This window comes from Chionomys nivalis, chromosome 22 (assembly GCF_950005125.1).
Source record: "Chionomys nivalis chromosome 22, mChiNiv1.1, whole genome shotgun sequence".
Taxonomy (NCBI): Eukaryota; Metazoa; Chordata; class Mammalia; order Rodentia; family Cricetidae; genus Chionomys; species Chionomys nivalis.
This window is the reverse complement of record NC_080107.1, coordinates 52620562-52734250: the sequence shown is the minus strand read 5'-3', so window position 1 is coordinate 52734250 and position 113689 is coordinate 52620562. Positions and strand designations below refer to the sequence as shown.

General features: G+C 45.9%; 5 protein-coding genes across 10 annotated transcripts; 2 read left to right on the top strand and 3 right to left on the bottom strand.

Annotated features, from left to right (window-relative positions):
- Window positions 1–38967: 38967 nt before the first annotated feature.
- Window positions 38968–41952, top strand: Wdr38 (WD repeat domain 38). Its single transcript, XM_057754635.1, has 9 exons — window positions 38968–39045; window positions 39690–39810; window positions 40474–40590; window positions 40669–40766; window positions 40991–41071; window positions 41150–41281; window positions 41373–41522; window positions 41740–41787; window positions 41869–41952. The coding sequence occupies exons 1-9, from the start codon at window positions 38971–38973 to the stop codon at window positions 41950–41952; spliced, it is 906 nt and encodes a 301-aa protein (XP_057610618.1). The 5' UTR covers window positions 38968–38970.
- A 182-nt stretch (window positions 41953–42134) lies between these two features.
- On the bottom strand, window positions 42135–46116 carry Rpl35 (ribosomal protein L35). Its single transcript, XM_057755324.1, has 4 exons — window positions 46031–46116; window positions 45655–45791; window positions 44955–45036; window positions 42135–42307 (listed from the first exon to the last, which is right to left on the bottom strand). The coding sequence occupies exons 1-4, from the start codon at window positions 46031–46033 to the stop codon at window positions 42158–42160; spliced, it is 372 nt and encodes a 123-aa protein (XP_057611307.1). The 5' UTR covers window positions 46034–46116; the 3' UTR covers window positions 42135–42157.
- A 3330-nt stretch (window positions 46117–49446) lies between these two features.
- Window positions 49447–56277, top strand: Arpc5l (actin related protein 2/3 complex subunit 5 like). Its single transcript, XM_057755819.1, has 4 exons — window positions 49447–49721; window positions 53334–53405; window positions 53961–54137; window positions 55750–56277. The coding sequence occupies exons 1-4, from the start codon at window positions 49575–49577 to the stop codon at window positions 55810–55812; spliced, it is 459 nt and encodes a 152-aa protein (XP_057611802.1). The 5' UTR covers window positions 49447–49574; the 3' UTR covers window positions 55813–56277.
- Window positions 56278–56891: 614 nt separating this feature from the next.
- Window positions 56892–113485, bottom strand: Golga1 (golgin A1). Of its 6 annotated transcripts, none has more exons than XM_057755002.1 (23): window positions 113352–113485; window positions 112433–112485; window positions 111085–111366; window positions 98714–98804; window positions 94810–94884; window positions 93909–94006; window positions 91994–92026; window positions 90156–90284; window positions 89319–89488; window positions 88779–88890; window positions 81061–81186; window positions 78232–78327; window positions 75531–75626; window positions 74288–74437; window positions 72982–73077; window positions 64174–64263; window positions 63359–63461; window positions 63144–63277; window positions 62589–62732; window positions 61086–61145; window positions 60533–60706; window positions 60072–60158; window positions 56892–58936 (listed from the first exon to the last, which is right to left on the bottom strand). In XM_057755002.1, the coding sequence occupies exons 3-23, from the start codon at window positions 111217–111219 to the stop codon at window positions 58856–58858; spliced, it is 2280 nt and encodes a 759-aa protein (XP_057610985.1). In that variant the 5' UTR covers window positions 111220–111366; window positions 112433–112485; window positions 113352–113485; the 3' UTR covers window positions 56892–58855. The 6 variants fall into 6 exon arrangements, with proteins under 6 accessions (XP_057610985.1, XP_057610986.1, XP_057610987.1 ...); XM_057755003.1 differs by having other exon boundaries at window positions 113379–113485; XM_057755004.1 differs by lacking the exon at window positions 72982–73077.
- On the bottom strand, window positions 84132–84529 carry LOC130864513 (40S ribosomal protein S26-like). The gene has a single exon (XM_057755009.1). The coding sequence runs from the start codon at window positions 84492–84494 to the stop codon at window positions 84147–84149; it is 348 nt and encodes a 115-aa protein (XP_057610992.1). The 5' UTR covers window positions 84495–84529; the 3' UTR covers window positions 84132–84146.
- Window positions 113486–113689: the final 204 nt, after the last annotated feature.

The window sequence follows — 113689 nt, the reverse complement described above, 5'->3', positions numbered from 1 at the left end:
GGGGTGCTGTCCACCTCCCGTGAGGCCTGTGGGAATGATCCAGCAGCCTTCCCTGCTCTGGGGGAGGAGGTGCTCATACAGGTCTGGGCACCCTAGCCACATTGGGTCCTTATGATGGCTGCTTTCTGTCCAGACCAATGAGAACATGGAGATTACCAGTGAGCTGCAGTCAGAGCAGCACATCAAGAAAGAGCTGGCCGAGAAGTCGGGGAGCTCCAGGACGGAGCTAAAGGAGACAGTAAACCCACAAAAGTGGAGGCAGAAAGATCGGGAGTTCATCATCACCCTCTGCTACAGAGTGGGCTCACCCTGAGCTAAATGAAACCCTGTCTTAAAAATCACACAAAAGAGGCTGGGCAGATGACTCAGTGGGTAAAAGGGCTTGTTGCACAGACCTGGTGACCTGAGTTCAGACCTGAAATCTGTGTAAGTGGAATGAGAACCAAGTCCACAAAGTGTCCTTTTCTGGAAGAATGTTAGAGCAGTAAGTACCCTTAACCCATGAGTCATCTCTCCAGCCCCCATTTATTTTGCAACCAACATATTCAGCTACCCTCATTTTAAAGTGGGTCTGGATGCTGTTGCCCCCACCTTCACAAATCAGAGAGAGAGGCAAATCCAATGACAACCAGTATCCAGGAAGGCATTCCGACTCTGGCTGCTCCAGCCGTAGCAGAGATGGGGCCTGGCCCGGCCTGGCCTCAGCAGTTCTGTCCACTGGACAGTCTGGAGGGTTGAGAGTGTTCCTAGAGCACAGAGCACAAAGAGGCCATCTGGCCTCAGGCAGTGCCCAGACGCTGTCCGCCCCCAGTTTTGCACCAGCCTGAGCTCTGCCTATGTCTGGGGACAGGCTGCTGACCCTTGGCTTTCCTGCAGAGACCCTATGAGACAGAAACAGACCGGGCTTTCAGAACGCATGCCTGCTGGCAGGATGACTATCACCAAGATTATCTGCCATGAATGCAGGGTGGCACTTCACGTGCCAAAGGTTGGCTGGCTCTGCCCCAGCCCTAGCTGTTTGGCTCCAGGGCCCTCATTCCAACCAGGGTAGGACAGAACCCTTATTCTCTTCCCGAATGAGAGGCGTCCACATCCCTGTCTGTATAGAACCCTACCCCCAACCTCAGTCATCTCTCGCTCCCACTCAGGGGCTGGCGTTTCCTCTGCTTATGGCTTGGCACCAGACCAGATTAGACAAAGGTGATCTCAAGTCAAGTTTCCCAGGCTCTTCGAAGGTAGGAGTTTTATTGGTAGGGAAAGTTGCTGTTCCCAGGATGTCCACCCAGCCTGTTCTGGATTTTCTGCAAGAGGTCCTGCAGGTGCTAACAGCTGCTCCTCGGGGACCAGCTGAGCTTTTGGAGACTCTGCCCTTCTCTTGCATCTGCTTCTGCCACCTATGCCTGCAGCACACTGGTGTTCCCTTATTGGTTAAATAATAAAGAAACTGCTTGGTCCTCATAGGTTAGAACATAGGTGGGTGGAGTAAACAGAACAGAATGCTGGGAGGAAGAGGAAGTGAGCTCACATGCCATTTCCTCTCCTCTCTGGGTCAGACGCCATGCTCCCCTCTCCCAGGCAGATGCAGGGCCAGACACGATGCAGCAAGTCACCAGGTCAGACATGCTGAATCTTTCCCGGTAAGACTGGTGCTACACAAATTATTAGAGATGGGTTGATCGGGATATGAGATTAGCCAGTAAGGGCTAGAGCTAATGGGCCAAGCAGTGTTTAAAAGAATACAGTTTGTGTGTTGTTATTTCAGGTATAAAGCTAACCATGTGGGAGCCGGGCTATGGGAAAAGGCCCGCAGCTCCCACTACAGAATGGCCCCCAACGTGTGGACGACTATATCCATAGAAAGCCTGAGAAAGCTTGGGAAAGAATAGAGTAAAGCATGTTTTCTTGGTAGCAGCAATTTCTTGGGTCTGCTCTGCTTGCCAGAGGCAAGCAAACGCTCTCATCTAAGAGAGGCTTCCTGACTCAGCTTTAGCTGCAAAACCCGCAGCTCATTAAGAGGTCCTGCCACGAACACTTGAACGGTGTTGATGAAAAGCTGACTGCATGATTGTTTGTTTTCGGCCGTAGCAGGAAAAAAGTTGTGCTGTTTTAAAATGCCGGCTTTGTGGGCCATCCTGCCAGGGCAAACTCTGACTCTTTGAGACAGGAGGTCAGCTACAGAGAGAGCATTTGAGTGTTGTAGCTTGTTTGCTGGCAAGGACCTTGAAACGCCACAGAGTTGTGATAAACATGGCTACAGCCGGTACTTCTGCCATGAGGCTGGAAAGCTAAGGAATGGGCTGGATCTAGCTGGCAAAGCCACGGCTTTAATCCTACCCATATCACTCAGTAATTTAAAGGCTCGTGTGGTCAGAAAAAGGGAGAGAGATACAGTAAAGGAAGATTGACCTCTGTGACTTCAAGGTGTGGTAGCACACGCCTTTAATCCCAATGCCTGGGAGGCAGAGACAGACAGATTTCTGAGAGTTCAAGGACAGCCTGGTCTAAAGAGTTATTCCAGGACGAAGATATACAGAAAATATAAAATAAAAGTAAAAGTAAACGAAATAGAGGTTAAAATAAAGCCGCACAAAGATGGAAAATACAATGAGAATCTTGATACTATATGCTATTATGCTCTGTTTGAATTGTTTGAATGCTGAGGAAGGAGCAACAGCTGCTAAAAGATATTTGTTTATAAATGTTGCTGAACTAATCCAAGATAGATATTTTCAAAATACCTTGACTTCAGAATTTGGATCTAAGGATATGATACTTTGGAAAAGAGATTCTTCTTTTGTTTTCACAGAGGATGAGACTCTATGGATTGCTTCTTCGATCCCAATATGGTATGATAGACCACGCCCTCCTGAAGGGTTGCTGTGAACACCCTTAAAAAATTGCTTTGCTCAACTGCCAACTGAGATGAAACTAGCAGACAGGTTATACCATAAAAGACCTGAATAACAGCGCCCCCATTCAGCAGGAAGCAGTTTGGAGAGAAAAAACTGCGCCCATGTTTCCAAATATTGTTTATAAACGTTCTTTTACATTTAAAAGGGGATATGATATAGGTATGAATAATTTGCATTGATATGGATTTTGCTTTAGTGATTTAAATTTAAGGTCAATTTTGTTATATGTATATGTATTTCTGATATTGATTAAGGTATTGTGATTGTGTAGCTCATATAAAAATGTTATGTATATAAGTTGTTAATGAATAGTTATCTATAATATTCAAGTTTGTAGTCATGTTAGATTTTCTAGATGTACATAGATATATTTTAGATAGACATTCTTCATATCTTTCAAAGACTACGGAATATGCTATTTAATGTTTTAATAACTTAAGGTTTTTCATGACAATGAGACATGTCTGCTCCTGGCAGCACCAATCTACTTCAAGAAGAAAGAAGATGGGCATCGAAGAGGCTCCTTATGGAGTTTGATAGCCATTTGGGCAAGAAATTGCTCTTGCCTGGACTATTGTATAAACTGGACACAGAGAACCCGCAGAGAGAGAGGACTGCTGAACTTGCCTAAAGGCGAGATGATCTTTCGGGGTTCCTGATTCATGAAGGAGTCTGCGAGACATTCTGCAGGACACAGCAGATAGTGACTGAACTGACTTTAAAATTTCCTGCTTCATGGAAATGCCTGCTGAAAACTATGGACCTGTAGGCCGAAGATGGATGCCCCAACGGTACAGAGGAACTTTGGGTGACTGTCCAGGCAGCAAGATGTCTCTGTGATTTCTAGAGTTTTATAAGTTGCTTACTTCTCATTTACTTAGGTAATATTGTATCTTTCTGGAGTCTTTGATGGAGTTGAAGAATAGATAGATAGTTATAGTTTTCCTTAGTTATGATAAAGATAAAATAGATTTAGTATTGTAACTTAATTCTTACTTGATAACTGTTTTGCTATATGTAATTTTGCTATGTTAAAGTTAAAGCCTTCCTTTTTTGTTTAAACAGAAAAAAGGGAAATGATGGAAGAAGGTCATTGGTTAAATAATAAAGAAGCTGCTTGGTCCTCATAGGTTAGAACATAGGTGGGTGGAGTAAACAGAACAGAATGCTGGGAGGAAGAGGAAGTGAGCTCAGACTCGACAGCTGTGCTCTCTGGAGCAGATGCCGTGCTCCCCTCTCCCAGGCAGATGCAGGGCAGCTCCTCTCAGGGCCAGACATGATGAAGCAAGCCGCCAGGTCAGACATGCTGAATCTTTCCCGGTAAGACTGGTGCTACACAGATTATTAGAGATGGGTTAGTCGGGATATGAGAATTACCCAGTTAGGGCTAGAGCTAATGGGCCAAGCAGTGTTTAAAAGAATACAGTTTGTGTGTTGTTATTTTGGGGCATAAGCTAGCCAGGTGGCCCAGGAGCTGGGGCGGCAGGAATGCAGCCCACAGCTCCCACTACATCTTCCCACCTGTAAAGTGGGGTGATGGCCCTGATCTCCCTCCCACCTATAAAGTGGGGTGATGGCCCTGATCTCCCTCCTGCCTGTAAAGTGGGGTGATGACCCTGATCTCCCTCCTGCCTGTAAGGTGGGGTGATGGCCCTGATCTCCTAGGAATGTTATGGGATTGAGATGGGTTCTCAGATATGAAAAGACTCCATACAGGCCCATGGAAGGCACTTAGAAAGATGCGGCAGGGCTGGAGAGATGGCTCAGAGGTTAAGAGCACAGGCTGCTCTTCCAGAGGTCCTGAGGTCAGTTCCTAGCAACCACATGGTGGCTCACAGTCATCTGTAATGAGATCTGGTGCCCTCTTCTGGCTAGTAAGTATACATGGGGGCAGAACAATATATACATAATATAAATCTAGAAAAAGAAAAAAAATGGGACAGAGAACCCTAACTGAAATGTTAGGGTGTTGCCCTCCATCTGTCTTCTCGGTGACCATGGTGGAGAGTAGGTAAGCATGGGCATAAGTAGACACTGATGGCATTCTCACTATCTCAGTAAGGTTTCTACATCTGTGATAAAGACATGACTATGTCAGGCAGGGTTCTGTAGAGGAACAGAACATATAGAATGAATATATAAAGGGTATTTATAGGGGATTCATTCATAGAATGAGGGGATCTATTAGAATAGCTTATGGGCTGTGGTCCAGCTAGTCCAATAATAGAAGGTCCAAAACGCCAGTAGTTGTTCAGTCCATGAAGCTGGATGTCTCAGTTGGTCTTCAGTCTACACTGGAATCCCAAAGAAGTAGGCTCTAATGCCAGTGAAAGAATGGACTTGCCAGGGAGAGAGAGAGAAAGCAGGCAGAGACAGTTTCTTTTGTCCTTTATGTGGGCAGTAAGAACAAGGTGTGACCAGATTAAAGGTGGGGCTTCCCACCTCAAAAGATCTGGATTAAACCACCTCAAAGATCCAGGTTAGAAGTAGGTCTACCCACTTTAAATCATCTAACTTTTAAAAATCCCTTACAAGTGTACCTACTCATTTAGGTTTTCATTAATTGCAGATGTAGTCAAGTTGATAACCAAGAAAAGCAATCACAGCTGGTCGATGATGGCTCACACCTTTAATGCCAGCACTTGGGAGGTAGAGGCAGGCAGATCTCCATGAGTTCAAGACCAGTCTGGTCTATAACGTGAGTTTGGGGCCAGCCAGGGCAGAGAAACCTGTCTTGAAACTCCCCCTCCCCGCAAAAATAGCAATCACAATGACCAAAAGCAACTTGGGGAGGAAAGGGTTTATTTCAGTGTGGCTGTAGTCCAGCTCACTTGATTTCCTCCTCTTCCTCCTCCTCCTCTTCTTCTCTTTCTCCTTCTCCTCCTACTCCTTCTTTTCTTTTGATGTTTCAAAACAGGGTTTCTCTGTAGCTTTTGGGTCCTGTCCTGGAACTAGCTCTTGTAGACCAGGCTGGCCTCGAACTCACAGAGATCCGCCTGCCTCTGCCTCCCAAGTGCTGGGATTAAAGGTGTGCGCCACCACTGCCCGGCCTGTTTTTTTATATGTAATTTTACTATAGTAAAATTTAGACAGAAAAGGGGAGATGATGTGGAATTTCCCTCTATATGTTATGAATATGTTTTATTACCATTGGTTATTAAAGAAACTGTTTCAGCCTATGGCAGGCAGAATAGAACTAGGCAGGAAAAACAAACAAATATATATAGAGAGAAGAGGCAAAGCAAGAGAGATGCCATATAGCTGCGGAAGGAGACAGACCTGGAACTTTACTGTTACAGGAACGAGCGGACCTGCTTTTGGTCCTATCTGCCCTGCTAGCTTAGCCCCAAAATAACCACACAGAAATTGTATTAATTAAATTACTGCCTGGCCCATGATACCTAGCCTCTTCTTGGCCAACTCTCACATCCTGATCTAACCCATTTCTAATAATCTGTATGTCATCACGAGGTCGTGGCTTACTGGCATGAGTCTAACCAGCATCCATCTTGGGAAGGAGAATCATGGCATCTGCCATTCTTCCCTTCTTCCCAGAATTCTGTTCTGTATACTCTGCCCACCTAAGGGCTGCCCTATCAAAAGGCCAAGGCAATTTCTTTATTCAACCAATGAAAACAACATAAACAGAAGGACCTCCTACACCATTTCCCTTTTTCTGTTTAAACAAAAAGGAAGGCTTTCACTTTAACATAGAAAGATTACATATAACAAAACAGTTATCAAGCAAGAATTACAGTTACAATATTTAGTTCTATTTTATCTTTTGTCCCTCAGTATCAGAACAGGTCACATGCCTCCCTCAGACCCTATGATCAACTTGGATGCCAGGTGTTACTAGCAAATTAGTGAGTGGAAGCATAGACTCTAGGACAGAGCAAGGTGTAGCCGGGTGGTGGCACCATGGCACCTTTAATCCCAGCACTTGAGAGGCAGAGGCAGGCTGATCTGAGGTGTTTGACATCAGCCTGGTCTACAGAGCAAGTTCCAGGAAAGGCTCCAAAGATACACAGAGAAACCTTGTCTTGAAAAAACAAAACATAATTCCAGGTATGTCTACAGTGATGGAGGAAGGGGAGCTGGTAGCTTTCAGTGTGGTCACATCATAATCTCTTTCACACACACACACACACACACACACACACGGTGCAGGACAATTGTCTATATTATGTCAATTATGTTTTAAATAAACACTGATTGGCCAGTAGCCAGGCAGGAAGTATAGGCAGAACAACCAGACAGGAAGTAGATGAGAACAGGAGAATTCTGGGAAGAGGGAAGCTCCCTCTGCAGCCCTGTCCAGACACAGAAGAAGCAAGGTATGACTACGCCACTGAAAAAGGTACTGAGCCATGTGGCTAACACAGATAAGAATAATGGGCTAATATAAGTTATAAGAGTTAATAAGAAGCCTGAGCTAATGGGCCACTCAGTTTATAGTTAATGTACACCTCTGTGTGATTTCTTTTGGGACTAAATGGCTGGGGACTGGGTGGGACAGAAACCTCAGACAACACACCCACACCTACACACCACACACCCACACCCACACTTACACACCATACACACACACACACACACTTTTTCAGTCTCTCCAGATTATTGCCTTACTCCTTAAGATCAGCAGCCACTACCTCCTCCAGAAAGCCCTCCCTACTGTCTCTGGCTTCCTCAGAGAACCAGACTCCACCGTTGGCTCTGGCCACAGATGTAACCATATACTTTCATGCGTCATTATTTGAATTCAGAACAGCTCCACCCTGAATCCCCGGAGTGCAGAAACTGGCACAAATTGTGTTCATGATGTTTTCTTCCTCTTTTTTTTTTTTTTTTTTAACAGTACTTGGGGTAGGACCTCAGTCTTCACACGTGCTAGGTAAGTACTCTATCACTGAGCTACAGCCTGACCTCAGCAGACAGTTAACTAGACAGATGGATGAATGTGTTACAGGAGAGGGATGCTGAGTCCAGGAGGGGCCCTCACACACATTCTCTGGGTCATGGAAATTGTTGAGGTATCTTAGGTGGAGCTCAGCAACCGAGCTCAAGAATAACTTTCTTAAGTAGCTGGGAGGTACCATGGAGAGTAATTTTATTTTTCTCTTGGTCATCCCAGCTGAGTTAAATCTTTTTAAATGATGGCATGAACATCACTTATGAGAGTGATGTTTTAAGTAAAAACAAAGCTTTTACTTAAAAAAATGGAGAACAATTTTTTTCTTTTTTTTTACTATGGGGAATGTAGAATTTGTGGGGTTCTATAAATTCCACCCTCCCCTTGCCTGGGATTCCCCTGAACTCATCAGGAGCCCCTATGCTTCCTTACTAGTTCCAAGTTTGTTTAAAGACCCAAAAGGTTGTGCAGGGCTCAGAATTAAAATCAAAGTAAAAGACGATTTTTAATGACACGGGTGTGCATTGTTTGTTCCTTTGATAAAACCTTGACCAAAAGTAACTTGCATGTGCTGCAGTTGGGGAGGTATTTTAGCTTACAGATCACTGTCCATCACTGAGGGAAGCTGAGGCAGGAATTCACGGCAGAAGCAGAAACCATGACAAAAGGCTGATGACCGCTGGCGTGTTTCCTGTGGCTCTCTCAGCCTCTTTCTTACAGGGCTCAAAGCCACCAGCCTAGGGGATGACACCACCCACAGTGGGCTGAACCTGCGCATATGAATCATGAATCAAGAAAATGTCCCCCACAGATGTGCCCACAGTCTGATGGAGGTGATTCCTCATTTGGGGTCTCTCTTCCTAGGTGACTCTAGTTTGTGTCAACTGTACAAAATCAGCCAGCACAAGGTGTTTATGTTTTCTTTTTCTCCCTCACTGGAACTGGCTGGGAGGTGGTTGAACCATCTGATATTTTTCCTCATTTATGTGTGTTTTGCCTGCATGTATGTTGTACATCACATGCAAACAGTGCCCAAAGAGGCCAGGCAGGGTGTCCGATTCCTTGGGAATGGAGTTACAGGCAGTTGTGAGCCACTGTGTGGGTTCTGGCAATAGAATCATAGTCTTCTACCAGGCCCACTGAGTCATCTCTCCAGCCCCAAACAGGTTCTTTCAATAAAGCCTTGGAGTGTGTTTTCAAGCCGTGTTAATGACGAGTATAGAACAAGATCATCATTTGCAAATTCATCTGTTTTCTTTTCTTTTTTTTTTTTAGGTTTTTCGAGACAGGGTTTTGCTGTGTAGCCCTGCCTGTCCGGGAACTTGCTCTGTAGACTGGACTGGCCTCAAACTCACAAAGATCCACCTGCCTCTGCCTCCCGAGTGTAGCCACCATGGCCCAGCCAAATTCATCTGCTTTTTCATTCACCCACTGATTGGCTAGGTTTTGCACCTCTAGTATAATGGGAACATGGGGAGTGAAGCGATAGCTCCCAACTGTCCCCATCACCAGGGAGACCGACACAGAGTGTAACAATCTCTTCAAACCACGACAGAGTCCAGCTGAGAGGGGTGGGCTGAGGGGTGGGCCAGAGGGACTGGGAAGGGTACACAGAAGATTACCAGGCTGAGAAGAAATGGAAAGGCATTCCTGGAAGAGGACGGAGCAGAGAGGCCAGCGCACACGCGGGGTTCACACACATTCTGGTTTGATAGCTGCAGGAGGCACTTTGGGGTGGGTGGTATGGAGAGCAGAAAACAGTGCATTCTGCGCAGGCCTGAAGGGACATCCACGGTGTGTGATGTGCAGGGGCGCTGTCTTCTGGTATTACCCGGGTCTGGAGTTTGAGGCTGAACCCCTAGGCCTGGCCCCCGGGCCCTGACACAGTAACACCAGGCAGCCCCGTGATGCTAGTACAATCTGAGTGATGCCTCAGCATCAGGGAATGAGGGGGGGCCGGGCCAGAGGAGGGGAACTGTCACCAGGGCCTGTCTCCACACCCCACAACTGGCTTGACCTACAGTGTTTTTTTTTTTCTTCTTTTTTCTTTTTTATTGAAAAAAAAAATTTCTGCTTCCTCCCCGCCTCCCATTTCCCTCCCCGTCCTCCCGCCCCTCTCCCCCTCCCCCCACTCCTCTTCTCCTCCCTCTCCAGTCCCAAGAGCAGTCAGGGTTCCCTGCCCTGTGGAAAGTCCAAGGTCCTCCCCCCACCTACAGTGTTTATTGGAATATAATGAGGCATTTTGGTTCTTCCATTCTGGATGGTGCTAAGAGTGCCCACAATGGGGATGGGTGGTGGTGGTGCACACCTTTAATCCCAGCACTCGGGAGGCAGAGGCAGGTGGATCTCTGCGAGTTTGAGGCCAGCCCGGTCTACAGAGCAGTTCCAGGACAGGCTCCAAAGCTACAGAGAAACCCTGTCTCGAAAAACTAAATAAATAATAAAGGTGTATGCCACCAGACAACCAGCCTACAAAAGAAAAGAAAGGAAAGGAAAGAAAGAAGAAAAGAAAGAGTGGTGAATGATGTTGCTTAGGTCCCTTCTCCACTTGCACAGTGCAATCCAGCATCCCTTCTAGGGAATAGCACCTCCCACATTGGGGGGGAAGAAAGAAGACCCCGCCCCTAACCCTACCCAGAGGCCCATCTCCCAGGTAATTCTAGATCCTGCCAGCCTGAGAATATTAATTATGTCAGGCATGACGGCTGTGCTGTGTGCTGTGTTAGCTATGACAGGCATGACGGCTGTGCTGTGTGCTGTGTTAACTGTGACAGGCATGATGGCTGTGCTGTGTGCTGTGTTAGCTATGACAGGCATGACAGCTGTGCTGTGTTAACTGTGACAGGCATGACGGCTGTGCTGTGTGCTGTGTTAACTGTGACAGGCATGATGGCTGTGCTGTGTGCTGTGTTAGCTATGACAGGCATGACAGCTGTGCTGTGTTAACTGTGACAGGCATGACGGCTGTGCTGTGTGCTGTGTTAACTGTGACAGGCATGATGGCTGTGCTGTGTGCTGTGTTAGCTATGACAGGCATGACGGCTGTGCTGTGTTAACTGTGACAGGCATGACGGCTGTGCTGTGTGCTGTGTTAACTGTGACAGGCATGACGGCTGTGCTGTGTTAACTGTGACAGGCATGGCGGCTGTGGTGTGTTGTACAGGCAATGGAACCCATGTCCTTGTCTTGTCAGGAATGTGCTGTACTGCTGAGCTGTACTGCCCAAGTCATTATTTTATTGAGACTGAGTATGTCTCAATATACAGCCCAAACTGGCCTCAAGCTTGCAATTCTCCTGGCAAAGCCTCCCAAGTGCTGAGATCACAAGTGTCCACCATCATACCTTGCCCTATTACCTCCAACTTAGAGATGAGAACACTGAGGTTCAGGAAGAGGAAAGAACTGTCTACACTTGCATGGCTCATCAAATCGGCACACGTCATTCTGAAGGTCAGCATTAATACAAATTTTCTGTCTATTTGATGGGACAGTATGAGACAAGGTCTCACTCTACAGTTCGGAAGTCCAAGTTGGCTTGGATGACCTAGCCTCGAATATGAGATAATCCCCCTGCCTCAGCTTCCTGGTGGCTGGGATTACAGGTGTGAATTATCAGTCCCCAGCCTCATTCCAAGATTTCTTTCAAGCCCAAGTTTGCTGATTCATGTTTATCCATAACAGAGGCCTCCAGAAAGACTGGCTATTACATAAAAGGGGTAGTCTCTAAAAGTGTTTTTAAATTTTACAGTTAAGAAATTGGGGGGGCTAGAGAGACTGCTCACAGGTTAAGAGCACTGGCTGCCCTTCCAGGTGACTCAGTTTGATTTCCAGCACCCACACAGTGACTGACAACCATCTGTAACTTCAGTTCTTGAGGATCCTATGCCCTCTTCTGGCCTCCTTGGGCACTGCAAGCATGTGGTCCACAGACATACATGCAGGCAAGACACCCATATACACAGAAATAAATAAAAAAATACATTTAGGAGGTGGCAAAATTACTCTTCCAGGAAAAGGCTCTTCAACCAAGCCTGATAACCTTGGTTCCAGCCCTGGGCCCACAGAGCCAGTTCCTGCCATTGTAGTCCTCTGACATCCACATGTGAGTCACAGCACACATGGGTCCGTCTGTAGTCATACACATGCACAAATAAATGTAATTTTTAAAAGAAATTTTTGTTGAGTGTGGTGACCTTTATAATCTTAGTATTTGGGTCCTGAGACAAGAGGATAGCTGCAAGTGACATGCGTTCTAGGATGGCCTGGGCTTCTAGGTGGAACTGTCTCAAAAGGAGGGGGGGGCGAGAACAGGTTCTTGTTAATGAAAAGCACAAGTTTCATCTGCAGTAAACATTGAGAACTTGGAAGCTGGTGGAGGCGGGAAACCGGCTCACTGCAGAGAGCTTGGTGGGCATTGGTGCCTGCCAATTCCAGGTCCTGGAGAGCCCCAGGACATGATCCTTCCTGGTCCCTGGGGAGCCCTCCACCCACTTAGGGTTCCTGGCCAAAGCCACTTCCTCAGACTCAGCTGAGTCTGCCTGGAAACTGGCCCACTTCTCAGCTGTGGTTTCTGCCCTGGCATGATGGAGCCATTACACAACCTGAGGTGTTAACCTGCCTTCTTTCTGAGTTCCAATCCCAGCCTCCCTCTAAGAGGCCCACCAGATGTGAGTGTGAGCTGTGAACAGAACCTGGCTAAGACTACAGAGTCAACTGCTTTCCAGGTTGGTGGCCTGGAGCACCTCACTGCCCTGAGAGTCTGTTTCCCCACCTCCCTAGTGAGACTGAATGGCACAAATGCCAGATATATGTGGGGGACACAAAGGACTCGGAACAGCCTGATGTGGATGCGATCAAGCGAACATGGGTCATTGCTGCCACTATGTCTCTGAGCCTCTTTCCTTCTGCCTCGGTTTTTCCATCTGTAGGATGGGGATATACTGGTGCTATCTCAGGGTGCTGAGGAGCCTGTTAGTACCTTTATACTTGGAAAGGACCTGGCATGGGTGGATATTTGACAAAGCATTAACAATCATTAATCAAAAACCTTCTGGGAAGCCGGGCGATGGTGGCGCATGCCTTTAATCCCAGCACTCGGGAGGCAGAGGCAGGCGGATCTCTGTGAGTTCGAGACCAGCCTGGTCTACAGAGCTAGTTCCAGGACAGGCTCCAAAGCCACAGAGAAACCCTGTCTCAAAAAAACCAAAAAAAAAAAAAAAAAAAAAAAAAAAAAACCTTCTGGGAACTCAGAAAAGCTGTCTGAGAAAGGAAAGGGATTAACATCATGCTAGAAGCCAAGCCATGCCCTGGGGTAGCGTTATCAGCAGCCCAGCTCTGGCAGAGGCTCTGTAAGTGGCACACAGAAGCCACGGGGAGTCCTGGGAGAGGAAGGAAGGTTCAGTAGGGAGGCTGGGGACTGAGCTGGGGAGGGCAGATGGCCAATGTTGGGGTGAGGCTGGGTGGGGCCGCCTGGAATCTGAACTAGTGGGTGGAACAGGGGCAGGGTGCCCATCTGGCCATGAGCTCAGGCCAGGCCCTCCTCTCTGAATCTCACTGTTCTCGTCTTCTCATGGGGCCAGGACATATGGATGGCTCCAAGAACACATAACAGGGGCGCTGGAGAGATAGCTCACTGGTTAAGAGGACTGGCTGCTCTTCAAGAGGACCCAGGTTCAATTCCCAGCACCCACACGGCAGCTCACAGCTGTCTCTAACTCCTGTTCTAGGGGACCCAGTATTCACAAACAGGCAAAACTCCAATGCACATGAAATAAAAATAAATCATAAAAAAATGCTAAAAAAAAAACAAAAAAAACCCCACATAACAGGGTGGAGGTGTTAAGGCAACCTAGAAACCTGGCCAGGCATGAGGAGAAGTGGTCAGAGAACCTGCCTGGCCTGAGACAGCTCAGACAGCATATAAAAGGAACCTCAATCTGGGCCTTTCTAGGTACCTTGGTAAACACATCAAACTTAGTGTCCACAGAGGAATAAGGGGAAATGGGCTCAGCTGAGAGGTGAATATGGTCCTGAATGCCCCTGGGCTTGCAGAGAGACCCAGCACCTTCTGTGCCCTGTTATGTCCTGCAGAGATTCACAGGCCCTGCCTCCCCCCAGCTGACCTCTGGATGTTATAATGCTACTCTGTAGGCCCCCAACTCAGGTTCTGAGACATTGTCCAGGATCCTGGCTCTCTTCCTAGTGCCAGATTTCATCCTTCAGTCACAGAGGCCCTGGCACAGGGCTAGCTTTTCCCCTGGGGGAGTTCATCGTGCTGACATAGGTTATAGTCTCACTAGTTGCCGTTTAAAATGCACAGCTGACTGTGGGTAGTGCCTTCCTGTTGAGCTATGGAGGGCAGCCTTCCAGTGCCTTTCCCAGCGTCACAGCAGAGGGTCAGCTTGGTACCCTGTAGTCCCAGTTCAGTGTCATTTGTTCAGCAAAGAAGCACTCTGCAAGCCCGGGCTCCACCTCCCCCTGGTGACCTTGGGCTACTTTCCCACACCAGAGACAGCCTAGTCCTGCCTCCTTGTATCCTGCTCTCTCTCTCTCTCTCTCTCTCTCTCTCTCTCTCTCTCTCTCTCTCTCTCTCTCTCTCTCTCTCTCCTCTCTCTCTCTCTCTCTGTGTGTGTGTGTGTGTGTGTACCCCTTTGCTGTTTAAATGTAGCCCAGAATGGACTCAAGCTCAGTGGGTAACTTTGAGGTCCTGACATTCCAACTTCTGCCTCTTGTTTTTCTTTGTAGCTATAAAAATAGAACCTAGGACTTCGCTGGATTCAGCAAGCCTCTGCCGCTGAGCCCAGTCCTCCTTGTTTTGGCCAGACAGTAGTGGTGCACGTCTTTAATCCCAGCACTTGGGAGGCAAAGACAGGGAGATCTCTGTGAGTTCAAGGCCAGCCTGGTCTACAAGAGCTACTTCAGGATAGGCTCCAAAGCTACAATGAAACCCTGTCCTGAAAAACTAATAAATAAATAAATACCTTGTTTTGGAGACAGAATCTTACTAATACATCCCTAAGGTGTGTTAATCCCACTGGGAAAGAAGAAGACCAGTACCACAATTCTGAGCTAAATTTGAAACAAACTTGAATTAAATACTGGCCAGGATGATCGACTCTGACCAAGTCCTTTCCTGGACTCCCAGAAAATGGTGATGCCTCACGTTTTGCAGAGGCTTTAAAAGGTAAAGCAACAAGGCCACTGTGTTTCCAATCAGGTCCAATCAGGCGCAAAAATACATCCTGACATAGTTCCTGCCCACATGTGATCAAGCCCATCTGGTGCAGATGGGTCAAACTTGTTTAGGGAAGTGCAAACCTGTGGCCTGTTATTTCCCCCTAAACTGCGGCCTCCAGCATTTCAGGAGCTGTATGTCCTTGGGCAAGGGGCTTACAGATCAGAGGCATTTGTGTTTCATGGATCTCTTAGGCACAGTAATTAAAACTTAAGACATACCTTTGTCTCACCATATAGACCAGGGTGGCCTCAAACTTCTGATGGTTCTTTTCAGAACTGTGCCCACATGCCTGCCCCTAGCTCCTGTACCTTATTCTGCGACTGCAGGAGCTGCAAAGCCAGGAGGCCGGAAATTCAGGCAGGAGTGATGCTGTTGGAAGGCAGAAAGTCTTCTTCAGCACACACCTACTCACAGAAGCCTTTTCACAGCAGCCTTGCTGTGGCGCCTCCATGGCCACATTGTATCAGTGTTTGACGGGCTGATACAAGAGCGCAGCCAACCCACCACAGCTTCACACTGGTGAAACTGAGACTGAGAGCAGTGGTATTCCCCAAATACCTTTAGTCCCAGCCCTCAGAGGCAGAGGCAGGCAGACGGATCTCTGAGTTCCAGGCCAGCCTGATCTATAGAGTAAGTTCCACCACAGCCAGAGAGTGCTACACACTGAGACACTGTCTCCAAAAAAGAAGCAAAACAAAAAGAAAAGAATAATAAACACTCTAGCCCACATCTTGAAAATGTTTTGAGTTACACTTATTATTTATTGTGTGTGTGCATGCATATGCCACAGGGTACACACGGAGGTCAGAGAACAACTTGTGGGAACTGGTTCTTTCATTCCATGTAGTTCTAGGGACTGAACTTAGCTCTATCAAACTTAATGGCAAGTACCTCCAGCCACTGAGCTATCTTTTACTTTCTCTTTTTTAAAGGTTTTTCAAGACAGGGTTTCTCTGTGTAACAGCCCTGGCTGGCTTCAAACTCACAGGGTCTCTGCCTCCTGAGTGCTGAGATTAAAGACATGCAACACCACCGCCCAGCTTGCTACTTAACTATCTTGCTGACATCTTCCAACACTGACTTCCCATCGCAAACTTGGTTCTGAAATAAAACACGAAAGAAGATCCACCCTTTGCTTATAATGTCAAGTACAACCATGCCAGTGGCGGCCTCCTCTCAGGAGAGCTTGTTGGTCTGCAGTGTCAGGAGGTGGACAGAGGATCCCTGGGGCTTTGTTGGTCAGCCAGCCTAGCAGAATGGACAAGTTCCAAGCTCTTGGTGAGACTGGAGAGAGAAAGAGAGAGAGAGAGAGAGAGAGAGAGAGAGAGAGAGAGAGAGAGAGAGAGAGAGAGCAACAGACAGAAGACAGACAGACACAGACAGAGGGAGGCAAGGATCAAGGGAGGGAAGGGGAAAGAGCGAGGGACTGAATCACAGAATGACTAAAACAGAGACAGTCCTGTGGAGGTGAGTAGCAGGAGGGCAGCCCCCTCCTCCTCCTTAGTATGCTATGTGGTGGAGGCCTGGGTGAGGGAAATAAGTCCTCCCTCTCCTCTCCCACTTTGTAATGATGTGTCTCTTTAAGAGACAAACCACGCCCACTCCCTCCCCCATCTGCTGAGGCAAGCAAGTCTCCCTCTCAGAGAAGCAGATCTGGTCTTTCCTCTTTCTCTCCTCTTTCTTTCTTTTTCTCTCTCTTCTCTTCTCTCTCTCTCTTTCTCTGCTCTTCTCCCCTTTTCCCTTTCCCTTCATAACCCACCTAATAAATATCGAACCTCACTCTGCACGGTGTGCCTATCCATCTGTCTCTTGCCTGCCACCACCACATGCCTTGACACTGGGGACAGCACCGGGGACCAGACCTGCCACATGGTCTCGTGTGCCATCCCTGTCTGGGACTGGCTGCTCTTGGGACCCCCTGCCCACTGCTGCCAGGGATCCTGCAGCATTTTTTTTTAAAGATTTATTTATTTATTTATTTATTTATTTATTTATTTATTTTTATGTACACAACATTCTGCCTCCATGTATGCCCACATGCTAGAGGAGGGTGCCAGATCTCATTACAGATGGTTATGAGCCACCATGTGGTTGCTGGGAACTCAAGACCTCTGGAAGAGCAGCCAGTGCTCTTAACCACTGAGCCATCTCTCCAGCCCTGTCCTGCAGCATCTTTAATAATCCATTACACACTTGCCACCTGCAGTAGGTGGGAGAGCTGACCTCAGGGGCATGAGACCTAAGAACTGGTCCTACTGGCCCTACCCTCACCTTGCTGGCCCGGGGGAAAACAGTAGAGCTCCCCCTGGTGGTGTGAGTGTGGGTGAGGTGAACCAGAGAATATAAGAGCAAGAGAACTGCCCTGCTCCCTGCTGCCTGCTGCATTGGGGAGCTAGCTGGGGAGAGCTCACCTGGGTGGTACCCATGAGGGAAAGCTGGTGCTGATGGGCTGACCAACCAGCTACCTCCCAGGCCCAGAATCAGATCTAAGAGCCCATTCCAACACCCACCTCATCTATAAACAGCATCACTGGGGCAGCAGCAGCCAAAGGTCTCGGTCTGGAACAAAGACTCACTGCTGAACACTTACAGGTAGAGATGGATCAACTAACAGGGGCACTGTGTGGCTCTCTGCACCACACTACAGCTTCCACATCAAGACTTTTGTTTGTTTTTGGTTTTCTTTTTAAATTTTGTTCTTTTTGCAAGAGGAAGAGGTTGAATGCTATGCCTAGTTCACTGAGTCCCCCAAAACTAACAAGGAGATTGAGTCTCGTATGTAAAAGCAAAGAACCTTTATTCTTATTCAAGCTCAGACTTGGACTCTCCATGTGTGTCCAAACGCATTGACACCATCAGAGAGCCCTGAGCTCAGTTGGGGTGGGGTTTTTATAATAGTAGAGGTTGGGGTGAGGGATTTCTAGGTTCAAGACCCCTGATTGGTGACATTTGTCTAGGGGTGCCCTGGTGAAGGGGGATGGGTGTGCTGGGCTAAGGGACATCTAGTGAGCCTATCTGCAGTAGTTGACAATGTTAGGAATTCCCTTTGGATGCTGACCGGTGCATTCCTGGATGGTGCCTGGGTGGTCCCAGTTTGTGCTAAACTGAGACTCAGGCCTACTTTCTGCTTGGTGTCTATAAAACCTGTCTTGGCAGGTATATGCCGAGCTGCCCTGGTCCCTGCAATGAGGGCAGAGGGCAGAAGCAAGGGGATGGGGAGATGAGCGGGATCGGGATGCATGATGTGAAATCCACAAAGAATCAATAAAATGGTTTTTAAAAAAGTCGTCAAGACACTAAACTGCACCATTGTTGGCGGGGAGGGGGCCATCATAGCCCAGTGGGTAATAGCACTTGCTCCACGCCTGATGGCCGGAGTTTGACTCCTGGAACCCACAGGGTAGAAGAAAATTACTCCCACAAGTTATCCATTGACTTTCCACATACACAGTTCACACACACAACATCAACAGATGTGATAAATATGTATAAGCATAATTAAAACATTCTCCTTGGAGATTAAGAGATACATTTGGACCTGGGCGGTGGCGGGACACGCCTTTAGCCCTAGCACTCCAGAGACAGAGAGAGGCGGATCTCTGTGAGTTTGAGGCCAGCATGGTCTACAGAGTGAGATCCAGAACATCCAGGGTTGTTACCCAGAGAAACACTGTCTCGAAAAATAAAATTAAGAAAGAAAGAAAGAAAGAAAGAAAGAAAGAAAGAAAGAAAGAAAGAAAGAAAGAACAAGGAGACGGCTTCTAGGTATGGTAGAGGAGCTCTACTGTGGATATGGGGGAGAGCATAGCCAGCCGCAGGGGCAACTGGGAGAGTCCAGAGTGGCCATCATCCTGAGCCATGTGAGGAGGGGGGAGGGGAAGGAATAGGGAAGAGAGGGAAACCAGGCGTAGCAGCCAAGAGGACAAAGGCACAAAAAGGGGTTAGGGTAGGGGGCCGAGTATGCCAGCCTTATCCTGTAACAGACAGGGACTAAAGGATGCTGGGAGAACCTAGTGGCCAGGTCCACTTTGATATGTTAAATAGGCACCTCAGCCATTTGTCGCTGGGGTTGAGACCGCGGAGAAATGTCCCAGACTGAGAGAAGGAGAAGGCTTCTCACCCCACCCACCAACAGACAGGAGCTCACCCTCTTGAGGTCTGTGAGGCAGCTAGGCAAACACTTCCCCAGTGACTGACACAAACTGGTCATTGAGACAGACAGTGGGACCCTGGCAGCTGTGGGCACAATCCCCTGAACACTGCTCCAGGGCTCCATCAACTTTTCCATTAGGACGTGGAGGCCCAGACAAGCTAGATACGACGGGGTGGTGCCCAGTGGATGCCAGCCCTGAGTTCTAAGCATGAGCAATCAAGTTAAGAACATAGATTGTCTAGAATTAATACGGGAGCCTCACATCCAGAAACTTCAGCCCAGAAGGACCCAGAAAGGAGAGCCAAGTCCAACAGCAAGGAGAAGCTGCTGGTGGTGCTCCTGTCAAGGCTGGTCCCACTTTCTAACCTGAGATCTTTTGGTCCTACCCCTCCCTAATCCCCACCCTTTCTACTCGCTGTCTCCTTTGGGGACACAGATTTCCACAAGGTAGTAGGTGTTACTAGGGCAGTTGCGAGGTAGGAGGCAAGGACCGTGCATTCACAAGGTTCCAAGTCTAAGGAGGAGCTATGCACCCTGGTCCTGCTCTGCCTTTGGGACTAACTGGTCACATTGGTTTTGAGTCATTCTCTCTGCTAGGCTTTTGATTCCATGCCTATCACCATGCCTATCTGGTGAGTGCTGGCTGGTTGCGTGGAGGGAATGATGGTCTGTGATGTAGCTGTAAATACGATCACTACACCTTCTGGTGGCCTTGGATAAAGATCAGGAGGCCAACAAACTTCAGGAGAGGGGCACGCCAGCCACTGTGGGGAGCAAGGGCTGGGAGTGTAACAGCCGTCTGGGATCCGGCCAGTTTGTCAGTTACTGCAGGACCAGCAGCTGTAGTGGTGGTAGAGACAGAATAGGAACAAGAAAAGGAATAGCAAGAAAAGGATTGTTTACAGGCAGGTAGGGATGGGGCACCCAGGGAAAAGAAAAGTGGACAGGTGTGAGATGCCAGCAGGACTCTGGCAGTGCGAAACATTTGCTGATAGAAATTAGAAAGCTCCCACTTTGGGGTGTTAGTTAAGGGGTATATAGGCCATTTGTTAGTGCAAAGGCGGCTCAGAAATCTGTAAGTACGGCATAAGTTTTAGGGTCTCTGGAAGACATATGGGGGAGGTTGGACAGATAGTTTTAGGTCTGTTCCCCAAAGCAAGAATGTGAGAAAGGTGAGGACCTAATAGCTATGTATCCTCGAACATCTTCTGGATAGAGTGAGAGTCAAGAGATAGGTCAAGTTCACCCTAAGACTTGTCAGCTCAGAGGGTGAGGACCAGGGGCCACTCTGAGTGGCCAAGGAACTACAGTCCGAGAATGAGAAGCCAGATCTCGGTCCTTAGCTGGGGAATAACCAGAGATGAAAGCTGACTTGGAGAAGGGGACCTTACTATGTGCAGCCATGGAGCAGGCACAGGTCCAAGTCCAGGGTCCCCACGTGACCTCAGCCACCCTGCCCATGGGTAGGAGGGAACGTGGGGAGAGCCTGACCAAGTCACACACCAATGTTATCATTATAAAGTGGTGGGACCCGAGGCTGGTGCCACGAGGGGTGGTAGCAGGGCACGCGAGGCCTTGGTGGGTAGAAAAATGTGGCTGGTGAGACAGACAGAAATGTCACGTAGAGAGAGCTGGGGTATAGAGTTTATTTAGTGGGTTATGGATGGGGAAGGGAAGGGGAGAAGGGGGGAGAAAAGAGAGAGGCAGAAGCTGTCTCTTCAGAAGAAAGGCAGAGAGAGAGAAATAGAGCTAGAGAGGAGATGGGAGATTGGCTTGTCTTGGTGGAAGGGGGGGAGGTTGGGAGTGGGAGGAGCTTGTCTCTTAAGGGGACAGGGTACCCCGGTGACAGACCAGGCCAGCAGAGTACAACACTCCCATCTTTTTCTTATAATTAAAAGTCAGGAGTTAGGCACAGCAGGTTGAGGGAATTGGGACAGCATATTTTCAAGACTGCTTCCTGCTTATTTGTGGGTGTTGAAGTCTTTCTTGGGGGGCCTGAGAAAGCTGGGTGCTGGTCACACCCTGGGGTAGCTAGTCACTTTACTCCTGTCCAGGGTTTTTGGTGTGGAACTGTCCAGTGTCTGTTGGACCTGTTTAAGGTGAATCCTTTAATTTGGCTCCCAGGAACTCACAATTTTTTTGAGTTTGTGAAAACATAAGACAGGTTGGCTCCTAGCAGCAGCACTCTATTTCCTCCAAAGACAAAAGACAGATGGGCACAGAACAACGTCCATCTGCAATTCACTTCATCACGTGAAAGCGCTGACCACTGGACAGAACTGCCTTTCATCTAAACTCCTGAAGATCTCCAGACAGTGGACAGAATCACTGCAATCGACAGCCTAGCTGCTCAGGGCAAGGTGGGCTTGTCTTCCTACAGGTTTCCTAACCCACAGGATCTTCTGGAGCCTGGCAGGCCCTGCTTCTAACAGCAGATGACAAATACAGCCCTGATGCCCTTGCCCTCCTTGACCGTGGAGGATGCTGAGGAGAGGCTCTAGGTAGCCAATAGAGTAAGTCCTCTGTCTTTTTTTCTTTTTCTTTTTTTTTTTTTTGATTTTCGAGACAGTTTTTTGGTTCCTGTCCTGGAACTAGCTCTTGTAGACAAGGCTGGCCTCTAACTCCCAGAGATCCGCCTGCCTCTGCCTCCCGAGTGCTGGGATTAAAGGCGTGTGCCACCACTGCCTGGCTCCTCTGTCGTTTTTAAATCAATAACTCAAATAAAATTTTATCCTTCTCAAAGATCTCTAATGTGGGGCTGGAGAGATAGCTCAGAGATTAAGAGCATTGCCTGCTCTTCCAAAGGTCCTGAGTTCAATTCCCAGCAACCACATGGTGGCTCACAACCATCTGTAATGGGGTCTGGTGCCCTCTTCTGGCCTGCAGACATACACACAGACAGAATATTGTATACATAATAAATAAATATTTTTTAAAAACTTGAAAAAATAAGATCTCTGATGCAGTTTGACAGCTGAGAGGTTTTGTCAGTTTTAGCACAACTTCTTAACATGTTCTAAATAAAAGGTGTATTAAGATATGCTAATGCAAGTTATTAAGATGTATGCCTGCAAGTTATAAAGGTGTGAGAACAAATGTAAGTTATCAGATTTCTCTCTTGTGCTGCCTTTCAGTCTTATAGTTACTTTTCATTGTGGAAAAACATCTGCCCCAGTCATTCTGTCATAAATATGCTGCTGTTTATACAATGCATGTGTCTAGACTTATTTTTTCACAAACTCAAAGAATTCTTGTGAGTTCCAGGGAGCTGAATTGAAGGATCCACCTTAAACAGGTCCAACAGACACCGGACAGTTCCACACCACAAATCCTGGACAGGAGTAAAGCAACCAGCTACCCCAGGATGTGACCAGCACCCAGCTTTCTCAGGCCCCCCAAGAAAGACTTCAACACCCACAAATAAGCAGGAAGCAGTCTTGAGAATCCACTGTCCCAATTCCCTCAACCTGCTGTGCCTAACTCCCCGCCTTTTTATTATAAGAAAAAGATGGGAATGTTGTAATCTCTTGGCCTAGTCTGTCACCTGGGTACCCTGTCTCTTTAAGAGACAAGCTCCTCCCACTCCCAAACTCCCCTCTCTCCCTGCTGAGGCAAGGGATCTCCTGCCTCCTCTCTAGCCTGGTCTCCTTCCTGTCTGCCCTTCTTCTGAAGAGTCAGTTTCTCCCCCCTTCTCTCTCTCTCCCTCCTTCCTTTCCCCTTCCCCCCTTTCCCTTCTCCTTCCCCTTCCTCTATAACCCACGAAATGAACTCTATACCCAAACTCTCCCTGCACTGCGTATCTGTCTGTCTCTCACCCACTGCTGTCTCCCACCTGCCAGGGGACTTGCCAAGGCCTTGGGTGCCCAGCCACCACCCCTTCCACCCCTTGTGGGACTGGCCTCGGTCAGCTGCCTCTTTATAAATGGTAACACTCAGGTCCTTCTCTTCTTAAAGCCGGTGTCACTGCCGGCCTCTGTCCCTGCCTTCCACGGCCTACTGACCCCTCGCTTGGGGCAGCACATACCTCTTAGGAAACAGAAGGTACAGTGATCCTAGAGCCTTTACAAACATTATTTATTCAGTATTACTGTATGGGCGGGGAGGTACAGTGGGCATCATGTACAGGTGGGCGTGGATGGTCGAGGTGTGGGCATAGGACAGCCTTGTGGACTTGATTCTCTCCCTTCATCTTCATGTGGGTTCATGACAGCGAGCTCAAGTTGTCAGGCCTGTTGCCAGCATGCTAACTCCTAGAAACTTCTTTTCCTGGTTTTGCTGATATTTCTTTAACTGCCAAGAGGCCTCTGGAGCCCACTGTGTCTCCCTGACTGCCTGGGGGTTGCTGTCCTCTTTGAGAGTTGAGGTTGAGCAGGGCAGAGGTTGGAATGGGTGCCATGGGTGGGTAGGAGGGCCAGTCCTGCTGACCTCCTTAGGGCTGGGAGCTGAGGTGGTCTCACTATTGATTTAGCAGCCCGAGGGTTGTAGGCTCAGGTCTCAGGGTTCTGCACTGGGATGGAAGACTGATCGTCTCAGGCTACCTCCCCAAGGAGGGGGACAGGTCCCCCAAATCCCACACCATAGGGAGGGCCGCCAGAATACAAGCATTTGTCAATCATTTTTTTGTTTGTTTGTTTGTTTGGTTGGTTGGTTTGGTGACAGGGCTTCTCTGTGTAGCGCTGGCTGTCCTGGAACCCACTGTATAGATCCTGGAACCAGGCTAGACTCCAAGCCCAGAGATCTGCCCGCCTTTGCCTCTGAAGTGCGAGGCTTAAAGGTGTGTGCCACCACACTCGACAAAGGTTTGTTTTTACTATTTCTAGTTCTGTGTGGGTGTGTATATCTGCATGTGCGTATGGGCACATGAACTCAGGTGCCTGCAGAAGCCAGAGGGCAGGTCCCCTGCAGCTGGAATTACAGATGGGTGAACCACCTTGTGCGTGTGTCCTCTGGATAACAACCAGTGAGTGTTCTTAACTGCCGAGCCATTTCCAGCTCTTTGTCAACCACCTTGATAGAAACATGGGTTTCTGACCCTGCCTCACTTGCCACAGTGGCTCCTTGGGCCTCCTAGTCCCCACACTTCTCCCCAGGCAGGTGGACCATGAAGGGTGTGCAGCTGTACCTCCGGGTCGCTGAACCGTGCAGAGGCAGGGTTGGGTAGCTGAGGACTTGGCAGGTGTTCTAAGACCTCACACCATTCATTTGATCCTGGGCAAAGCCTGCTTTACCCCACTCTCAGCCCTTAGGCCCTACAATAAAAAGCACTGGCAGCTCCATGTTCACAGACACCTGCATTGTGCTGCCCTTCCAGACCCACGAGGCCCTCAGAGCCACTGCGTGTGGAGGGCAGTGAGGCCTGAGTGAGCCTGTTGAGCACAGCGAGGGTCTGAACCTGGGGTTTTCGTTCAGAAGGCTAGGCCTGTAAGATGGAGGTCACCTCCCTACCAAGAGGGGTCATTGTGAAGGTCACAGGGAATGAGGGCTATGAAAAAGACAGGACGGACTGTGAGCTGGCTCCTAGGCGAAGCTATGGGTCCCCAGGCCTGACCGGTTGGAACCCACATTGTAGCAGGAGAAAAACAGCTCTCTCAAGCTGTCCCCTGACTTCCACACACATGCTATGGCTGTGTCTCTGACCCCAGGGAAATTTTAAAATGTTAAAAAAAAATTAGTAGGCTGTGTTGTAAAATGCAAGTTGGGACCTTGGTGGGTCCCATGGCAGGTGAGGGACAGACAAATACGCCATTCAGACAGAGTTTGAGTTTGTTTGAGATAAAAGGAATAGGAAGGAAAGAGAGAATGGGAGAGAACAGGAGAGACAGAGAGAGAAGAGAAGAAGCAGAAGTCTTGCCTACCCCTCCAGAGGAGCAGCAGGAAAGAGACTGGGAGTGGACTTGTCTCTTAAAGGGATCTTTGCACGTCCATACAAACGTGGACCCTGGGCTGGCCAGGGTACAGCCTGGGTACATCCTGCCAGATGACAGGGCAGGCCAGCATAATGCCTGAAACCTAACAGGCTGTGGTGGCACCCAGATGCCTCTCAGAGATCGAGGCCAGCATGGTCTACGGACTGAGTCCCAGAACAGTCAGGGCTACAAAGCCATAAACAAACAAACAAGCAAATAAATAAATAAAATTAAACAAAAAAATTAAAAAGTTAAAGGAGGTGCTGGAGTGTCTCAGTGGTTAAAGTGGTGGTGGCACATGCCTTTAATCTCAGCACTTGGGAAGTATAGGCAGGTGGATATCTGTGAGTTTGAGGCCAGCCTGGGCTATAAATCGAGTTCCAGAACAGTCACGGCTTCACAGAGAAACCCTGTCTCAAAAAACAAAAATAAAGAAACAGCCGGGCGATGGTGGCGCATGCCTTTAATCCCAGCACTCAGGAGGCAGAGGCAGGCGGATCTCTGTGAGTTCGAGACCAGCCTGGTCTACAGAGCAAGTTCCAGGACAGGCTCCAAAGCCACAGAGAAACCCTGTCTCGAAAAACCAAAAAAATAAAAATAAATAAATAAAGAAACAAACAAAAAGGAGTTCTGCCTGCTCTTCCCAGAGGACTTGTGTTGTAAGAGCGCGGGGCCCCTTGTTCTGTCCTGTCCGGCTAGCATACACCCAAAATAACCACACAGAAATTGTATTAATTAAAATACCGCCTGGCCCATTAGCTCTAGCTTTTTATTGGCTAACTCTCACATCTTGATCTAAACCATTTCTAATAATCTGTGTAGCACCACAAGGTCATGGCTTACCAGGAAAGATTTTAACCTATGTCCGTCTCGGGCTGGAGCTTCATGGCATCTGCCTGTCTGGCCTTCTTCCCAACATTCTGTTCTGTCTACTCTGCCTACCTAATTCCTGTCCTATCAAAGGTCAAGGCAGTTTTTTTTTTCTTTATAACCAATGAAAGCAACACAAATACAGAAGGGCCTCCTACACCAGATTTGGGTTTAATTCTCAGCACCCATATGGCAGCTCACAACAGTCTATATAATTTAGTTCCAGGGCATCTGACACATTCATACCAATGCATGTAAAATAAATTTAAATAAATAATTTTTTTAAAGTAAAAAGACCAGGTGGTGGTGGCACACGCCTTTAATCCCAGCACTCAGGAGGTAGAAACAGGCTGATCTCTGTGAGTTCGAGGCCAGCCTGAGCTACAGAGGAAGCCTGTGGAATAGGTGTGAGATATAACATGATGAAGTGTGCCATCCCTGCACTCACTCACTCATGCACGTGCCATGTATGCGTCTCAGCTCTTCTCAAGGTTTAGCCAGAGCACGAGATAACTATGGACTTACTTTTTAAAAAATTATTTATTTTATATTTTATGAGTGTTCTATCTACATGCATGCCTTTACGCCGGAAGCAGGCACCAGATCCCACTAGAGATGGTTATAAGCCATGCATGTGGTTGCTGGGAATTGAACTCAAGACCTCTGGAAGAACAACCAGTGCTCTTAACTGCTGAACCACCTCTCCAGCCCAATTATGGACTCACACTCAAGAAAAAATAGCCAAAATCCCTAGGCCAGGACTCAGGGCTGCCACCCAGCCTGGTCTATGTTGCTAAAACACCTTCCCTGGGGAAGACAAGAGTGTCTATCCCCTCCTCCCAGGGTTCCCAAGTCTAAACTGAGGTATGATTCTTCCAAAGTTGACTCTAGAGAACCAATGAGTTTTTTGGGGTTACTTACAGAGCATAGGTGAGGGGTTTGGGGCAGAAGAATGAAGGCACCCTTGCTGAAGATCTGTGCCCAGCACTGATGATGGCCCCCCATGCTGTGCATATGGAGTTCATGCCCTAGACTGTCCCCCAACCGGCATCAGCCCTTTCCCAGTACTCATGGCTACATGCAGTTAGGACAGGATTACATACACCTGTCTAGGAGGAGGCACCTGGGTACTCAGGCCAGAGTCCTTGACCTTCCCAATTCCCTTCTGTGAGGAAGGCTCAGTTATCAACAAGCTCAGAGGAACTCCAGAAGATGGTGACGGTGTGGCTTGGAGAATGGTTTTATACTGTGCCAAAGCCTGTCAGATGTTTGGCTGTGGGTAGCCTGTCCTCACTGACAAAAGCAAATAAATAATAAATAAATAAATAAATAAATAAATAAATAAATAAATAAATAAATAAATAAATAAAATGGAAATTGTATTCCTAGTTTGGAAATGTTCTAAGTAGGGCTGCCAACCTCCCTATACTAAGTCAGGGTTCTCGAAGGAAACAGAACTGAAGAATGAATCTCCGTACACAGAGAAGGGGATTTATTAGAATGATTTAAAGGCTGTGGTCCAGCTAATTCAACAACAGCTGGCTATGAACGGAAAGTCCAAGAATCTCGAAGGTGCTCAGTTCATGAGGCTGGATGTCTCAGCTGCCTTCTGTGTCTGCTGGAATCCCAAAGAAATAGCTTCTAATGCTTCTAATGCCCGTGAAGGAATGGACTTGCTAGCAAAGAGGAGCAGACAAAGAGAGAGCAAACTTCCTTCTTTCATGTCTTTTAGCCAGGCTGCCGGCAGAAGGTGTGGCCCGATTGAAGGTGTGTCTTCCCACTTCAAAGATTCAGATTGTAAGTGGGTCTTCCTACTTCAGATTATTTAATTAAGAAAAAGATCCCTCGCAGGTATACCCAGGCTGCAAGCTGCGGAGATGGATCGCTGGACTAAGTTAAGCAAGTCACGGTTACCACTAAGGAATAAGTAGCAACTGTCTCTTTGGGTAACACCTCTCTTTCCTTTTCTTTTGAGACTGGGTCTCTCTCTAGCCTTGGCTGTCCAGAACTTACTATATAGACCAGTTTTGACTCAAGCGCACAGAGATCCACCTGCCTTTGTCTCCTGAGGGGGACTAAAGGTGTGTGCCATCACACCCAGCAACTCTCTCTCTCTCTTGCGCGCGTGTTTTCATTTTGTTTTGTTTTTGCTTTTTGAGACAGAGTGTGAGAACCTAGGAAAACCTACTTGGTTTCACAGACTCCATTTTGTAAAAGGGCCACCATCTTAGTACATCTGGTGACAGGGGAGTTGAACTCAGCTCCAGAAAAACGAAACAAAACATGGCATGTGCTGTGGCAGCAAAATTTAAACAAACCTCCTAGACACAGCCAATCAGAAGACAGGGCAATAAACTCTAAGGTCCAGATGCTCTTGTAGACATCCTGTTGGTAGTTTGTGCTTTTGCACCAATAACCTGACCAATGATTTAAAGACTGCCTTGCCCCATCCCCTGACCCAATCCTGAAATGCCAAGACGTGTAGCTCCCTGCTTGTGTGATTGTTTGTTTGTTTTTTCCTTTAGAAACTCACCCTTCCCTGAGCTGGGGCCGCATTCCCTCCATGTGCTGTACTGGAATGTTGGGTTGCAGAGCAAGCTGGAGCTTGTCAATCAGACCCTTGTATGTTTGGATCAGAAACCAGGTTTCTGGTGATCATTGGGGGTCTTGCAGCACAGGCATAGACAGGTTTTCTCTGAGCTTTGGTTGTTCTGGAACTCACTGTAGACCAGGCTGGCCTTGAACTCACAGAGGTCTGCCTGTCTTGGCGTCCCTAGCACTGCCCAGTTTGTGTTTGTGAAGTTCTAGAACTTAACACCATGACTACTACCACTGAGCCACTTCCCCAGAGTATCACTAAGCATAGCCACTCCCATTTTCCAGGGGGAAATGTGGTTCAAAGGGGGGGAGGCCACTAAAGGAGACTACCCTCCCCAAAAAACTATCCATAGCAGCTTTCTTGCAAGAGTGAGTTTGAAGATGTAGGGAGGTGGGCATCTTTTCTTTCTTTCTAGCTTTCTATATAACACATATACTTACATTAATCCATTTGTAGCTGTGGTGGTTTGAATAAAAATGACCCCTGATGTAGGTGGGTCATCTGTCTATGTGTTACTTTCATTGGTTAATAAAGAAGCTGCCTTGGCCTTTGATAGGACAGAAAATCAGGTAGGCAGAGTAGACAAAACAGAATGCTGGGAGGAAGACAGATGCTATAGCTCTCCTCTCCAAGATGGACGCAGGTTAAGATCCTTCCTGGTAAGCTACCACCTCGTGGTGGTACATAGATTATTAGAAATGGGTTAATCAAGATGTGATAATTAGCCAGTAAGAGGCTAGAGCTAATGGGCCAAGCAGTGTTTAAAAGAATACAATTTGTGTGTTGTTATTTTGGGGCATAAGCTAGCCAGGTGGCTGGGAGCCAGGGCGGCAGGAACCAGGAACATAGCCCGCAGCTCCTCTTACTACAGACCCCCATAGGCTCACATAATTGAATGCTTAGTCACCAGGGAGTGGAACTACTTAGGATTAGGAGGTGTGGCCTTGTTGGATTAAGTGTGTCACTGGGGTGGGTTTTGGGGTTTCAAATGCTCAAGTCAGGCCCAATGTCTCTTCTTTTCCTGCTGCCTTTATATCCAAATGTAGAACTCTCAGCTACCCACTGCCGTGAAGATAGTGGACTAAACCTCTGAAACTGTCAGCAAGCTGCAATTAAACATGGTCATGGTGTTTCTTCACAGCGGTAGAACACTCACTAAGACAGAAATGAAGTGAATTTTTTTTTTTTTAAATTTAATCATAGTGAGTAGGAGAGACGATTCAGCTGTTAAGGCCATTCTGGCTCTTGCAGAAGACACAGGCTCCATTCCCAGTACCCACGCCATAGTTCACAACTATCTGTTACCTCCAGTCCCCGGGGATTCGGTGTCCACTTCTTACTGTCACATGGACCAGGCACACATGTAGTGTAGACATTCATGCAGACTAAACACCCATACGTATAAAATTAATTTAAGAATAATGAATTAAAACATTGCCTCACGCGCTGTGAATAGAACTGTGAAGACTATGAAAGGGACCAGGAAGCAGACAGAGAAGTCAGATTCTTGATGCCATGGAAACTGTGCCCTAAAGCCCAAACCTTCTTAGGCTTCAGCCTATAGTGTGGCTCAGAAATCAGAGTGGGCGGCTCTGAGGACCAGGGGACATTATAGCTCTTGCAAATAAGACTCAGGCCTCAGTAGAAGACTCAGAGGAGCACAGGATGGCACACAGTTGTGCCTGTGCCCTCTGACAGCTGTTTACTACTGCTATTCTAGAGCTTTTAAGAGTTAAGTGAGATGCCATTGAGGTTTTGTCTGAGCGGCCACTGTAGCACACTCCTCTAATCCATGCACTTGGGGAGCAGAAGCAGGAGGATCATCTCCAGGGCAACCTTTGCTAGTGAGTGAGTTTGAGTTCAACCTGCACTACGTAAGAACCTGTCTGAAAAAGTAAAAACAAATTAACTAAAAAGATCCCTCTCTGTCTGGGTTGTGTCCTCGTCCATGGATATCCACCTGTCCTTAACTCTATCAAAGACCTGAATCAGATGGGCCAGGCATCAGGATAGTGGTCATTCATGATGTCAAATGTCCAGGGCCTGAGAGCAGGGATTGCAGCCTCAGGGCCACAGCCCATGCTGGGAGAGTGTGGGAGTCAGACCCTGAGCATCTGCCACATTGTTCCCCAAACAGGAAACCCATCCTAAAAAGACTCATACTAAAAATAGTAGACAAATAAATAAGACTAAGTTTCTAGGCCAGGCAAATTTTAACTCCAGAAAGCCGGCAGGGGCCTGGTGGCCTGTGTCTGCTGATCCAGCACAGGGAAGGCTGAGGAGGAGGTGAAGGAGAGCCCCTGCCCACACGCAGCAGGGGCTCCCTCCTGGACCCCAGATTAGGCATAAACCACAACCTATACCTGTTTCCACAGAGAGACCCTCTATGAAGAGGGAAGAAAAGTTAAAGTGGCTGCTTCCTGACTCTGGCAGAAAACAGCAGCAAGGACCTTGCAGGGGTCATTTTAAAAGGAGGGAAAGGGAGGTCTGTGTTAGAACAGGCTAGAATGTGATGGCCAAGGAGATAGGGTGTAAGGGGAAGGGGACAAAGAACTGCCTCTGGATAGAGAGAAGACAGGCATGATACATAGGAAAATGGCCGTTTATAAAGGTACAAGGGGAAGCCCCATGTTAGGAGGAGGTGTTTAATTTTAATTGGGCATGTTAATTAGGTGAGCCAAAGGGGGCTTCCGATTGCCAAACTATATTACTTTGATAGCTGGACTTTGGTGTTCAGTCTCAGGAGGAAGTGCCCAAATAAGGGAGCAGACCTTGGTGGCTAACTTTAGGGGTGTAACCTAACGGTTTTTTTTTTTTGTTGTTTTTTTTTTTTTTTTTTGGTTTTTCGAGACAGGGTTTCTCTGTGGTTTTGGAGCCTGTCCTGGAACTAGCTCTTGTAGACCAGGCTGGTCTTGAACTCACAGAGATCCTCCTGCCTCTGCCTCCCGAGTGCTGGGATTAAAGGCGTGCGCCACCACCGCCTGGCTTAACGGTTTTTAGCAAGGCAGAGGGAACTGGGGAGAAAATCAAGGCCTGCTGGAGCCACAGGCTCCAGTAGGCTACTGTCGCTTCAGGAGGATTACAAGTTCAAGGCTAAAGTGCAACCTACCCTACCTCCTCCAAAAAACCAGAAACATCGGATGGTGGTGTCGCACACCTTTAATCCCAAACTTGGGAGGCAGAGGCAGACAGATCTCTGAGTTAGAGGCCAGCCTGGTTAGAGCTAGTTCCTGGACAGCCAGGGCTACACAGAGAAACTGTGTCTCAAAAATAAAAACAAGGGGCCTGGAGAGATGGCTCAGAGGTTAAGAGCATTGTCTGCTCTCCCAAAGGTCCTGAGTTCAATTCCTGGCAACCACACGGTGGCTCACAACCATCTGTAATGAGGTCTGGTGCCCTCTTCTGGGCATTTATTTATTATTAAAAAAAATAAATAAAAACAAAAACATAGAAACAGGACTGGGGATGTAGCTGAACTGATCGAGCACTTGGTTGGCACACAGGAAGGTTAGACCCTACACAATGTGTGGGTTCACATCTGTAATTCTGGCACTCATGAGGTGGAGTGAGAGGGATTAGAAGTTAAAGGCCATTGGCAGCTGTCTGGGTTCCCAGAGACCCTGTCTCAGAGCACTCGCCCCCCTCCCCACAAAAATTAAAGAAATAAAAGAGATGGAGGGGGGAAGAGAAAAACTGACAGCTGGGATGATTCTGAGCCACACTGAACAGCTCTGAGGTAGGAACGCTGGGGCATCGCTGTCCTCTTTAAATTTTGTTTACATTTATTTTATGTGTATGAATGTTTAGCATGAGTATATGTGTATGCAGTACAAGGCCATCAGAAGAGGGTGTCCAATCCCTTGGAGCTGGAGTTCTGGATGTTTGTGAACTGAGGAACCAGCCTGCTCCATCGTAAAGACTTTTTTTTTTTTTTTTTGGTTTTTCGAGACAAGGTTTCTCTGTGGTTTTGGAGCCTTTCCTGGAACTAGCTCTTGTAGACCAGGCTGGTCTCGAACTCACAGAGATCCGCCTGCCTCTGCCTCCCAAGTGCTGGCATTAAAGACGTGCGCCACCACCGCCCGGCTTTCCATCGTAAAGACAAGCTAGGTTCATTCCTGTTTATGGTTAACCCTCTCTTTTTCAAGGACTGTGCTCTGCCCAGCCTGTAACCTTAACTACAAATGCTTCTACAGGTCTGTTCCAGGAATGGCAATCATGTCTTTGTTCCGAAGAGTTGTTTATAGCCATTTTGCTCAGGCTACAGCTACCTTTGTTTCAAAAGGGTTGCTCTGTGTAGTCCTAGCTGTCCTGAAACTCACTCTGTGGACAAGGCTGGCCTCGAACTCAGAGATCCACCTGCCTCTGTCTCCGGAGTGCTGTGATTTACCGGTTTGCACCATCACTGGTGGCCCGTGTCTTTGTTTTAAGATGCCATTAGGACTGACATGTTTGTCCTGTTCCTATAACCCTGCCTAATGTATTAGAGTCAGCCCAGCTCTGAATGTGGAGAAAACAGGAAATGGAGGAACAGGTCAGACAGGAGAAGAACAAAAGTAAGGAGTCAAATTTGAGTGAAAAACAGGTGGAGAGTAAAGGAAGCCTGCGTTTCCAGGTGGGCCCTTCAAGGTGTGCCTGCCGCCCCAAGTCAAGCTGCCACACGACTCAGGCTGGACCAATCACAAACTCTCCAAAGAAGCTGCAGGCCCTGACTAACTGCTGCGTAGCTCTGAGTAGCTTAGCCTTCTGCTTTTCCCTCCTTGATCCCTCCCTGCCCCAAGGCTCAGCTCAATCACACTCAGGAGTCTTAGTTAAGCTCTCTGCCCCCCATCTCCTCCTGTACACAGCGCTGTCTTCTCCCACCCCACTCCAGCAGCTGGCTCAAGCTCCCACTGGCAGTGATTGGGCTTCCCAATCATGATTTATATATAGCTTATAATTTTGCAGCTGTTATGCATCAGAACGGATACTTTGTGCGACTGAGTGGGACTCCTACCATGTTTCCAAGGCTAGCTGATTGGAAGGGAGCCAAGTGAATGACATTTAGCCAGGATAATGCAAAGTCCAAAATGACTGAAGAATCATTATGCAAGTAGCAGATGTGGGAGGGATCCCTGGCTGGACAGGGGCTCAAGGGAAAAAGTGCACATTGCATTTTCAAGAGAATAATGCTGCGACCTCAAATGACCTCAGCACAAAGGCTACATTACTAGACACAGAGTTTCCAGAAAACTGGAGAGGAAAGTGCCTTGAATTGGGCCCTGTCAATCAACACAGAATCCCACACATCAAGAGGGACAATGACAGATTGTGCCTTCACTGAAGATGGCATAGGTTAATGGAAAACCACCACACCTGCAGGCATTCATTGCAGCTCCCAGAGAAGCCAAGAGCCCTGTATGCAGGTGACTGTGGGGAAGGGGAGGAGAAATGGAGGAGAGAAGCCACCATGAAGGCCCTAGACTAGGAAGAGGAGCCTACTGGGACTCAGGCACAGCTGGTCTCCAGGCCGGAAGGGGGGGTCTAGAAAAGAAGCCCCTGGCTTTCTAGCCTGGGAGAAGACTCCTGGCAGCTGAGAGTCAAAGGGGAATTTAGGGATGGGTGGGTGGAGAGATGGTCAGCAGCTAAGAGCACTTGTGGCTTTTGGAGAGGACCAGGGTTCAGTTACCAGCACCCCACACAAAGCAGCTCACAACCACCTGCAACCCCAGCTCCAGGGGATTCAACTCCTCTTCTGGTCTCCAAGAGCACCCATCACACACATTGCACACTACATCTACCCACCCATGTATGTGCACGCACACACACACACTCAAATAAAATAAAATAAAGTCTTAAAGAAGAATTCCAACACAATTAATATTTGTGGCCAGGCATACTTTAATCTGAAATAGGCAGGAGGTCAGTCTGGGCTACATGACAAGACCCTGACTCAAGGGAAGAAATGTGAAGGTTACCTTCATAAAGACAATATTCCTTTCATAGAGAAGTTGCAAATAAAATGCTAAAGTAGCCATAAAACATGCTCAGGGTCTAAGCATATACGCCTTGCCCCTTTCCAGCTGTACACACAAGAAACCCTTGTGTAACCTTTATGATCTATGTAAACCTTATCAGACTGAAATCCTACCAATAGCACTTGTGGTGGTTTGGAAGAAAATGGCCTTCAAAAGGAGAGGCATTATTATTAGGTGTGGCCTTGTTGAGGTAGGTAGGGCGTAATGGAGGAAGTGTGTCACTGTGGAGGGGGGCTTTGAGGTTTCACATATGCTCAAGCCACGCCCAGTGTCTCAGTTCACTTCCTGTTGCCTGTGCAAGATGCAGAACTCTCAGCTCCCTCTCCGGCCCCGTGTCTGCCTGCACGGTGCATGGCCCATCATGATAACAACGGACTGAACCTCTAAAACTGTAAACCACCCAGTTAAATGTTTTCCTTTATAAGAGTTGCAATGGGGGGCTGGAGAGATGGCTCAGAGGTTAAAAGCATTGGCTGCTCTTCCAAAGGTCCTGAGTTCAATTCCCAGCAACCACATGGTGGCTCACAACCATCTGTAATGAGATATGGTGCCTTCTTCTGGCATGCAAGCATACATGCAGGCAAAACACTGTATACATAACAAATTAAAAAAAAAATCTTTAAAAAAAGAAAAGAGTTGCCGGGCGGTGGTGGCGCATGCCTTTTAATCCCAGCACTTGGGAGGCAGAGGCAGGCGGATCTCTGTGGGTTTGAGACCAGCCTGGTCTACAAGAGCTAGTTCCAGGACAGGCTCCAAAACCACAGAGAAACCTTGTCTCGAAAAACCAATAAATAAATAAATAAATAAATAAATAAATAAATAAGAGTTGTAGCCGGGTGGTGGTGGCGCACGCCTTTAATCCCAGCACTCGGGAGGCAGAGGCAGGTGGATCTCTGTGAGTTCAAGGCCAGCCTGGTCTAGTTCCAGCTAGTTCCAGGACAGGAACCAAAAGCTACGGAGAATCCCTGTCTCGAAAATAAAAAAAAAAAAAAGAAAAAAAAAAAGAAAAAACAAAGAGCTGCAATGGTCATGGTGTCTCTTCGTGGCAATGGAAATCCCACCATAGCAACTCTGGAGTCGTCCCTATTATAAACTCACTGAAAAAGGGGAAAAGGGCAACGTTGCCTAGCTATCCTTACAGATATAACTTGAGAGCCACCAAAATCATATATATGGTTATTGCTTAAATGTAACTATCCCTTGAGAAGTCCACATGCACACACAGCTCTGCCTTATCCTTTCTCTGAATCTATTAGCTTTGTACTTAAATTGAAGTTAAAACCTCCCTTAATAAATAGCAGTTCTCGGCGGGGGCCAGGGGGTAGGGGTTGGAGAGATGGCTCAGTGGTTAAGAGCACTGACTGCTTTTCCAAGGGTCATGAGTTCAATTCCCAGCAACCACACAGTGGCTCACAACCATCTGTAATGAGATCTGGTGCCCTCTTCTGTCATGCAGGCAGGACGCTATATACATAATAAATCAATAAATATTTAATAATAAATCTCGATGGGTGTGGTAGCTGACACCTTTAATCCCAGTGCTAGGGAGGCAGAGGCAGTTGAATCTCGGTGAGTTCAAGGCCATCCTGGTTTGCAGAGTGAGTTCCAGGACAGGGCTAAATAGAGAAAATTCCTATCTTTAAAAACCACCACCACCGGGGGCTGGAGAGATGGCTCAGTGGTTAAGAGCACTGTCTGCTCTTCCAAAGGTCCTGAGTTCAAATCCCAGCAACCACATGGTGGCTCACAACCATCTGTAATGAGGTCTGGTGCCCTCTTCTGGCCAGCAGGCATACACACAGACAGAATATTGTACACATAATAAATAAATAAATTTAAAAAAAAAAAACCACCACCAAAACAAGAAACTGCAGTTCTGCTTCATCCTGCCCACCTTAGAATTCCTCTCTGTTACCCAATCAAGAACCATGGCTTCACTTGAGTGGATGTCCCTGAAGAGACTCCTCATGCAACTTTGGGCAGAAACATTAAACTCCATGGGCCCACTGCTGCTGACAGAGGGACTGGGGTCACCTCAGGGCCTGTGGCTGGGGCTGCAGGGCTTGTCATGAGCCTCCCCCAGGGTTCACCGGGCCCTCTTCACCCCTAGGCAGCAGCTGTGAATCAGGACTGACTCTTCAGGAACGAGGAGAAGTGATGCCCACGGATGCCCTGGCTCTTCCCAGTCTTCCAGAGACAAGCCCTCACCCTGGCTCTGGGCTTCCCTGCTGCCTTGCTCATTTGAAAATGACCTCAAGTTGCCTGGCCTAAGGACTAGAGGCTTCTGCTTTGTAAGCCTGGGTCTTTAGAAGAGCGCTGACGTGTATTTAGCTTTGTGATGCGATAAGCCGCAGAGCAGGGCACAAGGAGAAAGGCCACTGCACTGGCCTAAAGAAGGACAGGGTGGGACACACTCCCCGAGAAGATAAATGCTATGAAATGCCTCCCTTGGCCTTCCTAGGCGTTACTAGGGGTGATGGGTGTGAGGGAAGCATTTCTTGGCCCCAGGAGCAGTCAGGTAGCTGGAGAATGGATTCAGTTACAGGGTTTTGGATCTGAGTACTCCAGACCATTGGGCAGGGCCTGAGTCACCATCATTCCTGTGACCTCCTTAGGAGTCCCCAGAGACTGCACCTGCCCAAAATCAGGGCTTGCACACCTGCTGGGCATGAAGCCCCTAGCTGCCAGGCCTTCTTTACAGTGCCAGTGTCCCCAGCAGTAGGCTTAGCAGGAAGGGCAATTTGGAAATCCGTATTTGGAGGAGGGTTTCTACCATTCACCACCCCTGAGAGGCAGTGCTCCTCCTCACCTACTTTACATAGATATGGGCTGCTGGTCCTGGTTCTATAAGAAGGCAGGTTGAGCAAGTCAGTAAGCAGCACCTCTCCATGGCCTCTGCATCCTCTCCTGCCTCCAGTCTCCTGCCTTGTTTAAGTTCCTGTCCTGACTGCCTTCAATGATGGGACTGCAATGTGGAAGTGTAAACCACTTAAAAACCCTTTCCTAGCTGGGCATGGTGGTGCACACCTTTAATCCCAGCCTCCGGGAAGCAGAAGCAGGCTGGGATTAAAGATATACAGAGAAACCCTATCTTGAAAAAGCAAAACAAGCAAGCAAAAAAGCCCCAAACTCCCTTTCCTACCCAGCTGGCGTTTGGTTGCAGTGTTTCCTGACTGCACTCTAAGTAGGATAGGTGGGGAGGGTGATAGAGGCAGGTGGTCTAGTGACCAGGCCAAGGTAGGGGTAGCAGTCAGGTGGCTAGGAGACATGCGTGCAGGGCGTTGGTGCCTGAGCGTAGGAGAGGCCAGGGATCGGTGACTTGGGCCCTTTGGGAGCAAGGATGAGAGTGGGCCCGGCTCAAAGCCGCCATTGTCGCCCCCTTACACGCCTGACTGTCTAGAGCCTAAAATAGAGCAGGACTAGAGTGGTCCCGTGAGAAGATTCTGGCAAAGGGCTATGGGGGAAAGGGAATGAGTCACTGCTGGGAACCCTTGAATTTGACACTCCCAAAGCTGCCGCCCTGCCCAACCCCACAGTCTGCAATTCACAAGGGGGAGACCTCCCCACACCCATCCCTGCTGGGATGGGTAGGAGAGCTGGGAGCCTTGTCTCTGGCCTCAGCTCTTTGATGAAGGAACTGAGTGACTTGCCCATTTCATGCCCCCTGGGAGCCTGTTTCCCAGAGGTACAAGAAATAAGGGACCTTAGACGAACAGACCAAGCCCAGGACCAGCACTACTCTCCACCTCTGTATTTCTTTAGCCGTCAGTTTCCACATCTGTAAAGGTTTGTTCTTTGCACGTTTCAGGTCAAGCAATCCATGTGCAATCCTGAGAGCTCCTGGAACCTCCCACCTGTACCTCCAATCCCAGGCCCTGTTCCTTGCATCCTGGAGGGTGGAGATGGATGTTGTCCCTAGGCCCAGAGCCAGCCAGCCACTTCTGGACGGAAGTCTGGCTCTTCGTGGATACTACCATGTGCTAGCGCTACCCGTCCCCCGCCCCAACTAAGCACTGGTAAATTGGACCCTGTTCAGCCAGTTGAAGGATTCAGTGGGGACTTTGCAGCTGGTGTCCCGGTGCGTATCTGGCGCGCCCTCTAGAGGTCACTCTACTCAAATTCTTGGCCCAAGGTTACTGGTGTCTCCTGCCCTCCTACTTGCAGCAGCTTCTTGTAACCTAAAAGGTCTCTATCACAGCCGCCTTACACGGAGGCTTACTAGAAACCTCCCCGACTGCGGCTGCGCACTCCGCCCCATTACCATGGAGACTGCTCGTACACAGCTTCCTTTACCCTTCCACCTTGTACCGACCCTCCAACGGGACTGGGGACTGGCGCTCGCTTAGGAGGGCCTGGCCCTGTGGCGGATGCCCATGAACATCGAGGCCCCAACAAAGCTGGCCGTGGGCAGAGTGAGGTTCTTCGGTCAACACCGCGGGGAGGTGAGCCCCCGGGGCTCTGACCAGGCTTGGTGGGGTCTCTCCAGAGCTCAAGTATAGCCTCTAGGATTATCTTTTCTTTCTGGTTTTTGAGACAGGGTTTCATTATGTGGCTCTGGCTGTTCTGGAATTCATTATATAGACCTGCCTCTGTCTCCAGCGTGTTCGCCCGGCTTTTTTCTGTCTAAGGGTTTCACTATGTAGCTGTTTAGCCAGAAACTCTCCATGGATCTGTTTTGTCTTTTGAGGCAGCATCAGGCTGCTCAAAATGGAAGCTCAGACTTCAGCCAGTTCTCCTGCCCTCCCTGGTGCTGGGATTGAAGGTCTGCACCACTATGGCCAGTTTGTCAGTCTTCTGTTTTTTTTTTCAGAGTTTCTGTTCTGGAACTTGCTTTGTAGACCAGGCTTGCCTCTGCCTCTCAAGTGCTGGCATTAAAGGCTCAGGCCACCAGGCTAGGCTGAAATTCACTCCCTGATTTAGAACTTGCTTTAGGATTTGGATTCCAGCCTAGGTTCGCAGGGTCCTGGCTATGGAGTGGGACCTGGAGTTTATGCCCTCACCCTGGGTTCCTGGGCAGGTTAGAGCTGAGGGGACAAATAACATTTGACAGGCATGGAACCACTTTTGCCCCGTTTCTGACTTCCAGGTCAACTGCTCTGCCTTCTCCCCTGATGGCCAGACCCTGCTCACAGCCGCAGATGACGGCTGTGTGTATGTATGGGAGACCAGGAGCAGGCGGTTGCTGTGGAGAATGGCAGGCCACAGAGGTGGGACTTAGCCACCTGGACCCTATCTCGGTGACCATGGACTTTGGGGGAGAGGTTTGGAGCAACAGGAGTGGGTGACGCCAAACCTCCAACACTCACAGGCCCAGCCAGTCTGAGACCTGAGCTCAAATCTTGTTTTGCTTTTTTGGAACGATCTGTTTTGGCTGTCCGGGTATTCTGTACTGGCCTGCCTCCTGAGTACTGGGATTAAAGGTGTGTGCCCTCACAGCCCAGTCAGACCATATTTCCTAATCCCTAGATATGCAGGCCAATGGTACATATTCTCCAGAACCACACCCCATTCTCCTCCATCCCAGATGTTGGACTTCTCTAGAAGCCTCCTCCCTCAATGGGATACATCAGTGTTTAACTGACTTGTTTCACTTAAGCCTGTGTCCTCCAGGTTGCCTGTCAACCTGCACATGTGAATTTTTTTGGACGGTTTTCTTGGTCACAGGATAGATAAGCCTGAGGGAATTGTTGGGACAGGGTGACTACCACGAGCCAGAGAACCTGAGTGGGCAGTGCCGGTGTCACAGGAAGGAGGGTCTGAATCTGATGATCCTGTGTTCAGCTGTGCTCAGGTCAAGCCATGAGGCTAGAACCAGATGACAAATGTCAACTGTGAGGGCAGGACAATGCCAGTGTTCCCTGCCTCTTCAGGCCCAGTCAAGGTCTGCCGCTTCTCCCCTGATGGCCGCCTGGTTGCCAGCTCCTCCTGTGACCACACTGTTCGTCTGTGGGATGTGACAAGATTCAAGTGTTTGCATGTGCTGAGAGGTAAAAGGGCTGCCTTGCTTAGGCTCCTTTGTGGGCTGTGTCCTGTCCTCTTCCCCACCTTTGGGCTGGTGTCTGCAGGTCACCAGCGGAGTGTGGAGACAGTCAGCTTCAGCCCTGACTCAAGGCAGCTGGCATCAGGTGGCTGGGACAGGCGGGTCATTCTCTGGGAGGTACAGGTATGAGAAGATGGGGCCTGGGTCAGAGGTATGTGCTTTCTGCACCCATGACCCCCAGTGCTTCTCCTCCCTGCACGGCAGTCCCTAGCCCGCGCTGCCCCTCCCTCTTGTGGCAAGGCCCAGCAAGCTCACTTAGGTCAGTAGCCCCAAAGGCTAGGCCTAGTAAAGGACCACAGGCTCCTGGACTGCCCCCTTCATCTCTGGAGCTCAGACTCTCTCTACAGTCTGGCCACAATGTTCGCCTCTTGGATGGGCATCGTGATTCTGTGCAGAGCAGTGACTTCTCCCCCACTACAAACGCTTTGGTGAGCTTCATCCCGGCCCATGTCAGTGGCCACAGGAGCGGTGAAGAGCTGGTTCATACTCATGGTCACTGCCCACAGGCCACTGGCTCCTGGGACTCAACTGTGCACATCTGGGACCTGCGGGTGGCAACCGCAGCTGTCTCCTACCAGGTGTTGGAGGGCCACACTGGCAACATCAGCTGCTTATGCTACTCAGCATCTGGCCTCTTGGTAAGTCAGGCTACCTGGGCTCCAGGCCAGTCCCTATTTGCTCCCAGACCCTCGAGGGTGCAGGCCACTGAGCTCAGGGGTGTCTATTTAGGCATCTGGCTCCTGGGACAAGACCATCCGCATCTGGAAGCCCACAACCAGCAGCCTTCTTTTCCAGCTCAAGGGACACACCACCTGGGTGAAAAGCCTAGCCTTTTCTCCCGACGAGCTGAGGCTAGCCAGTGCTGGTTACTCCCGCACAGTAAGTCCACCCAAGGTACCATAGGCCTAGCTGCACAGCAAGGGCACTGGGCTGCCCCACAATGGTGGCATCAACAATGCTAACCTATGAACCTTTCACATCTGTGCTAGAGGCTATGCGGGTGGCACTTTAAAGCTTGCCCGCAGAAGAGCCCAGGCCATGCTTGGAATTTGGGAACACACTGACAACTCCAAAGTCTGCCTGTTTTTACATCCAGGTCAAAGTTTGGGACTGCAACACAGGAGAATGCTTGGAGACCCTAAAGGTAAGGTACAGTGCTGACCAGGATCGGCGCAAAGACTGGCAGGGCCCGCCAACCCTGACTCTGATGCTGTGCTACCCACAGGGCCTGCTGGATGTGGCCCACGCTTGTGTCTTCACCCCCGACGGCAAACTCTTAGTGTCAGGGGCTGCTGGTACGGCAACATGACAAGCCCACCGCTCAAGTCCCGAGAGCCTCTTCTGCCTAACTTACCAGAGAAAGCAGCCACCAGGATCTTGGCTGCATGCAGGGATTACCCCATCCTGTCTGTCATCTGCTGTAGCGAAGTGGTCCCCAGGTCCCCACCCCCACTGGCTCCAGGTACGAAACAAAAAGCAGAAAGTTAGCCGTCTTGCACTTTATTGCCCTTCCATTAGGCCTTGACCGCATACTTGCGTAGCGGGTACAGCCTCTCCTTCCGCTGCTGCTTCTTTGTCTTCAGCTTCTCCTCGTGCTTGCTGAGCCGACGGCGCATGGCTCTAGTTTTCTTGGGTCGCAGGTCCAGAGGCTTGTACTTCTTGCCCTGGGACAGAGAGTGAGTCTGAGTACCGGGGGCTTCTGGGAATACAGTAAAGACTAAGACGGGACAGCAAGTTGGACGGCACGCAGAGCTTTTCAGCTGGGATCTGACAATAGGCTGGACGGTTTCTGCTACGTGGACACCAAGACCAGAGGGCTAAATTTCACTTTCCTATGTATCAATTGCCAGTAACTAAGTGAAAACCACAGCACAATCTAAAGGGCACAAGACACACACTGGGGTTGTGATGGCTACTATTAATTGGGCGGTCCTCCAGGCACAACCTTTAAGGGAGCTGTCACCTTCATCTCCTAGGCTTTTCCAAGTGTTCTAAAATATTAGCCCCCCCCCACCCCCAGGACACAGGTCCTACAGGTCAGGCTTCTACTTGGAGAAGAGCAGAAGCCCCACCAAGAACTTCAGGACAAAATGGCTTCCAAAGCAAGCTCCCCAGCAGTCAAATAAAAAGCAAAGAGCAAGGCACGCACAAGTCTTTAAGAATATGTCATCAGCCAGGTGCTGGTGGTGCACGCTTTTAATCCTAGCACCTGGGAAATGGAGGCAGGGCGATCTGAGTTCTAGCCCAACCTAATATACACAGAGAAACTGTCTCAGAAAACAAAAGAAACAAACAAACAAAAAATCATGGGGCTGAAGAGATGGCTCAGCAGTTAAGACCACTCACTGGCTGCTCTTCTAGAGGCCCAGGGTTCAATTCCCAAGCAACCACATGGTGGCTCACGACCATCTATAGTGGGACCCCATGTCCACTTCTGTCATGCTGATAGACCAATCATATACATAAATGTTAAATAAATCCTCCAAAAAATGTGTAGTCAGGCTGAGCAGTGGTTGCCCACACTGTTAATGATGGCACTCCGGAAGCAGAGGCAGTCAGATCTCTTGAGTTCATGGCCAGCCTGGTCTACAGAACAAGTTCCAGGACAGCCAAGGCTACAGAGAGACCCCGTCCTCAAAAACAAAAAAGAGGAGGCCTGGAGAGATGGCTCAGTGGTTAAGATTTCAATCCCCGCCCCCCCCACCGCAACTACATGGTGGCTCACAAGCATCTGCAGTGAGATTTGGTGCCCTCTTCTGGCCTGCAGGGATACATGCAGGCAGAATACTGTATACATAATAAAACCTAAAGAAATCTCTTTGGGCTGGGCGATGGTGGCGCACGCCTTTAATCCCAGCACTCGGGAGGCAGAGGCAGGTGAATCTCTGTGAGTTCGAGGCCAGCCTGGTCTATAAGAGCTAGTTCCAGGACAGGAACCAAAACCACAGAGAAACCCTGTCTCAAAAAAAAAAAAAAAAAAAAAAAAAAAAAAGAAATCTCTTTGGTCGGGTGGTGTGCACGCCTTTAATCCCTTCACTTGGGAGATCTTTGTGTGTTAGAGGCCAGACCAAGTTACAGCTACACAGAGGAAACCCTGTCTCGGAAAACCAAAAAGTTTCTGCAGGTGGATGGAGGACCCCAGAAAGTTGTATAGCATGAGGTGAGGGCACAAAGACACCTCGGGTAGGCCTTATCCATGTTCTGTTCACCCACTTGCTTAGTGAGTTACATCCCCACGGCACCCACTAAACACGCCTATCTATTGTTCTTTATGAACAGGTTACTAGATGGCTACCACTGCCCACACAGCATGGTGCCTGCAACCCAGCAGGGAGGCAGAGGTTACCTGGGTCTACAAAGTGAGACCTGTTCAAAAGGAAAAAGCACAACCCCAACTTTGCTTTTTTGTGGTCTGGGGGTAGCTTAGTACTGGCTTACTTACTTGCCTGACATTTGAAACGTCAGGGTTTTAGCCACCAAGCACCACCTGAATAAAAAGCCATCTTCAGTCACATATACGCTAAATGATGAAATGCCACATGTATCCGGAGTCACGAAGAACCACAAAAAGTTTCACCTAAGTTCAGTTCCCTGACAAGTGCCTGATCCTCAGAAACTGAGGAAGATTCCAGACCTGCCCAAACCAAAATTTCCTCACATCACAACAGCTTTCTGATTGATATGCCAAATTCCAATACTAATTTGCTCTACCAGATGGCTTCAATTAAGAGGAGAATTATCGGGCTGGAGAGATAGCTCAGAGGTTAAGAGCACTGATTGCTTTCCAGAGGTTCTGAGTTCAATTCCCAGCAACCACATGGTGGCTCACAACCATCTGTAATGAGATCTGGTGCCCTCTTCTGGCCTGCAAGTATACATGCAAGCAGAACACTGTATATGTAATAAAGAGAAGAATTATCTTAAAATGATGAGGCTCCCTCCAGAACAGTTTCTTCTGGAGACAACAGTCTCGGCCACAGGAGTAACTCTGTGCTGCTCTGCAGCCTTGATTTGCCTCTACACTCGAAGAGGGGCATGGGTCCCTCAGTTTACCAGCAAGTGCTTGGCAGACGAGACAGAAACAGTGACAGACAACACCCGAACAGCCAGAGTTCCAGCTCCGACCCGCAGTAAAAAGTCGAGAAGGCCCACACCGGATGCCCACTTTCAACACTTGCCTTTTGACACTAACAGAACTCATGTCAGTGCGGGAAGCTGATAACTGGTTAAACTCAGGCACAAAAATTGGGAGGTCACCCTTCCTCCCATGTACCTCCAAACCTCTCCACAACAGCTCTGGCCAGTGCTCACCTTGTAGAATTTCCTGAGGTTTTCCTTCTGAGTCTGGTTAATGACGGTGAGAACACGGGCGATGGATTTGCGGACAACTCGTCTGTGAAAACAGATGTCTGTGAATTCCAAGTGCCAGCTTATGTTGGTACTCCCCAAGTCCCCATCTATATCACCTAGTGGGCAAAGTCCTGGAGGCAAGGACAAGTTTGTCAACAGGCTCTCCAGGGACACGTGTAGGGAAAACTAATGCAGCTAAGACAACGAGAAACGGTCTTTTAACCCAGGTCAAGAACTTATACCAGAAGCTATGCTACGAAATGGTAGCTATTGTAGCTTAAGGAAGCACACCGTGGAATCAACAGGTGTGGAGAACACAGGAGCAGGCAGAGAGCAATTTGTCTGAGGGTATAGGCTGGAGGTCTCAGCACGTATATTTCCTTATGTTTTCTCTACTCACCCTCAAGACTGTCTGGGGTGGAGTACTGGCGGCATCCATTAAAGCCAACCCATGTCCTCTTCGCAAGCCCCCTTGGTCCTTACCATGTTCCTCCAGTCCTCCTACAACCCATGCCTGGGTCCAGGCGGGTGGCACTGACATGTGCCTTCCGGAATTTCCAGTTCTTTACGTAAATTGGCCAAGGTCGATTGGTGGGAAAAAGCTCAAGGGGCCAAGGCAGACAAGGGTGTGCACCCAGCTAGGACCTCAAGGGTCACTTACATCTTGGAGAGCTTGGACGCGGCGCCGCCTGTCACCTTGGCGACGCGAAGCTGGGATAGCTCCACCTTCAAATCGTCCAGTTGTTTTAGCAGCTCCTCCTTCTTCTTGCCGCGCAGGTCCCGAGCCTTAATCTTGGCCTGTACGAGAGGTGACTCTGTGGGTCACCGAGCGGAAGCTCCCGCTTTCACCGCGGCAGACCGAGGGACCGTGAGCGGGTAGGGTACGCGGTCTGTACTGGCCCGAAGCAGGGCCAGCCGTACAGAGCCAAACCGCAGGCCTCGGACGCTCCTTGCGTCCCCCGCTTACCCTCCGCGCCCCGCGCCGCTGTCCCCACGCGTTCCCCCACCCGGATGGCACCAGATTCCCGCAGTCTCACCATGGCTGCGTTGCTCACCGCTGAGGCCGCCTGGTCCGAGAGAAAGAGGAAGAAGTGGGGCTGACTTCCGTAACTACTGCCGGGTGGCGCCGAGCACGGCCAATAGCGTCGCGGTGTGGGAGGCCCGCCCCGCCCCGCCTGTGCGCAGTCGTGCCGGAGGTGCCCGCCCCTTCCTGAGTATCCTGCCCCGCCTACGTTGGCTGGTCTTTAAGCTTTGCCGCTGGGCAAACTGAACCTTGGGCTGGGCGGCACAGGGGTGGAGATAGCGCAACGAAAGCTGCAGCCGGCCACTCAGTCGTTTGTTTGGGAAACCTGCCGTTCCCTGCCCTGGTCCCCTCTGAGCCACCCGTGGGTGGATCTGTGGGTACGGAGGGCATGAGGTGTGAGCTTAATTCTTTGAAAGTTTGAGACGGGATCTCACTGTATGTCCGTGGCTGGCCAGGAACCTTCCCAGTGCTAAGATTGCAGGTGGTCGCCACTATGCCGTGTGTGTGTGTGTGTGTGTGTGTGTGTGTGTGTGTGTGTGTGTGTGAGACGGGGGGGCGGTTGTTTGAACAACCTGCGAAATTTGGTTCTCTCCTTCAACCACGTGGATTTCGGTTCCGAATTATTTAGCCAATTCATATTTATATTGAAAGTGTACCACCACCTGGCAGGAGATTTCGATACTGACAATACAGTCAAATTCCAGCAAGAACTGGTGAAGACAGTGTGGAATAGTACAGAACGCATTCAAGACTATTTAGGATTTCCAGTTACTGCTCTAGGTCTGGGCCCTGTGTCACAGCCCTGTGATTCCAGCACTCAGTGCAAAGGAGGATAGGGAGTTAGCGTGTTGGAGGTCAGCCTGGGATGTAGTATTGAGAGACCCTGTCAAACAAGGGTTGGGAGTTTGTTTCTGTGGTAGTTTGCCTGGCAGGCACAAGGCTCTGGATTCAATTCCCAACACTGAAATACAAATAAATAAAAACAACTCCAAAATAAAAGCCACACGTTGATATCTTGGTAATTCCATTCCCACCTTTGGTCGGATCTCTTCCCTGTGAGACAGTCTTTGAGGATTAGAGGAGCTAACCTGCCAACCTGTAAAGCCAAGCCCAGACCTGATATGTAGAAAGGATCATTGATGTTAACATGGTTAATGTGGCCACATCAGAGCAACACAGACTAGGTCTGCTAGGTATGGCCGGGGGTGTCTGCGTCGGGGGAGTGGTGGGGTGGCACACACCTTTGAGCCTAGCATTTGGAAGGCAGATGCAGGTGAATCTCTGTGAGTTCCAAGACTAGGCTGCTATACAGAGTTGAGATCCAGGACATCCAGGGCTACATCCCAGTGTTGGGATTAAAGGAATATGCCACCACCACCTGGCTTGACCCAGATTTTTTTTTAATACGGCTGCTAGAGGTCCATTTTTTTATTATTTATTTATTATGTATACAATATTCTGTCTGTATCCCAGAAGAGGGCACCAGACCCCAATACAGATGGTTGTGAGCCACCATGTGGTTCCTGGTTATTGAACTCAGGACCTTTGGAAGAGCAGGCAATGCTCTTAACCACTGAGCCATCTCCCCAGCCCAAGAGGTCCATTTTTAAAATTCAGTTAGAACTTGCCACTATTCTCTCTTACAACTTCCAAGACTGTGTCCCATTGAGTAAAGACAGAATCACTTCCCTTTAAGAGATTTACAGGTACTGAGTAATTTCCTCCTTAACACTTTGCCATTCCTGATGTAAATAAGACAGTTTTTAAAATTATTTTATGAGTACCATGTATGTGCAGTGCCAGCGGAGGTGACCGGATATCCCTGGATGTTAGAGCAGCAAGTCTTTTCTGCTTTGAGATGTTGTTTCACTAAATGCACAGATTTTTTTTTTCTCTCCTCAAGAAGGCCCTGGCTGTCCTGAAACTCACTATGTAATCCAGACTGGCTTTGAACTTACAGAGATTCAATTGCCACTGCCTCCTGAGTGCTGGGATTAAAGGCGTGCACCACCACTGGCCTGCTAATTCAGGATTACAGGGGTGTACCACCATGGCAGATTTCATATCATGAACATGAGATACAACATTTCATTCACTCGATTATTAGAGGCCATTTCCCTATTAAGTCTAATATTTGCTACTAAGTTTCTTCTGACCAAGATATTTTAGAGGAGGGACTGAAGAGATAGCTCGGCAGATAAGAGCACTGGTAGCTCTTCCAGAGACACAGGGGTTCCATTCCCAACACCCATATGACATGGTGTTTTGTAACCAAGCACCTAATTCCAGGTTCCCCGCGCGCTCTTCTGTCCTCCAGCTGGCATTACAAACACATGCTGCAAAGAAATACTTGCAGGCAAAGCAGTCAGATAAGTAAAATAGTAAAAACAAACAAACAACAAAAAAAAAACAACCAAAAATCTAAGATGTTCTCCCCAGAACATTTTTAAAATAGCAGATATGAATTTTTCTGCTATTTTATGACCTGCCTGTGTCCCAAATGTCTTCTTAGATATCGGGCAGGAGAACAGGTAGGTTTTGACTATTTCCAGCATCTGAGGCTTTTTTTTTTGTATCTACCTGTACCCATGAGAGTCTGACTTTAGCATCCTAAGGTATGGAGACATCATTCAATTAGAAGTATGCAAAACAAGAACCGTGTTTCAATTACTGATTTTTGCTCTAGTAAGTTTTCGTACAATTACTGAAAAGATTCATTTTAGCCTACAGCTGAAATCAAGAGAAACCAACATCCTAGGTATTCTAGATACTGCCCTCCTCCCATCAGTTCCTAAATTTTGCTGCTTTTCGCCTCCTAAAATACGCCTCTTCAGTCAGGATAGGCCTTCGTGAGTACAGAATCTTTTTTTTTTCCGGAGCGCCCGCAGGGGTCGCTACATCCTCAAGTAAAGTTGTCATCAAGCGTCCTGTCAGTCCCTGGGTTCTATGTTAACGCCGTTAAAACCCTTTTTTTTTTCTTAAAGATTTATTTATTTATTATGTGTATATATAGTGTTCTGGCTGCATGTATGCCTGTAGGCCAGAAGAGGGCGCCACTATGTGGTTGCTGGGAATTGAACTCAAGACCTCTGCAAAAGCAGCCAGTGCTCTTAACTGCTGAGCCATCTCTCCAGCCCCAACCCTTTACTTCTTCAACAAAAGTCACTTTTATGTAACCGGACAGGGATCCTCTTGTGGGTCAGTGCGGTTGGCATTCAAGGTTGCGAGGCTCAGGCACTGCGCTTCACGCCCACTCATCCCTCAGCTCAAGGGTTTCATCCTCGGGAGCGGAGAGCGGCGCTGGCGCCCCATGGCAGTGGCTGGGACGAGGACACAGAAACAGAGGTACTGCCCTACCGCACCGCACCAACGTCTCACCTTCAGGAAGTCTGCCCCGCCCACAGGAGCTTCCGGTTCCGGCGTGGCGCGGAAGTGGGCGGGCGGTGGCTGTGCGCGGAGGTGGGGAGGAGGTGCCGAGCACCGCTTCCCGCCCCCGAGTGGAGCCGGTGAGGAGCGGAGTGGAGCCGAGCCGGCTGGGCGGCCGCCGAGCTCCCGCCATGGCCCGGAACACGCTGTCCTCGCGCTTCCGTAGGGTGGACATCGACGAGTTTGACGAGAACAAATTCGTGGACGAGCAGGAAGAGGCGGCGGCGGCGGGCGAGCCAGGCCCCGACCCGGGCGAGGTAGACGGGCTCCTGCGGCAATATCCTTCCCGGCGCGGCCGCTCGGGCTCGGCCTTCTCACCCTCTTGCCCCAGCCCCTGCCCCTGCTCCCCACCCCGCCCGGCTTCTGTCAGTCCCGGGCTCCCCGGGTCCGTCGTCGCTGGCCTCAAGCCTTCCTCAGCATCGCGGCCCTGGAGCCCGGTCGCGCTCCGCATCCCTCGGGGTGGCCATGCACGGGCCTTGGTATCCCTACATCCCTCCTTGCAGGAAACGGGGCCATTCCCGGGCGCTGATCCGCGGGAGGTGAGCCACCTTGGGTTCATTGAGCAGCCACGGGCATTGCCCTCCTGCTCCTGTCTATGGCTTTTTTGGGCCCGATTGCAGCCTAGCGTGAAAATGGTGGGTGGAATGTTGGGGATAGACGGACCAGAGGGCTGGGGTTCGGGAGGGGTGAGATGCCGCGCCGCCTTTTCTCACCTGTCACCACATTCCTCTGAGCACGTTGGGCTTTGAGCCTCTATGGGCCGAGCCCTATTCAACAAGTGATTTGCGACTCTCCCATTAAGTGCCTTGTGCAGGGAGCGTGGGAAAAGCTGCGATCAGAGGCTAAAAAACGCCATCCAGTGTCAAATATAAAAGCGGCTCCCCGGCTGGGACCAACGTTTACAACAGAAAAGTAAAAATAGAGGTGACTGGTACAACTGGCTTGGACTCTTAGCAGTTCGAGCACCACAGGAAACTGACTTACTCTCACAGGAAGATATTTTTTCTTTATTCAAATGGTTTGACAGGAAGTGTGTACCCCTCCCCCGCACCTGCTAGGGCAGGATTGGAGACTCTTGCTGTATATAAATCAGGTTCTGGGTGTTTAATGAGTTGACTCAACCTGGGAAGTCAGGCCTACTGCCTTTGGGAGGAGTCCTGTATTCTCTAATATACCTTTAAAACAACCCTTCCAGACAGAACAGGAGTGCGCTTTCAAACGTGGAGATTTCAAACTTGTATTTCCTGCACCATTCAGATGGTTAAGTGGGGTCATGAGAACGGAGGGAAGGTTGGTTTCTAGTGTGGTGCAGAGGATAGAGATTTTATGGGCACTCATTATTGACAAGGCTCCAGAATCCTGATTATATTGATGAAGAGTAGGGGCCTGGTCAGCTGTTGCCTTGGTATTGTTACTGCTGGGACTTGTTGAAAACTCTGGCTTTTTTTGTTTGTTTGTTTTTGTTTTGTTTTGAGGCAGCCTAGAGGCATTGGCCTCACCTTATAAAGAAGATGGTTTTTACACTCAATGACAGTTTCAGAAGCCTTGTTACCATGGAGAATGTACCTCTTGGGATTAGGAGAAGGTGGGTTAGCAGATGAGAAGTGAAACCCTCGCAGATGTCAGGCAGGTAGGGAGAAGGATGGAACTAGTAATTGAGTCCCTGACAGGTGTCAAGTGTTGAACTTTGATCGTTGTATTCAATCTGCAGAACCTCATGTGAGTCCTGGAGAGAAGGGCAGAGAGGCTGGGGGGGGGGCAGCTGGGAGGATGTGGTCTCAGGACTGCTGGTGATTGTCATTATGGAAGAGCAGACTGAGGAAGTAGCCGGCTCTAACCTGCTTTTACCTTCCATAGGTTAATACTCTCAACCTCAGCATTCTTTTCCTAAATGATAGACAACCATGTTGGCCTCACCATTCAGCGGGAGCTTTACTGAGCATACACATCCTCACAGCTAGTGGCAGCGGGTTGTGGAGAGGGCTTGGATTTGAGGGTCATTGTAGCTTTGTGACTTTGGGCAGGAAATTTCCCTTCTGGCTCAGTTTCATTGTTTTCTAAGGAAAAAGTCAGGTTCTTGTCCCAGAGGATTTTTAGATTAAGGTGAAAATGTGAGTGCATCTAGTCCTAGTCCTGGGTCCAAGACCCTGGGGGAGCTTTTCTCCACTCTGGCAATTTCAAAGGATCTTTGGAGCTCACTTTTTTCCTCAGTGAAGCAGCTTCTGCTCCTAGACTGTGGACTACAGAGTAGTGATTTTATAGTCCCCCCCCCCCCAGTCCCCCATCCCAAGAAATTTGGCGAAGTTTGGTGACATTTTGATTATCATAGTTTTAGGATGTTACTGGGATCTTTAGGGTGGAGGCTAGGGAGGCTGTTAAGCATCTTGCAGGGCACATCAAAGAATCTTCTGGAGTACCATGGCTGAAGGGCCATGGCTGAAGATAGTCTAGAGGGTTCTTCAGTTGCCCTGCTTTCTCAGGGTGCTGGAACTATCTGGGTATGGAGGTAGTTTAGTAAACTTTGTGTGATTGCAAAGATCACACCCTCTGCGTTCCTCATTCTGCCCAGCAGTTGGGGACCCTTGATTGTCAGTAGCTGCAGAGCTTGCTTGACAAAGAGCTGCAGGCGGTCAGTAAAGCCTGTTTGTCCTCGGACTAATCACATCAGTTCTGTCCTTCCCCGTCATCTGTTCTGTAAATGAAATGGTGTTAGTCCACATGTAGGACCCTGCTCATTGCCTAGGGATGTCAGATTAGGAAGCTTACAGTGGCTGTATCAGGACTAGCCTTTGTCGAGGAAAAGAATTGTAAAACTAAAAGGTAAGGGTGGTGCCTGTCGCTGTGTAAGGTAGATCTGACCCAGCATGGCTGGGGAGTGGCTTGCCTGGTGGCACAGACCAGCTTTTCAAGATGGCACTTACTGGGGAAGCTGGGAATTTAGGCTTGCACCAGAGGCTAGTTTTCACACATGGGGATTGCTGCATGAACGGGGGTGAAGACCGGATTGGGCAGTCATTCCTTGTTCTATTTTTGAGGTTTTTTGGCTTCAGCCAGTGTTTCACATGAGTAAATGAAAGTTGGCTGATGTAATTCAGTTTAAAATAGGTGTCACCTTTGGGGACATAACCTACTTTGTAATTTTCATTTGTGTGCTGGATATTCAGAACTCAGCAGTGCATGTTGTGAGACAAGGGAGCAAATGGCTCATTTTGTGGGCTAAAGTGGGATCTTGCTGACCTAGAATCCCCCCCCCTCCACCTTTTTTGAGGCAGGGTCTAACTGCGTGGCTTTCTCTGACTGGCCTTGAATCTGTCTGTCTCTTCCTGAATGCTGAGATTTAAAGGTGCCTGGCCTGGGAAGTAGACTTGCCACAACTTGATTTCTTCTAGTTTGATAAGAGGCACTGAGTGAAGAGTTAAGATGTATTTGTTTCTATTCTTCCCTTAGAATGAGAGAGTGAGAACTCCTAGTCTACTTGTGCACTAAGTCCTGCAGGGCAGACAGTGCCTAGTACCGAGGAGGTCATGTAGGCTCTGTCAGGTTCTATTACAAAAGTGGGCAGGGAGAGGTGTACATGCAGAGGAACATTGTATACATAATAAAATAAATCTTAAAAAAAAAAAAAAGTGGGCAGGGATTGAGGAAAGTTCAGGGAGATATGCAGGAAGAGCTTGCCGGTTAGCAGAGGTACCCTCCACTCCTTCCTCTAGATTAGGAAAGCTCAAGGCTATATAACAGGCTGTGCCTGCCTAGAAGAGGTCAGCAGGAGCCAGTGGGTGACACATACAGATAAGATCCCTTTTATTACTCTTGAGCTGTTTATGAAGTAATGTCATTAATGAGCATGGACGTGTTTGAGCTTAGCCATCCTTAACTGGCTTTGATGCACAGGGGACATGCTTCGGGCATTCCATGCAGCTTTGCGGAACTCTCCAATCAACACGAAAAATCAAGCTGTGAAGGTAAAGACGCTGTGCTGCAGCTCTGCCTGGTGCTCAGGACCAGGGTTTTGTGGCCTCAGCAGCAGCATGAGCTCCTTGGGGCCTGGACAGCAACTCTACATCAGTGGGAGGGAGGTGCTACTGGGCATTGTTTTCCACTGAAGCCACGTCTATTCCCCAGATACTGGTGCAGTAGGTTGCTTGATTACCTTGTAATCTGTAGAGTCTAAGGCCTTACCGATGTATCAAAATTAATGACACTTGAGACTGGGCTGAGTTCAGTGGTAGAGGGCTTGTTGAGCATATGGACTGCCCTGGGTTCAATCCCTGACACCAAAAAGTCATATTTACCCGCAGTAAACTAATTGTTCTCTTGACACTAAGTGGAATCACTTGCTTGTAGAAATACGGTATTCAGTGAAATGTAAAGCCAAAGAAGTTGAGCTCTATGTAGCTCTCTCTGCTCTAGATCAATTAGAAATGGATGGTGTTTCTGTCGTGTTTTGTCCAGTGGTATTCTGTAGCAGTGTTAGGATTGCAACTCCTGGCCTCACTCACTTTTTCTTTCCTCTGTAGGACCGAGCCCAGGGTGTAGTCTTGAAAGTACTCACAAACTTTAAGAGCAGCGAGATTGAGCAGGCTGTACAGTCCCTGGACAGAAATGGCATTGACTTGTTAATGAAGTACATTTATAAAGGGTTTGAGAAGCCCACAGAGAATAGCAGTGCGGTGTTACTCCAGTGGCATGAGAAGGTATGTCTGACTATGTTGACTACATTGCTCCACCGCAGCGTTCACATGAAGGAATGCAGGCCTAAGCCGCAATTTTGTAGTTTCTCTGCACTCTGGAAGCACCTCATCAGAATCTTCAAATACTGGCAGTTATATTACGTTTGTGTTTTAGCTGTGGATTTAGGTTAGGCAAGACAAACTACGCTTGATACAGGACACGAGGCAGGTGGCATGGTGAGGTAGGAAGGGGCTTGATGTTTTCTTTGATTGTGAGAGAAAGCTGCTACAAAGAGGGAGTTGACATGTTAGAAATGCAGGCCCAGTCTCGCAGTTGGCAGAAATCTGAGTCATTTAGTGTGACTGTCATTCACTTGAAGTAGAAAAGACTTTTTTGTCCTTTACTTGAGGGGTATAGGACTAAGGCCATATGTCAAGCTTTTGTCCTGCTTATGTATCAGTTAAACCCCCCCCCCCATACTTAAGCAAATACACCCACCACTTAAGGGGACCAGTCTGTGATGAATACAGGTTTTTTCTAATTATTTATTTTTATTTTAATACATGCATTGGTGTTTTTCTGCATGTATGTCTGTGTGAGGGTGTCAGATTCCCCAGAACTGGAGTTATAGCCAGTGCTCTGAACTGCTGAGCCATCTCTCCAGCCCTCTATGAATATGGTTCTTTTTTTTTTTTTTTTTTTTTTTTTTTCGAGACAGGGTTTCTCTGTGGTTTTGGAGCCTGTCCTGGAACTAGCTCTTGTAGACCAGGCTGGTCTCAAACTCACAAAGATCCGCCTGCCTCTGCCTCCCGAGTGCTGGGATTAAAGGCGTGCGCCACCACCGCCCGGCCATGAATATGGTTCTTGCCAAGAGGTTCAGCATGGGATTTTTTAAGGGTCTTATGTAGCTCAGGTTAGCCTCAAATTTGTTTAACTGGGGATGGCTTTGAATTTGTGATGTTAGTGCAGAGATTGCAGGCATGTGCCACCATACTGCATTTATATGGTGCTGGGATGGAATCCTGGGCTTCATGTATGCTGGCTGGATACTCAACCACATCTTCAGCTTTAGATTTTTTCCAATGCTGGAGGCAGAACCAGGGATCTGGTATGTGTCAGGCAGTGCATCACTGAACTAGACCCCTTCGCAGCACTGAGTTTTAAGAGTGCTTTTACTAGTAGGTCAGTTTCCAGCCAGTGTTGGGCTATGGCCTGTGGTCCTCCTGGTTGGCAGTGCCTGAGCTCAGAAGTTACTGGTGGTGGTGACTCTTAGGTGGTGTTGTAGCCAGGTTCTTTCATCCCTATGAGGTGACTATCAGTCTGTTACAGGCTCCATGGGCTGCTGTGCATGCTCATGGATAGGTAGGTGCTGGCATGCTGAAAGCAATAAGCTTGTTACAAAGAAACTCAGGCTCTGCTTTGTGCTTGGGGTCCTAAGCCAGTTCTGTTGCTTCATGCGTTGGCAGCTTTTGGGACTCTTGGCTCCAGGACAGCACTGTCCCTAGAACTTGATCTTTCTCAGCAAGTCTGTGACATAGTGGGATTTAGGTCTGGGAATTAACTGTCCAGTTGAATGAAGCTCCCCTCTGGCCAATCAGGTACCCTTTGACATGTATCCTTTTCCTGTTCCCACAGGCCTTAGCTGTAGGAGGACTAGGCTCCATTATAAGAGTTCTCACGGCAAGAAAGACTGTTTAAAAAATAGAATCATATTATCTTGAGAAGAATTTTGGGTGCCCAGGCTGGTGAAGAAGGGACTGACAATGGACCATCTTCCTGAACTCCCAACTAAATATTTCAGGAAACACCTGCTGAAATGTATTTTATTTTAGGTGGAAGGAGAAATTGTCCTATTGTTTCCTAAATTCTTTGCAGGATCAGTGTCTCTGCCTTTGTCTACAGAGTAATACAGAACTGACACTTGACTATCAAGACCGACTGGCCAGATTTTGTCAGCTGTACCTGTGTGTACTTTCTGTTTACCATGGGGAGGGACTATTTGGGCAGGTGCAGCTCCAAGGGCTGCTGTGAAAAGGAGCTTGGGTTCTGAAGTGGAAAACCTGAGAGTTTGTACAGACACTGTCTTGCAGAGAAGACAGGCTGTCTTGGGTTCATTGTAAAGTGCCTGCTGCATCAATAAAGCTCTTGGCTTATTTGTCTGTTCATTTTGGTGTGTTCTCTGTATGTTACATGGTAAAGAAAGGGATGTAATGAATGATAGTTTGATGGTTTGGAAAACTGATGCGGAAGGGGTACAGGTGTCCCTGTCCTGCCATCCCTGGGGGGTTGGCAAGTATGGCAGAGCCACTGCTATGCCACACTGACCACATTGATGGATGCCACCAAGAGGCATTTTGCTGAGTATCTATTGTTTATTCTTTTTATTTGTATGTAATTTTTTTTTTTTTTTTTTTTTTGTTTTTCGAGACAGGGTTTCTCTGTAGCTTTGGAGCCTGTCCTGTTGTATGTAATTTTTGAGCTTAATAAAATGTCAAACATTTAATTGATTGAAGCTTCAAAGGTCATCCGTTTGTGTGATTACAGTTGGAGTCTTGGGCAGGTTTTCTTGGTGTAGGGTCTTTGTCATGCCCTGACAACCTTTCTTTCGAGACCAAACCCTACAGCTTAAATGCTGGCAGAGGCTTCCATTTCATATTTCTGCAGCTCTGTGGCCAAAGTACCATAGGCCTTGTCCTTCCCAGACTCTCCACAGAAGCACTGATGCTTGAGAAGTAGGGACGAGGCTGTGGTCTTTGTTAAATCACATGTTTATTCACTTCAAATCTGGGGAGTTTGCTTCCTTTTGAAAAACAAACATCCGTAAGCCCTTGAAATTTTAAATACAAAGCCAGGCAGCACTTGAGGCAGAGGCAGGCAGATCTCTTGAGGCCAGCCTGGTCTACACAGAGAAGCCAACCCCACCTTGAAAAACCAGAAAAACAAAATATATCCCAAAACCATATCTCAAGCTTTATCAAGTAAAACTCACTGTAGTTGTATCTTGAAGAGCTTTAATCAAAAAGTATTGCACCCACGAATGACTCAGTTACAGCAGTTCTTGGATAATACCGTCCGTCCCTACTTACATGGGTAAGAAGGTCACAGTCCAGTGCTCACATAGAAAGAAAGGGCTACACATACTGTCTCGTCACCAAAGTTTATAGAAGGAAAGTGCACCAAGCCCCTTGGAATAGCTACTGCACTCTTCTAGTGCTGGAGGAGCTCAACATGCAGCAGGAAAGCCATTTAGATGAGTGGAACCACAACACACCCCAACCTGCAGGCAGAGGTTGTGTGTGTGTGTGTGTGTGTGAGTGTGTGAGAGAGAGAGAGAGAGAGAGACACCAGCTCAAGGGGCTGAGGGCTGAGAAGCCTCAGGCTTAGGGCTTCTGAAGCTGGGATTGCTGGGAAAGGAGGAAATCGTACTTGGTAGAGAAGCTACATCTTCCTCAGTAAAAGTCACAGAACAGTGGAACTCTGGTTTTATGTCCCCACTAAATGGGAAGGAGCACCCTAAAGGGAAACTAAGAGCCAATGCCATCCTGATTTAGAAGGCAAATGCTGCAAACACTTGGTTTTCTATACAGCACATTATATGTATATACATACATATGTTGATCTTAAGCTGAAAAATTTACCTAAATGAAGCTCCAGTTATTAGTTTGCTAATGAAGCTTTCATCAAACTCAAATCAAATTGTTTCCCTTGAGACCTGATGTGGCGTATCCAGAACAAGCATGGAAACGAACACAAGTTTCTTGCATCAGCTAAAGCTGAGGTGTGTGCTATTAGGTGCGGCAGCCGGCAGGGCTGCTGGAAGCCGCCTATAATGTAGTGTTAAATACTGGGGTAGGGGAGTGAAGTAGAAAAACTGATTGGCTTTTGTTTGGTGGTAATAAGACAGAATTCAGAGCAAAGCCAGAGAGGCAGGTGCCACAGAGGTAAGCAAAATGACAAACGGGCACGCATCCTGGCACAAGAAAGACCTGGCGCTCTGGGTCTCCTTCTCAATGGATTTTATAATACAGAAGTCATGTTTATAATAGTGAACTTTTGCTATAAAAAATAGTTTAAAATGGTTTACCAGCAACCCATCGAGACAAGTACATTCATTAAGAAGGCAATTGAGTGTATTTGGTGCTATATGTAGAGATCTCCCTTCGTATGCTTGCTAGTTTTCTCAGGACTGGAAAGTTGCGTACTTAGTTCACATTGGCCCCGTTATGAGATGGACACATCTCCAGTTCTAGGTGGCTGGGGAACAAAGTGAAATGATACTTTCTTGAGAGACAACATCATAGAGACCTCCGACTGCTAGTGGAAGGGAACTTCAAAGACCACCCTTGAGTTGGCTTTTTTTTTCCCAACTGGCTCCACCTTCAGTCATGTCACCACCATTTGATAATTAGTTGTTACCTGACATGCCGATCACTTCAATTTTAAGTGCTAATGTTAAGAGAGAGGATTCAACTGCAGCGGGCCAGAGCTGGGATATTAGCAGCACTGTGAAGATCTGGGCAGAGCCCAGGATCGCTCTTGTTTGGTGACCAGAATGACAGGGCTGGTTTCCTTCTGAAGTTCATACCAGCTTGTAGAGAGGTGGGCCTAAGGTTTTGTAAACAGTGTCTAGACACTTGTACAAAATACTGCAGTTAGAGCAATGAAAAACCCACCCAGTCTGGTGTGTCAGTGTTCTTTTCACAGAAAGTGTCAGCCCATGTAGCTCTATCCTTGGGTGGTTCTAGGACCATGGTATCCGTGGGTTAGAGATAGAAGGCCGGATGCTGCCCTTGGGAGCTGGTTTGGATCCAAACCAAGACATCTGCAATTGAAACAGAAAAGGCTTCTGAGCTGAGAAACTCCTGAGAGCAGAAACAGCCCTCGTCTTCTAGTCTTCCCAGCCGGTCAGAGGAACCCAGAAGCTTCAAATAAACTGGTCCGCAGGGCCAGGCGCCCAGATCAGGGACAGAGATGGTAGAAAGGAACTGCACTGATGAGGAGAGGAACTGGAAGAGGTTTCTCCCATTCTATTACAGCATTTATGCAGATGCCTTAGCATTTTCGAGAGGTTTGCTGTGCTGGTGACTGAACCTGAGACCTTGCACATAACAAGACAAGCACTTTACCACTAAGCTGTACCCCAGCCCAGGAAAAAAAAAATGAAGGAAACAAAATGAAACACTGTTAAATGTAGGTGCCAGGTCGGAACTGGAGCAGGAGAGGAAGTGCCATCAATGAAAATGCAGAGATGAACAAAGTCTGGCATCTGGCAGTAACAAAGAACACTGGGCTAAAGAATGTTCTTTGGGGGCTGGAGAGATGGCTCAGTGGTTAACAATTCCCAGCAACCACATGGTTGCTCACAACCATCTATAAGGAGATCTGGTGCCCTCTTCTGGTGTGCTGGTACACATGCAGAGCACTCATATAAAATATAAATAAAAGAATGTTTTTTGAACTGTCTGGTCAATTTCATATTACAAAAGCAAATAAGATGACGGACAATGGTGGCCCAAGCTTTTTTTTTTTTGGTTTTTCGAGACAGGGTTTCTCTGTGGTTTTGGAGCCTGTCCTGGAACTAGCTCTTGTAGACCAGGCTGGTCTCGAACTCACAGAGATCCGCCTGCCTCTGCCTCCCGAGTGCTGGGATTAAAGGCGTGCGCCACCACCGCCCGGCTTGTGGCCCAAGCTTTTAATCTAACACTCAGGAGGCTGAGCCAGGCAGATCTCTGTGTTCAAGGCCAGAGCAGGTTCCAGAACAGCCAGAGCTACATAGAGAAACAACTGTCTCGAAAACCCAAAACAACAACAACAACAACAACAACAACAACAAAACGCCCAAAAACCAAACCAAACAAAAAAACAAGCCAGTAAGCTGAGGTATAGTTGTGGCTAGCTGGTCTCCTGCCTCAGGTCTGGATGCGGCAATGCTGGGAAGAGCAGAGAGGGACGCTCACCTTGTACTCCAGAGTCTCCTTGAGCATGTTCTCTTCCTCTTGTGAGAAGTTCAACAGCACTGACACTGCCTTTATAAGATGAAAGGCCTGAAAAACAAAACCCACTTTTGCTGGCACAGGTTTTGGGGCGGGCATGCAGGTAGTTAAGGGGCTAACTGGCAGCATTTCCTGTTTGCCTGGGTTCATGAGGGTGAGGAGGTGGGTGTAGCTGCAGCCTTTTGAGTCCCGTCTCACTTTGGGGACTGAGAGCTGAGGACATTCTCAACAGCTACCCTGCTTTTCATGCTGTACAGACGTTTTCTAGGTCTTTAGCTTCAGCAGCATTCATATCTCCCCAGGAGCCACTTCCCATCATGGTCTGCTCAGCAGGTCAGCAATGAGGGATGAGGGGAAGAAGGCAGAAGGAGGCTGATGGAAGCCATGCAAGCCCAACACCCAAAAAAGCAGCTGGAAGTCTTTACCTCAGATTCTCGACAGGACATGAATTTTAAAACAACATGTTTAAGGTATTCAAAATTGATCTCTCGGGCGTCAGTCAGGTCAGCATTATTGGTGACAGCATTATTGGCCATATTTGGTATCTCAGGGCCTGTTCTCTCCCGGACCTCAAAAAGCTCACTGTCAGGCCTGATTTTCTGAAAAGCAATGGAAAATATGCCATGTCAATGGATTGTCCAGACTCAGCTGTGAGCAGCTCGACTAAGCTCACATCACTGGGCGAAAGGGCAGCTGACTAGAAGGTGGTGCCTGAACATGAGGGAACTAGGTCATGTTTGTCTATTTATGTGAGAATGCAGGCAGAAAAAGAGGAGGCAGATTCAGACCCCCAAGGTTGCGTGGTCACAAGAACACTTCTTCCCACCAGTCCACACCTGACTTCTCAGAGAACCTTCTGCAATCAACTAAGAGAGAAGCCCAGGCAGCCAAGGACCGCAGGAGGACCAGAGAATCCGGGGGGCATGGGAGTGGGGAGATGTGAGGCTGAGTGCATGGAGGGTGCAAGCAGGCACTCACCAGCTCCTTCTGCAGAGTCTTCTTAAGTTCCAGCATCCTCTGCTGCATCTGCTTCATAATCTGAGGTGACCCCACCCCAAAGCCAGCTGTCAGTGCTATGTCAGGAGGCCCTGAGAGGCCTTGCTGCAGGCTCACTCTCAGGGGCCCCTGGGTTTCCTTGCTGCTGCTCCACCCTTTTCCTTCCCAGGACCCGGGGGCACAGTGTCACCGCATTCTTTCAACAGAACTGTCTCCCAAGCTGCTGGCAGTGCCCACATACGTGCAGAGTGCGGCGTGCATGGTTCTGTACAACATCTTCCAGTTTTTAAAACTATGGGGCTTTTGTTTTCAGTTGTGTCCGATTGCCTGGGACTGGAACTGCCATGTTATGCTGAGAACTGAACCCAGGTTCTCTGTATGCACAGCACTCTTAGCCACTGAGCCACATAAGCTTCAGATTCCTTTTTTTTTGGTTTGGATCTTATAATTATCATTGCTATACTGATAACCTGCAGAGTAAGTCAGATAATGTAGAAATATAAACTTTTTCTGTACAATCCACCAACACTGGTTTTATTTTTATATATATCAGTGGATTTATTATTATAAGGCTTAAATGTAGTTTACTATACGTCTATCATTCATTAGAAAGGCTACACTCCATTTTCCTAATTTAAAACTTTATAATCTATAACAAGGGATTTTATTTTCCTTAGTGACAGGGATCAAGTGCAAGGAAAAAGTTTTTTTTTGTTTGTTTTTTTTTGTTTTTTTTTGAGACTAGGTTTCTTCTATGTGGCTCTGGCTGTCCTTGAGTACTGTAGACCAGGCTAGCTTCAAACTCACAGGAATCTGCCTGTCTCCCAAGTGCTGGGATTAAAGGCGTATACCAGCACTGCCCAGGTACTTGGGAGGCAAAGGCAGGCAAATTTCTGTGAGTTTGAGGCTAGCCTGGTTTACAGAGAGAGCTGCAGGACAGCCAGGGTAACAGAGATAAACCCTGTCTCAAAACAAACAAACAACAACAACAAACCAAAATCAAAAAAAAAAAAAGGGAAAAGTTTTAAACATTTTTTTTTTCAAGACAGTTTTTCTGTGTAGCCTTGCAGCCTGTCCTGGAACTTGGTCTGTAGATCTGACTGGCCTTGAATTCACAGAGATCCACCTGCCTCTGCCCCAGAGTATTAAAGGTGTGTGCTACCACTGCCTAACAGTTTTCAAAACAAACAAAAAGGCTTTGCGTAGGTACACTGGGCGATTCTGTGAGTTTTAATACAGCCAGGGCTGTTATGCAGAGAAACACTAACCCTATCTTGAAAAAAACAAAACAAAAACAAACGAGCTACGTGGTAAGACCAGTCTCTAAAGAAAGTTTCCCGTGGTCCAGGCTGCCCTTCTGCATCTTTCTCCAGAGTGCAGGGTTACAGGTGTGTATCACTGCACACACAGTAGGACAGAGGGTGACAGCGGTGAGGAGGGCTGGACTAGAGGACCCACAGCTGGCCAGGTGCAGGGTGTCCTCACCTTATTCTTCTCCGTAAGTTGCTGCTCTAAGTCCTGCTTTTCTTTCTGTAGCTGCTCTATACTCATGGCTTCAACCTCACCATTTGGAGTTCCTTCTGCTGCCTGAAGCTCATACTCAGAATTCTGCATGGCTGTTGTGATGACCTACAAGATGGTGGCAACAGGACAAAAGGTAGAAGCTGAGATGCAGATTTGCGGGGAGGAAGTGCCAGCTCACTGCATAGGTGTGCTCTGGCACGTTGCAGCAGCTAGTTAGTTAGTGGGAAGTAAGGTCAGACATAAGAAGATTCTCTCCAGTGGCTGCCAGGCGAACTAGAGGCCTTTGGTGATCAAGGGCACACTAACAGGTGCTGCCACACAGACGACCCTACAGGTCTCAACCCTCCTAGGAAGCGGAGCACCTTTACCACAAAGGCAGGACCTTAGAAGTGCAGAGCGGGCACTCCACCCTACCCCAGCACTGGACAGGACAGCACTCACAAGTGACTCCAGGGGTCCTGTCCTGTTGTAGCGGGCACTCTACCCTACCCCAGTACCGGATAGGACAGCACTCACAAGTAACTCTGGGCCCTGCAGCTGCAGGGGGTCCTGTCCTGTTGTAGCTGGCACTGCCTCCTGGGCTCTGCAGCTCCTCAAGGCCTCCAGTTCATTCTGTAGTTGGTGCATCTGCAGCAGGGCAGAACTGTGACCTAGGGTGGCAAGAGCACAGTGTGAGTCAGTGACTGCTGGCTCACTAGCGACCCCTCGCTGGTCAGGGGTTGACCCCTCACCTTTCTCCAGCTGGTCAAGTTCCTCCTCCTTCTGGAGAAGCACCTCGTCCTTTTCACACAGGCTCCGATTTTTCTCTTCTATGATGGCTGACAACTGGGCAGCCTTAGCAGGAAACTTAGCATGAGAAGGGCTGAAAAAATCCCCTCTCCTACAGGGATTCCATTTTCCAACTTGTGAGTAAGGGGAAGCCCTCCTTGGAATCTGTAGCCTAGAACAAACCTACGGCAATTGGATCCATTCTACTGAATGGCCCTGCACAGGGCGCTTCTCCTCACTGCCCCTATACCCTATGCTGGGCCACCCCAGAGTATGGAAGTTTTGGTCAGCCTCTCAATACATCTTTTCCTGAGCACCCATGCTGCACCAGTCTGTTGCATCACCTCATTCTGGTGTCAGAAGGTATGATTACCCTAAGTTCTTTTCAGAGGTGACTAGGGCTCAGACTGCTTAAGAACTCATTGGAGGCCTCTAGCCAGCAGGACCAGAGCCAGGAGCTCTGTCTGTCCCCATGTATGGTTTTCCCTACACTTCTGGCTAGGAACTCAACTTTGTGGGTAGTGGGTGATGATGTACCACTTCCCAGAATCAGATTGTTTGATCCCTACCTTTTCTCCAATCAATGTTTTATAACTAACTAGCCACTAGCCATGAGAAGTTAGTAAGGGCATCACCTGGAGTAAGGTTTCTCCTAGTACCTACAGGTCATATGGCATGTCCCAATTGACTGTGTTCCTTGAGACCCCTGACATGTCTTCCTAAGACTGCAGGGGAACATGGTTTTGGCCCACACCTTAGGAGCCAGCTAGGGGCCTACCTGCTGCTGGAACTCTTCCCTCTGTTTCCGCACCTCCTCCAGGGCTTGAGCCATAGCCACACTCACAATTTCTCTTTGGCTCCATTCATCCTAGAATTCAGAAAACAGGTAGGCGACTGAGTCCCTAAACAGTCTACATTTTCTTATGTATGTCCTTCACCCAAGGCCAACATTCTCCCTGCTTCCCTGCATGCTTCCTTCTAATGACTCTGGCAAATGCGCACATCCATGAGGACCAGCGGTACTGGGAGCTCACCACAACTGGCTAATGAAATCCACACAAAACAACACAGTTCATAGGCACAACCCGGTCACAGGAAATGTAATGAAGTAGCCAATGAGGTTTACAAGATCCCACTTTCACTGAGTCAGCCATAAAAGCCCTTATAAAACACTTACTTTTATTACTTCCATGTGTACAAGTGTGAGTGTATATCATGTGCGTATGGGTACCTGCAGAGCCAGAAGAGGGCCATGGATACCCTGCAGCTACAGATCAAGCAGTTATGAACTGGCTGACTTGGGTGGTAGGAACTGAACTCAGATCCTCTGGAAACGCAGGACGTTCTCTTAACTGCTGAGCTACTATCTACTAAACTTTTAAAGTTACACTTATTAATGTGTGCCTGTGGAGGTCAGAAGGCTTGGTAGCAAGGCCTTTATCAGCTTAGCCACATCACCAGACCATGGGCCCATTTTCTAAGAGTGAAAACAGGCTCCAAGAGGTTTGGTGGTTTGCCTCAGGCGCTAGAACAAGCAGGTAGAAGGACCAGATTGAGAGCCAGAGCCAGCTGAACCCAAGTCCAGGGACTCTGGATGCCAGCCTCTTCTACCTGAAACATCTTCACTGTAAGCAGAAACCCCAGTTCCCTAGCTGACTGGCAGGGCTTCTGCAGCACTGACCGCTGGTCACCATTGTTCTCCGCTGACAGTGTGTTCATGCTTGCCAAGAGTCACAGTGTAAAATACAACCTCTCGGGTTTCGACCATGGTCAGGAATACCCTGGGGAGAACATGAAGCAACGCCTGCTGTTTCTGACTACCCAGAACTCCCTGCTTTTTTTGTGTAAGCACATTATTTCTGCTCCCCATTCCCACCTTAGAGCTCTACATGGCAAGGACTGGACTGTCAATAATGATGCCCTAATTTGGGGCATATGATGCAAGCCTGACCGATAACGACACTTCTTCCCCTGGACCAAATTCAGCTAGCAGGTGGCTTTGTCACCAAGATGGACAACCATCGTCTATAGTGCATAAGGACTCTTCTTTATACTTTGATGCTTGAAAAGTCCCAAGATCAGAACTGATGTCTGTCTGTCCCTCAGTACAGGAAGCTGTCTACTGCAGCTAGAAAGCAAACCATCAGTTTCTCTGGGTTTGTGGGATCCTGACTCTTCCTACCAACTTTCCCTGAGTCAGCTGCAGAGCCATGCATGGCATGTTGACCCGCACTCGAGCCATCACAATTATCTTCACAGCGAGTCTAGCTCTAGCAGACAAGGACAACTAGTACCTGAACTTGAGAAGCTAAAGGTAAGACCCTAAAATACACTGTACAAGACTCCTTGCCAGGGTCCTCTGACCATCTACTACCATCAAATGCAGGTTTAGGATGGGGCTCTGTTGGTATAGGGGAAGGAGCTTGAGATTCTGTTTTTTTTTTTTTTTTTTTTTTTGGTTTTTCGAGACAGGGTTTCTCTGTAGCTTTGGTGCCCGTCCCGAAACTAGCTCTTGTAGACCAGGCTGGCCTCGAACTCCCAGAGATCCGCCTGCCTCTGCCTCTCTTAAAGGCGTGTGTCACCACCGCCCGGAGCTTGAGATTCTGACTTGGTAAGAATGGTGGATTTCAGGGAGTTCGCGGCCGGCTTGTCTACACAGCGAGTTCCAGGATAGCCAGGGCCGTCACACAGAGAAACCCTGTCTTGGACAACCAAAAAGAATTCTATGTCTACTCTGGAATACTTTTTTGGGAAATTTTGGAGAGATTGCGTGTGACTGCTGCTGTCTAGAAAGGCAGATGGCCTCCATATATTTGAGAAGACAGGGAGGCAGGCCGGGTCACAAAGGAAACCCATGCTGGGAAACGGTCCCTTGGCACTTTTCATCTGTGGCCATGTCTGATCCTCTAAATAGTCTTCTTGGGGTCAGAGGTTACCATTTCCATTTTAAAATGAGAACTGGGCCAGGTGTGGTACCACAGACCTGCAATCCTAGTGCCTGGGAGGCTGAGACAGAACAAGTTCCAGGTCAGCCTGAGCTACATGGAGATACTCTATCTCCAAAAGGCAAACAAACAAACAAGGCTGGGGGTTGCTTTATAGTAAAGCATTAACCTAGCACAAGGCAGACTCTAGGTTTCAGGCCCAGTACAAGACAACTAAACAACCAAATACCAACTAAATTCCAACTGCAGCAATACTATCCACACAGACACAGATGGACATATACAGACATGCACAAGCTCACACACTTGCATTCACGCATGCATGCACAACAAATTTATGATAATGAGGGATTGCACTGACATACATGGGCAGGCAAGTATAACTCTGAAGTGCCTCAGAACTATTGAATTCCAAGTTGACACTCCAGCCTGTCAAAGATACAAGGTCTAGAGCGTGGTTTTCTATCTTTCAGGAGTTGCTGACCTCCCACATATGACAGCTATACACCTGTGGTTGAGTCTGGTTTCTGGGGAGGGGAAGATGTTCAGGGAACAGCTAGTTTAAAAAAAAAATAAGTTGAGTGTGGTGATGAACACCTTTAATCACAGCACTTGGGAGGCAGAAGCAGCAGATCTCTGTGAGTTCCAGAACAGATGCAAATGTAGAGTGAGCCTGTCTTTAAAACAATACAATAACAAAACCCCCTAAACATATGTATATCCCAAATTACAGTCCTTTAAAAACATATGAAGACTTGAGAGATGGCTCAGCAGTTGAAGTCCCAGTGCTCACGAGGTAGCTCACAGTATCTGTGATTTCAGTTTCAGGGAATATGACAATCTCACTCAGATAAACAGGCAAAATACCAACACGCATGAAATAAAAATTAAAGAAGAGGAACAAGAGGACCAGATACCAATGTAAACAGGTGGCCCAGGTGGTCCAGCATCTCAGAGTTCCTCTGTTGCAGTTTCCTCAGAGTTCTGCATCCAGAACAGCATCAAGGCTGCTGGCTGAGATGGTCCAGGCTCACAGACTACTCTGAGAGCCAGGACTTCAGATAAGTCTTGCATTTTCCCACTGCACAGAGACTAGACAACAAATAACACTGCAAACTCTCCCAGGACTTGACCATTATCCCAATTTTCCCAGGGTCTCTTAAAGACGCCAATGCACTCAAGCAACAGGAAGCAGTCTAGAGAACATTCCCAAGAGGTGGGGTGGATGGCTTTTGTTATTTGATGGGTTATAGTTACAAGTTGTTATTGGTCATGGTCAGGAAAAAAGCAAAACAAAGGCGTTAGATTCAAAGATCTCTTTCTGAAAGAAAAGGGATACAGTATAAAAATGATGAGAAAAAAGGGTGGATTGTTGAGTCTATTTTTAAATAACCATTTGTCCTAAATATTTTACATTTTTGTATATTGATAAAATTTAAGATTATTTTTGTTGTATTGTATATGTTTCTATTCTTTTTTTTAAAAGACATTTATTTATTTATATGTTTATTTATTATGTGCACAATGTTAGAAGAAGGCATTGGATATCATTACAGATGGTTGTGAGCCATAATGTGGTTGCTGGGAATTGAACTCAGGACCTCTGGAAGAGCAATCAATGCTCTTAACCTCTGAGCCATCTCTCCAGTCCTATGTTTCTGTTTTTTTTTTAAGGTACTGTAACTATGAAGTTCATTTAAAAAGGTCATGTAAAGTTTTAGTTTTCAAAAGCTATTTAGGATAATAAAGGCTAATTAATAGTTATCTAAAACTATGAAACTTATAATCATGTTAGGTATGTTCTCAGGGTCATACAGAGATATATTTTAGATAGACAAGTGATCTTCAAACACTTCAAAGACCACAGATTATGACATTTAAAATGTTTTCATAACATGAGTGTTTTCTTGATAGTGAGACACATCTGCTCTTGATAGCACCAATCTACTTCAAAAAAGGATAATGGGAATCAAAGAATCTCCACATGGAGTTTGTTTTCTTTGTGGCAAAAGCTAGCCATCTGGGAAGAACTGCCCTTCCCCTAACCACTGACAGTATACTGTCCAAACTAGACAAGCAGGACACAAAAGAAGGCAACTTTGGCAAAGTTCATGCATCACAGAAAAGTCTGTCAGATACTCTAGGCCTATAGGCTGAAGATGGATGCCCCAACATTGCAGAGGAACCTTGGGTGACTGTCCAGGCAGCCAGTTGTTTCTGTCATCTCTTTTAGTTTAAAAGCTGCTTACACTACACTTCCTGTTTACTAAGGTAGTATTATATCCTTCTGGGGTCTTTGATGGAGCTGAAGACTAGACAGTGATAGTTATAGTTTTCCTTGGCTATAATAGAAGGTAAACGAGGCACAGAGCTTTGGACTCATGAGATAGAATAAATAATGAAGCATTTATTTTCTCCAAATATGCCAAATACAAATGGACCGAACAGTGTAAATGTGCCGGGCGGTGGTGGCGCACGCCTTTAATCCCAGCACTCGGGAGGCAGAGGCAGGCGGATCTCTGAGAGTTTGAGGCCAGCCTGGTCTACAAGAGCTAGTGCCAGGACAGGCTCCAAAGCTACAGAGAAAACCTGCCTCGAAAAACTAAAAAAAAAAAAAAAAAAAAAAAAAAAAAAAGTAATTCTTTTTTTGTTTTGTTTTTGAAGACATTATTTCTCTACGTAGCTTTGGAACTAGCTTTTGTAGACCAGGCTGGCCTCGAACTCACAGAGATCCACCTGCCTTTGCCTCCCGAGTGCTGGGATTAAAGGCGTGCACTACCACTGCCCCCCCCTTCTTTTCTTTTTTTTTCTAAGACAGGGTTTCTCGGTATAACAGACCTGCTTGTCCTAGACTCACTTTGTAGACCAGGATGGCCTCAAACTTGTGGCAGAAATTAATACTGGCCTGGTGCCAGAGGGTTAGCAAGTAACCCTTTGGTGGCCATGAAACCCCGCTGGGTTATACCTGATGTAGCTCTGGAGTTTTCACTCAATCCCTAATCCATCCTTTGTGTTACAGATACCTTCTGTTGCCCTATGTGAATCTTGTCTGAGAGTTTTCCATGGATACAAAATGTACGCAAAACTTGGTTTAGAGGAAACCCTGGTACCTCATGAATCAGGTACTTGCACCTGGCATTGTGTCTCTGGAAACTTCATTTAGTTTGTTTTGAGATACAGGAATCCATCTGCTTCACCACATACCTGCTAATCAGCTGAGGATGTCACGTTAGAATACTCTCATTCAAATGACACCCTAGACAGCACAGCTTCTGGTGCCTGCATATTAATCTGCTGCAGCTGCCTTAACACACTACCTTGAACTTGTTAACACGGTTGACCATGATACTAGGTCTGCAGGCCTTTGTGAATGCTGAGCAAACACTACCAACTGAGCTGACTCCCTCACCTGATGTGGGATTTCTCTCTGTATGCTGTGATTACCATTGATTAATAAAGGAACTGTCTTGGGCCTGTGCAGGGAACACAGATAGGCATGGAAAACTAAACTGAATGCTGAGAAGAAAGAGGAGTGAGAGAGAAGCCATGTCACCCCGCCAGAGCCAGAAGGAACTTTACCCGGTAAGCCACAGTCACGTGGCGATACATTAATAGATCAATGGAGATGGGCTAAATTAAGATATAAGAGTTAGCAAATAAGAAGCTAGAGCTAATGGACCAGCAGTGTTTTAAATAATATAGTTTCTGTGTGATTATTTCTGGAGTCTGGGCGGCCAGGAAACAAGCAGTCTCCCCTAACACTCGCCCTCTGTATAGATATGAGCAGGCTGTGCTCCTCAGGGAAAGTCCTTTTTCTGCATCTCCATGCTTCCAGAGCTGCAACCCTCAGGCCCAGCCCCATTCCTCCATCTTCAACGGCAGCCACGCAGCCACATCTATAGTTCTTTATTTGAATTTGCACATGGCGGCACATACCTGTAAGCCTAGCACTTGGGAGAGGGCAGCAAGAGGATCATGAATTCATAAACAGCCTTGGCCAGGGATTTTTGAGGCAAGGCTTGGCCATGTGAGACTGTCTCAACCAAAACAAAATCACCTTGACGTGTTTCTGCTGTCACATCATGCCTTCTGTCTTGTAGGAATTGTGAGGATTCTTGACCATTTAGGGCTCATCCAAATTAACTAGGGAGAACTCTCCATCTAGTTACAGATCCTCCATTTAATCTAACTGCCTGTCTCCTCTGTGCTGAAATTACAGGTGCCCAGTACTTTGCCTTTCCCCTTCCCCCGTTTCTGAGACAGTCTCACTATGTAGTGCTATCTGGCCTCAAATTCACTATGTACACCAAGGTTAGCCTCCAACTCAAAGAGATCCGCCTGCACCTGCCTCCCAAAAGAGTGCACCACCACCACTTTTGGCCCAGAAGTATCTCTCTCTCACCTCCTACCTTTCTTCCTTTATATGTTGCCTCCTCCCCCATTTCTCTCTGTATTCCTGGCTGTCCTGGAATCCCTCTGTAGACCAGGCTGGCCTTAAACTTAAGTCTTCCTGTCTCTGCCTCCTAAGGGTTGGGATTAAAGGTGTGAGCTACCACTGCCCAGCTGCTATTCTGTTTTTTTTTTTTTTTTAAATTTATTTATTTATTATGTATACAATATTCTGCCTCCATGTATGCCTGAAGGCCAGAAGAGGGCACCAGACCTCTTTACAGATGGTTGTGAGCCACCATGTGGTTGCTGGGAATTGAACTCAGGACCTTTGGAAGAGCAGGCAATGCTCTTAACCGCTGAGCCATCTCTCCAGCCCCGCTATTCTGTTTTTTTAATTTATATCTACCCTAAACCTATGCTCTGACTTCCAGACTTGTCAGTTAAAAAATTACCAGATTTGTCCTAGACACCTGTGAATGATATCTCTATGTGCCCAGTTATCCCAGTGGCCAACCCTCTGGGTAGGGTGAAATTTTGGTCCCCAAAGACATTTCTGGTTGTCATCAGTGGGCTGACTACTGACATCTAGTGGTCAGAGACCAAAATACTCCTAGAGTCCCAACAATGTACATCTGCTCCAAGGTGCCCACAAAGGAATCTTGGCTCAAATGCCAAAGTGCTGAAGCCATGGAACTGAGGTCCATGAACCAAATCAAGGAGTCACTCCAACACCTATTCCTCTCTTTTTCTCCTTGCACTCCGTGGCAAGTCCTAAATGTTCCATGGCTAGCATTTATCCAGAATCTGAATGTGTCTTCCATATACTTAATTAACACAGCTATCCTTTTCTGCCTGTGTTACTAAAAGTTACTACACATAGTTAGAGAAATCCCTTCAAAACAAAACCTCTTCCATGCCTTTCTGCTCAATCCCTGTAATGGCTTTCATTATATTTCCTAATTCTTGCTGCATTCTGTACTGGCATCCTTGTTCTCCCTGCCACTCGGCTCTGGCCACATTGGCCTTCCTGCTGTTCTTTGAACAGAATGGGCTTTCTTTTATCTCAGAGTCCTTCGAATGCCTAACTGCTGGTCTCATCATTCATAGCTTTTTTGAAATGTCTTAGAAGCCTTCCTTTCCTCTTCTGTCCTGCCCACGATTTTGGCTTCGTTCTCCTCACAGCATTGGCCTCTATCTGTAGCTAGTTCACTATTTCTAGTTATATGCTCCGTGGAGGAGAGACTACCTCCTGACACATCCCAGCACCTCTTATGATGCCTGGCAATTATGGGCACTCTGACACCTGCTGATGGAATAAAAACAAAAAACCAGAAAAACAAAACAACTGACTTCAATCCAGGCTTTATGGTACAGGCCTGTAATCATAGCTACCTGGGGAGCTGAATCAGGGGGACTGCAAGTTCAGGACCCTTCTCTGGGCTACCAAGAAATTCAAAGTCAGCCTACATCAACTTCATAAGGCCTTGTCTCAAAGTAAAAATACAGAAAGTGATGGATTTATAATTTAGTATTACAGTGGCTATCTAGTATGCACAAGGCCTTGGGTTTGAGTCTTAGTTTAGGAAGCAAAAAGACAATCTGGTTGAAAGATACATTCTTTTCACGATGCAGCAGCACTACAATAGTGCCTAACAACTCCCTGGGCCCAAGCCACAGGTGTGGACAGAGAGGTCTGCAAAGGCCTGACACCAGCTCCAAACTGGAAGAATATTGCCATGAGTCACCTCCCAAAGGTATTATGAAGGCCCAGGGAGCCTAGGGGACCAATGAATGTGGGCATGCGGCTTTGTCTAGTGAACAACAGGAGTAAGGTCTGATTAAAGCACCCACTTCACAGATGGGAAAAGATATTGTTCACTTCTGTGCGAGGTCCCTAACATACACAAACATCTTCCGTAAGGACTTCCATATGTGTTCTTCTGAAAACACAAGTCAGGAGTGCTTGGACAGCACAGCTTCCAGCCGGCTGCTGACAAGGCACGGAGCAGAACTGGGCTTTGGGATGGAGTGAGCAGCTAGCTAGAGGAGACTAACTCAACCTCTAACTTAAGGTACATGGACTGACTGCCCTCAGAGCCTCAACAGCAGTAACTGCAAAAGCAGTGCAGCCTTCCTCCTCCTGGACCACTGTGAAGACTTCAGCAGACAGCTGCCATTTCCTCTGCACTGTCCACTGCAAACATGTGACAGAGAGAACTTCTGTAGAACTGATTTTGTTTGATAAATACCTTAAGTTTCTTTAGTTCAGACTGGTGGTGCCGTAAAGAACGTTCACATTCATTTCTGCTTTCTTTAAGGGCCACATTCTCCTGCTGCAGCTGTTGCTGGAAATTGAGCAGAGCACATATAAGAAAAGGTCTTACTTACCTGCTGTGTTTCCTCCTAGGCAGAGTCCTTCTGAAATGGACTTTCTAGGCTGAGAGAGTAGCTCAGCTGATGAAGTGATCAGGGAAGTATAAAGATCCGAGTTCAGATTCCCAGCACCCATGTGGGAACCATGCCTGCAATTGCACTGCTGGGCAAAGACTGCTGGATCTTTGGGGTTCACAGCTGGGCAGTGAGGGGGAAGAGGAGCGGGAGAGGTTGCTCAGTGGTTAAGAAAGCTTGTTTTAGCTGGGCAGTGGTGGCACACACCTTTAATCCCAGTACTAGGAAGTGAAGAGAGGAATATAAGGCAGAAGGATACAGGAGCTCAGGATTCAGTCTGAGGTTTCATAGAGATGGCATTCAGTCTGAGAACTTGCAGAGACAAGATATCCCATTCAGTCTGAGGACTTCATAGAGGTAAGAACTAGTGGCTGGCTGCTTTGCTTCTCTGATCTTTCAGTTTTTAACCCCCTAATAAAAACTCTGGGTTTTTATTATTTAAAACCAAATAGAATTCGTACTACACCAGCTAGTCTAGCAAAATCAGTGGAGAACCATGGAGGAAGGCAGCTGATATACAACTCTGGCCTTCCTTTCTTTTGGTCACTGTAAACTTGAGAATAAGCGATAGGTAGAGACTCTCCAGGGGCAGGAGTGGCTCAGTGGTAGAGCACACGTCTAGCATTTGAGATCCTCTCAAGAAAGACTGGGACAGCCGGGCGGTGGTGGCGCACGCCTTTAATCCCAGCACTTGGGAGGCAGAAGCAGGCGGATCTCTGTGAGTTTGAGACCAGCCTGGTCTACAAGAGCTAGTTCTAGGACAGGCTCCAAAACCACGGAGAAACCCTGTCTAGAAAAACCAAAAAAAAAAAAAAAAAAAAAAAAAAGAAAGAAAGACTGGGACACATAGAGGATCATAGAAAGGAGAAGCCATCAGGGAAGACTATGGAGTTCAGAAAAACTGGGACCATCAGAATACATGAAGATGTCCTGGTGGAAAAACCATCTGCTGTGCATCTCTGTAGAAAGCAGTCCTTTCATTTCCAGCCTCCTAAGCAGGTAAGTCCTTCTAGGAACGGAGTGAACTGCTCTCTCCAGTGGTTCTCCAGCCTAGAGAGGCACTATTCTTCTCAAATGCAGTGACCCAGTGCTCCTGTATGGACTCACCATTCCCTGCTCTGAAGCTATCTGATCGGCTGCCCGTGTTTGTTCCAGAGCTTCAATCTGGGCCTCTAGTGCATGGGTGCGCTCCCTGCAATGCTGCTCCAGGGCAAGAACCTGTTGTTGGGAGAGGCTGTTCTCTTGGTGTTTAGTGATCTGCAGAAAAACCAGAGGACAGTTAGCCAAGACAAAAATTTCAGAGGGCCTTATTCTGACTGTCTAACAGAAACTACCCTCTTTGACCTCTGCTACCCTGGTGTGGCTTCAACAACCGCATGTTGTATATATTGCTTCTGGGTCTGGCCTTCCCTGGAAACTGAAGCCTGCCATTTGTCTTGATGCCACTGGCACACCCTTCACGGTGTATTCTGAGAAATAGGCCTCTACTCACTGGACTTCTATGGCTGACGTATTCTTCTGGGAGGCAGGAGAATGAAGTGGTGAAAAATAGTATATACACGAGACGGATGTGAGTCTTCTCACTTCTGAGTTCATCTCATCTACAGACTATGTGTGACATTCAGTGAGTTCACTAGGTGTGCCGCAAAGACTGAGTAAAACGCATTCTGAGCAGTGCTAGGGTTGTCATGAACAAGAAATCAATGGTGGCTGCTTTTATTTCCCTATGTCTCATTTATTAGCTCACTCAGGGTCTGATGACTGTCCAAATACTTCAACCTATTTTTATTTATTTAATTTTTTTTTTTCTTTTTTCGAGACAGGGTTTCTCTGTAGCTTTGGTGCCCGTCCTGGAACTAGCTCTTGTAGACTAGGCTGGCCTCAAACTCCCAGAGATCCGCCTGCCTCTGCCTCCCGAGTGCTGGGATTAAAGGCGTGCGCCACCACTGCCCGGCTATTTTTTTTTTTTTTTTAAAGAGGGTTTGACTGGCAGAACTCATTGTGTAGACCAGGCTGGCCTTGAACTCAAAGAGATTAGCCCTCTTCAGCTGGGATTCACCACACCCAGATCATTCTGCGGTTTTGACCTGTTTTCATTTTCCACAGCTCAGCCTGAAAACTAGGCTTTGAACTCTCAAGGACCCACAAGATGGGATCATCAACAAAAGTGGATAAGTGGATGTTGGGTGGAAACTACCAGTTAGTCCCTTGGTTCTAGGTAACACTGACCCTCCAGAAAACCCTACCACCTCTTGCTTTACTTAAGCCAAATCCAGATACTATTGTAGACATGGGCGTATATCTGGTGTTGAGGGAAAGCACTGGAATCTGGCACGTGGTGAACACTTACAAGTTTCTGGATCTGGGCTTCCTGGGCAGTCACAACATCCCTGCTCTGGTTCAGCTGCTCCTCAGCGGCCTGTAGGCTTTGCTCTAGATCCTTCACCTGAGGGAAAACACAAACATTCTTTCTACTCACAAGAAATTGGGAGGGTTTAATGTATGGTTTAAAATTAAGCCAGAAACAAAGATGTAGTGGCACACACCTGTAATCAGAGTACTCATGGTGGAGACAGGAGACCAGAAATTCAAAGCTATTCTTCACCACATAATGAGTTTGACGCTAGCCTAGGCTACAGGAGACTGTGTGTGTGTGTGTGTGTGTGAGAGAGAGAGAGAGAGAGAGACAGACAGAGAGACAGAGACAGACAGAGAGAGAGACAGAGAGAGAGAGAGAGAGAGAGAGCGGGACAGAGAGAGCACATGCAGAGAGAGAGAGAGAGAGCGAGAGAGACAGAGAGAGCACATGCAGAGAGAGAGAGAGAGAGAGAGTGAGTTAGGTGTCATAAATAAAGAAGGCACAGGTATTTAATCCCAGCAGAAGCAGGCACAGTTTGAGGCCAACATGGAAGTTCTAGGTCTGCCAGGGCTACATAGTGAGACCCTGTCACAAAACAAACAAGAAGGGCTGGAGAGATGGCACAGCTGATCTACCAGAAATCAAGGGTTCAGTTCCCAGCACACAAATGGAACTCACAGACACCAATAACTCCAGTTTTAGAGACTCTATGATGATCTCTTTTGTCTTCTAAAGGCACCAGGCCTACATATGGTGCACAGACATACATGTAGGCAAAACACTCATACACATAAAATAATTAACAAACAAAAACTCATCCCACCCCATCCACAAAATATTAAAAAAAATCCCAGCAAAACAAAATAAAAGCAGAACAGGTAAGGCATGGAAGGGCATGGAAGAAACATGATACTTGGAAGGCTGAGGAAGAAGGATTGTAGCAACTTACAGGTCAGCCTGGCTACATAGGGAGCACCTGTCTAAAAATAAACAAAATGAAAACAAAATAAAATTCAAACAAGAAAAAGAAGTCCAACTCAGGGATATATACAGATATTGTTCAGTGGTAGAGCGAGTTCCTTGAATGAACAAGTTTCAATTCCATAACAACATAAAATCCTACATTACAGAAATGAGCAAGAGCCCCAAGTCTTCTATTATAAAGCAATACCACTTTAATGTCTTTTCTTCAGGTCTTTATGAATTTTTAATAGTTTGCATACAGTTTAAATACACCCACCATGCTTTACCTCCCACTAATAACATGGATGTAGACTGGAGATTATTTTTTTCTCAAAGAGTGCTTCCTGCTTTACTGACCGTACATCTATAGGATTACCGGCTGGTACTTGGGTTGTTATACATTTTTATTTATTCTAGGTTTTAGAATTTTTGCTTTATGTGGAACTTATTAGATGGTGTATGCATGCACACACCACAGCATGCTGTAGAGGCTGAAGAAGAGCTCTGTGTGGAGCTGACTGTCTCCTCCCTCTCTATGTGTGCTCCAGGGATCAATCCAGGTTGTCAGGTTGATGTGGCAGGTGCCTTTATCTGCAGAGCCCTCTCTAATGCTCTCTTTGACATATTCTTCAATCTAAAATAAAGCAGTCATTAATATTTTCACACAAAACTGTCTGACGTGGTTTCAGTAACTTCCTTGGGAGTGACTGCCAGCAGTGGGATTGCTGACCACACCATGAATTTCGACCTCATGCAGTCCACAAATTCTGAGATACATATTGCCAACCATTCTACTAAAGAAATACACTGGCAAAGGCAGAGACAATTCAACGTGTACAGAAAAACTCAGTCTGTACTAAAGCTACATCAGAGACAGTGAGGAAAGGCAGACTATTCAGCAAATAATGTAAGAAAGGTGGAGAAAAGGAAAGCTGGATTCTTACTGAATGCCACACAACAGTGTGCATATGAACAAGAGCTCTAGTATGTGGACGAAACTATGTAATTAAAATATAGAATATCTCTGTGACTTAGACACATGCATGCATGTATTTTCCCCCTGAAACAGTGTTTCTCTGTGTGGACCTGGCTGTCCTGGAACTAGCTCTGTAGACCAGGCTGGCCTCAAACTCACAGAGATCCGCCTGCCTCTGCCTCCTGAGAGATGGGATTAAAGGTGTGCACCACCATCATCCAACCATGAATGTTTTTTTCTTTTAAATAGAGCTTCAGATCACATAGAAGTGATGACTCTGATGATATCAAATTTTAGAATTTCTGTTCATCAAGGGATAGATACAAAGACTGGTTCAGTACTGAAACTGACAAGATTAGAAACTAGAATATGTAACAAAATCCTATAACCTAATTAAGAAAAGACTGAAACACCAAAGAAAAACAGGTACAGGATATGTATAGACTATTCTAAGGGAAAGCTCCAGAGGCAATAGGAAGATGAAGCAATAGGTGAGAACTCACTAAGCACAGCAGTAAACATAATGACTCATCACTTCACAGTTACTAAACCGGGACAAACCAACCAAAACCAAGGCTGTGTAACACCCATAATGGGAGCGAAGAAATGCAGTTGTGGTAGTAGAGTAAACAACTCCTCAACTCCACCAAATATAGTTCTTGGAATACAGATGACCTGACCAAGAACTTCTTAGCCGAAACGCCTTCCAACCAGGTTACACACATTATAGCAAATACTGGAGAGAGGTCATACCCGAGTCTCCAAGAGGTCAATGGCCTTGGTGTAGCTACTCCTGGCAGCCAGGAGTTGCTGCCTAGTGTCTTCTAGATTCTGTTCGGCAACTGTTCTCTGTAAGAGAAAAGAATTGTTACTATATTTAATGAGTATTTATTGATGCTGTACCATCTGTGCTGGGCACAGGAGATATGAATAGATGGAGTCATCGCAAAGTGAGATATAATTCACATATCACAGAGGACACACAAATAAGTTTGGCACAGTCCTTTGTTTGCAAGGCTGGGACAAATGCCTAACAACAAAAGCATACACTAGAAGCCGGCTATGGTGGTGCACGCATAAAATCACACCACTCAGGAGGCAGAAGCAGGCAGATTTCTGAGTTTGAGGCCAGTCAGGGTCACACAGTGAGCTTCTGCCTCAAAAAAAAAAAAAAAAAAAAAAAAAAAAAAAAAAAAAAAAGCCGGGCGGTGGTGGCGCACACCTTTAATCCCAGCACTCGGGAGGCAGAGGTAGGCGGATCTCTGGGAGTTCGAGGCCAGCCTGGTCTACAAGAGCCAAGTTCCAGGACAGGAACCAAAATGCTACAGAGAAACCCTGTCTCGAAAATCCAAAAAAAAAAAAAAAAAAAAAAAAAAGAGCTTGATGTGTTCAGAGAAATACAGCTCCTCAAAAGTCATAGTGATGTCAGGCTCAGATCAACAGAACAATTATGGTGTTGAGCAATGGGTAGGATGATGAGGAACTCTTCTGAGTTGCCAAAGTTTTATTTTATTTTGCAGGCAGAAATTTTCAAGCAGATTTTTTTTTTTTTTGGTTTTTCTTTTCTTTCTTTCTTTCTTTCTTTCTCTTTTTTTGTTTTTCGAGACAGGGTTTCTCTGTGGTTTTGGAGCCTGTCCTGGAACTAGCTCTTGTAGACCAGGCTGGTCTCGAACTCACAGAGATCCGCCTGCCTCTGCCTCCCGAGTGCTGGGATTAAAGGCGTGCGCCACCACTGCCCGGCTTCAAGCAGATTTGTTTAAAACCTGGCATTAGCTTTACTAGGAGACTGGCTAAATGTGAGGCCTTACTCTACACATGCTGATGTCAGCATTTCTGGGAAAAGGACTAGAGATATATACTTTAAACAAACCTCCAAGTAATTGCTATTCACTGTTTAATAATAATTGACTATGGAACAACAACAATAACAATACCTACTATGCTCCAATTTTTACTCTGATTTCATCAAGTCTGACACAATATAAATTCAATTTTATAGAGAAGACAACACAAAGAGATTAACTGACTTGATTTAAGTCACAGTGATAACATAGAAACACAGATGCTGGCCTCTAGAAACCAACTTATACATTAGAATCCACAGTTTGGGAAGATTGGTTTCATAGGAGTGAGGAAGGCGAAGGGGACCTTCAGTTAGTGCGGGAAGCTCTGGAGTTCTGCAGTGCCTGGAGAGCAGGAGAAGCTCAGCTTGACAGTGCAGTCTACTCTAGGGTAGGCTTAAAGCTCAAGACTTTGTCAACTTTGTCATGACAAGGCAAATCACTGGACTACAAAGAGGAGAGAAAATTTACCTCTACCATGGCGTACGGTCAGCCTGTTTAACAGCTACCCTAGCCAATGGAAACCTATTGTGCAAGGTAGTTCTTGCTCAAGCTGAAGGATTTGATAATAATTTTCCTTGCCTGTAGAGGCAGGGGACTGGGGAAAGGTAGGGAAGGAACAGTGCAGCAAGACAAAACAGCTTGGGTGGCCTCAGCCATCACATAGCTGTGTAAACAAAGCTCTCCCCTTCTTTGAGAAACACACAGGTTGTTTGAGAAACACATGGTTGGTTTTGTTTTGAGACCAGGTTTCATGTAACCTAGGTTACCGTCAAACTCACCATGTAGCCAAGCATGACCCTAACCTTCCTGATTCTTTTGCGTCTACCTTCTTGATGTGGGATTCCCCTCTGTATGCTGTGAATATGTTTTATTACCATTAGTTAATCAAGAAGCTACTTTGACCTATGGCAGGGCAGAATGAAGCTAGGTGGGAAATCTGAACAGAGGTATATATATATAGAGAGAGTAGGTGGAGTCAAGGAGACGCCATGTAGTTGTCAAAGGAGAAAGACACCAGAATCTACCAGTAAGCCACTGCCTTGTGGCGATACACAGATTAATAAAAACGGGTTAATTTAAGATGTAAGAGCTAGCTAGGAATACACCTAAGCCATTGGTCAAATAGTGTTGTAATGAACAGTTTCTGAGTGACTGATTATTCGGGTCTAGGAGGCTGGGAAACACAGCACAGTCTCTGTTTATACCTTCTAAATTCTGGAATTACAGACATGTATATCCACACCTGGTTTATGCAGTGCTGGGGACTGAATCCAGGGCTTTATACATGCTAGGCAAGCAGTATGATAATTGGGATACATTGCCCAGCCCCAAAGGCTACCCTCTATCCCCAGACAGGGTTTCTCTGTGTTTAGCTCTGGCTGTCCTTCAACTCTCTTTGTAGACCAAGGCTGGCCTTGAACTCAGAGATCCACCTGCCTCTGCCTCCTAAGTGCTGGGATTACAGATGTGTCCTGTTATCACTACCTGGTCTCCTAAAGGCTATATTTGATTTCAATTCAAAAATGCATAAACTAGGCCCCATGATATGTGGTTATAGTCTCAGCTACTCAAGAATTTAGGTTGGAGGACAGATTATGCCCAGGAGTATGGGGCCCAGAAGAGCTACACTAAGTTGCAGAGAGCTGTCACTTAACTCTCCAGATCAGAAACTCAGAGCATATGCAACACCCAGCATCACCATGCCTTTCTAATATTGGTCAGCATGAGTGGACAGTACCTCTTTCAAGAGCTCTTGTACATGATCTTCTCCTGACAAATTCTGTTCTAGTCTCTTTTCCAAGAATATAACCTTCTCTTGCAAATGTGTGATGATTTTTTCTTTCTCTTGAGTTTCAGCAGTGACCTGTAGGGAAAGCACAGTCATTCTTTAAGCCCTTTTACCTCTCTTCCCCGCCCTGTGTCATCATCATGCTTCTCTGGAATCCTGTGCTCAATCACATCACAGAAACACATGCAACCAAGAAAGTTTTCCTAAAAATGGGGGCGGAGATGCCAGATGAGAACCAGCAACATTAAAGGAAGAGACCTAGCACAAAGAGAAGCAAGCACCAGGTGAGACACAGAGCATCAAGAAGGAAGCATGATTACTTTAAGCACTTGATAGTCTGGGAAGAAAAAACCCGTCATTCTCCTGGTAGAGAAAGCAAGGCTAATTCCACCGAAGACGCTCCTGGTGTCCCTGAAATAATCTTTGAATCACATTCCTAAGGCCCTTGATTCAAGGCCTAGTACTGACAATGAACAACATCCCCAATCAGAAAATCATAACGATGTTCTTCAAAACTCAAGAGCTGGCTGAGTACGGCAGGGACAAAGATGAGACAACTGCTTTAAAGCCAACCAGAGAAGTTCTGAAACAAATGACAGGAACTAATACGGCCACCATGAATCTCACAGCTTGCCCTGAGAACAAGTGTCTACTTCAACTTGATGTTCTATCAATGAATGGAGTGATGAGGGTGACAGATGGGAGTTGATTTCTTTCATCACCACCAATCACCAAATGGTGCTCAATGTCAGGTCTGAGGTACTCAGATTCATGGTGATCCCTTCCACTGAGGATGCCATTCTCCTCTCCCAGAAAGGTGCTGTGCACACCCCTCACTGCTCCCTTGAATGCCCTGCTTAGACTTCCATTGCTCCAGCTCAAGCCACAGACACATTCAACCTGGGTCAATCTCTCCTGAGGAAGATGCAGCTGAGTATAGGGTGCTGGAGAAGTATTTGCTATTCTCAACTGTTACCAGCGAAAGCAAGACTGAGTGGGAGAACTCTGAAGAATGGACACACACCCCACAATTTAAATAAATTCTTTCTTTCAGGCCTAAATATTATCTGTTGCCTCCTGAGAATATACAGCTTCTGACCCACAAAAGCAAAAAGTCTGGTCCCTTAGAGTAGAGACAGACACCTATTCATATAACTAACTACAGAGTAACATAATTACTCTATAAGACAGTGACATACAAAGTGCTTGAGGAAACAAAGGCAGTAGGGATCAACTATTTGAGACGCTCTGACTAGGCCTCCCAAACAGGAAGTTCAGGTGCATAGAGGCAGTAGAGGAAACAGAATTGTGGTAGAGAGCAGTATAATGGTTTGTCAAGTTGACACAACCTAAAATCACGCTGGAATAGAGTCTCAATGAAGGATCATCTACATCAGGCTGGTCTGTAGGAATATTGGTGGCATGTTGTTTTGATTGCATTAATTGATATAGAAAAACCCAGCCCAACCCCTGGCTTTAAGCCTTTCTGGCCCTTCTACCCAGTTTCCTGATCCAGATGAACTTTGTCTTAACTCTTGGCATGTGTTGTTTATTCTAGTAAAACAACCTTAAGGGAGAAAGAATTTATCTTAGCTTACAATTTCAGGTTACAGTGTATCTTAATGGGTGTTCTGTTGCTGTGAAGAGACACCATGACCAAAAAAACTCTTATATTAAAAAAAAAAAAAAAAAAAAAAACAAGAACAAAAAACCATTTAACTGAAGGCTTGTTTCAGAGTAGTAGTGCATTACCATCCTGGTGGGAGCATGCAAGCAGACCAGGAGCAGTAGTTGAGATGGCAACAGAAATACTTGCAAAGCAGCAGCATGCAAGCATGTACGAGCATTTCCCGTTATCTCTAGTCCTTATAACCATTCTTCATCGTGTCAGATCTCAGCGACACAGTGAGGGTTCAGACTAGTCTTCCGGTTCTAGGCCTGCATTCGTTCTGTTGTCAGCTTTCTGAACTTGACGGACACCATGGTGACCTTTCCACTGAAGACCAACCATCTTACACAGGTTACAGTGCTGATTAGTAAAACATCAAGACGGGGTCAGAAAAAGAATCAAGTTGCCAAAATTCCAGTTAGTCTTCTTATGGATTGCATCCTACAGTACTTTTGGTCTGGTTGTGCTACGGCCTTCAACACAACACCAGGGGCTAACTAATGGCACTACTACCAAACATGATCCCTGCTGCCAAACCTGCTCATTTCCTAAGTCTCCTTCTTCACCTGTTCTCTAGTTACATATAAACTTCATCTAAAACAAGAGCTACATTAGACCGGGGACACAGAAGTGGGGTGGGTGTGGTAGTGTACAACTTAATCGAAGCACTCAGAAGGCAAAGACAGTGGGATCTTAGTGAATGGAAGGCCAGCCTGGTTTACATAGTGAGTTTGACTCTGCCTCAACAAGACAAACAGCAAGATTTAGAACACTTACAGCATGATTTCATTTATACAATACTAAGAAGGATGAGAACAAATGAAGATACTGTATAGGAATCAAATATGGTAAAAATATAAAACAAACCAAGAATTAAAACAATCTATGGCAGGGGGCTGGAGAGATGTCTCAGAGCTTAAGGGAACTAGCTGCTCTTCCAGAGGTTCCAAGTTCAATTCCCAGCAACCACATGGTGGCTCACAGTCATCTATAATAGAATCTGATGCCTTCTGGCCTACAGAACACTCATACACAAAATAAAAATTAAAAAAACAAAACAATCTCTGGCTTGTGCATTATTATTATTATTATTTCGAGACAAAGTCTCACCATGTAGAACAGGCTGGCCCCAGACTCTCAAGTGCTGGGATGCAGGGTATGTGCCAACATGGCCAGTTTGTGCTTGTTTCTGAAGGACACATAGAAGCTTTGTACCGAAATACTGTTTTCTTAACATAAAGAATACATATATGGGGAGTCAGCAGTTTGTGACATTTTCTACCTCACCCTTATTTTTTTCTTTTTTTATAGTTTAAGTTCCATTTTATTTTCCCAAGGGGTTTTCTTCTATTTTTATGAAGTCACTTTACATGGGCTTTGGTGGAGGTCGTGGTGCGGCACCAGCAGGTCTAAATCGGGGTAGGGGTGTTCGGTCCTTCCGAGCTTCCCGAGATCGATTCCTGACTACCTTGCTATGAATAGCACAGCTCACAGAGTAATGCAGCTTGACATAGAGTTTGGGGCGCACATAGGCGTAGAAGACACTTGCTTCGGATATGTCCCTGACGGCAGCCGCCTCTACGATGTTCCGAATGACGAACTTCTTAATGGCCTTGTCCTTGGGCACACAGCGGGCGCAGTTAGTGCAGCGAATTGGCTGCACATGGCCGCGGCCCTTTTTGGCACGACCGTTGTTTCTCCTTTTTTTGGTCATCTTGGAGCCAAGTCCCGGAAAAGCTCACCCTTATTTTTATACATCTGGTAGTGTCCTCTGAGTAATGGCTGGCAGTGTCAGCAGCTCATATGCTCAAGCCAGGAACCAAGAGATTCAGTTTTGTCAATCTCCTCATTATCTGTTAAGTTTGTCCAACCTCCATTTGCCATCGCTCTTAGGAATGGCACCATCATGGGCTGGCGAGATGGCCTAGGGTGTAAAGGCACCTGCTGCTGGGGCTTACAGACTGAGTTCAATCCCGGGACTCACGTGGTGGAAGGAGACAACTCACCCCTGAAGGCTGTCATCTGACCTCCAAATATTTGCCATGGTCCATATTCACAAATGCACACGATAAAAAATAATTTAAAAATTTAAGCCATCAGCACTTTGCACATTTTTTGAAAGGGAAGGCCCTTTCAGTATTCCCTGTCCTACAGTCAAATGAATCCACTCTTCTTCTGTGGCCCCTTTCCAGCTCTCCGCCAGGCCCTTAACGAGCCAGTTTCTTTACTTGTTTCAAGGTTTTTGCTCATGCTGTTTCCTGACTGACATTCTATCCTTTCATCCATCCTGTCCCATTCCATCAGGGCATCACTGGGTGTCAATGTCTGAAGGCAAACAGTATGACCCCAATGTGGAGGTCTGATCTGACACCCTGTACAGGCTCCCGCAGCATCCCAGTCTTCCTTCAGTGCACTCACTGAAGTCATACGTTCATTATACACGGATGTCACCACTGGTTATCTGTTGACTGTCAAGACTACAGGCACCAAACAGGCTGGGGCAGTATGCGTTCTGCTTACCACGGTGTTTCTAATAGCTAGAATACAGCCAAGCACATAGGAAGCCTCAGCATTTTCACAAAGGACGGAACCTCTAAGACTACAGACCTGACATTCCTGGGCCTTTTCTCTCAATTATAAAAAAGTTGATGAGGGGCTGGAGAGATGGCTCAGAGGTTAAGAGCACTGACTGTTCTTTCAGAGGTCCTGAGTTCAATTCCCAGTAACCACATGGTGGCTTACAGCCATCTATAATGAGACCTGGCGCCTCCTTCTGGCTTGTAGGCACACGTGGAAGGAATGCTGTACACATAATATAATAAATAAATATTAAAAAAAAATTAAAAAGTTGATGAGCAGGTGAGAGAGTGCATGTCTTGTAGTCAGCACTTGTAAGGCAAAGGAAGGACAACCTTTGAGGGCAGTTCTTTTTGTGTTTGTCAAGACAGGGTTTCTCTGGTAGCTTTAGAGTCTGTCCTGGGAGTTCCAGGCCAGTTCTAAGCCAGGCAAGGCAACAGTGAGACCCTGTCTTAAAAACAGAAAAGGTAGATAGTGGATGGTTCTACCAGAAATAAAGGGCTTCAGGAGGACTTTGTACCCTCTGCTTTCTACCCTCTGGGTGTCTTACTTATCCTTGTCATGCTACTTCCTCTACCGCCCGGCTCCCTGATATCTTATGTGCTTGAAAAAATCTACGTGACTTCAAAAGGGATCCTAAGAGAGATATACACGATCTAATCTACATAGGAAGGAGAAAAAAACAAGATCTCCCGAGTAAATTGGGGGCGTGGGGATCAAGGGAAAGGGTAGAAAGGGAGGGGGAGGAATGCAGGGGAGCAGAGACAAAATATAGCTCAATAAAAAGAACAATAAATAAATTACCTACTTAGCCGGGCGGTGGTGGCGCACGCCTTTAATCCCAGCACTCGGGAGGCAGAGGCAGGAGGATCTCTTGGGAGTTCGAGGCCAGCCTGGTCTACAAGAGCTAGTTCCGGGACGGGCACCAAAGCTGTCTCGAAAAACCAAAAAAAAAAAAAAAAAAAAAAAAAAGAAGAAAAAAAATCTATGTGCTTATTTGGGGTTTGAGTTTTTCCTTGTGGGCATGTTTGAATTCTATGAACAAACTGAAAGCCTCTGCAGGAAAACAATGTATATGTCTAGATATTAATTTAAAGAAGGGTAGGGACCTTCTTTAGGTACCACACACATTAATTTATGCCTTACAAATTTACTGCTCCCCCCCTTTTCTGTAAGTGTCTAACCATGTATACAATATTCTGTCTGTGTGTATGCCTGCAGGCCAGAAGAGGGCACCAGACCTCATTACAGATGGCCGTGAGCTACCATGTGGTTGCTGGGAATTGAACTCAGGACCTTTGGAAGAACAGGCAATGCTCTTAATCTCTGAGCCATCTCTCCAGCCCCCTCTTTTTCTTTTAAGAAAAGAAAGAGAAGGATAGCAGGGTGGCGAGGAGACTTGAGAGATATGGCTATTCTTCCTTCTGTCTCTGTGTGCCTTGATGAGTTTCCAGCAGAGCCTTGTGGGGCCAGAGCATTTGGAGGTTCAATCCTCCAGGGCTACTCACAGCCACTACGAGGAGGGCCCAGGGAAGAATTTGCCACTTTTCATGGAAGACAAAAGGCAGTTGTTGGCTATGAGGACCATGTACTTTGGATCTGTATTTGCTGTACTTTTCTTTATAGTAAGGCACCAGTTACATAGGAAATAAGGAAGCTTAATTCATCCCTTTAACAGACATGAAGAATGTTTACAAGAACACCAAAAGGAGTAAACTCTGGAATGCTTATACTAGATAAGATTGTAAATTAATGACAGAAAAACAGAGAGAGAGAGAGAGAGAGAGAGAGAGAGAGAACATGAAGTTGGGTAGGTAGGTAGAGGTGGGGGGGATCTATGAGAAGTTGGGTGCGGGAAAAGAATATGATCAAAATATATTAGATGTGGTTAGAGAGATGGCTCAGCAGTTAAGAGCACTGACTGCTCCTCCAGAGGTCCTGAGTTCAATTCCCAGCAACCACATGGTGGCTCACAACTATCTATAGAGAGAACTGATACCCTCTTCTGGTATGCAGATGTACATGCAGACAAAATACTTACATACATAAAATACACAAAAAACCCTTTAAAGTATATATAGTATGGAAAAAAAGAACTGGACAGAATAGTCCTTCAGGGCTGAGGAGACAGCTCATCAGGTTAAGGTCTAGCTTGATACTTTTAAAAAGTCTATTATATTTATTTTTAAGATTTATTTTTATGGCCGGGCGGTGGTGGCGCACGCCTTTAATCCCAGCACTCGGGAGGCAGAGGCAGGCGGATCTCTGTGAGTTCGAGGCCAGCCTGGTCTACAAAGGGAGTTCCACGACAGGCTCCAAAGCTACAGAGAAACCCTGTCTCAAAAAAACCAAAACCAAAAAAAAAAAAAAAAGATTTATTTTTATGTGCACTGGTGTTTTCCCTGTCTGAGGGTATTGGGTCCCTTGGAACTAGAGTTATAGTTATAAGCTATCATGTGGGTGCTGAGAATTGAACCTAGGTCCTCTGGAAGAGCAGCCAGTGCTCTTAACCATTGAACCATCTTTCCAGTTCAACCTAGTTTGATTCTTAGGACCTACGTGGGGAACAAGAGAGAACTGACTACTGTGGGTTGACTTCTAACACACACACACACACACACACACACACACACACACACACACACACGTAGTCTTTCACACTTTGGTGTTATGTTCATCTATGTGTTCTCAGAATTTAACACAGGCCTATACTTTTTGCCTACTGGGCAATAAAATGTCTTTTAGCTAAATGAGAAACAAAACTAGAAAAAAAAAATGGAAGTCCTAATCCAACTGTGGCCAAGTCAGTGACACTTTTCTACTCAAGGTCTATTATGTGGTACTTTAAGACATACATAATACTATTTTTCTTTGAGGTGGTAAGTACTGAACTCAGGGCCTCATGCTAAGCAAGTGTTCTATAGATGCACTATACTTTCAGGCCCATAAGACATGGGCAGAACAAATGACACACTTTATATGGAGACAGTGACACACAAACTGTTAATCTCAGCTATCTGGGAGGGTGAAGTTGGAGAATTCTAAGTTCTAAATCACTTTAAGCTACTTAGATTGCCAATCAAAAACAAAACAAAACAAATAAATATTACCCTTTGAGAATTTCTGTTAGGATACAATTTTCTGTTCCTCCTTCACTTCTTCCAGTTTAAAAAAAAAAAAATTGATAGTGCACATTGTTTTCAAAGCCAGCCTCAAATGTCTAGGCCTAGTAAATCTGCCTTAGCTTCCAAAGTCCCTTGACTACAAGTATGTGCCACCACACCTGGAAATACTGTCTTTTCTGTTAAGCAACCTGCTGAGTAGTGGTCCCACATGAGTGCAGCCTGCCAGAACAGGAAGTAGGATCTATGGTCCACTCAAGAAGCACACACTCCCAGCAGGAGATTATTACTGTGCTTACCTTTTGCAAATCAATAGAAAGCTGCTGAATGAATGCTTGGAGCTCTTGTTCCTTTTGTTCCAGGACTACAATCTTATGTTCTGCACATGCTTTTGAAGATATCACATGATCTCTTCATTGAAAGAAAACAGACAATGAGCAAATTTTGGTATTTCCTCTATGGCACACTTGCTAAAGGAAGAATGCGCACAACTCCTTATATTTCAGGCTGGAAGCGTTATTACAGCACACTAAGTTTATCTCTGTGAAAAAGCTCTTTGGCTTTCAGAAGCAGGAAGGCCACCAAGGTCTAAGCAAGGAATTCTGATCTGTCTTTGAGTACTCAATAACTTTACAACTCAAATCTGACTGTACTGCTCGGCAGGACTGGAATGGCCTTGTGCCTACGCTACGATGGCATGGAGGGCCTGAGGACAAATCCAGAAGGCTTTGCCAGCACTGAGATCAGAAAGAGCTCTGATGAGCAATGGGGACATGTGGGTGTCTATAGCAATGGTACACCAACACCTCTCCCAAAGGCCCCACAGACCAAGCGAGAACCTCTGTTCTTCCAGCGTAGAGCAGTGTCTCTGCAATTCTTCTAGCTGCTGGCTTAAGTCAGACGATATCTGATTGGAAGTAACCAATTCCTCCTGAGTGCGATTAAGTTCCCTGGTTCGTGCATCCAACTCTTGCTCCATTTTTCCCAAGCATTCTTCTTTTTTTAAAAGCTGGTAAGAAGACATAATGTCCTATTAGGCCACCGCTAAGAAACACAATCTGAATAGATGATCAGGCCACTGAGATGGTTCAGTGGGTATAGGGACTTGCTGTACAAGCTTGGTACAATTCAATCTCTAGGTCCCATTGCACAAAGAGAGGATGGACTCTGAGAGCTGTCCTCTGACCTCTGCACGCATGCTGTAGCACATGCAGGCCACCCCTGGCTCACCACCCCACACCCCTACAAACACAGAGAAAAGACTTTCCTGTGGGCTAAGCACTGGGCTAATGTGCAGTTCTTCTTTTTTTTTTTTTTTTTGTTTTTGTTTTTGTTTTTTCGAGACAGGGTTTCTCTGTGGCTTTGGAGCCTGTCCTGGAACTAGCTCTTGTAGACCAGGCTGGTCTCGAACTCACAGAGATCCGCCTGCCTCTGCCTCCCGAGTGCTGAGATTAAAGGCGTGCGCCACCATCGCCCGGCCTAATGTGCAGTTCTTACACAAATAGAAGGTGCGAAAGATACATCTCAAATACAACTTTTCCACTTTGAATAAGTCAGAAAACACTGCAATGTGGTTAGTATCAAAGACTGTGAGGGTGCTTACAGCCATGAGAGTGAGGCACAAGGACTCACTGCTTCCCGGTACGATTCCTGATCTCTGGAACAGGAACACCTACCATGTGTTTTACTTTGCTCATCTCCTGCTGCTGGAACCCCTCTAACTCATCAATTTCATCTCTCTTTTGAAAAAGGCTCAGGCTCTGATTCTTCATTTCCTGCAGCTGAGTTGTCAGATATCTTTTATCCTGTTTACAAGAAGACACTAACTTAGGCAACCCAGGCATGAGTAATCTGTACTGTAAAATAACAACATTTTAGATTGTTTTCACACTGTGCATCTGTAGATATATGCATACAAGCCGCAACACATGCGTGGAGGGCAAATGATAATTTGTGGGTTCCAGGGATCAAATTCAGGTCGACAGATTTGGCTATAAGAGCCTTTCCCTATGTGTCCAGCCCCCAGACATTATTTTGAGATGGGGCTTTACTTATGTAGCAACTATGCCTCTAAAGCCCATGAGACAATAGTCCTGTCACAACCATGTCATCTCTGGCTCCTCAGTGCTAAGTTCTGAGAAACATTCTGGCTTCCTGACTGTTCTGTTAGGCAGCGTTCCCAATGTGACTACAGAATCAGTCAGCGCCCACAAACCAACAGATAGCACGGTCAATTTAGGGATCTTGAGAATGGTTTCATAAGACGATTACTCAAACCTATGAGTACAGACACCTATAGAAGTGTTATAGTAGTGACTGTTAGGGCACTAACAAGAGAGAACAGTTATGAGAAAAACCGTCTCAGACTATCCATCTGAACCAACAGGCCAAAAGAAGCTTAAATTTTGGCCACGGGATTAAGGAAATCCGAGGAACCTCATGTGGACAAAGCTAAGGAACAAACACGTGAATGACCCTCTTTCCACGATCATTCTTCTAGTGTTCTCAAGTGGCCACGCAAAGTCAAAGCACCAAGCCCAGGTGATGCAGCAACAACCAGCCTTCAGGTAAAAGGAAGAGATGAGGGTTGGGAATATAGTAGGAAGGGCTAATAAAGGACACCCAGAATGCCCACTATGGAAGAGTAAGAGGCAGGCTGTTGAAGTCAATCTAATCACTCAGTGTTATGCTTCCAGGAGGTACTACCACAACCAGTATTGTGAGCTGGATATTGGGGAAAACAGTACTCCCACCTCCTAATTCCTTCTGGTTCCCTGGGATTGAAACTAGAGTCTTACACATGCTAGGCAGGCACTCTACTACTAATCTATACGCTTAGTTCTTTTTTAACTTTTCTTTTTTGCACAATATGTGAGATTTGTTTTTATTAATGTTTATTATTTGTGTAAGTTTGTGTGAACATGGGCGTGGGTGTGCCAGGGTATATATATGTATGTGTAGGTCAGAGAACAACTTGTGGGCGATGTTCTCTCCTTTCACCATGTGGGATCTGGAGACTGAACTTAGGCATCAGGCTTGGCAGCAAGTACCTTTATACACTGAGCCATCTTGCTAGCTCTCACTTCTAATTTTGAAAGAATTAAAGTGAATGGCTCAGTGGTTAAAAGTACTTTCTGCTATTCCAGAGGAGCCAAGTTTGGTTTCCAGTACTCATGGCAAATAGCTCACAACTAATTGTGAGTCCAGCTCCAGGGGGGTCCATGGCCTCCAAGGACACCTGCACACATAGTCACACAGATACATGTAACATGTGCATGGATTTAACAAGCAATCTTTCTTTTTTCTTTTTTTTTTAAACCTAGAGCTTTGTTAAGCTGCTTGGGCTGGTCTTGAACTTACTCTGTAGTCAGGGCAGGCTTTGACCTTGCAATCCTCCTGCTTCAGTCTACCAAGTAGCCGGGGTTACAAGCCTTTACCAATGAGGCCTGGCTGAAGAAAACATTTCCTAAGTCCCAGAGATAATGCTAGCATTCATACAACAAATATGACTAACCTTTTCAAGCTGGTCCATCTTTTCTGACCATTCCTAAAACAAAACAAGAGGAGAAGTAGTTTCCAGGGAAGAGAATCTGCAATGTCAAGACTCAGAAAACAACCAGCTCTTAAAAGTTATCCATCAACCAGAAAAAGGGATGAGAAATAGCAGCATAAATAAGCAAAAAATACCCACAAAATTGGTTCAGTATTAAGAAAGCTAAATGTCCTAAAAGAGTTACCCATGAACACTGCTATTATTTCGTGAGAGTGGGCAGCTAGACCACTGACTTAGGTCACAAGGCTGATGCTTAAGACATCAACTTACTGAAAGTCTAGGGATCATGACCAACAGTATTTGGTAATAATCCGTGCCCTTGGCTTGATTCTCTGGTGTATGACAAAAAAGAGGAGACATTATATTCTTTATTCACAAACCACAGAATACAAGGAAAATAACACTGGTAAAAAAGAACCAATTTCAATAGCTGCTAATCAGAATAGACTACTTTTAGATTGTTTTCTCTCATATTTACATATATTCACACCACAGTTGTAAATGATTCTTTAATATTTATAATTTAAAACAAATACCACTCATCTATAGTGATAAAGATTATCACTATTAAACACTGATGATACCCTAACTAAAACAATACTGACTAGCTGGGCAGAGGAGGTGCACGCCTTTAATCTCAGCACTCAGGAGGCAAAGGCAGGTGGATCTCTGTGTTGGAGGCCAGCCTGCTCTACAGAGTGAATTCCAGGACAGCTAGAGTTACACAGAGAAACCTTGTCTTGAAAAAACCCAAAAACAAACAAACCCCAATAACAACCACAAAAAACCAAAACACTACTGACTATATCAAACACACCCCAACAGTTACTGTAATATTATTTTTCCCTTTTAAATTTTTTGTTTTGTCTTTATTATTATGGAGACAGGGTTCATCTAGATCAGGTTGGCCTTGAACACCTGATCCTCCTGTATGAACCTAAGTGCTGAGATTATAGTTTGCATCACACCTGATCCTCCTGTATGCACCTAAGTGTTGAGATTATAGTTTGCACCACGCCTGGCTTACTTTACCTTTTGTTGTCATTCATTTAGCATCTCTCAGTAGCTGTTTCTATGGAGACCGAGAGTCCCCTTCTGAGGACTGGAGAGATGGCTCAGTGGTTTAGAGCACTTGACTACTCTTCCAGAGGCTCTGAGTTCAATTCCCAGTAACCACATGGTGGCTCACAACCATCTATAATGGGATCAGATTCCTTCTTCTGGTGTATACATAAAGTACATGATTTTTTTTTTTTTTGAGTCCCCTTCTGTCTATACTTGGTTTGGGAGAAAGAGACAGATGGGCTATGTGATAAGAGTGACAGCATCTTACACTGGAAGAGCAGGTGTTTGTGGGTGTAGGTTTGGGGACAACTTTTTAGAGGATGAGACCCTTTTACTTATTTGTAGGCTAACTAGTAGATAACGGACACATCCATTTCTGTCTGTACTTTACAAAGATGCACAGAGAGAGCATTCTGGACACATTTTATGATTAAACTGTCAAGTCTGACTTCATAAGAAAAGGTCAAATGAATCCTTAAAGAACTTATATTAGTGGCTGGAGAGATGGCTCAGCAGTTGAGAGCTCTAACTGCTCTTCCAGAAGACCTGGGTTCAATTCCCAGCAACCACACTGCAGCTCAGTCACCTGTAACCCCAGTTCCAAAGGATCTGGTACACCCACACAGACATACAGGCAGGCAAAATACCAACACACGTAAGTACAGATAAATCTTAAAAAAACAAAAAAACTTATATTCATTCTTTTCCTTCTAGGTTGTAAAGACTTTACTTGGATCTCCATCATGATTTTTAAGTCAGGTCCCTAAATGAAATCTTTTCCTAGCCTTGGGCAGTACCACATAGAAAATACCTGGTCCTTCCTGGCTAATGCCAAAGCCAGTCCTTCTGCCATTTTGGCTCTGTTGGCTTGGAATGTCTCATTCTGCTCTTGAAATTTCCGCATGGAAGCTGTTAACGAAGAGGCTCTATTTGAGATATGGAAATACTTCAGAAACAACATGACAAACAGCCCATGTGAGTAGTTTACAAATGCCACCAAATGAGAAAGGCAAGGCCATAGAAATGGATTATGAGACTGTGAGAAACTTGATTTCCCAGAACCTTTCTGCCCTGGTAAGATGAGCTTAGTTTGCTGTCTGGTTCCTTACTTTTGTTTTCTGTAACAGTGAAGACATCACACAGGTGAGGGGCAGAAAGCACTACCTACTATGGTTGCTGTGAAGTGACAGCTACTACCTCTTCAACAGAATTGAAAAACAATAAAAAAATCAAAACCAGTAACAACAATACCAAAACAAAAGCATTCTTCATTTTCTTTCTTCTTCCTGTAACATTTTCCTTAGATGACAATACCCAAGGAAAACTTAAATTGGGATAGGTCAGGGCAATTTATCAAAATATATGTCCATTCTGTTGCTGCTATAGTGATGTCAGAGCTTTCCACAGTTGGTCAGTATAACAGTGATGAAACTACACTGAGAATATTCTCCTAGGTTAGACTCAAGGGCAATCAGTAAGTGGGTCACCTCAACAGAGGCGAGCACAAAATGATCCCCTCTTAAGAAATATGCCCACAAAAGCAACAGAAATACACTTATACTTGATAAATTCTAGTCAAACATCGTTATCAATCTGATTAAGTACACTATAAAATAGGGATGAGTTCTGATGGACACATGGAACAATATACTAATTCATTTAAAAAGCTAAAGTCCGAAAAGATTAAAGAAAGCAGGAAAAGAAATACGTACAATCTTGGTGTTTTTCTAATGCAATTTCAAGCTTCTCTTTTATCTTCTGCAAGTTTCGGACCTGTTCAGCATAGTCTTGGGTGAGGAGGGATGCACATACCAGGAGTGGACAAACATTAGGAAAGGAAGTTAATTAAACAAACAAAATGAATGAAAATGATGATTTTCTTAATCTGAAAATCAGTACTGTTAAGGAAAACTAGGAAGAAAGCCTCCATTAACAACGAATGACACAGGCAAGCAGGAAAAGTACAAACTTTCCATGGTATAAACAATGAGTACAATAAGGTAGATTTGTTTAGCCTTGACAGAGAACAACAATTAGGCCAGGCCGGGTCATTGGAGGTTCCCTGCTATAGAAAACCCACCATCACCTTCATTACTCAGTTCTAAGTTTCAGTGCTCCTGTGGTGGTCTGAATGAGAATGGCCCATAGGCTCGTGTATTTGAATGCTTAATCACCAACAATAGAACGGTGACTAAGACAGTTCCCATTCCCTGTTGCAGGACAGCAGATCAGGGGTGTTCACTAAAAGCCCACTTGCAGACCACACAGCTGAGAGGCAGTGGTAGACAAACAGCAAACACCTTAGCAAAGAACTGCCTTTATGGTGCAGGTGTGCTCTCTTTCTCCAGAAACTGAGAGGTGGATGCCACCTCAAAGGGGAAAAAATTACCCGGGGTTCCAAAGAAAGCAGTATGATATGGTATAAAATTAGAAGTAGTTCAAATCCCAACTGTGTCATTTCTTAGCTAGGGATCTTAAGTAAATTACTCATCTGGAATATTCATATGTTAACTGATATTAATCACATCTATTCCCTCTCCTCTTTTCTCTTTCTCCCTGCCTCCCACCTATCCTTTCTCCCTCTCTCTGAGACAGAATTTCTCTGTGTAACCAGCCCTGGCTGTCCTGGAACTTCCTCTGTAGACCTGGCTGCACTCACACTCAGAGATTCACCTGCCTCTGCCTCCAAAATGCTGGAATTAAAAGTGTTCACCTAATTACATATCTGACCTAATCACATCTATTTCAAAGGAAGCATTAAAGTAACTTGTATGCATTAAGTGCTGGGCACACAGTGATGAATAAAACATAGCTGCCATTGTCATTACTCAGTTACAATTCCTAAATGTTAACTCTAAATGACTCTGTCATTGTTAAGTCCAGCTACTCTCCTTTCTGTATTGGGAAAAGCACGTACTACACGACAAGTACTTTCCCAACACTGAAAACAGTTATTTCACTTCTGTTTACTGGTGTTGTTTATAGGTACCAAGGCAGAACCACCGACTTTACGGCCACGTGTACAAGACAGTAACAGCTGACTTCAGCAGACTGTTTGGAGTTCTGTCTGAGTCTTTGAATAGACTCCAGTTCTACCACTGACTCCCTGTGTGCCTTACCTTGCTGACCCTAAGAAGCTGATCCTGAAGAAAACTACAGTGTGAACAGTGCTCTGGACCCTTGATAGCTAAACAAATTTATTTCACATACAATCCAGTGAATTTTGGTTTACTGTTTTTATCCCAATTAAATCGGCATAAAGTCAAGGATCAAAAGGATACACATAAACCATGGGCCACATCACAGGATGAAGCTATCATAATGTGTTCATTGTCAAAAACCAATAGAAACACTCACAATTCTATCATGAACAAGCCTTGCTCAGGTAAAGGATACAATGGGAGCTGAGTGAATTGTAGACTGAATAGGGACTGTGATGTTTGAATAAGAATGGCCCTCAACTGGGCCTGGGGTGCACACCTTTAATCCCAGCATTTGGAAGTCAAAGGCTGGCTATCTGAGTTCAAGGCCAGCCTGGACAACAAATTGAGCACCAGGACTGTTATACAAAGAAACTGTCTGGGGCGGGCAGAGGACACCCCACACATGTAAAAAAAAACAGAATGGCCTCCACAGGCTCATATATTTGAATGCATAGTCACCAAGGAGTGGCCCTATTTGAGGGAATTAGAAGACGGGCCTTGCTGCAGTAGGTGAGACCTTGTTGGAGGAGGTGTGTCATTGGGGGTGTGCTTTGAGGTTTCAAAAACCCTCACCAGGCCCAGTCTCTCTCTTTGTTTTTGGATCTGCACGTAGCTCTCAGCTACTTCTACAGCACCATGCATGCTTGTCAAGATGATAATGGACTAATCTCTTGAAACTGTAAGGAATCCCCCAATTAAATGCTTTCTTTTTCAGAGTTGCCTTGACTATTGTGCCTCTTCACAGCCAACAGTACAATAACTAAGACAGAGATGTAATGAAAATTACATCTAAATATAATTCTCCCAAAGAAGCAGGTATTAAAGTCACGAAAACCACTGAGAAGTCCTGGAGCAAGCCTCCCTCACACCAAGCGGCAGCCCAGCATCAACATCTGTTGATCATTCCCTATAGACAGTAGTCCCAATAACGTTCCACCTGCAAGTAAGTATGCTAACAGTGGAACATGGCCAAATCTAGTCTATATACACTTTTCTTGTTTTTAAAAAAGATTCTTTAGGGACTGGAGAGATGGCTCAGTGGTTAAGAGCACTTGCTGCTCTTCCCAGAGGACACAAGTTCAATTTCCAGCACCCATGTGGCAGCTCACAACTGTCTGTAACTCCAGTTCCAGGGCATCTGACACCTTCACACCAATGCATGTAAAATAAATTAAAATAAATAAAAAGATTCTTCAAATTTCATTATTTTTTTTTCTTTGTGTGCATATGCATGTACGTGAAGAGCAGAGAACAACTTGAAGGAGTTGGTTCTCTTCTTCCATTTGAGTCTCAGGGATCAAATGCAGTTTGTCAGGCTTCCCAGCAGGTACACTAACTCTGAGCACCCCGCCACCTCAGCATCTTGCTATGTAGCCTAGGTTAGTGAAGCACGATTAATAAAAACCCAGAGACAGAAATTGGGGTTCAACCTAAAGGTCAGAAAAGCAAAAAGGCTCCTATCTCTACCTCAGTTTGAAATGGTGATCCTGCCTCCAGGAATCTCAGAATGAGACTGAGACTGAGAGCTGTCTCCTCCCGTTTATGTTCCTCTCTAGTTCAGGATTAAGGGCGTGCACCACTACTGCCTGGTTTCTATGGCAAACTAGTGTGGCTACTGGGATTAAAGGTGTGTGTCACCACTGCCTGCCTGGTCTGTAAGGCTGGTCAACATGGTTGTTTTACTTTTCTGCTCCTCAGGAAAACTTTGTTAAAATACAAATGAAATGCCACTACAGGTTGGCCTTAAATTTAGAATCGTTCTGTGTCCCTGTGTACTATTATTAAAGGCTTGCACTACCATATCAGCCTCTACATGAACTTCAAACACTTTCTATAGCCATGGGTAGAAAACTCAGAAGCAGAAAAAACAGTAGCTTTTGCCGGGAGGTGGTGGTGCACGCCTTTAATCCCAACACTCGGGAGGCAGAGGCAGGCGGGTCTCTGTGAGTTCAAAGCCAGCTAGGGCTGTTACACAGAAAAATCTTGTCTCGAAAAACAAAACAAAACTAAACAACAGCCGGGCGCTGGTGGCGCACGCCTTTAATCCCAGCACTCGGGAGGCAGGCGGATCTCTGGGAGTTGGAGGCCAGCCTGGTCTACAAGAGCTAGTTCCAGGACAGGCTGCAAAACCACAAAGAAACCCTGTCTCGAAAAAAACCAAAAAAAAAAAAAACCAAAAAAAAAAAACCAAAAAAAAAAAAAACCCAAAAAACTAAACAACAACAACTTTCAAATTCAATTTGAATTTACAATATTCAGTATACTAAAATCAAAAAAAATGCACAGAATGTTTTTTTCTGACTAAGGAGATCAAGTTCTGCGTGGAAGTTACTACAGTTATCCTATAAAGCCGGCTTATAGCAGGGAAGGATCATCTGTCCTATGTCTGCTGGTATGGCTTTTTAACACATACCAGAAAGTCTGGCCTCTAACTTCCGTATCTGTTCATTTCTTCTCAAAAGCTGGGATGAGAGGTCTTCTCTGGAGCTGCTTCCGTCAGAAGCCTGTTGGACAGATGAAAGGAGATCACATGGTGAGCCAGCACCAGCTAGAAAAGGAACACCTCTTCTCTTCTATTCCATTACATTCTAATTGACTGTAATCCTAAAACCTTCCTAGGATAACTGACCTTAGCTCCTTGCCTGGGAAGTGGAAGCAACACTACCTCTCTCTGTGACAAGGCAACAGGGGCTGTTAAACAGGTAAGTCATGTGCAGGTGTGGAGTACTGACAAAATGTAGTCCTTTACGGAATACTATGGAATAAAAGAGTTCCTTATGATTACATTACACCATTATACAAAAGAGAAATCATTTTGTCTTCTAAAGCTCCTGGAATAAGGGGGAGAAGTCTTTAACAAAGAATCAAAGTCTTGCGCTGGTAAAGCTGCAGTATCCCATTTACAAAACAAAGGGTTATAAATCCCAATCTCTGTAATGCACCAGAATTCCACAGAAAACACGCATTCAGTAGCTCAATACATGACTAGGCATCTATTTCCCTCCAACGGCCAATTACTTTAAAATTGGGAAAGTTGGGTGGTGCACACTTTTAATCCCAGCACTGGGAGGCAGAGAGGGTGGATCTATATGAATTTGAGGCTAACCTGGTCTACCTAGGAGATTACAGGACAGCTGGGGTTATATTAGTGAGACCTTGTCTCAAAAACAAACTTACTCATTGGAAGCCAGGCAAAGTGACACAGGCCTTTAATCCCAATTTAGGAAGCTGGAGTTTAGAGGCTAGCCTGAGTTATATGTTGAAATCCTGTCCTTAAAACAACAACAACAACAACAACAAAAACCCCCAAACCTAAGCGTTTATGGGTACCACTACTATTACTTTGGATATCACTTGTTACTGCTAATATAAAACTTACTTTGTGTGTGTGTGTGTATGGGGGGGGCGTTAAATTATTTTTATTTTATGTGCATTGGTGATTTGTCTCCACGTATGTCTATGTGAGGGTGTTGAGTCCCCAGGAACTGAAGTTACAGACAGTTGTGAACTGCAGTATGGGTGCTGGGAATTGAACCTTGGTCCTTAGGAAGAGCAGTCATTGTTCTTCATCAAGCCATCTTTCCAGTCCCAATTTATTTTCTTTTTATTGTTTTTGCAATTTAGGCTGACCTTGAACTTGGTTATATTATTGCCTCAGCCTCCTGAATCCTGGGATTAAAGGCATAAGTCACCATGCCTCACTGTTATACTGACATTTTTGTTTTTGTATTTATTTATTTGTGTATATGTGTGTACATTTATGTAGAAGTCAAGAGGACAATTTGTAGGAATTGGTTCTTGTCTACCATGTGGGTCCTGGGGCTCAAACTGAGGTTGTCAGGCTTGGTATCAAGTGCCTTCACCCACTGAGCCATCTCACTAGCTTAAGAGAAAGCAGTGGGGGATGGGATATATAAAACCCAAGTAAACATGTAGGAAAATTTCCTAAGAAAAATCTAATTGGCAAGTTACTTAAAAATATTTTTTAAAAACTGGGGCTGGGAGATGATTCAGTAGATAAAGTGATTGCTATATAAGGACTTAAGTTTGGATCCACAGCACCTACATAAAAGCCAGCTATGGTGTGCATTTCTGGAACCCCAGTAGTAGGTTGGAGGGAGAAAACAGGAAGATACCATAGCAAAATGGTGACTTCCATGTTTAGGGAGTAAAAGTGCTTACCAGGCAAGCATGAGTATCTCAGTTGAATTTCCCAGCACCTACATAAAAAACCAAGCATGTCTGCATATACCGTAGTGTTGGGGGAGGAGGGTAGAGACAAGTGGATCCCAAGAACTCCCTGGCTAGCATGCACAGCCCAAAGAGACTTCTTAGTGAGAGACCCACTCTGAAAGAAGCCAGAGGAAAAAGAAGGCACCCAATGTCTTTCTCTGGTGTTTGCATGTACGTGTGTACCTAGGTACCCACATGCATACACAAACACACTGTATACCAAAAACAATAGGTAGCAATAGAGGAGAGATTCCCAAAGTTGACCTCTGGCCTAAATATATGCCTGCACAAATATGTGCACACATATGCATATATCACATACATGTGGAGGTGGACAAACAAAATTTAAAACACTTAAAGAAAATCTTTTTCCTTTTTTTTTTTTTTTTTTTTTGAGACAATGTTTTCCTATGTAGTCCAGTCTGATATTGAATGAAAGATCTTCCTTCCTCGTCCTTTGAAATGCTAGGATTACAGGTGTGTGTCACCCTGATGACACCCAAGTCTTTGCTTTTATTATAAAAGTTTCCAGAAACAGCAAAGTGGGAGAGTGGCCTAGTGGTCAATTTCCATTTGCCTCTCATGTGCAACATTGATTCTTTTCACATTTGCTTCTTCAATTCTTATTTAGCCAAAGTTCAAATGATAGACATCAGAAATCTTCCATTCTGAACTCTCAAACATATCTCTAAAGAATGGCATCTTTCTACTTCTGCAGAACTCTGTTATCACACCAAACACAATCTAAAATAATACTAACACTCACTCTTTCATGTTGCATCTTCATTTCATCCCCAAGACGGTTTTATATGAGGTTGAACAATTCACAAACCATTCTAAACATTTATTTACCTGTTCATATACATGACATTCAATATTTACTGGGAAGTTTCTTTCTTTCTTTAATTTTTTTTTATATTTTATTTATTTATTATACAATATTCTGTCTGCTTGTATGCCTGAAGGCCAGAAGAGGGCGCCAGACCTCATTACAGATGGTTGTGAGCCACCATGTGGTTGCTGGGAATTGAACTCAGGACCTTTGGAAGAGCAGGCAATGCTCTTAACCACTGAGCCATCTCTCCAGCCCCTGAGTCAGTTTCTTTCTTTTTTCTTCTGGTACTGAGTAAACCTAGAAACTCAAGGTTTTAGAAAAACATTCTGTACTAGAGACTGAACTAGGGCCCCACTTATGCTAGGAAGGTGCTTTGCCAGTGAATCTTAGCCTGAGGTTCAGCATCAACAGCCGGTTAAGTCTGTGGAGTCACAGCACTGCATTCACCTGTTTCACCACTTAGCTGATTACACGATGCCCTGCACACTGTCTTCCTCACAGGAAAACAGTGAATGTGACTGACTTCACAGAGTTGGACGAGGGTACAGAAAGCCATACTTGTCAGTCCCTAAAACAGAAGCTGCCACAGACTTACTCCTCACACACCGCTGTCTTCTCTGTTTAGCTGCTGTAACTGATACCATGAATAGGTAGCTCGTAGATGGAAAAATGGATTTCTCAGTTCTGAAATCTGAAAAGTCTAAGACCAAGGCCCTGTGATAGTTTAGTGTTTGGGAAGGGCTCACTTTTTGATTCATGAATGAGCATTTTTTAGCCTCACCCTAAATGGTGGAGAAGGAAAGGCAGTGTCTGGAGCCATTCATAAGGGCACAGATCCTAAATACCTAGGGCTCCTGACTTAACCTTCTCTCAGAGGTTCTTCTTCCTAATGTCAAACAGTGGTGAACCGTGGAGGACATAAACACAAGTTGTTTTGATTATTACTGTGAATGAAATATCCTAGTCTTTAGCATTGTGTTACATGCTAGGAACAGTGGTGAAACAGGCTTCCCTAACCAGCAGCAGCAGCAACAGAAGTTGATTATGAACAACAAAAACACAGATGATCTCATTACTGCAAATCCTGAAGAAGAAAAAAAAGCACAAATTAACAAACCAATGATGAAAACTAAATTAACAGGAGATAGCAACCAATGGTCATTAATATCCCTTAATGTAAAAGGGCTGAATTCACCCATAAAAAGGCACAGGCTAACAGATTGGATACAAAAACAGAATCCATCCCTCTTCTGCATACAAGAAACGCATCTCAATCTCAAAGACAGACTTCGTCTCAGAGTAAAAGGTTGGGAAAAAATATACCAATCAAATGGACCTAAGAAACAAGAAGGTGTAGCTATCCTAATATTTAACAAAATAGACTTCAAGCTAAAATCAGTCAAAAGACACCAAGAAGGACATTTCATATGAGTCACAGGAAAAATCCACCAAGAGGAAATTTCAATACTGAACATCTATGCCCCAAATACAAGGACACCCTCATATGTGAAAGAAACACTTCTAAAGCTCAAATCATAATTAAACCCCACACACTAATAGTGGGAGACTTCACTCCCCTCTCACCACTGGACAGGTCAATCAGACAAAAAATGAACAGAGAAATAAGAGAACTAACAGATGTTATGACTCAAATGGACTTAACAGACATCTATAGAATATTCCATCCAAACAGAAAAGAATATACCTTCTTCTCAGCACCTCATGGAACCTTCTCAAAAATTGACCACATACTCGGTAACAACACAAGCCTCAACAAATACAAAAATATTGGAATAACCCAATGTACCTTATCAGATCACCATGCTTTAAAACTAGGAGTCAGCCGGGCGATGGTGGCGCACGCCTTTAATCCCAGCACTCGGGAGGCAGAGGCAGGCGGATCTCTGTGAGTTCGAGACCAGCCTGATCTACAGAGCTAGTTCCAGGACAGGCTCCAAAACCACAGAGAAACCCTGTCTCGAAAAACCAAAAAAAAAAAAAAAAAAAAAAAAAAAAAAAAAAAAACTAGGAGTCAACAGCAATACCAATTCCAGAAAACTCACAAACACATGGAAATTAAACAATGCTCACCTGAATCATCAATGGGTCAAGGCAGAAATAAAAGGGGGAAATTAAAGACTTCCTAAAATTCAATAAAAATGACCACACAACATACCCATATTTATGGGACACAATGAAAGCAGTGTTAAGAGGCAAGTTCATAGCACTAAATGCCTACATAAAGGAGCTGGAAAAATCCCACACTAGTGAATTAACAGAACATTTGAAAACTTTACAACAAAAAGAAGCATGGGGCTGGAGAGATGGCTCAGAGGTTAAGAGCATTGCCTGCTCTTCCAAAGGTCCTGAGTTCAATTCCCAGCAACCACATGGTGGCTCACAACCATCTGTAATGGGGTCTGGTGCCCTCTTCTGGCCTTCAGGCATATACACAGACAGAATATTGTATACATAATAAATAAATATAAAAAAAAAACAAAAAAACAAAAAGAAGCAAACTCACCTAAGAGGACTAGACCGCAGGAAATAATCAAATTGAGAGCTGAAATCAACAAAATAGAAACAAAGAAAACAATACAAAGAATCAATGAGACAAAGAGTTGGTTCTTCGAGAAAATCAACAAAATAGCCAAACCTTTATCCAAACTAACCAAAAGGCAGAGAAAGAATATCCAAATGAACAAAATCAGAAATGAAAAGGAATACATAACAACAGACATGGAGGAAATATAGAGGATCATTAGATCATATTTTGAAAACCTGGACTCCACAAAATTGGAAAACTTAAAGGAAATGGACAACTTTCTGAATAAATATCACTTACCAAAATTAAATCAAGACCGATAAACAAATTAAACAGACCTATAACCGCTGAAGAAATAGAAACAGTCATCAAAAGTCTCACAACCAAAAAAGCCCAGGACCAGATGGTTTCAGCTCAGAATTCTACAAAACTTTCAAAGAGGAACTAATACCAATACTCCGCAAATTGTTCCACACAACAGAAACAGAGGAAACATTGCCAAACTCTTTTTATGAGGCTACAATTACCCTGACACCCAAACCACAGAAAGACATTACTAAGAAGAATTATAGACCAATCTTACTCATGAACACTGATGCAAAAATACTCCATAAAATACTAGCAAGTCGAATCCAAGAACACATCAGAACCATCATCCACCATGACCAAGTCAGCTTGATCCCACAGATGCAGGGATGGTTCAACATACGAAAATCTGTCAACGTAATTCACCATATAAACAAGCTGAAAAATAAAAACCACATGATCATCTCATTAGATGCCGAAAAAGTATTTGACAAAATACAACATCCCTTCATGATAAAGGTCTTGGAGAGAGTAGGGATACAAGGAACATACCTAAACATAGTTAAGGCAATATACAGTAAGCCAACAGCCAACATCAAACTAAATGGAGAGAAACTCCCAGCTATTCTACTGAAATCAGGAACAAGACAAGGCTGTCCACTCTCTCCATACCTATTCAACATAGTTCTTGAGGTCCTAGCTAGAGCAATAAGACACCAAAGGGAGATCAAGGGGATACAAATTGGAAAAGAAGAAGTCAAACTCTCAATTTTTGCTGATATGATAGTTTATATAAGTGATCCCAAAAATTCTACCAAGGAACTTCTACAACTCATAAACACTTTCAGCAATGTAGCAGGATACAAGATTAACTAAAAAAAAAAAAAAAAATCAGTAGCCCTCCTGTACACAGATGATAAAAGGGCTGAGAAAGAAATCAGAGAATCAACACCTTTCACAGTAGCCACAAATAGCATAAAATACCTCGGAGTAACTCTAACTAAACAAGTGGAAGACTTGTATGAAAAGAACTTTATATCTTTGAAGAAAGAAATTGAAGAAGACACCAGAAAGTGGAAAGACCTCCCATGCTCTTGGGTAGGCAGAATTGTTATAGTAAAAATGGCAATCTTACCAAAAGCAATCTACAGATTCAATGCAATGCCCATCAAAATCCCAGCAAAATTCTTTTTTTTTTTTTTTTTTTTTGTTTGTTTTTTTGAGACAGGGTTTCTCTGTGGTTTGGAGCCTGTCCTGGAACTAGCTCTTGCAGATCAGGCTGGTCTCGAACTCACAGAGATCCGCCTGCCTCTGCCTCCCAAGTGCTGGGATTAAAGGCATGCGCCACCACCACCCGGCAGCAAAATTCTTCAAAGACCTTGAAAGAACGGTACTCAACTTCATTTGGAAAAGCAAAAAACCCAGGATAGCCAAAACAATCCTGTACAATAAAAGAACTTCTGGAGACATCACAATCCCTGACTTCAAACTCTACTACAGAGCTACAGTACTGAAAACAGCCTGGTAATGGCCTAAGAACAGACAGGAGGACCAATGGAACCGAATGCAGGCCCGGATATCAATCCACACATCTTTGAACACCTGGTATTTGATAAAAAAGCAAAATATATCAAATAGAAAAAAAGAAAGCATATTTAACAAGTGGTGCTGGCATGACTGGATATCATTATGCAGAAAAATGAAAATAGACCCATATCTATCACCATGCACAAAACTCAAGTTAAAGACCTCAACATAAAGCCAGCCACACTGAACCTTATAGAAGAGAAAGTGGGAAGTACACTTGAACGCATTGGCACAGGGACCACTTCCTAAATATAACCCCAGCAGCACAGACACTGAGAGAAACAATTAATAAATGGGACCTCCTGAAACTGAAAAGCTTCCGTAAAGCAAAGGACACGGTCAACAAGACAAAACGACAGCCTACAGAATGGGAAAAGATCTTCACTAATCTCACATCAGACAGAGATCTGATCTCCAAAATATACAAAGAACTCAAGAAATTGGACACCAAAAGAACAAATAATCCAATAAAAAAAATGGAGTATATGCCTAAACAGAGAACTCTCAACAGAGGAATCTAAAAATGGCTGAAAGACACTTAAGGAAATGTTCAACATCCTTAGTCATCAGAGAAATGCAAATCAAAACAACTCTGAGATTCCATCTTACACCTGAAAGAATGGCCAAGATCAAAAACATTGATGACAACCTATGCTGGAGAAGTTGTGGGGAAAAGGGAATACTTCTGCATTGCTGGTGGGAATGCAAGTTGGGACAACCCTTTTGGATGTCAGTGTGGTGATTTCTTAAAAATTAGGGAAACAACCTTCCTCAAGACCCAGTAATACCACTTCTGGGTATATATCCAAAGGATGTTCAATCGTGCCACAAGGACATGTGCTCAACTATGTTCATAGCAGCTTTGTTTGTCACAGCCAGAACCTGGAAACAACCTAAATGCCCCTTGATCGAAGAATGGATAAAAAAAAAAGTGGTACATTTACACAGCAGAAAAAAATAAGGACAGCTTGAATTTTGCAGGAAAATGGATGGAACTAGAAAACATTGAGTGAGGTAACCCAGACACAGAAAGACAATTATCACATGTACTCACTCATAGGTGGTTTTTAAACATAAAGCAAAGAAAGCCAGCCTATAAACCACAATCCCAGAGAATTTAGACAACAATGAGGACACTAAGAGAGACTTATATAGATCTAATCTACATGGGAAGTAGAAAGTGGAAAAAGACAAGATCTCCTGAGTAAATTGGGAGCATGGGGACCTTGGGGTAGGGTTGAAGGGGGGAGGAGAGAGGCAGGGAGGGGACCAGAGAAAAATATAGAGCCCAATAAATATCACTGAAAAAAAACCTGGGTACTATAGGATTTCTGTTTTCATGGGATTGAGGATGGAACCCAAGTTTTGTGTATGCTAGGTAAGCACTAAAACACTGAGTACTCCTGGCCTATCACCCAGCCTGGGGGATGATTTGGGACATCCCTGACACATACTTTAAGATAGATACCATTTCTATGGGAACTAAACAAAGAAGAGTGAAGGAAGCTGTACACTGTCACACAATAACAGTGCAGCAAGAATTCAAAATCAGCTTGGTATGGTGTCACATGCCTTTAATCCCAACCCCCAGGAAGTAGAGGCAAGGAGAGCTCCATGAGACTAAGGCAAACCTTGCCTACATAGTAGGTTCCAGGCCACCCATGGCTACACAGTGAGACAATGTCTCAAGAGAAAAAGAAAAGAACTAAGACCCAGGTCTTGGTCCTATGACCTCTGCGAGTTATTAGTGCTTCACTTTATTACCTGTCATGGAATGCCTAGTTTAATGGAGACTACCAAGTGAATATGAACTAGTAATTCACAGTATCAGATGCTACTACTAAAGAAAGAGGAAACCAGCACCAAACTCAGGAGGGAAGGGTTGGGGTTGAAGCGAATCTCTAGAAGTGATATATGAGGCGAGACTGTGAAAGAAGACCCAGAATCTTTCAGAGGAACACAGGTATGAAAGCGAGACATTAGACACTCTAGAGTAAATAAGCATAAGCAAAAATTTGTAGGCAAGAAGCAATGAAGTCTATTTCAGGATGTTCAATAAATTAAATATGGATCCAGCATAGGCGTAATAAGTCGAGTGAGATGAAACCATCAGTTTATATACCACAATAATGAGTTACTGAAAATGAGAAGAAAGCTACAGAGTTTTAAGCATTGAAAGACAAATAAATTTACTTTTAAGATCATCTTGGGAGAAAGCAATTGGAGGCAGAACATCAAGACTGGTGGCGTTTACCCAGGAAAAAGGGCGGCCTGGGGTAAGAGGGAAACACTAGTGGATGCCCTATCTGAGGGAGGAGAGAGGAACGTTTCAGGGACACAGGGAAAGGGAATCCAAAAAGTACTTGCTGACTGAGACACTAAGAACTCAAAGGAGGGAGGCATCTAAAAAGCTTTCATGGCTTATGTTCAAGGACTTGGGAGGATGAGAGACACATTTAGAGATGGAGTGAAGGAATTCAATTTGTTCATTTTGAATCTGAGATGTTACAGGAAAGATGTCTATTTAGAAAAATATACTCAGTTGGACACAAGGGTTCAGAGATAGGGAATGAGGGTCAGATTATGTAATTACTTACATTCAAATGGGTTACTGGAAAAGTCTAAAAGTCCATGTCTGCAACATACTCTAGATACTAGGCGCAGGTCCTTCTGCATAAAACTAATTTTTTTTTCTTTCTTTCTTTCTTTCTTTCTTTCTTTCTTTCTTTCTTTCTTTCTTTCTTTCTTTCTTTCTTTCTTGTTTCTCTGTCTCTGTCTCTCTCTCTCTCTCTCTTTCTTTCTGACAGGATTTCTCTGTGAAACAGTCCTGGCTGTCCTGGAACTTATTCTGTAGACCAGGTTGGTCTCAAACTCACAGAGATCCACCTGCCTCTGCCTCCCAAGTGTTTGGATTAAAGGCAAGCGCCACCACTGCCCATCAAAACTAAATTCTTTAGTTAGGCAATCAGTCACTTCCAGTTCTTTTTAATTACAAGAGCCAATGATAATCTTGATCTTGTAATTTTATTGCTCTAATCCAATAACCTGATAGCTTCTGCCATGAAATAGGGTCTGGACTCAGGCAGAGGAAGAAAAGAGAAGGAAGACTCAGCTGACCACGGGAACAATTCAAGAGTCGGCCATTGAAGAATAAAGACAAAACATGACCTTTTCAAATGCTGAAATTTTAGCAATGGTAAAAATAAATGAGCCATAGCTTCAGGGAACACAGATGCATTTTGGGAAAATGTTAAGTTAAAAAAAAAAAGGTAAGCCTAGGAAAACTACGGCATACCATTTCATTTCTTTCTTTCCTTCCTTTTTTTTTAAATTTTTATTTTATTTTATTTTTTTGGTTTTTCGAGACAGGGTTTCTCTGTGGTTTTGGAGCCTGTCCTGGAACTAGCTCTTGTAGACCAGGCTGGTCTCAAACTCACAGAGATCCGCCTGCCTCTGCCTGCCGAGTGCTGGAATTAAAGGCGTGCACCACCACCGCCCCCCCCCTTTTTTTTTAAAAAGATTTACTTATTATGTATACAACATTCTGCCTGCATATATGCCTGCAGGCCAGAAGAGGGCACCAGATCCCATTACAGATGGCTGTGAGCCACCATGTGGTTGCTGGGAATTGAACTCAGGACCTCCGGAAGAGCAGCCAGTGCTCTTAACTGCTGAGCCAACTCTCCAGTCCCAGCTCACCATTTTCATAAAATTCAAAATAAAGTTTTAAGTAAAATCTTACTTATGAGCTCAAACTGTTAAGATATTTTAAAAAGAAGTGAATGAGAAACACAAATTTTAGGTTAGTGCCTATCTGGCAGGGTATGGGGAATTTGAAAGTAGACATAAGTGGCTTTAACAGTATTAACAACATTGTATTTCTTTGATAGATACTAGATTTATTTCATGACTTACACTTTATATGTACATTGTTATTTTTTATTTATTTATTTATTTGGTTTTTCAAGACAGGGTTTCACTGTAGCTTTGGAGCCTGTCCTGGAACTAGCTCTTGTAGACCAGGCTGGCCTCGAACTCACAGAGATCCACCTGCCTCTGTCTCCCAAGTGCTGGGATTAAAGGTGTGCGCCACCACTGCCTGGCATGTACATTGTTCTTTACATGCTTTCTTTCCTTGTAGAGCTGTAGATGAAGCCTGCTGTTATGTTTTATAGATTCAAATATACCAAGCACTATAAACCCTTAAAGTAATTTAACTTAGTTTAATCCTTAAGCATGACCCTTTCCCGATAAAGCAGCATATTTATTGTGAAATCTTACCTCCCCACCTCCCCACAAATACAAGGCCTGGTGGTGTTGGCACATGCCTTTAATTCTAGCACCTGGGAGGCAGAGGCAGACAGACCTCAGTGAGTTCGAAGCCAGCCTGGTCTACAGAGCGAGTCCCAGGACAGCCAGGACTGTTACACAGTCTCTCTTGGAACTAGCTCTATAGATGAGAGTAAATTCAAATTCACAGAGATCTGCCTGCTTCTGGAGTGCTGGTATTAAAGGCATGTGCTACCACACCTAGTTAAGGGGTACATTTTAATAGACTAAAACATTAAAAATAATGTACACGTTATATAAATGGAAAAACAGAAAAAAGGTAATAAACAAAAATACACAAGAGAAAAAAATAGATGAATAATAACAAACCAAATGCTAATAAGAATACTAAATGAGCCGGGCGATGGTGGCGCACGCCTTTAATCCCAGCACTCGGGAGGCAGACGCAGACAGATCTCTGTGAGTTTGAGACCAGCCTGGTTTACAAGAGCTAGTTCCAGGACAGGCTCCAAAACCACAGAGAAACCCTGTCTCAAAAAAACCAAAAAAAAAAAAAAAAAAAATACTAAATGAGCTGGGTGGTGTTGGTGCACACCTTTAATCCCAGCACTCAGGAGGCAGAGGCAGGTGGATCCCTGTGATTTTGAGGCCAGTCTGGTCTACAGAGTGAGGTCTTGGAAAAAAAAAAAAAAAGAAAGAAAGAAAAAAAAATAATAAAGCTGGGCACACTGGTGGTGCACATCTTTAATCCCAGCACCTGAGAGGCAGAGGCAGGTGGATCTTTGTGAGTTTGAGTCCAGCCTGAAACCTATCTTCAAAAACCAAAAGATAGAAATGCAGAGTTTTTTTTTTTAAACATCCATAAACTAGAAAAAGCATAAAATAATCATGCAATCTAAAAACTTTTGTTGGAACAATTTCTTGCAATAATATTTAAGAAGTATATGACAGACTTCATCAAATATTCAAAGCAAGAGAAGATACTTACAAAGTCATCTCCTGAGTCAGCTCCCATAGAGGCCACAGACTCCTTGCTCACAGATCTTGGAATTCTATTCGTGCCTCCTGGCCTCTGAGCAACAGCAGTCTCTTCTGCGATTTTCTTCTTTAGTTTTGCAAACATTTTGCTGTGTGGCTATCTTGCAGAGACAACTAATTCCTGAACTCCTCAGTGAATGGAACGATGACACAGATACCTATAGAGGTTCAGGCCTCCAGTCTAGCTGCATCCCACTTAAATCCAGGCCAAAGAATTTTGGCAACACAGTATCTATAAATCATATGGAAGAGATAGCTCCAAGTTAAACACTGGACAGATTTCACATCTCAATTGCCATGTTAAGTTTCAGGTTTCAAAAGTAGTTTCATAATAAGTACACATACACACACATGCGCACACACACACGCACACACACGAACACAATTATTAAACACTTCAAAAGCACTCAGGCATGTTACTTTCATACATGGGTACTGAAAGAAGCAGAATAACCTGCCGAGGACTATGTGGCTAAGTTACAGGGCTAGCATCCGAACACAGAATAACCTGCCAAGGACTATGTGGCTAAGTTACAGGGCTAGCATCCGAACACAGAATAACCTGCCCAGGCCTATGTGGCTATGTTACAGGGCTAGCATCCCAACACAGCTCTCTGACTCAGAGACCTCAACCTTTTGCTTTAGAACACTGCATTGCATGTAGTGAGATTTCCAGGTTAACACCATGCAATCACGACTTGATGCTTTTGAATCTTCTAATAATATGTTTACTAAGAATTTAGTGCTTTTTCTCTGTACGTCAAACATACTCACAAAAGTAAGAAGATACAAAATATGCAACTAAATTCCTGGTTTTCAATTAGACGCTTCCTCCTAGAGTGGGAAAAAAGTCACAACCTAGGAAAAAACTCCCAGAAATGCAGACTACATATAGTCATGAGGTCCTCCCATCTGTGTGGACATGTGCGGTTTTCTCTGTGCTTCAAAATATGACTCCGAACAACAATATCTTTTCTTCCTATATGATATTTGAGATTAAACAATTCTTTCCTCTCAATGGTAACTAAAACAGTACAGGAGAGGCAGAAAGATGTCTCTGATTTCAAGATCGACATAGCAAGTTCCAGGCCAGCTAGGGCTGCAAAGTGAGCTCTTATTCCAAAAAGAAAACAAAGCTAATTTCTATTGTTCTGTTTCAGTTTTAACTTTTAATGTCTCGTGACAGATACACTCTGCTGTAAGATGACAGAAGATTGCTTACTACTTCAGATTATTATCTATCATGTCTATAAAATCCTTCAAAAACTTTTCCAATACCTGTAAGTCATTGCACTCACCTGTTTTATCTACTATATTTAAAACAGTCTGGAGGTCAAAGTCACTGACTGCCCTGTGTGAAAACAAAGATAAAACAGGTTGTATAGCCGGGCGGTGGTGGCGCACGCCTTTAATCCCAGCACTCGGGAGGCAGAGACAGGCGGATCTCTGTGAGTTCGAGACCAGCCTGGTCTACAAGAGCTAGTTCCAGGACAGGCTCCAAAACCACAGAGAAACCCTGTCTCAAAAAACAAAAAAAAAAAAAAAAAAAAAAAAAAACAGGTTGTATATTTCAAGTGCAAGACCAAAACGTTCATCGAGGGCGGTACGAAAGAAATGGGGTAGGGATGACTTAAATGGGCGAAACACGGTCATTACTGTACAGCTGTGAGGAGGATGCCCCTCAGTCCCTGTGAATAGCCTAAGTTTCACTTACAAGCAGAAAGAATTTCTCACAGCATTAGGTGTCTACAGTAATTTCTTCCTAGGAGTAGTAAGCAAAACAGCGTGAATTAGTTGAAGGCTTCCAAGAGACAGTATTTCTCAGTTGATTCTCAAACACAGTGTTTACCTGGTCAGACCTGGTAGTCTGGTCCCTGAGTCCTGACTCGCACTAACTCACTGGAGCAAAGTTCTGACAGATACTTAAAGGTTCAGAGATGCCGGCCACCGTAATTTGGATCCCACTACCTCTGGCTCGCTCCGGAGCCACGTCCTTATACGGCTGTCAACCAAGGGAGGGACCCAACCTCTGTTTGACAACAGGAAGATTGCGCCCCAGAAAGAAGTGGTGACCTGAGTACGGTCGCAGGGTGGCTCGACCCCCAGGACTAGGGGACCGCCTCCGCCCCCACCCGACCCTGAGCACTCCAGCACCACCCCCACCCCTGGGTCGGGGTCCACCGCGTCCCCGCCCGAGGCTACGGAAGGGAGGCCTACTTGCGTCCTGGAGCTCCGGTAGCTTACTTGCTGCTTTTGGGGCAGCCAACACAGCCCCGCCTCCGCGGACTCTCGAGGGCCTGGGGAACGTCACCAGCCCCCACCTCTGCACGGCAAGCAGGGCACCAACCCGGAACCGCACATTTGCCGCGCGCCGGAAGTGGCTGCGCGTCGGCAGCGCTCTCCGCTCGCGCATGCGTCCACACGCGACTTTGTGACGAGCCAGCTAGGTTCCTGGGCCGTTGGGCTGGAACGGCAACAGGGAGAGGGCGCTTCTACCTTGGCTGTCCGGCCACGTCAGCAAGGGCAGGACTGCGGATCGCAACCGGGCTGCCCTC

Coding starts and splice junctions, on each gene's coding strand:
- Arpc5l (XM_057755819.1), top strand. CDS start 49,575: ATGGCCCGGAACACGCTGTCCTCGCGCTTCCGTAGGGTGGACATCGAC. Junction 53,406..53,960: donor CGAAAAATCAAGCTGTGAAG/GTAAAGACGCTG, acceptor TTTCCTCTGTAG/GACCGAGCCCAGGGTGTAGT. Junction 54,138..55,749: donor TACTCCAGTGGCATGAGAAG/GTATGTCTGACT, acceptor CTGTTCCCACAG/GCCTTAGCTGTAGGAGGACT.
- Rpl35 (XM_057755324.1), bottom strand. Junction 45,037..45,654: donor GCGTCCAAGCTCTCCAAGAT/GTAAGTGACCCT, acceptor CTGTTTTCACAG/ACGAGTTGTCCGCAAATCCA. Junction 42,308..44,954: donor ACCTCAGGAAATTCTACAAG/GTGAGCACTGGC, acceptor TCTCTGTCCCAG/GGCAAGAAGTACAAGCCTCT.
- LOC130864513 (XM_057755009.1), bottom strand. CDS start 84,494: ATGACCAAAAAAAGGAGAAACAACGGTCGTGCCAAAAAGGGCCGCGGC.
- Wdr38 (XM_057754635.1), top strand. CDS start 38,971: ATGCCCATGAACATCGAGGCCCCAACAAAGCTGGCCGTGGGCAGAGTG. Junction 39,046..39,689: donor TCGGTCAACACCGCGGGGAG/GTGAGCCCCCGG, acceptor TCTGACTTCCAG/GTCAACTGCTCTGCCTTCTC. Junction 41,523..41,739: donor GTGCTGGTTACTCCCGCACA/GTAAGTCCACCC, acceptor TTTTACATCCAG/GTCAAAGTTTGGGACTGCAA.
- Golga1 (XM_057755002.1), bottom strand. CDS start 111,219: ATGTTTGCAAAACTAAAGAAGAAAATCGCAGAAGAGACTGCTGTTGCT. Junction 90,285..91,993: donor AGATGGACCAGCTTGAAAAG/GTTAGTCATATT, acceptor TCTTGTAAACAG/GATAAAAGATATCTGACAAC. Junction 58,937..60,071: donor AGGAGACTCTGGAGTACAAG/GTGAGCGTCCCT, acceptor TTTCAATTGCAG/ATGTCTTGGTTTGGATCCAA.